At 35.9% G+C, this 144,179-nt stretch overlaps 1 protein-coding gene across 1 annotated transcript; it reads right to left on the reverse strand.

The window, feature by feature from the left end:
- Positions 1-16,454: 16,454 nt before the first annotated feature.
- Positions 16,455-100,430, reverse strand: PCDH17 (protocadherin 17). Its single transcript, XM_062576193.1, has 5 exons — positions 97,711-100,430; positions 73,678-73,736; positions 73,349-73,521; positions 24,663-24,737; positions 16,455-17,772 (listed from the first exon to the last, which is right to left on the reverse strand). The coding sequence occupies exons 1-5, from the start codon at positions 100,324-100,326 to the stop codon at positions 17,087-17,089; spliced, it is 3,609 nt and encodes a 1,202-aa protein (XP_062432177.1). The 5' UTR covers positions 100,327-100,430; the 3' UTR covers positions 16,455-17,086.
- Positions 100,431-144,179: the final 43,749 nt, after the last annotated feature.

Genomic DNA, 144,179 nt, shown 5'->3' on the forward strand with positions numbered 1-144,179 from the left:
GTAGGTGGAAGGGATGTCAGGAACCATTTAGTCCAACCTCTCCTTGATGCAGGACTGTCACAAACATTAGGCCAGTCAGCCTTGATTTTTTTTTCTAGCTGAGTCTCAGGCACCTCCATGGATGGAGAGTCCACAGACTTGCTGGGTAACTTGACCCAGTGCTTCACTACCATCCTACAGGACTTGTTCCCCCCCGCCCCCCGCCCCCCGCCCCCCGCCCTTTAATGTGCAATTTGAATTTCCCAAGCTATATCTTGTAGCCATTGCCAGTTCTTATATCATCTGGCACTACCAATAAGACTTTGACTGCATCACCTTCATAACTGCTCTTCAAATAAGATATAAGCAGAAGCCCTTGGTGCCTTCTTCCTCAGACTAAATCACCTCATCTCCCCCAGCTCCCTTTCACAGGGGAAGCTGTGGCCCTGACTATCTTCATAACCCTCCTTGAGACTCTCTCCATTTTCTTCTCCTCTCTTGACTTGTGGAGCCCAAAACTGGATGACAAGTAGAAGGGAATAATAACTTCCCCTGATCTTCTGGGCATAGTCCTTCTAACAGAGCTCATTATATGGTTTGCCTTACTCAAGCATAGAGAGCACTGTTGTCTTTTCTCCAACCTGGTGTATCTCCAGTTCTTTTCTGACACTTCCTTCCTAGCTTGTGTAGATGCATGGGATTATTTGCCGCAAGCTGCAGAACTTCTCATTTTTCCTTGCTGAACCTCCTGAGGTTTCTTTTTGCCAGGTGTACAAGTTGATTGCAATTTATTTGGATAGAGTTCTGGCATTTGTCATGACAGTGGCTGTTCTCTCAGTATTGTCTGCAAATTTCCTGAGACTACAGGCAGCGCCAGGAGTACAAGTTAGGTAGTCCTGGAAGAATTTTGGTAGTTATGATGTGGTAATGAAAGGGACTACTCTTGCCATTCAAATTCTTAAATACAATGATGTGGTAATGAAAGGGACTACTCTTGCCATTCAAATTCTTAAATACATTTTCAAGATCCTGAATAGTATAGATATATAACAGATTAGATTTTTTTTAGGCCTTTTTGTTTATTTTAATTACAAGCAATTAAAAAGAGGAATTTAGTGTACCTCATTTAGGAAAAAGTTTTCTGTACTAGACTTCTCTTTATTAACTGTCAATAATTGAGAATGAATTCAATAATTCATTGAACTGTGATTTTTTTTTAGTTGTTACTTTCCTCATTTATTGCAAAAATATAAAAAAGAGTAAAGATACTGACTAATACTTTTCTTTGAGATGAGTGATCTATATGCATGCTGTGGATATTCATAGGTGAAAGTATTCAAGACCAAAAGTGTTCTTACCTTAATATTACCAGTAGAATTGTTTGGTGCCATACAGTATGTTTGGCAGCCAAAAGCTAAGACTTGTGGAAATGCCCCAAGACTATGCATGAGGTGAAAATTGTCTGATCTCAAGTGTTTGGCTACAGGTATGGCCATAATATGAATGAAAGGTCAGAGGGAAACTAAAATTTTACAATATTATAAACTATTGTTTTTCTCTATCCATTACCAGACTTCCAAGAATTAAAGCTCATTCTCAAATATAGAGAAAATATTCTACCTCCTGAATACTTTTAACACAAGGCAGTGTGTGCCTTATCACAATTCTAGAAAAAGCTGTGCCTGCTTTGGAATATCCTGTGAAACTTTCTCACTCTTGTAGCAACTGCAGAAATACTAGTTATGATACATGTGTGGTGCTTTCAATCAATATATTTTTTTTTACCATTATTAGATAGTGCTGTAGTCAAACTACTTCCCCCCGCTCTTCCCCCGTATAGGACTAGTGCAACTGCACCCTTCCTGGAAAGAGCTTCCAGTTTGCCTGAGGATATGTATTCTTTCTTTGGCTAATCCAAACTGAAATCTGTTTCAAAAAACGTATGAGTAAATGTAATTTATCTGGAAAAACTACCATGGAGCCGTTAATAATCAATGATATGTTTTTACCTCCAATCCAAAAACAAGAAGCTCAGGGCAAGGCAAGCTCTCCATTCCTCTCCAGGCAGGGTGGCAGAAGAATACGGCTTTAGATGAGGCCACTTGGAGCATCAGCTTCAGTTTCTGCAACCTCTCAAAGCCACATAATAGATGTTCAGGATGCCATAGATGATAAAACATTCAGTAACTGTCTACATAAAATCTGTACAAAAGATTTTTCGACTTACCATAGGAAAAGAAGGAGAGCAAGAGCTCATGCCATGAGCTCTGAAATGGCAAGGAACTTGTCAGGTGAAATAATTTAGATTAATATTGATTAGTTTAATATTGACTTAGAAGAAAAGGATAGTATCACCTGGTAAATAATCCAGTTTACTTAGTAGAGCTTTTTATGTTTTCCTTGGAGATGTCCCAGGAATTGACTAGGAAAAGCTCCACTTAGTTGATTGGATCTGGCACAACTACGTACTATAGTAAACCAGCTTTTGTATACACTGAAAATCCAGGCTATATCTAAGCTGTGAAGCTGTTATGGTCAGGTTACTAATTTTTAATATTTGTCATCAAAGTATACAGTGTCTTAAAATTGAGTAATCTTGTATTTTACCTTTCTGGGGAATGGCAGGAATGTTTTAAGTATATAATATGTAAGAATAATTTACAAATTAAATTAAATAAGTAATATGGAAAAAGACAGGAAAAAGTGATCTACTATGGGGAAACATTGATTTAAGTTCAGTAATTATATTTGTTTAAAATAACGACATTCCAAATGCTTATCCAGATCTTACAAAAATTCTTGAATCTGAAAATATAAGCAGAAAATAATCACAGGGGAAAAAATAATTTCTAAATGCTTTTTCAATATTTGTAATTTAATGTACTGTCCAAAACCAGATTACAGAAGCACATAAAAATGGAAAACTTTTAATTAACTAACTCTGTAGTAAAACAGAATTACCCCTTTGTTATAAGTGTTATAACATTTAGGGAAAGGTTTGGATCAGAATGTAGTTTCTCTGAACTATGTGGCTCAGTTTTAATCCTTTTGCTTTCCTGTGACTCCTCTGTTAATTTTTTTTTATGCTGTTAGATTTTTTTTTTAATTTTAATTCAACATTCCATTAAAAGATATCGACCTTTTTCATGATGTGATTTTTTTCTTATTTACTTAGAAACCCAGAAGGGAGTCTATTCCCCATTATTATTTAAAAGAACTTAAAAACCTTGGCATCCATAGTCATTTCGCTGTCATACTCATTCATGTTCTACTGTGACTGTAAGGTGTTAGTTCTGATATACAATATAGAATAGAAATCAACCGTAATCAAATGGTTTATGAAGCTTTTTCTGTACAATGCAATTATAAATGATTTTGAATATTATACAAGGAGAGGTCAATTCATTATGTTTAATCAGGACTAATAGTTAAAGTGATTCACTACTTATTTATCTAAAATTCTATTAAAACAATATTCCTTCTGCCAGAAAATTTGACTTTGAAAAATCCATAGTTTAAACAACTATCTGAATCATATAAAAAGTCTCAATTACACCAGGTGGTATTGACTGATACATTTGATAATGCCATAAAGATGCCAACCCTGACAAAATTTGTTAGTTTGAAAATAGGGCAAAATGCCATTTACTGCAAAGTTGGCTAATGAAAAATATTGCTTACAGAATGATGAGATGAGACCTGTCAAGCAGATTGATAGTACACAATGTTTGTAAGATTTCAAATATTTCAAAACGATTCGAAGGCTCATGCAATAGGCAATGTGGCTATTGTCTTTGCAGTATAATGAACACCATAGAGAGAAGATGGGCAAGCTCTGACATTCAGACTTGTACAGTTGTGGGATGTAAGCCTTATGTGTAGCTAAAACTCTTAAACTTAGCTTGCTGCTCCTTGAGCTTATGCAGGCAGTGTTACGACTGGACCACCACCTGGATTTTTTGCAGGCTCCACCATTCAAAAAGAGCTTGGAGGGATTAAAGGCTGAGAGTCGGATTCAGTGAATTCAAATCCCAGCAGAAGTTTGGCAGAGGATTGAGTCAGTTCCTGGGACGCTAGCATTAATGGCTGAGGGCCAGACTCTAATCTGAGATGCATGACACGTGTTGCCTCCTATCTTGATTAAGCCACGTCGGTGGCTTAGACTCACACAACGCGTAGCAGCAGATTTTCTAAGGCATGTGCTGATTCCAGTGCCATACATCTGAGTTTAAAATCTAGTCCGTAAGGTATGAATATTTGTTTTCTTTCCTTTTTCAGTTGTTTGATGAAGAAATTAAAAAAAAAGTAAAGATTTATTAGTTGTGCTCACCCTGTTTTATCCTTCTGACTTCTTCCTCATCTCCTGTTCCTCTCCTTTGAAAGGATTCAATCTGTACCACACCAAAGACACAAATTAAAATAATAATAGAAGTAGCACAGGAAGATTATTTTTCTTTGTTCTTTCTCCAATATATGTGAGACATGACAGGATTCTTTAAACTCACAAGTATTTACTCTTTAAGGTAATTCTGCAGTGTTGTAAAACAACACGCAAACTGCAGGCTGGAGAGAAATAAGAGAGTCAGCATAGCAAAACTCGATTAGAAAGTTTGATTTGATTATCTGTTCCTTATTTGCATCATACTGCTGTTTCACTCAGAGGCACCTGACTGGAATATTTTCACTGCATTCTGAACATAGAAACTAAAGCGATCGGCAGAATATTAGGCTGCGGGAAGCGCAGCGTTTTATGCTGGAACATTCAAGTGCGCTAATTGCTGCTTTGAAAATTATCCTCCAAATGTTTTCTTGCTTCATTTTGTCTCTTAGTTTTGATGGAAAATGTCCACAAAAGATGTGGTTGAGCTTGAAGATGAAAAATGGGGAGTTGAGGGACTGAAAGGTACCATACAGCTGGATTGATGTGGTGTCTTAATGTACTGGCCTTGAACTATACGAACTTTACGGTGAATGCAGCCAGATTAAGAAGAGTGAGAATCAATCAGTTTTTGATGGCTGTAAAAGTCACAATAAAAGAGAAGATGGTTGTATATTTATTGCCTAAGAGCTACACAGAAGACACTCTTCTGCAATAATAATTAAAAAAGCTCAGCTAAAGAGGTTAGCTTGAAAATCAAGGAACAAAATACCTAACCTTTCTGTTCTTAGAAGAAAGCCCATTAGTTGAATGATTGATTTTGTGCTTAACTTCTTTTATCTTTTGTTTCCTTTTTTCCCAGCATGTATTTTTTCCTCTTGTTCCCTACGTAATGTGCAACATCCCAAAGTATTTTTAGTGACTGGAAATTTAGCATAAATTACGTGTGATGGGGGGAGTAGGAGACTAATTAAAACTCCTGTAGTATTGAATTTCACTTTCAGTAAGCTACTTTTAACCTTCACATTCCAGCAGGATAGGTGCCAGAAATTATACTGCCTTTACATATCTTTTAAATAAAAGGAAGAATCTATTTACATTATATGTCAGATTTTAAAGTCGTATCCCCATTTCACTGGTAGGTGCCCACCAAAAAGAAGTCACAAATTTTAAGGGAATGACATTCTGCTTGCTTCTCAAGTCTCGTAGCAAAGAACACTCTTTACAGCCACTAGTCCCCCCTCTGCGTAACCTACGTCTTGCACACTAACATCATATATAATGTAGATGAGATTGCTAGGGCCAGGAATCTTAATTTATTTATGGTATAAGTGTAACGCTAGCCACCTCCTGTTTTCATTATACCAATCTAATGCCAGCCATTTCCTGTTTTCATTAGACCATTGTAATGCTAGACTCCTACTGTTCTCATTAGTGCAGGACTGTGTAATGGCAACCACCTCATGTTTTCATTATAACAAAAACTGTATGGTGCCAACTGCCACTTATTTTACTTTACAGAATAGCACTTGAATGTAGCCCATACTCTTTGCAAGAGACTATAAGCAGAGATGTCAAGGACCTTAGATCCCTAAGGCCTCACAGAAATTGTTGGGAAACACCCTTCCTGACTAATTTGTCACTAGAAGAGCAACAAGGAAAGTGTGCAAAATATACAGAGAAGATATTAAAGGCTGGGTAAAGTGTAAAACTGTTAACTGGAACACAGTTAAATTCTAGCAACTGTACGGAACCCAATTTCTGATCCATAAGCTGCCTAGGCTTTGAAAAGAAGATAAAAAGGTGGCTGTAGTCGCTCCAGGTCTGGTTGGACTTCTAGAGAAACCTAAGTCAAATTCCCAGCTCCATCTCATATTACTTGTGTAGACTGTGACCTATAAATTCTCTGAGTCTTATTACTTTGGCTGTGACTGATCTGGAGATAATAAGATTTTCTCGCTCCAAAACATTGGATTGTCTATTTTGTTTTGCTTTTGTAAACCCTTTGAAATAGGAATTATTTCACAACCTGCCTGTCCAGTGCTTTAAAAGTAGCTGTGACTCCTTCTCTCAAGGTCTTCAAGTCCTATTGTAATAACATTAACTAATACTGATTAATTCCTATGACACAGACACCCGACACTGAGAGAAGATCCTAAAAGTGTAACCTCACTGATAGCTGGAAGGGTTCTAAGAGGTGCAGTTAATTTGTGGTTACACTGCAAATGTAGTCTAATCTATGTGGTTATTTTACCCTTAGATTTTGTAGTAGGTACCAGAATCAATGAGTATAACTTTAAGAGGAATAAAATTATGAGATATTGTGAAAATATTTTTGATTTATTAAACTTTTTAATCTAAACATTTAGGTTTCTGCTGATGTTAAACACTTTAGATCTCAGAAACCTAGTGGCATTGCTCTGTAAACACTACATAACCACCATGTAGGTGACTTGTAATATCATTACAAATAAATGTTTGGCAAGGGGGGGTTGTGGCCCTAGGTCTATAATGTATGAATGTGCGGGGTTTTAGTCATGAGGCAGAACCAATGCATACATCTGCTGTCTCAACTCTGAAGCCTTGGGATCCTTGAAGTGCTTACCATCAGGACTGGAGAAAATACCACAGTGAAGGCCTTTATTCTGTACCTGACCAAAATTATCAGTTCTGCACAGTGACTTTAGTTTTAATTATTCATGTGATTCCAGCTTGTCATGTTTTATCTGTTGTATGTTTTAATGATTTATAGCTTCACTGCAGCTTGTGAGGAGAGGAAGAAAGCTCTGTGGACAGGTACCATGAAAATAAAATTTCACTGTTATTATAAATACTGGTATTCATACTCGTTTTTGTAGAAGAAAACAGCTCTTCAAAAGCATTTTTGTTCTACTCTTCCCAGCTTGATGGAAGAGTTGTGGTTTCATGAAAAGAAGTGTTCTTTGTCATTCTCAGATTGCTGTATTATTAACATCACTGAATAGAGTAATTGACAGATGTGTATAAGTTTTGTTAAAATGATTAAAAGCGCTGCAAATCATAACCTGTCAGTGTTCCCTGGGAAACAAAGACCTTTCCATCTGTTCGGGGACTCTGCGAATGAATGTAATGAGTCACCTTTAAAATGACAGCTGTCACCCCTAGGATTTGAGCCTTGAAGCAAGTGTAAAATATAATGAAATACATATAAATTGTCAATCAAATATATCCTTAATTTGTTATTGTTTTGATCACCTTACTATGGGCAGGGACTAATAGCTTGTGACTTGTCTGTGATCTCTAGTGCTTGGATGAGGTCCAAGTCAATAGGAAGATAGTTGTGTTTAGTGATGTTACAGTTTGATAAGACACTATATGTCTGCATATATCTTTGCACATTCTCTGTCACAGTCTTCACAATGAATAAAATTTTACAAGGATGGTGGCATGTGATAGCAGCACATTTGAAAATTACTTCTTCTGAACTGTGGAAGCCCAATAAATCTGGAAATGAGGGACATGGAAACTAAGGTATTTTTTGGTATAAAAATGTTTCACCTTTTATGCTGTTCTGCTTCAATATTTAAGATGGTTTAGTAAAGGTCAGTGATTTGTTACTCCTTTGCTTGTACCATTGATTCCCCTTTCTGAGACATTATGTGAAGTAAGGCAGGTGGAGTCATAACATTTTCTGTGAAATAAAATGTAAATTCTGCTATGCAAATGGACCATTAAGAACTAAATTAGATTGAGCAGCAGTGGTAAATCAGCAATTATATTGTGTTTGTGTGTTTTTTTATATAGCAGGATTCCAGCACAAATAAAATCCAACAAGTCTGCAACACATGTTGTGGATGGTAAAGCTATTCACCACTAGAGGAGAAATCCTAGGGCTGATGACGTGCTTTACTGAATCTGATATACTCTTTACTGCCACTTTGATGTAGTCTTTAAAGCTGAGGCTGCTGAGCAAAGTACTTTGAGTCTTCTGGTAACACAGTATATTAATTACTACTCATAATAACTTCAATTTTTACATAATTGTTGCATATTTGTGCATGTTATGCCAAATAAAAACGTCAGTCTGGACTGGTGATTGTGATTAATATTTATGCTGCAGTTAAAATGTGCATGGTTTTAACTCCACTGATGAGAAGCCTGTCTGGATTATTTATAAAATGAAACAAAAATAATAATTAAAAAATCCTTACAATGAGCAAACAGGTGGTTCTTTGAATACAGTTCTAATTGAATTTTATCTGGCTGCAAAAATGCATTCTGTGCTACCCAACATATGGATCGAACAAGGACTGGTCTTTCTCCAGACCACCCTTCACGTCTTAGAAATGTAGACTGGCATTTTCTTGCGTTTGCCTTACAAATACTCGGGTTGAAAGGAATAAAGAAAATGAAGAGAGCTGGCATCCTCTTAAAAGAAGCTATGGGAGTTGAGATTTGGCAGCAGCACCTGGTGACTCCTCACTATTGAATGTTGTCGTTGCCTATGGAAGCTTGGGTTGCATCCAGGCAGGAGGTGAGGTGAACAGCACCTTACACTGGCCGAATTACCAGTTATCAGCAGAGCTGTCTCCATTTTACATTTTTGATCCCACATTAAGCTTGACAAGTCTCCAGGAAAGCTATTCAAATAAGAGCACTCGATTCAGATGTCCTCCAGTCTTTCCTACCTCTCCCACTGTAGCAATAACAAGTTGGGACCCTGATGTTTTGCCTGAATTAAAGTGTAAAAGATTGACAATTTGCTGGAAACACCATATTCTCTGTCCTCCACTAAGTTCATTTCTGCTTCCAGTCACAAAAACTTTTGCAGTTGCAGTGCTTTTAAGTTTTAGTAGTTCTGAGAAGATTATTTATAAGTATTGGGGAATTAGCCTTTTAAAAAAAGGAAATTATTTGGAAATTAAAGTATTGAATGTACTTGATAGCAGACTTTTGGTTTTAGCTAGCTTTTGGGATCTTCCATTCCTCTCTTCTATTTTAGTCTATTAGATCTGTTGGTTTTAGAAGTGATGGATTATATGAAGGTATATTCACAGTCATTAACAATGTTACTCAGCTGAGCTATGGAGGAAAAGGTGTTCATGAGCAAAGCTATACTTAACATTTTTCCAATACATTTTTTTTCCTTTTAGTTCTTTACTTGGAGATTATTTTTAAAAGCCTTTTAAAAAAATGTTCTTTTTTTCCTTATGTCTTATATTTGAGATACACAAAAATTTGATGTCAAATGAACAAATCCACTTTCTACCCATTTTTCATTCTCAAACAAGTCAACTAAATACATTCTTCCAAGGTAGCACTGGAACTCTGGGTAGCATGCCCGAGAACTTGGTTCATTCACACTGGTGCATGGATGTTATTATGGAAGCATATTACCAATCTCTAGTTTTCTCCAAAGCAAACAAACAAACAAAAAAGGCATAGTAGAGGACTAGGGACTGAATTGTCCCTTTTCCTGGAACTTTCTACTACCAAAGACCTTGAAATTCAATAATTTTAAGAAGTTTGTCTTGTGGTTGAAGATAAAGGCTTAATAAGAGTTGCTAATCTATTTTCTAAATCTCTTATTAAATAATGGTACCATAACACTATTAAAATAATTTCACATGTATTCTTTTCTATTATATTTACTACATTCACCTCATGTTTTACAAAACCATATTAAATTATATAGGACAGTGGTTTATATTCATTTTGTTTTCCATTTAGGATGAGACACAAGACAATAGAAACTCAGTCTTATGGCCAACATTTCTTTAAGCATAGAAACTCAAAGGGTATTCAAAATCAATACAACTTGTCATCTGATCTAGGATAGCCCCTAAACATATACTGATAACGAAATATTTGTGATCTATGCTATATTTGGAAGATATAAAACATACCAGTTATACAGAATATACATATCAACTATTGTGACTCTCCCGTATTTTCAGTAAAAAAAAATCATTAAGAAAAATAATTTTCAGTAAAGATGTTTACTTATTAGGGAAACACCTTGATTTAGAGTTGATATCTACTGAATGTGATATTCCTGTTAAAAGGAATATTCCTGTAATTTTTTTAAAAATTATATAAACTTTAATATGACAAATTTTTAAATTAAGTAGAATTTTAAGAAAATAAATGAAGATCTTATCTAAAAATGTTATTATTCATAAATATTACTTATAGGGTATAAAGTGTGAAAAAGTTTTGAAGTTATGAAGACTGTCTCCTCTAGTATCTCTACAGCATAAGTAAATTTGCAATTTAAAGTATTTTAAATGGACTTTACAGAGTTAGGGGTAAATTTGTAAGAAAAGGAGAAAAGGTTAACTGTCCTGAAAGGAATACTTGCAAAAGTCATTATAGTATGTAGCATAACATATGTCTTCTGTGAGCTGTACTATAAAAGGGTTAAATAAATAGATGCATGGAAAATTTTGTGTTAGACAGTAATAACAGAAATAGATAAATGTCATTTTCTGATGGTCAGACAGATACGGTGTTTCCATTTTAATGCTGATCCCAGCCCAGTAATACATTTTTATCACTTTCAAATTAAACCACTGAAAAGAGTTCTGCATGTGATTGCCCCTAAAATGCTGGAAAAATTGCAGCTATTACAAAATATAATTGCAAATTTATTGAGGAGTATTTCTTCTTGCAAACATATTACAGATGTGCTTTCTGAACTGCACTATCAATCAGCTGATTTCCAGATACAACTTAAATGTTGTTTTTTACTTCAGAAAAGTTGAATGTCAAGGACTGAGGATAACTGACTGACTGATCCTCTAGTTCTCTGAGAGCAGGTCAATAAATGCACTTTAATAAGATTTCTGTAGATTTAACTTGCAAGACACTAAAGGGAATGTTCTCAAATGTTCTCAAAAATGGAATTTTAATTGTTCTATTCAGTAGGTCACAATCTAAATATATTGTTCAACAATGTTCAACTGTATACAGTCTTGCTCCTTGCCAAGATAAATCACAGAATGTTTATGGACATTTTAGAATCTTGTACAAATGAAAAGTAATACCTCCAGCATAAACAGCCTACAGGAAAGGTGCACATGTCAGAACATTATTTTCATTTTTAAAACTAAAAATTGTTAGGCATTAAAAAACAAAAAAATAGATAAATTAAAAACAAATTGGTATCTCAACCACAGAAAATGCTTCCTCAAGACTTGAACTGAAGATATTTGTGAGCCAGGCACTATTGGGGATCATCAGCAATAAATAAACTGAGATACCGTGCTCTCTTTTCTGAGTCATAACATATGCATTAGGAAATACACATCTCAGAAAATTCTATGATGGGTCATTAATTCCTTGATCCATTTCTACATGCACTACTGATACTAAGGTGACCTTTTGCAGTTCAAGCTACATATGCAGCAGAGAGCCATCCTTCATTTCTTCTGGAAAAACTTCATTTCTAGGGAGACATAACTAACTGAAGAAATAAGCTCTCAGCTGCTTTCATGTCTTAGACTCAATAAAGGACAAGGGTAGGAGCTTTATCCCATGAGTGAACACCCTGAAGCAGTTATATGTGGTTGGCTTAAAGGAGATCTAAGAATCTCTGTTTGACAGGCTGGCCACTTTCCAAATGAGAAATCAATGACTCTGTATTCAGGGTAAAGAAAAGCCAGGATGGTTTATGACTTTTTCTACATATACCGTGGAGCCAGCCAAGCTCTGAATTACACACATTTGAAGACAGCAACATCCCATGTCCAGTGAGGCCTTCGGCAGCATAAGGTACATTCTGGCAGGACTCTGCACAGACAGGGGATTGCTAAATTTTGGAATCTTTTGGAAAGGCAAATATATGTAGCAGGAAGACGGGAAGAAAACAATAGGGTTTTTCTGTGTCTAGGATATCAGCTAATTAGATGCAGACTGGTTTTCTTTCTGGCAAAGAGACTTGCAGAAAACATGTGATGGGTAAATGGTAATTCTGCCTGCAGGACTGGCACATATCTTCATAATACCTGCTGTATTCTGAACAATTGAAAACTCAACTTATTTGCCAAAAGCAATGCCTTTTTTAAATATATATATATATATATATATATATATATATATATATATTATAAAAAAAACAATTTGGATACTTTATGCTACCACTTATATGCTACTTTTATATCACACAGGAGCAAACAGAAAGGGCTGCGGACTCTGAAGAAGTCATCATGATGCTCAGACAAAACCCTTATTAAAAAAAAAAACCACAAAATTAAGAAAAGAAAAAAAGGCTAACAGAAGTAGTAAATTATAATAACATCCTCAAACAATCAGATATAAGACAGTCATATTTTTCCCTATCATTTTGTCATGTTATTTACAGGAATATGAATGAAATTATTTACCTGTAATACTCAGGACACCGAGAAAGACGCATTTCTAAAATTTTACATCCTTTAGAATATTTTTTTCCACTGTACACTCAGGTAATGTTTTGATCTTTCATTTTGGGCTGACATTTTTTGAGAACTTACGCCCTCATTTATAATGCTTTTGGTGAACTCACACCAGTGTTCTAAACCAAACTATCCTCTATTCAGCTCCATATTTCTGTGAGCAAGTAACAGCCTGTAGGGATTCAGCACATCAGCTGCTTAGAAGATAAACCTACCCAGCTTGATGAAAACTCTTCACCACCTTCCTGTTGAGAGAAAACGGTTACACATTTCTAATAAATGAAGCAGGAACTGTCATTTTTTTGGCAAACTGATAACTAGCTGTAACAGCCGCATTGCCACAAGTTGCTTTTCCAAAGTAATTACCATCAGGCTCCCTGTGGTATGCAGTGTTTAACACATTTCTTCTGTGTTAATGAATGCAAAAGCAGGCAACACCACTATTAGTAATTGCTTTTTATTCGTAGTCCTCATTTTCCAGATAGGTCACATTAAACACAGCCATTAAACAATAGCGGTTGAGATAATCCATACAATGTATGCTGCTTTTGTTTGTTTTTTGTGTCATTCACCAGTCACTTGGTGCAACTTTGAGCCATATGGGGAGACAGGGGCTGATAAATGTGAATTGCCAACCTGTAGCACAATTGGGCCAGAGAAGTCAAAACCTTAATCAGGTTTCATTCAGTTACACTTCAAATCAACAAATCTTGATAGCCAAAACTCCCATTTGAATTAATGCACTAATAATCACTGCCTGATGTCAAAAGAATGTAATTAAACAGTAATGAGTGGGTGTATATTATGCTAGACTTCAGACTACTTCTTGACCTCAGCAATTTCCCTTCCGTTAGGCAACAAACAGCTTGAAAGCATGTTTGAATGATGCATCTTGTTGCACTGTGAGCAAATGCTTGACTTCTAGGGGTAACTTTGACTGGGAAACTTGTATGCTCTAACAGCAAATCACAATTCAGGATAATTTCTTTCCTGATGACTGTTCCTGAAGCCTGATTTGACTCCCAATTTGATTAGAAAACCATTTAAAGAGCTCACAGTTATTTGCTGTCATTAATAATAATAATAAAAAAAATACAGAATGCCTTCCCTTCTACTCACCGTGTACAGTACAATTTTATTAGTTACTAAACATGCTTTCCTTTACCTCAGCCATTCTCTTTGTAGTCAAGTGGTGGATATTTTTTTCCAGTTTTATAAAGCATGTATATAAGGAATGAAAGAAATAACTCATAAACTTCATTGTTCACTGCTGTCTCTGTCTCCAGTGGTAATAGCAGAGATGATACTGAGAAGTAAAAAAGCTGTATTTTACTTCTTTTGTGCATGGTACTTCCTTCATACATGATCATGCTAATTTTGACTAAACCAGGAAAAGTCACATCTACTGGTTTATTGGTTCTTTACGTATCAATCCTAAATTGTGAAATAGATTTTATAAGCTGGGATATCCTTGTTGGAAGCAGTATGCCAGAGATCTACAACATAGGGCAGTTGTCAACCAAATTAAATAAAAGCAAGATTTCCTAAACTCATCTATAAAGCTGTGAGTCATGAATTCTGAATTACCTAAGACTGGTAAATAAATAATCACTACTAAATACAGATAATGTGTTAAACAGCTAAAGCTAGTAAATCACTAGTGACAGAGAGCCTTAAGGTAAATTCCTCTTACATTGGCACAGCCCTTTCTCAGAATGTTGTGTTTTATATCTTCAGACACATACAATGAATTGTAAAATTGGTTACTCAGTGTTAAAATCATTTATAAAATACACAGATCTCCATCATTTGACTTCATTTAAATACTGGCTTAGATTTTGCTGAGTAATTGATCTCACTGGCAGAGCTAAAGACTTGGTGCGCAGACACTGAAGTGATGGGCACCACAGAAATATACGTATAAGAGACTGATCAAACAATAAGAAATCCTCTCCACTACGGAATTTCAAGCTACCAAGCTATCAAGCAAAATCAATCCTGGGTCTCCTGGCCAAAAAAAAAAAAAAAACAACAAAAAAAATTGTAGAACACAGACAACACCACATTTTAGATACATAAATTGTCCAAAACATGGTGAGTAGCTTGATAAACATGTACAAGATCCCTTGTTCACACATAATTGTAGACTTTCTTAACAGTGGGAGCTAAGAGCAAGCTTTCAGAATGGATGTCTCCAACAACTAAAGACAATTCATTGTAGGACTGACTAGTTAAGACCACCCTTAAACAGAAATCCCAAGATCAAAACCAGCTGCTGATCAACTTACTTTCTTGAACTGATGAAAAGTATGGCTTTGTGGGATTTGAGACTGCCAACCTGAATTAAACAACCTCTTTTTTATATGTTTGTATAATATAGCTTAAATTTAACATAACCCAGACACTGTTTTTAAACAATGATGTGTCATAGTGATACGTCCAACAAAGTATCTGACGTATATAAGGGACAGATGCTGGGCCAAACATTTTTCTTCTGCTGCATTTTGTCCTGTTGTTTCATTTTGAATGTGCATTGTTGCTGTTTTTCTTAACTTTCATCTGAAGGTAATTTTGAGTTTTTCAAATGCAATAGAAACACCCTTAGAATAAAAAATAAATTATCTCCCAACTTGTTCTACAAATAGTTTTCAGAACAATTGAAAACAAAACTAAAAACAAAATAAGCAGCCCATACCTAGAACTTCAGTGAGCAATTGAACTTCCTAAAGAATCTGATAAAATGCTGCTCATGCCACATTGGCACTGACAGGTTTTTCAGCTCTCTGAACTTAACAGCAAAACTTTGAAAATGGTGGTATCAATTAAGAAGTCAACCAAATATCCTATATTAAACAGGCTAGCTGCTTGTGTTTGGAAAATAACAAGGAGGTTCCAGGTGTTGGTTCAAGTGTAGTTGCTGTTATTAAACATGGGTTTGCAATAAAAGCTTCTACAAGGACTTGCACATAACTATGACTGATGGATGCATTTGTAGGCCGTTCAGTTAGCTCTATCAGCTCACTCAAACACATTTTGAACAGCTTATGTACTGCAGTACTTCGTAGACCATACATTAAACAAGAGACTTTGCTCTGAGGCGCTGCTTCCCACCATCCATGGGGAAAAGGAAGCAGGAAAAAACAAAACTCATAGAGTTCGACAGCTACCGAGGCAACACTTGCCATTTACAATATAAGCCCAAATATTTTTGCAACACAACTATATATTAATTTAATAAAATACACAATATAGCTCTTATACACTCAACATTTTGGCTCATATGCACTGAATCTGCAATAAATCAATAAAAATATGTCATTTGATGTAAACACACTGAATCTTCTTACATTTGCACATTTAAATGATCATGTGATTTGTGTGGATGTCTAAGACATTTTCACTTTCCTGAGCTATTTTAGTGTCCACAAATGAATAAAAAAGTGTTAATAATGTTAATTTATTTTGTGTATTACCCTTAAAGGTAACTCTTTTCTTTTTTTATCAAACTTGTATTTTACTTCTGGTTTGTTTAAAACTTACTGCTAACTATTTAAAGTTTTGTTGGACACTAAAATGCTAAATAGATATTATTTTTTTCTTTTTATCAAGTGAATTAGCTTATGTGTGTGCAGGACAAAATGGACTATATCATTTTACATTTAACCTTAATATGGTATGAGGTGTTTTACTAATGATCAGGATATGTTTTGCTGAATAATGATCTGGAATGGTATTTTTTTTGTTTTCTCGTTCTTTTTTTTTCATTTCTGCGGCAGGTAACTTTGTACATAAATGTTTACCACAAATGAATGTTAATGTTTGGTGTCGCTTGGACTACTACAAGAACTCTTTTTTAGGACTTTCAGTAGAAGCCTGTGGTGACTGCTGGAAATCCACCACAGATCAGAATTATTCAACCCTGTTTTTCTTGGGGTTTACACGTAAACAGTAAAGTCAGCATCAGCTATTGAGGACAGTCTTAGAGTATCAGACGCATTTCGATTCCACTTTTCTCACATCTTCCTATCAGATTGTCAGAATGGCACCGTCTTTCCTTCTTTCTTTCAGTTCTTAGTGTACTTCACTCTGTCTTAATGAAAGTTTGGTCAAAATGAAACCAGTGTTATCTGTCAAAAAGAAAGAGCAGTGAAAAGAACATACTTGTGGGCACTTCAGATGTTCACTAAAAGCCTTAAAGCAGCATTGGTCTTCCTTCATTCCCGTAAATCTGTTACAACCAGGGGATTTTTATTTTATTTTACTTTTTAATCAGCAGAAGAGGAACGTGACTGCCAGCCTGTCCTTATTTTCCCCCTCACTTTCTCACGGCCACAGGGTCGCTTCCCCGACAGTCCTGCAAGAGCTTGTCGATTTCTCTCACGACTTCCTCGGCGTCCACCGACTCCCTGCCTAGATCCCGGGTTGAGCGGTCTAACTGCTCCAGAACAGAGTCCATCTCGCTCGAGTCTCGGCTCACTCGGGAACGTACATCGGCAAAGGCCCTGGCCATCTGATCTGATGCCATGAACGGAGGAGCGTCTTTTGGCTGTTTACTAGGTGATAGATACTGACTGTCAGTTGACAAGTACTGGCTGCCTGGTTCGGCCAAGGCTCCTGATTTCACTTCACAACCATCCAGTGGTCCTTTTGTTGAGGTGCAAGGCTCAATGCATGTCTTGGTTGGACTGCTCGATGCTGAGGGAACCTCCTGAAGCAGAGGACTCAGGGCACGTTTGGCTTTTAAGTAAGGTTTAACATTGGCAATGAGAATAGTGTGCTCTCTCTTGTCTTTCCCAAATGTACAAAAAGTCTTTTTCCCGGTGGGATTCACAGTTTCGTAAGTCTCAGTCTCAACGTTAGCTTCGACTGTGGGTACAAAGAGATTTGTGCGATAATCTGCATTCTCAGCCTGGCTGGCTGCAGGGAACTGTGGCATCCAGCACCTGTCAGAATGACCAAGCACTCTGCATTCATCTGTGCAGTTAACACATTCTTCTTGTTCTGCAAAACAAAGGGAAAAAAAGAAAAACTCTCATTACAAACGGATTTCTTTAAACTAATGGAGAGTCTACGATCAACCTTTGGTGGGCTTACTTGACATCTGGTTTCTTAATTATGGAGGAAAAAGGAGGCTATAATTAAAATATTTCAGAAGGATTGCGTAAACCAACTAGTTGAGACAATAGATTTATTTAATTTTATTCTCTAGGTATTAAAGCATTCACACAGCCCAAAGGAAGTAAAAAGGGGTCATTAGAGAATCATTCTCAGCGGAATTGAGCTTCATCTGTAAACTAATCTGCTGTAGAAATCTGTTAGGCTTTGTTCTGTACAACTCATCCTAGAAAATAGTGAACAGTACTTAAGGAACTCAAAAGGCATTATCAGGATTAATTTTTCAAATCAAATAACTCAGCAATGACTGCCTTTCTGGAAATACAAACACTTCATAAAAATCAGCAAGCTAGGTTTTCATTTTTGTCACCTCCATTTCATTTGTAATTGTTATGCTCTGTGACAGCCATAAAATAAAAAGGTTTTCTTAAAAAGCCTACTTTTCCTGCTGAGAGCAGAGAACTAGAATTTTCCATCAGTATGCATTAAATATAAGCTTGTCAAAAAGTGCATATTGCAATTTTATTAGACATGAGTATGGATCATGTAATCAGTTTTTCCCTTTTTTGTTTTGGTGCAAGTAAGTGAAAATGGATTTGCTCAATACATACAGTTTGGAAGAATGACAAACTATGACACACTATTTGAACTGATAATGTTTTCAGACAGGATTTCTTATTCTTATTTCTTTCAAAGAATGTAGTTAAATATTTTTTTTTATTCACTACATTTTTAGAACATAAATTTAAATACTTCCTATGCTATAATTCAATTCAAAGACATAAAGAAAACTCTGCTTTAAAAACCTTAGTTTATCTGTCATTTTACACTAATGTATGTTTGAATCACCATTCCTCACTTTATAATCGTATACATGAATCCAACTCAAAATTAGGAAGTTTGAAAATTCTAGAAATATCTGTGTTTTAGAAATGCTCAGATCTAATGCAAGTTACCTTCTCTTTCTCCCTCACCTTTTCAGTATTATTTAGTCAATATAGATAAAATAAACCCTTTTAACAACTCTACTATAAGCTGATCTTTAACCATTAAGTATTTCAACCCACAAAATGAAAAGATGGGAATAAAACCTTCAATCTACTTGAGGATTTTAGTATATACAAAATGCTTGGAATTTCAATTGGATGAAAGAGTATGATTATGCATTTATATGTAATGCATTTATATGGATGAATCACACACACACACACACACACACACACACACACACCCCAGATCTTAAAAAAAGAGCAAATTTGTTGACTTGAAGATAGGACAAATTTTAGGTGATCATGATCTTTCTTAGTTATAAAACAAATTCATAGAAATCTTTTAGTATCTATTGAAAAAATGCAAGATTCATGAGCAGTTAGGCTGCAGAGATCTGACACAGAAGAAACACTAATGTTCATCTATCAGAATTAAATAGAAATGTGAACAGTCAAAACTATTTACACTAAAAAGACATAGGAATAAAATTAAATTTAACCAAAGTTGTGTTATATTACAATGGTAAACTAAACTGGGGTGAGATGATTTACTCAGATCTGATATTTGTTAATCATTATTAATGGTTCTGTGAAAAAGTGTTATTCCCCATCTATGCTCCCTGCTTTGAAGAGTTTAAAATATAAGACTGTTAAGATATTAGGAAAAAAAAATACAGAAAAAAAAAAAAAAAAAGAAAAAAAGAAAAAAGAAAAAAGAAAATGAGAGAATCAAGTACTCTGCTACAGGAAGACGAGAACATAAAGTGATTTTTCAGACTGTAACAGAAAAATAAGTTAAATAAAGGTGAAATTTGTAGAAAATCTCCAACAAAAAAATAAGCTGTATGCTGTTTCTATTATACAGCACAAACTGGAGTAATCATAGTGAAAAGCAGGGAGTAAAAGATACCCCAAATCTCCAGACTGCAACACATCAGCAGAACTGGAAGAGTTAAAACAACAGATTTTATGATCCTAAAAAGGAACCAGGACAAGAATATTGGAGAGGAAAGTTCACAATTTTAGCTTGGGATGAATAACAGTGAATACTAGTCAGCCTTTGATTAAGTTTTGTTATATATATATGTATTAAAAAGAATAAATAAACATACAAAAAATTAAAAATGCAACCCACAACCAAGCCCTTTCAATGGTAATGCTAGAACTTTTAATTTTACCCATGCTCATTATTAATTTATTTCACTCTTTTTCTCTTCCTTCTAACCTAGCAGAGTGAATTTGTAATCTCAAAACATCTAGCTTTGAAAGTGGGCTTTTATAGCAATGAGAAATAATAATTGTCTTGTTTAGAATTTTCTCTAACACATTTCTAAAATTGTTTTCCTGTTACATTACAGAGAGAATGCATGACATTGCAGAGCAAAAGCTTTCTGGCACTTGTAAGGGAGTCCCTAAACAATTAATCCATTTTCCAACTACACTGTTTAATTTTGCAAATTTAGCAATCCTTTCATATCAATTTATGTATATAATTTGGGACCCTTCCTTTTTAACAAAAGGCAAAAATAATAACTCTGTAAAATGCTGCATTTGTTAGCTTCCATAAAATACTCTGAACTGCAGAATTGGTGGACTAAGACTTCTCTCTGCTGCTTTCTCCACTTTTAATTATTACATCAAAAAAAGATGCCTCTTTACACCTATACTTCTCACGGGGGAAAAAGGGGGGGGGGGAAAGCACTTCCTATAAATTTTCTACCCACATTTAATGTGTCAAGAGCTCATAGTGCACTGGGAGAGCATCAGTAGAACATCTTTTAAAGGATTTTAGTACATAACAGCCTATTTCCTTAACCTACTAAAAGAACATCTGAAGAAGGGAGCTTCCTCCAACATTTCAAGTACTGCTTCTGTGTCAGATTGCCTAAAAAGGCATTAAATAAATATTCCTATATGCATATATAATTTCCAAACAACATTAAACATATATTTATAAATATAAAATATACAGCTGTATAATGTAGATAATAGAATTTTTTCCACTCTCTCTTATTCTAAAAATTAGCAGAACCATATTTCTTAAAAAAAATAAGAAATATAAGTTATTCCCAGAACTGAGATTAAAATGGTCAAACTATAGATGAAAAGATCGAAAAGTTCTCAGCTACTGAAAATACTAGGTAGAATGTTAACTAGAGATTTCACAGGGTACTCAGTAGTATGCTAAAAACTATGTTTTGAGATTTTTCAATACCAATTAGATTAAATTTGTAACCAAATTATGTTTTAAGATTTGAAATTCTCAGCGTTTATGCATGTGCATATACAGACATTGGGTGTGAGGATCTCTTATGTGATATTTGCATTATGCATTATTGCCAATAAAAATGCAAAGTTTGCTGGCAATCCCTTTAAGAAATATATATCATATATTATATATATTGCATGTCATACCTCCCTTCCCCTTCTCATTTCCTGCATTTGCTAAAGCAGTTTTTATATTTGCATTCATACTCACAGTATAGACTAACTTTCCATTTCTGCTCCGTGGGCATCTTAGCAGTGACTGAATTAAATATGAAGCCAAAAAAGGAGAAGACAGTTTTGTGAGGAAACAAATACAAGATGACCTTGAAGTGAAAAACACCTGCACTGCATGAACTTTGAAATTCTGAATCTTTTTACTTCACTCTTTTGTGTTACATCATAGGAAGCAGGTTTCAAGTATTGATTATCACACATTATAAACTACCCATCTTACCATTAGCCTGTAATTTTGACTGTTACAGCTAGTACGGTGAAGGAAATTGAACAGGAGCTTTGGTAGAAGCAGCAGAAACGATAAACACAAAGTGAAACCACCAAGGGCCAAATTAGTATTTATGAGAAAACAGAATCAATTTAAAGGTAAATGTATATATCTGTGCGCGTGTGAACAGGGGTGGGTCGGTGTGTATATATATATATATATATATATATATACACACACACACACGTGTGTGTATACATACATACGTACATACATATATAGGTCATACACAGCTCTCTATAGCAAGATGTGCTGGTAGAGTGATATGCACCATCGGCCTTTATCTCTGCACTTCTCTCCCTCCTGTTGAAAATAAGCCCTTGATGGTCCAAAAGTGAACAATAAACAGAAGCAGCGTGGAGGTGTTCCTAACTCTCTGGAGCTTTAAAGGTAAACAGTCAGAAGTGCTTTATGCACTTTAGGGAGAACACACACTAAAATAAAACTGCTAAATTATCAGCCATGGAAAGAAAAGGAAACAAGCTATCTGGAAACAACAGTCACCTAGAGAGAAAAGTTATACTGGAGAGAAATTTAAGATGGTGTAGGAAGAAACTTATGTTGACAACACATAAATTGCAAAGCAAAGTATGAATTTTGGTGCAACATATGACATACCTTGCATATTTTATTCTACGTTACCAGAGAAGTTATATTTAACATCTGCCTTCTGTAGTAAGCTCAAAACAAAAAATATATTTTGTTTTTGTTTCCTACCCTTTTCTTATAAATATTTCGAACAAAATTAAATAAAGATACTGATTTCACCCTAACTGTAGTGCACTATAAAGTTAATTAATTAATATTTTACAGAGTTAGCGCCTTTCGATGACTAAAGCTGAGATATCATAGTTTGACTCATTAATTATAAGAAATTTGAATAATGATAACAAGAAATGTAAGGGTTTTTTTGTTATTTTTTTCTTTTTAAAGTGACTCAGTATAGCATAACTGGCTTCATAAGTACAATACTTTTTCACTTTAATTGGATCTTAATTCTTTAAATTACACACACACACAAAGCTGAAAAGCGGATTAAAAGTAAACAATGAAACCTCAGCATACACTTTCAAGAAATATTTCATGTCCTAAATTTATAATATGAATGTAGTCTGTACTGAAGTACTGTACATAATTTAATAAGGTATGTTCAGGCTTGTATATCGGTGAAATCAGATTTCAAGTATAAAAAATATAATCATATTCCTCCCTAAACCCGTTTGCACTTGAGCAAAGTAGACAGTTTGGTCCATTATAATTTATAAGGTCTGACCTGATAAGTGACTGTTCAAGTGCATTCATTCCTGAGAACTTTTTACTCAGAATATATAAAAAATGTAATTTTGTACTATTATGTGTTCATGGATGAAGGTTAATAAGGCTATGATTAAATAAGCACATAAATAACACTGAATGTTTTAAAATGTCAAAAGCCTTTGTTATGTTTTATTGTGCCAGAAAACCCTAGTCTAACTTTCATAGAGCTTACTTACTCATTTACTCCTTTTTTCTCTTTAAACAGTTGACACCTAGTTTTTATTACTACATTAACACTTCAATCTAATAGATTCTTTTTTCTCTTCTTTTCTATAAATATGGAAGCTAAAAAATAATCAGTAACTGCAGGGATAGCTCAGTGGAATGGCTCAGTAACTTAGAGCTTCAAATGAAAATTACACTGCAGGACCGAGCCCAAAATGTGTACGTTCCTCTTTTTGAAGTATACAATTCTAGACTGCTGATACTTCCACCCTCACTCTTGAAGCGCTCTATTCTTCATTGCATTACACAGTGAACGGTAATTCATGTTTTTCTTTTCGCCTGACCTTTGTCTCACGTTACAAAGGAAAAGATCTGCCTTTGAATGCATGCATGGGCTTCACACTGACTTCCCTAGGAGAAAGACTCAGTTGACCCTTGATTTTGTGAATTCATATTCATTACTGAAAATATTTCCATTTAAAATACATTCAATAACGAAACTAGGTATAAAATTCTTTGTAGTATATATATCCCTACTCTAATCACACACTGTGCGAAAAAAGACAGTATTTGTTTTAAACCAATAAAATAGCATCTTTTGTATATTTTAGTATCTAGAACTAGATATGAAAGTCCTGTATTTTGTGTACATATGTACAATAAACTCTGTCTAATGTCCAAAAGAGAATATAAATAACTCCCTATTTCAGAACTAGAGTGAGTAATCCTTGTAATACGATCAGATAAACCTCCCAGAACTGATATGAATGGTGTCTTAGTTATGATATGAGGCAGACAATTGCCTTTACTAAAAAAAAAAAAAAAAAAAAAGTCTGTAAGTAGGTATTTATTACAGGAGGAAAATAACGGGCTTCTGTGACATATCCTAAACACTAGGGCTGTATGACACTTTTGATGAGAACAATCAGCAAAAGTACTCCTTCTGAGGCTGGATTCTTGCTTAATTACCATTGATTTTGACATAAATAAGCAGAGGTAAACAAATACTTCTATACACATATTTGCTGTTATTAAACAGAGCTGTCGCCAATCTGAGTGTTTATATCGGCTTGTCTGTTTGAAGGCTCCTTTCAGTTAGGCAAAGCAATTATGCAGCTCAGATTGGCAAAATGACTGGCAGTAAAATAAGAATAGACTGCCACTTTTCTAAACCTCTTGGATCACAAGGTCTTTTCTTGATATTATAACTATAAGCTTTTGAGGCCTATAATCCTTATACAGAGCTTCCATCCTGTTTTTGTTTGCTTGCTTGTTTTCTGGATACAGTATAAACAGAATATATTTCTACTATTGACATTCCATAAAACACTTCTAAAGCAATAAACAGCTGGTGTGCCCGTGGATTTAGTTCTAGTTCACAGTTGTCCTGGACCATAAATATTGGAGGGGTATTACAAGATAGCATTAAGAACTACAGAACATTTAACATTTTTCTTACGGAAGTATGCTTTAAATTCATGTTTATGATTTAATGGCAATCATACAGCACAAGAGCAAGGAAACATTTCCGTTACCTGAAAATTTTCCTTCCTCACAGCGGGCTGGTCCACAGATCCCAACGATGGGTCTTTGGCCTCTGCCTTGCTGTTCTGGAGGCAAATCAGACCTGTGAGTCACAGACAGGGACAGGCTCTGCTTCCAAAAATCCCACCAATGTCAAAACTTCCCCCGCAGAAAGAAAGACACCTATCTGTGGTCTAGGCACAGCTCAGGGCCCTTGAATTTTTTTTCACGATGCCTCCCATAGGTGACCGTCTAAACGCAGAAGTTTATATGTGCCTGCGAACCGAAGATGTGTTCTTTGACCCGCGCGCGGAGATGGAGCAGGGAAAGGACACCCCGGGGCTCAGACAGCCCCAGGCAGAGCGGCGCTGTGCGGGGAGCTGCCTCAGAAACCGCTGGACCTTTCCCATCGCAGCCGCCCAGCAGAATCGCGGAGAGCGGACGGGAGGAGAGCACAGCGCCGGGCGCTTCACTACGCAGAGGCGGGGGGACACGGGTGCCGGGACAGGTGTCTTCTGAGCGCCAGAAACGCTGTCCCGCTTCCTCTCCGTTACAGGAGAAGGAGAAGGGGCTGGGAACGAGCGCCCGGCTTTGCCGTCCGGAGTCTGCCTGCAGGTCAGCCCACGGAAAGGCCGGGACTCGCTATCGGTTGTGCCGGTTGGCTGTAGGACAGCTGTGAAAAGACATTGTGCCCTCTCCCCCGTCTGCCACAAAAACTTCCTAGCCAGGGCTGCGGGGAGCAGGGTGTAGGATCTAGCTGCGCCGGCTCTGCACTCAGCTGAGGACCTGTCACAGAGAAACTCGAGTGATCTATATCTGACAAATGCTTAGTTTTGAAACTTAGTTTTAAATCCTTGATGTAGAGGCCGAGAGCTGTTTCCTGGAAGAGAAACAGAACTGCAAAAGTTAACAGCAGAGAACACAATTGTGCCTCTGTTAGGAAGAACATTTTTAATGCCGAGTATTTTCCTGTTCTTGATCGAGGCAGTTCCACAGATTTTCCAGAAGGATTGTTTCAGAACCGGCCTGTAAAAATGGAATAACTCTTAATCTGAAACTTGACCGAATTTGTGTAATTCTAGTGTAATTTGTGTAATTACAAGTATGACTAGCTCACAGTGAAGTAAGCTATTGCATGGTCTCCACGTGCTTTTTCACTGTCTTACTTCACTGTGAGCTAGTCATACTTGTAATAGCAGTAATTTCCGTATCTAATTTGTAATACTAGCACTGCGTGTTGCACTGCGGCGACGTTCAGGAATTCAGCCAGGAGCCGTGCCCATCGTGCGGCGTCCTGCATAACTAGCAACAGATTGTACGGTTACAGGCAAGAGGCGACAAGTGACTACGACAAACAAAAGCAACGAATGGGAAGGAAAGGCAACATTAATGAAAATATAACCAGGCTGCTGGCATCTCCTGAAAATACTGATGTAAAAGCTCCATAATTTAAAGAAGCTATCCCCATCTGTCATACCACCAAACCACCGCTGATTAGCTACACATTATACCACTGAGTCCTCCTCGCTGGCTATCAATTATCTCAGTATACAAATCTTTAATTAGCAGGCACTAAGCTTTTTGCTTTGTAAGCTTCTCTCAAATTTGGAGATGAGAACTTGTTTACAGACGTTGACTGATGAGGGTGCCACTGAGAGAAACTCAATAGGTTTCTGAAGAAATTTGTTTCTCTGTCCTTTCAATAGCTCTGTTTGTATCCTGACTGTCTTGAATGGCAGTATATGAAGTTCTGTGATGGAGCATGATTTTGTGCAATACAGAATCAATGCAATTAAAGCTTTTTAAATGCTATTAGCTTTCCTTTATAAAATTTCACAAAAAATCCAAAGGCAATACGGAAACTGAACCATCCTAAATTTGGCTACTTTGCTGAGAGAGAGTACTTCTTCCCTCACATTCCTGCCAGCATGTCTGGATTTACATTTAAAATCTCTTTTACTAGACATAATGAGACTATGTCTGTTTTACACTGATAGATTGAAAAGCTCACTCAGTATCATTCTGTGCTTCAAAAGTCTAATGTTGCACAAGGGTCATACACTTTGGACTTCATGGGTGGTAGAAAGCCTCTGACAGCATAAGAGGAAAAATGCTTTTTATGATTCTGCTCTCAGAAAAGCACTGGCTATACAGTGGTCCAGGCTTGTTAAAGAATCCTCACTTGGATGTATAGATAAAAAAAAATGTATTTATAGGAAAAGGAAAAAAAAAGATTTAACAATTTCTTTTTTAATCTCACTTATACCATCGTAGGTAGCATATTCATATTACTGCATACTGTTGTTTGACTAGATGGTGTCCTAGACTATTGTTAGCAGATTGCTGGTATTATGTTTTATTACTACCTTCAAAATAGATTTCCAGGGTGTGATTCCTGTATGCCAATTTATGAAGCAGCTACATTTTTTTCAGTAATTTCAGTTTCATAATGCTACTTCACTTCTGCCTGGATGCTGCTCCAACTAAATCAATCAGAAAGAATAATTAAGGATGTCATTTTAGAATCTGATGCTGCAAGTATAAATATTTTGGTAAAGAGAACTAAACATGTAAACTGAGTCAATATATTTTCAGGTTCTGTAAATGAATCTCTGAAAGATGCTTACTGAAGATGACCTCAGAGTATTCATGTCTTCATTTTCTCAGATACTTTATCAGGAACCTTAAGTTTCAGATTGCTTTCTTATATTTTCAGGATCATAATTATAGATCTTAACAGCACTAATACAGAAAATCTTATTTGCTGGTTACTCTTTTTTGCAGTAGCTGAACTGTTCAACTAAGAATCACCTTTTCATTAGTCACCTTTCCATTTGTTATTTCTGTTGTACTGACATCTGAGTACTGTGACAAGACAAAACATACCTTTCAGGAAACTGAATAATTTGAGGTCTATTTCCAAAGATGGTGTTATTCTGTATCCATTGCTTTCACTAATTATACCACTTTTTTAAGCCTATTTCTGGTGTTTAGTAACCCATCATCTGAGTCATGTTCCTTTAAGAAATTTCTATAGTCCTGGACCTGGACTTAAAGACAAGCTAGAAATACCACCAACAAATGAGATGCAGTGTAATTTCTCTTGGCAGTGCCTTCAGCTTATTTACCTGAATGCTGTACCAGGGCAATCCACCTTTAAGGTATCAGGTAGGTTAAACAATGTTCTGGAAAAACAAGTAGAAGTTGCAGTGGTTTTTTTCTAAGCCACTGAAGGTACTTCAGAATATGTTGGTTAGTGTCTATCCTTTAAGAAAATGAAACGAAGAAATGACAATAAAGATACTATGATACTAGAAATGGAGCAGGCATGCTATGAAATGTTGCAAAATGTTAGATGGTCAGACATGATAGACTTTCTTGGGGTATTCAGAGAGATCTTCTGATTTACTGGAACCCATCACTGATGAGGTTTACTTAATTTACAGTTCCATATATGCTTTCCACTGTGATTTCCTTGATTTTGATATTCGTGAGTTTCCCCTCCTCCTAGCTCTTTTATTCTGAAGGAAAGAAAAGGGACAAGATGTCTACAGATATTTTTTACCTGATTCTTAGTACAACAGGTAATTGGAAGCAGAGAAAACCCCAAGAGCTATTTCATCTTATTCACAAATATCCTCTGGATTTCCTAATTAAAAGTGATTTTGATTTTTTTTTTTTTTTTGGGGGGGGGGAGGGGATGTTCTTTGGAAATTTTTTTGAGAAATAGAATTTCTTTAATTCTCAAAAGACAAAATCTGTGTGTGCAAAGCACCATATCTGAAAGCAAAGCTCAGTCTGACCTTGCACAAATTCTGTAAGGAATTAAAGTAGGAAAAATATGTTCTTATGGGGGGAAAAAAAAATCAAACACTTTTTTTTCCTTTAATCTACCTGTTACTGCACATGTATAGTGTGTATCATACTTCTCAGGTATCTAACAAGCAGTTTAGCAGAGCCCTAAACTTATTTGTAAGCTCTCAAGTGACTCTGCAGTTCTAGCTGAAGATGGATACAAGGCAGCTAATTTGCTACCACCAAGGGAAAATGTTATAACATAAAAACATTCCCTCCCTTAGCTTCAAAACTGTTGAGTGCCTAGGGAGCTCAAGTATTTGTAGAGTTGATACTGTGCATATGCTTCCACTGTAACTGCTACATGCATACATCTGGCATCTGTCTCTGTGTTAAACAGTCTTAATTGTTCCTAGTTTTACGATATAAAAATCTCTAACTTGGATTGTTAATACAAAAGAAATAAATTAAAAGGATGTATGTGATTTTGTAGAATTATTTTTACATTATTGGCAAGATCTACAAAGAGCTTTGTACTATGGCTATCAGCAAAATATTTTACTTCTGTCTTCCAAATATCTTTAAATAGAAATTGTGCTCTTTTCTTAGTATGACATTTGGCATTTCATACAGTCTCTTAATCAAACAGAGCTTTTTCCTCTAGAAATGTTTCATAAGGAACTGTTTCCCATGTCTTCTCTCTCTCTTTTTTTCCCTCATTTGTTGCTCCTCCCTCTTCCACCCAAGCAGACTTCAGAAGACCTAATTATTTGCCAGGCAAAGCAGGACAAATTCTGAAGATATGTCATAAATGTTTTTAGATGATATTAGGGGGAACTTTATGTGTTACTATGTTATTCAGCTCACTGTTGCCAGTAAAATCAAGACTCAGACAAAGCACTTGATTGAGATTTGAAATATTTTGAAAAGATCAAAGGTCATGGCAAATCCTGCTCTTCAGTTTGAATGTTCACATGTGCAGAACAATGATACTCTAAAATATATAGGTAGCTGCATAGAACTAAAGGTATAAAAAAGGGAATAACTTTTTAAATTATTTTAACATTTGTGTCAATGTTCACATTTAAAAAAAAGTAAAAAATGCTTCTAATTGAGAAAATATACACAAGCGGGTTCTTCCAGAGGAGGAGAGGGGGAACGCTAAAAAACCTGCTGTGAATTTGACATCTGACGTAGCTCATAATAGAAAAAAAGAAAAAAAGAAATATGCTCAAGGTGTTTCTTTTACTAAGATTTCTTTTTATGAACAAGTCTATAAGGCATAGTCCTGCCTAGGCAACTGTACCTGGTTCAGTTTGTTTAAGATTCAGGGTAAAAAATGTCTTTTTTTTTTTTTTTTTTTTTTTTTTTTTTTTAGGTCTTCTGAAGAGCCTGATTTCTAAACCTGAACAGACACTTCTAACTTACTCAGTTTACATTAAGTTCCGTTTAAATTATTATTGTGAATAACTTTGGTCTGCACATTACAGAAATATACCCTCGAAGCTGAAGAATTGAACTATAGCTCCTTCAGGAGACTCAGTCAAACCTGCAGCTCCTACTGTGTACCCTAACTGCCAGGGAGTAGGGAGACAGGCTTCCTGAGAGCCTCCGCTATCGTTTTTTCACCCCTCTTGTTTGAGCTTTACTAGCATGCAGCAGGGAAGCAAGCAAGAGGGAGCTGTAACCTAACCTAGCATTTAAGGAATTCGAGGAGAGTTCTTGTCAATCAGGAGATTAAAAAGAAACACACAGGAAGTGGACTCAGACTGTGAATATTAGTTTCATCAGATGCTTAACAGCAGCTATAAGAGAAAGAAAATAATCTCATTCAAGAAACAGAGATAGCCATATAATCTAATTTCCGGTGATTAAAATTAGCCTGTCTTTATAGACAACAGTGAAAGATGGCTTCAAAGAGCCATCCAGAATGCCTCTGGTAGGCTAGGTATCTATTTAGTTTTAGAGACATACTCATCATTCTGGCTTTACCTATCAGCTGGTTGAAGCTTTTCAGCACTCAGCAGATTGTCTTTCCTGCCTCTAAGGGCCCAGTTCTCCCCAGTTCAATGGCTGGAATTTGGATGTCTAACTCAGCGCTGTGAATCTCCTTTTCCAGGCTGTGCTCCTAATATTCCTAATACTCATTTGGTAGGAAAAAAAATCTCTTTGCAAAGTAATATCCCAGAGATAACATGTATGTACTATCTTTGGGATTTCCACATAATACTCATTCATCATCTAGTCAAATCAAGATTCATGATACTTTTCCACTGAATTACTTCCTTGCAAAAGTGGAGTAACTTTCTCCTCTAATACTATGCTACAGTGGTGATACCAAACTACTTTTTCTCTTCTCTCTCTCTCTTTTATGATTAAAACTTGCATCAAAGTGCTACATTTTGAATACCTGAAGGAACTTATTGGGATCTGCTGCTTTTCACTGAGCCAAATTATACTTGATCAGCTGCCTCCTTGAGGCTGCAGGTCTGGTTCCAACTGAATTCTTGTCATAACTCTAGAAGAGAGTGGCTTTGCTGATATGTAGATACTGCCACCTTTACACAGGCAAGATATTTGTCACAGTATGAAGAAGCTTTGATTTTTATTTTATTCCCAGGAATCTAGCAACACATATGAAGAGCATCCTATCAGCTATACTTTGTGTGCAGAACAAGCTGTCCCATGAGGCATGCTCAAGATATCGTTGTAGCTCCTCTTGGAACTTAGATGCAGAGGCAAATGGGAGCCAAAGCCTTTCTCTCCAAGAGACTTCTGACTAGCAGTACCTTCCTTTTGCAGCACAGGTTTGGTCAGTTTGCAGGTCTAGTTGAATTCTAAACTCAGTAGAAGCAGCAGTGGGCACTTACAAAGATGCTGAAGTTCGGTCTTCCCTTTCAACTGCAGTTCAAACTTACAGATCTTCCGAAAATAGTACCAAAGTATGGATTTAATTCTTGTTTATCTAGGAAATTAGGAAATTTTTGCTTAACTAGGAATCTTTGCAAATCATAGACCATGCTTATTTAAACAGATTTTTCATGTCTGTCTGCCTGCCTGCCCTGAGATTGCAGAACTTCTAGCCTTGGCTTTTGGAGTCAGATGTTATTTGAAATTTCCAGAAGCAAATCATAGTATAACACTTCTCTCTTTTCCAAGAACAAAATAAAATGTATTCGAATGAAGAAGCATACTTGGAATTCCCACTAATCACTGATTCCATTATTGGAAACAATTTTGAGCTCAAAATTCTTATTTTAAAAGTTTGGTAGGACGGAGATCTTCCATTCATTAAGTCTACAGCTATCAACTCAAATATTCCTTCTGTAAGTAAATTTCTGGTTTATTTTTGGCAAGTGCTATTTGTTTCAATGATGGTATTTCTGAGAGTCAGGCTGGAGTGATAAACAAGTATCCCCATGTTGTCAACTATTCACTTCATAAAATATCAGCCACAGTTCTCCAAAAAGCTGACACACACATTTAGCAGTTAAGTTCTTTAAAACATAATCAAGTGGAAAACTAGTGATAGCAATTCTGTAGAATATATCTGCATTATAAAATGTTCCTATGATAAATCACCAGAGTTATATTCAGACACTAGAGCCTAACAGGTCTACACCATATGCAAGTAAATCCATTTGCAGCTGGATGTTCCAACCTGCCTCCAGCATTTTCGGACGCAGTTCACTGAATCTATATAATTTCAAAGGAATATTTTGGAGTAGAATAGTAAGGCTAATATCCACAAAATATCCCTGGGTATATCCTGGATGTCAGTTTTAGAGTGTCTTTTGAGTAGAGAAAAGCTAAGGACATATTAAAGAGAAAATAATAATAATAAAAATTACATGGAAAAAATAAAACTATGAGTAGAATTAAAGGACAATTCCTTACTAGGATAACTAATCTGTATAGAAAAACAATGATTACATAAGTTCCTAATCTTTAGAGTTAGAAAACAGAAGAAAGTTAGAAAACAACAGATCACATATTAAATCTATGTCTACATAAAACATCTTCCTTAAAGTTTCATAGAACTAGTTTATATTATATGCAAAAAATAATTTGTTTGCATTTGTTTACAGTCAGTCTCTTTCTTTGAAAAAAAATCTAAAATAATGTATTTTTTGTTTTTTCTTTCTGTTTATAAAACAATCAACAAATACAGGAAATCCAAGTGGAATAAAAATAAAGTGTTTTATACAGAGAGGGATACATATATTTTGTTGCTTTTTATTTTCTACCTTTGGAGAGGAAAATACAGCATTTCTACATGCTATCAGTGTCACAGTTAACTTGCTCTATGATGACAACCTGCATCTTTGATGACATGGGTGAGTACATCTAAAATTCAAGTCTTCCTTCTAGCAGAACTGTAATCCTGTACAGAAGGTCAATGAAAATCTGCCCGTTAAGCCCAACTGGTTGCAAATAGTAAGCAACATTTTCTTATATGGATTTTTTTTTTCTCTCTCTCTCTTTGTGTGCTTTGCTGTCTGAGTTCTATGGGGACAAGCATCTATTTACCATGCTAAATCCTCTTGTTCATCTTTTGCTTCTAACACATCTTCTTTGTTCGTTTCCTAGAGGTAGACAAACAGGGCTGGTGCTATAGTTAGCATTCTCTGAAGGCACCCTCAATGCAGATGTAGCTAATCCCTTCCTGCTTATTATTCAGCAGTCAGTGTCTGCCAATAGGATTTGGGAATCCCAAAAGACAAAGTTTAAAGCGAAGGGTTAAATTCAGCTTGTTTAATGACATTCTCTGTCCCTGAGATCATTCATCATATTCATGGAAACTGTTCCGTGGAGGGCGCTAAGGTGGCCAATTACGTTAAATTAAACTAGATGGACAGCCATCCGAGAGAATGAGATCACTGCCATGATCTGAATTAACTTTATTAATGGTGAGAAGCTATGTCGATAAAGATAGTTCTTTTAATCTGTTTTAAAGTCCCACATATTCCCTGTAAAAAGTTCCATTTGGGAGATATCACTTGTAGAGCTACACTCCCTAAGAAATGATCATATTAAGAGAAACCTGCTGGGGTACTTGACTTAACATTAAAGTGAATTTATCAGCTACTCCCAACTTTTTGAGAGACTAATTGAATTATCAAAGGCTGCAGTGGGGATTGCAAAGTCTTCTGAGAATGGATCTGTAATATAGATAAAATTCTTAACTTGTACCATGTGATTATCTTAAAATACAGTAATAGTCCGGGGGCTAAAACACACCTAAACTCAGGATTTTCTTTGCCTGTCTAAAGCCTCTCTCCATCCACCAAAATCACAGGAAGTTTCAAGAGGTTGGAACACAAAAAGACAAAATTATTTTGAAAAAATCTTGTTTATTTTATGTCCTCTTTCAATTTCTTCAGATATGCTGAGTGCTCACTGAGTAAGATATACCCCATTTGTTGTTCAATTGTTTACATTATATGTCTTTATCTTTCATCTTTTATAGGTTTCAAAAAGAATAAATATTTTCCTTCATTTTCAGTGAGATCATACATGAATCAAGTATACGAAGCATAAATGCACTCCTGAACTGGGGCATATAATAGTGGCATTTGTACATAGAGAAAAGCTGCAGATGTGAACTTCATGAACTTCATGAACTGCAGATGTGTAAATTTTGGGGCAAAGCTGAATTTTCAGTTATAAATATCTAGCAGTTTATTAATAATTTTTGTAACTGTGTCTTCAACTGTGTGAAGTATTTGTAGGTTTAGAATGGTAAAACAGATACTGGCAAAAGAGAACAGCGGACTGGAGGCAGGTGAGCTGAGCAAAGGTACAAGCAAAAGGCAATTTATGCATCCTATTGACAATTTTTAACACAGATCACCTTCATACACATGCATACATGCAATCATTCACAACGATATTGTTGGATATATATATATTATAGCAAAAATTACCATCCTACAAATGGAAGAAAAATATTTAATTATGCTATTAATGTGCTGTAATTATAAAAGCACAAAAAAGTTGTGTTAAAATTAAGAGTATGAGAGTGAAGCTGACAAGACTTGCATGACAGAACAAAAGATACAAGACAAGCTTTGACCCTGTAAACCTCTTATGCAGCAATCAAGTGCACTGACAACAAGCTGGAGGTGTTCGCTGCACAAATAGGTGAAAAGAGGTGATTGTAAGAAGTGTGAAGACAGTTTTATATCCATAATACATTCATCTCAAGGTGTAAGGACAGCTGTTAAAATGCTTTCTCTTAACAAGCAGCTTTAGAGACACTTGAGTGAAAGCAGGTAAAGAATCACAAATAGAGGGTAACTTAACAAGATGTTATAAAGCATTACAAAGGAAATACGTAATATATATTGCAATCTTATTGTATTGTAAATATGTATCTCACCTCATAAATACAACTGGTGATAATTGTGAATGGTTAATAATTACACCAAGAACCACCTGCTTATCTCCTCTACACTGAGCAAAATCTGTAGAGTTCTCAAAACTTGCTGATGCTGTTTGCATTTCCCCTAACTCTTACGGAGACCTCCCAGTGATATGCAGAATCTGTGACTCAGTGAAGTCAGTCTGGGAGCAGATCAGGGAAAGCTAAGGAGCTAATAGTTCTCTTTAATTCTCCCTCTGAATATAAATTGTCTGCATAAAGCGTTTGAGAAGGGAAAGGAGAAGATAAGTCCCCCGTCCCCTGAATTAAATGCATATACATTCGTTCAGTATTTGCAAATCAAATGTCTCAACAGCCTCGGAAGTCATCTTGTTTTTTTGTTGATTTTGGGAGAATCATTTCGACAACAACCTGCAATCCCTCTCCTGACTTGTCATCTACTACCAAAGGAAATTTTGTGATTTGTCAAATCACTAAATAGTTCTTCACTCATTCACTGGTCTTCTACCATCTTAATTCCATTAATAATCCTGATCATGACAGTTGTGTGCTCCTTGAGCTTCTTCATAAGACCTTAACTATTCTCAACTGATTTGTATTAAGAAGACCTATTTCTGTTGTACTGTCTACAAAGGTAATGCACTTACAATAATACATAGTTCTGTAAGGAATGAAATGAATGAAGGATATTTCCTACAATTTTTTGTAGTATTATTGACTAATATGCCTTGGAAGGTATAATAAAGTCTGCTTGAAGCTTTTCCTGTAACTGAGGCGTCTATAAAGACTTTCTTCAGGCAGGAGTCTCAAGTGTCTAATAATCTGTGATCTCGATTTTTCACTTATATTGGGCACTTATATGATCTGTTACAGCTGTTTATTTCCACCAAATTTGTGAAAAATTATTTCTGGGGCCTATGTCCCTCTAAAATTTGGGTAAATAATGGTTCAAAAGTTACTAACTGGTAATCAAGGAAAGAGACCCATCTTGCAATTTCATTAAGATGTTCCTAAACAACTTGAAAACGCACCGGCAATATCAGATTAATTTCACCCTTTTTTCCATAACTATTGTTGACAGATTTTGAGCTGCTTCATAGGACTTCTCAAATATCTGAAAAGCACCTAGGAGATCATTAATACTACCATAAACATTTGTTTGCTTTTTTTTTTCAAATATGAATTCCTGAAGCTAATCATTGTAAAGCATGTTTAAATAACAACTTGTTGAGAAGCAGCTTATCTCAGCCTGAATAAAGAGCTTCACTAATGTGTCCAGATTGCTTCTGATACTGACCTAGCTCAGATGTTTCCACTCAGCATGCAATACTACTTTCTGCTGTTTATATAGACAGGCACACTCTCTTTTACTTAACTAAGTGTATAAGTATCATGTGTATAAGTACCTGAAGGGAGGGTGTCAAGAGGACAGGGACAAACTCTTTTCAGTTGTCCCGTGTGAGAAGACAAGAGGCAATGGGCAATGGGCAGAAGCTGAAGCACAGGAAGTTCCGCCTGACCGTGAGGGGGAATTTCTTCCCTGTGCGAGTGACGGAGCACTGGCACAGGTTGCCCAGAGAGGTTGTGGAGTCTCCTTCTCTGGAGATCTTCAAGGCCTGCCTGGATGCAACTCTGTCTACCATGCTCTAGGTGACCCTGCTGAGCAGGGAGGGTGGACTAGATGATCTCCAGAGGTCCCTTCCAACCTTACTGATTTTATGATTCTAGGTAATTGAATGGGGACATAGCTCTATATTCTGACACTTAAATGTCTAAAAGGAAGGTGTCCAGAAGACAGACAGGGGTCTAAGTTCCCGTTACAGTAAATGGAGATATACTCAATAGAGTGTTGAAAGAATGCTCACCTTCATAGATGTATATGTACAGTTAAGCTACAATTAGCTGTATGAATCTGGACGAAAATTCCAATCCAATGCCTAATTACAGATGTAGGTTATGTCTTTAGACAGAAATATTTGAAAATGTTCATTCTCTATCCTAAATGCAACATATACTACTCTTCCATACATAGAGTGGAAACACAGAATCTCAGCAGCGATTATGAAAAGAGCTGCAGAATTGACATCTAGTTGGATTCTTCTTGTTTCTGTGTTAGGAAAGACTTATTTTCATTAATCAGTCTTACTACAAAAATCTGCCATCTCTATCACAGTAGTTTCAAGAAAACTGTTTTGAAATTTCATGGAAGGCATGCTCCAGCTTGTTGTGCTCAGCTGTGTTATATCACACAACAACACATTTATACATGATTAATGAAATCCATATCCTCCAACAGCAGTCAAGAAAGAACTGATTGATTTAAGTTAACTTGATTATATTCCCATCTCTTCCGTAAGAGTAATTCGTATACAGCTCTCCTTGTGATACTTTCAAAACCAAGCAGATTAGCTTATGTACTCTTAGTCTGTGAGCAAAAGTCAAGAAAGCAGAAGTTTCAAGAGATAACAGGACAAAGCTAGCCATAAAGTAACAAGATATATTTATCAAATTAAAATATAAAGATCATAAAAGCAAAATTTCAAGCAATACTTCTACTGAGAACTGTTTCTCTAAATCTGAACTGCAATTTTAGACTTACCATTCTCCAGGTTGAGCTGTGTTATAAACCTTCCTTCCACAATAATTTAGATTCCATTTATTAGAATAACTTTCAGTAGCATCTAAGATCAGTTCACACAAGGAAAGGAAATTTATAAATTTTCAGGTGAAATATCACTATGGATAATATGTCAAGGTGAAACAAAATTTAAACCTAGCAATGCAGAGCATACCTTTTCCTACATGAACAAAAAAAAATATTTAATAAAGAATATTTATTAATAGGTCATTCTAAAACCTCAAAAACACACACAAAAATTTTTAAGTATACACCAATGATACATGTAAGCCAGACACTCACAGAGGAAATGTCTGGTATACACCTGCATGCTTTAGGGCAAAATAATTTCAAAAACATCCCAAAAAATTTAATGATTTTAGAAAATGCCCGATTTACCTTTTAAAAGAGTTTATTTCCCCCACTCAATCACAAATCCCTTCAAGTTTAATTTATCACTTTGTCAAACAGTTATAGTTAAACTCAGCTGTGTAAATGTTTCCCCCCCCCCTTTCTTTTTTCTTAATAGGTATTAAGCAAAATTGAAAGAAAATCTTATGCAACACAAAGGAAGTTTTATCTCCTGCGAGTTCTAAACAAGAAAGTATTTCAGCACAAAAGTTTTCCTTTCAGGTCGCTCTTTCCAATGTTGATTCTGTTAGAAATATATATCAAAAATACATATCTGTAAACAATTCTATAAAATAAAACCAAGAAGCAATTTAGCTTTGTGAAAAAGGTGTGATGAGTTTTTAAAGAGGTCCAACAAAGTAGAGTCTAGCTAAGTCCTAACTTATGCTGTTCCACACCTCTCAGAGACTGATCTAAACAGAGGTGGGCATGAATGAAGACAACAGGACATTTTATCCTGTGCGCATCTAGAGGCTCTATTATTCCAAAATATAAATATATCTATACTGACGAAGAGGAGAAATATCTACTTTTAAAAAGATGTTGCATGAAATTTACACTGTTGCTAAATATGTGAAAAGCTCTTTCTTTAGTTTATTCCTTTTTTCTATTCCTTTTTTTGTTTCTTCTTATTTTTCCATTCATTTGTTCATGTTTCCATTCCTCTGTTCCTCCTTCGAAATGTGCAATATAACACCTTTTGATACTTGACATAAGGATTTCTGAAGTGTCAACAATTTTACTTTTTTGTGAATTAAAGATATCCCAAACCAAAAAAAAAAAATAAAATAAATAAAAGGACTCTCCAAAGCTGTGTAAAACATTACCGACTATCATTTTTTTGTTTTTTCAATCTACCTATTATAATTGGTTCTCTTTCTTTTCCCCATGCATTTTTCCCCATGAAGTGCAGACTTAACAAACCAAAAATTGTATATTGACTACAAAAAATTACAATCAGTGTCTCACCTAGTGAGAAATTTCTCACTAGGTGAGACCCTGACTCATTTATACACACTCATATAGCCAAAATGCAGAAATAATATTTCAAACTTGAGGTGTTTTGGTCAGATATAGAAATTCTAATAAGACTGGTAGCCAGGGTTTTCAATGAGAATCTTTTTCTTTCTCCGCTGATATCTGTGTCTTGCAGTAAAGCAGGTAATAAGTAGACAAAGTATTTCATGCACTTTAGCAAAAACTGCCTCTTCAATAAATTTACACTAGGCAGTAATGAGCTATATTGTGCAGTGCTTAATCTGCTTTAAAAAAAGTAGGAAGAAATTCTTCTGCCCAGCTCTCAGATATTAAGTTCGTACATCTTTTATGTTGACAGTTCAGCTTCAGGCTATAAAATAGAAGAACCTGTTCTACATCTACTGTTTAAAACAAGAGCAGAAAACCTAAACCTCCATCAATCTACTGTCTTCGTTTTATGGCTTATCTGTGGCAAAAATGAATCATAAGAAAGATTTGTCCTGATTCCACAGACAGATCCATCAACCTGCTCATACTTGTGAACCACACGTTCCTATAGAGATTGGTAGTAATGACATAGTCGCAGCATTAAACATAGTATAGCGCTGAGCTGCTCGTATTCACTTGCAATTACAGAGAACATCTGTAATAAAAATGTACCCAGAAAACCTACACGTACATATCACACACTCCAACTCATATATGCTCACATTTTCATTTCTTTCACACCTTCTGATGCTTTCTGAATGACATATTTTATTTTAGAGGCTCTATCAGGACCAAAGCAAATAGAAAAATACAGTGATTTAATTTTGAAATTTTTTTAGATTAAATTTCAGTACAACTCATTTGACTACAAAATGAATACAAATCTGCAGCTTCTTCATCAGATTATTTTTAAGCTCTTTGAGAAATACCAGTCTATCAAGTTCTGAGCTGCAGACTTCGAAAAGGAAAAGAATCTACACAGTTTTATAATCTCAGGTGTAAAATTTGGATCACAAGAGAAGACAGCTAGCAGATAAAGTATTTGCTCACCTGGAAGAAGCAGCTCAACAGACTGAAGTCTACTTGTGAGGGTATTTAGGGTGAGGATAGCAAAGGAAAGCAAAGTCAGGAATGCTCGAAAAATAAAATATTTTTAGTGAACAACCAGAAAAATTAAACATTGGTAAAAGGGTGCATTTCAGATCTGAATCCCTTTCCCAGAATGACAGCTGCTTTTATCAGCCTTGGGAATGGCCACCTTTGAAATAGTATGGCAGCGGCGCTAGGAAAGGACAGAGTTCTTTGCTAAGCGTCAGTAGCCGAACCTGCAGGGCCTATTCAGGAATAACTCCCACTGAGACAAATAACTCACTACGGGTAAGAAGGAGAGGATACAGTAGGGTGGAAATGCAAATAATTTAATGTAGTAACTCTGCATATATTTTGCAACCTCTTTTTTGGATAGGTCTCTCTTGGCAACAATTTTATATGACGTTCAAAGAAATATTGACTAAGGAGAGAAAAAAATATTGAGAGATTCTTAAAAATATGACAGTTCAGTTTGCTTTAAGACATGATGCAAATAAGGGAAATGGGACAGAAAAACACCCTAGTATAGTTTAGCAGCATTTATTTCACAAAAATTGGAAAAAATGCACCTTCTATGGTTTATTTAGATATTTATAATGTATGAAAAACAGCTAATTCCATAAACTATCAAAACACCCCCCATAGAAAGTGTTCGTAGGGTTTCTGACTTGATATTCATATTTCATATTCATATTCATTTAATCTGCTTTATGAAACTACTTGAAAAAAACATTTAGCTACGTTCTGAAAGACTGACTTGGGAATTATTGGAGCTGTATAATTGGTTCAGCTGATCAGACTTAAAAAGTAACACTTTATTTTACAATAATCTTGCAGAAACGGACAATGAATTCAAGAAATAGATTGTTGTCTATAAGTTTTGCCAAAAATGTCTAGCTGAGAGCAACCCTAACTCCTATTTTTTAAAAAATTTTGAACAGTCTTGTTTTCTTATTTTCAATCTTTATTCAACATCTGTTGTTTCCCCCCTCCTCTGTAACATAATTATGCAAAAATCCAGTGTAAAACAGGTTGAGCAGTTAATAATAGGCAGCTTAAACATTTTTTCTCACTGCTGCCCTGCAGATGTTTCTTTCTTTCTTTTTTTTTCCTTTGGCTTCTCATTTAATTTGTGTGCATTTTTTCCCCCCTATTCTTAAAGTATGCTCTCACAACACATGGAAACACCTGAAAATAAGTCTGAGAATTGCACATATTTATAAGCCTCTTATTGTTATATGCAGCACACTAAAGGGAAGAGAGAGAAACACACAGTTTGTTCAGTTAAAGCAAAAGAAATTTGACGGAGTCAGTTTCTTAACTGCACTCTGGCAAGGTTTCCAGAGCTTTTTAAGATATTCTTTATAAAAGCCTTCAATCTTTCAGTACCTATAGGTGTGTATGTTTCGTTTCTCCAAAATAGGTTCACTTGGATTTCCTAAATTTGACAGAAATTCACTATATGTTTCAAAGGTATATCGTGGCTGTATGATAAACACTCCTCATTTTGCAATACTTCATTTCAGAAAGTAGCACTTGACATTTAGCCTAAAAGAGATGGAAAATGTTACACTGACAGATGTTCAAACGGTCCACTAAAATATAAGAGTTCTTCCATGCAGAAAGATGTACAACATGCTGTTTCCCCTTGAATTTCCAAAAAAGTTCATTACCAAGAGTTAGAGATCCTAATTCACACGGAAAATTTGCTTTGAAGCAGTAGGAGCTAACTTAAAAAAAAATTACTAATAGTCTAATAAATCTTCACTTTAATTCACATAAAAAAAGAAGAAGAATTGCAAAAGACAATACCTAGCAGAAAAAGAATGAATTTCATTTTACCTGTGGTACATGTGAACAAAGAAAATACTGCAGCTTCTATGGAAAATATAGCCTATTGCAATTAGATGGTTCTGCCTTTGAGTTTGTATAAAAACTTTGACTAGAATTATTCAGTGACTGTTGAAATAGTTTATAAAAGATTAATTCAAATATGTCTAATAAGATTGAAAGCTTTTCCTATGGATTTAGTAAAGAATAACTCTTGAAGTTTGCGCTATGATTTTATGTTTTTTTTTCATATTGACATTGGTTGATTTTTATACTCTGTATACAAAATGTGTGAACATTAATTTTATATTTTTCATATTTTTCTGGCACACTATTATAAAAGTGCTGATTTGAATATTTTTGCAGCTTGAATGCTGTGGGTTTTTTTATATTTATATGAGGTATTACTCACATATTGTGTGATTTATATCACATTTAGGTGATGTATCACTGGCATATTATTTTACAGTTGGAAGAGACACTACCCTAATGAGAGACTATATAATAAGATGGCTTCTTCTGGAGGAAAAATATAGTCTGCTTTCTGTTTTCTCACAACAGATAATTAACAGTTAAAAATAAAGAAGAAGAAGAAGAAAATGATGACACACAAATTCTTAATGTATCTATGAAACATTTGTTCTTCAAAAGGGTCACAAAACTGTAGCTATTAATCTGCAGGCTTTCAAGTAAAAGCAAGAATATACCAATGCACTTATAGGGTATGTTAGACATAAATGAATAAAATAATGTTTTTTTAACTATATATGAATTTAAAAAAAACAGAAAGAGAAATGTCTTTTATTTGAGAAAAATTACATGTAGGATAGTTACAGATTATCAGATTATTTCATTTTCTTTATTCTTCTGAAAGAAGTCTGTTTTTCCCCTGAAGCAGAAGGTTAAAAATCACTTTCAAATGAAAAACACCCTCCACTTTCAATTTTTTTTTTTTTTTTGCGATAAGGTAAGAAAAAGCATTTGATTTTTTTTATAATGGTGTCTAATGCTAGAAGCTGCTTTAATAATGAAAGATTACATGGATAGTTTTTGTAAATGTATCCCGTAAAGTTAGCCATAAATATGTGCATATATAACAGAAAAATTTCTTTTGTAATGCAAAATTTTTCTTTGGGAAAAAATAATACTTCTATGAAGGAGTTTTCAGCATATGCTTGGAAGAAATCTCTTTATAGCTTCACTTCTAAATTATTGAAGTTGCAAAAAAATCTTTTTGTTCCAAACTATCCTCACCTGCTCCCAAAAAAGTAATCAAAGCAGGAGAGACAGTTTAGAAGCAGAGGGGAAATGCTAAAGAATGTTAGAAGAAACTGAAAGGCATTCTGCATCCAGTATATCCTCAAATTACCTTAGAAGACAGCTTAGATATACCTGCCATTTATCAATGCATTGCTACTTACTGTGCACTGATATGTGCCTAGAAAATTGGGATTCTTGGAATTGATCCAGCCAGACTGTAACTTACAGCAAAGTCTTTTAGCTTATCAGCGTGTAAAAAATTACAACAGCATCTTCAATACAAATACAAAAAGCTATTTTCTAAGAGATTGATACAACTGTGCTTTTGGTTCTGGCAGAGACTTTCTGCCAAATCATTATAGTTTGTATGAACAAAAAAAAATAATTCAATACTGTATTCTTGCAGTGCAAATTACACCGTACTCACTTACTTTCACATAACCTCTTCTGAGCATCATACAAAAATCTTCAGTTTCAGCATTTAGTGATGGGAATGCTACTAAATACATTTCTACAGGGAGTTAGACAATGATTTAATTTGCATTTTTATGATATTGGTCACATCAGTGCACTGAATTGAGAAAAGATGCGCATATCTTCTTAAAATGACTAAAGTCACCAGAATCTTAAAAAAAAGAAAAACAAAAAAGAAAAAAAGAATTGCCATATACAACTCTGCTATTGACAGTGAATTTCCTATTCCTGGAGCTGGTCTGTCTCTTAGCATGTATGCTAGAATACTTCTGAGGAACTGATTTTGTGATACCTGAAACTTCCCTCCTGCAAATAATGAAGTATTCATACAACCAGTGTCATCTTTGAATTTGGCTACTGGAAGAAGGGAGGAGGAGTAGATGTGAAACCCTTTCCATTTGGTGTCAAAATAAAATGGCACATACATAAAGATACAGGCTGGAGTATGATTAATCACCTACTCTTCTTAGACTTTATGTATAAATTCAGAGAACTGTTATGTCTTGTTATGAGAAAAACTCCCTCACTTCACGTTTCATCAAAAACAGTTTTTGTAATTGTTGTTAAGTAATGTTTATGCAGCAATGAAGAAGGTATAATTACTATATATACACATAACATCACTTCTAGGTTCTACCAAGACATGATCACTGTCAGAAGAAAGTAATGCCTTCTTTTTTTTTTTTTTTTTTTTTTTTCAGGGGGAGAATTTCTTGGTTTTAAAATATGTCATTGCCCAAGCTGACAAGCCTGAATTAGATGCACCAACATTTCTTTGGTTTCTTCTTCCTTCTGCCAGTCTGCTCTATATTTCAGAGTTTGTAGTTCACTAGGGGCCTCTAAAAGAAATATTTCAGTCTTGTTTTCTTGGATATCCAAATGGTACGCACTGGCAGACTGACATTTTATGTAGCAAAATTACTCCTGAATTATCCTTATTCTTTTTCCTTTTCTAATGTTTCATGTCAATTCGTTCCCCCCCCCCAATATTTTCACTGTTATTTTACATATTGTTATAATTTTCTTCTTCATCATGAGATCTGTTTTGTACTCTTATATCCAGACTTCATCACCTTAGAATTTGCTGATATTGCTGTCAAAGTCCTCAGAAAATGTTTATCTGATGTCTACACTTAAATCTGCAGTCTTGTAAATAGACAGTTTTGCAATCTCTCTGCAACGATGATGCTACTGTTATAAAATATATATTTATACATGCAAAAGAACTCTTTGGATATGATAACTTAATTTGAATTAGTTATGCCTATTTATGTATCATTTTTTATAAAGTATTCAAGAGGAGTTCATTGATATCCTGTTGATAATGGAAGAGAAAAATCCTGGATTTAGCATTTTGAGAGATTTCAACATAAATTTGGACAGATTTCAATATTACTCTTATTTTCTTAGTTTTTGCATAGGCCATTATTAACTCAATCCTCATAGCTTTTCTTGCCCTGATTTTGACCCACATGTGAAGGCTGAGAATACTGACATCTGACTGTCTGGATTGACCACACTTATTATGGTAGTGATTAAATATTTCTCATGTCCTAGAAGAAGAAAGAGACCAACTGATCCTGATTAAAAAAAAAAATCAAAAGCTATCTAAGAAATTCTAAAGTCCACTGCAGGAAAATAGCTGTTGGTCACCAGATGAAGACACAGCAAATCCTTATGGTCGTATCTTAGCCACAGCCACTGATAGTCTAACCTCCAAATAACCTCTTACTTTTCATCAGCTATAGAATGTCCCTTCATTTTTTGTCTAAAACCAAGAGAACTGTTTGTTTTATTTCCACCAGCATTTACCAAGCCTGTCATATCCTACCTCAAGTCACTAATCAAAGTGATGAACTCCATAACCAATCCAATCAATGACTAGAATACACTGCAGAATTTCACATTAAATGATGTAAATAACTCTCATCTTGTTTTTTTAAAAAAACATAGTGCTTGCTGTGAATGCTTTCTAAACTGTTTTACTTCAGCAGTAACCACCAGTTACTTGTCTACTTGAAGTCCCAAATTTCGGTATAGTTATTTGTCGAAGAGGTAGTGCATACCCTGAGAAAAAGGTGATCCTAAAATTCTGAACAAGGCCATTTGTAGCATAGGAAAGACAACTGTTGAGAACTGGAAAGTGGTACTGATCCTGGCTAGAATAGACAGTGTAGCTTTCAGAGAAGTCATCTTTTTTTTTTATTTGGAAACAGAAAATTCCAACAAATGCTAAGAGGTATACCAGTTCTAACAAACTGACATTCCTTGTCCAAATCCGACCTCTGAACAAGCTCAGGAAGATGTTAGTTAAAATAAATCTAAGTCAGTTTAAAATTCTAGCAAATTCAGCCAGGACACAGATACAGCATAGACTTGAAAGTACACTGATGGCTGATCTAAAGAGATAGATAAGACATCATTATTCTTATACTACTGTATCTATGCATTATTTAATACTGTCAACCAAGAGATCTGTCTGACTTGTTTGATCTAGTGAGAATGTGCTATACATTTTTCGTCAGAAACAAGCAATGATAGAACCTATGCTCTATGGCTAAACTCCTCACTCGGGGTGAACTATGCAATGATGAGTTTACTTTCTGAGAGTAGAGAGCATCTATATATCATAATTAGGTAAACTCACATGATACCGACTCAAAAGCCAAGAGCTTGTATGCAGCAGACAGCTTTATCTATCTTTCTCTGCAGAAAACGATTCTACTTTCACCAGGAAAAAGATACTTGGACAAGATCAGCTTATGAAGGAATATCAACTAGTTTAGCTGAGCTTAAGCAGGTTAGATAGTGCTGAAATACTCGTTAAAGAATTCTGAAGCTCTCACAATTGTAGTGCAGTCTTCGTCGGTTGAAACTGTACAACTATAAGGAACAAAATGGTGTGTGTTCCAGGAAAGCTATATTACTTAGATATGCAGACTAGAAAGTTAGCTTCTCTATGCTCCCTGTCTACTCGGTGGAAAGCAAGAGGCTCTTACAGGAGACAATTTAGGAAAAATTCTATGTAGAGAAACTAAATTATTTTAGAGAAAGCTGTTCTTCTTCTCTGGCTATGAGGAAGCTAGGAATAGTGTTGTTAAATCATGTACGTGGTCCACCAGATAATTTGTAATTTTTGTGTTCTTTATAACATAAAGTTCCCATAAGATAGCTCCTACAAGTTAATACTGTCCCTTTTTGCTGTTTGCCTACAGAACTCTGTCTTAACCAAGTACACAGTGATCTTCCCTCGTTCAGTTTTTATTTTACTTCTCAGATGAAATATCAAATACATCAATATGATATTACACAGTGCAATCAGAATTACAAATTCTAACTGGAACTGGAGCCCAATGGGACATAGGTTACCAAAAGTGTGTGAATTTAAAGTTGAGTTTATTTCCATCAGAATTTACTAAGTCTGTCATGTCCTACCTCAAATCACTGATCAAAGTGATGAACTCCATAATCTGTCCGATGACTAGAGTATATTGCTGAATTTCACAGTAACCCAGGTGTTTTCTCCTTTTGGAGAGAAAATGAGAGATCTTAAGATTCTCAAGGAGCTAAACACACCACTGGGAGGTACTCATATAATCCTGCTCCTTTCACAATGACCTGGCAACATATGTGCAAGGTTGGATATACGTTTATAATATAATATACACAGTGATTATAGAGATCTCTTTTGCTCTATGTCCATTTGATAAGTTTGATTTCCTCAGAAAGAGGGACATGTCTTTTGGCTCCAAACTGAAAAATGTCTGAAAGTTTCTTTGTTTTGCCTGACAAAGTGAGTAAGTAATAACTGCAGTCATGTAGATGAAGTAACTAACATGAGCAAAACTAGCAACAAACCACTTTAATGGACGGTAATATACTGGAATTCATGCAGCATAAATCTTAATATATAAATACAAAATAGTGAGATGGATCATACAGTGCAGTTGCTATGATACATTTTTCCTGATGGACTCTTGTTTTGAAAAGTATAATAAAAAAAAGTGTGTGTGGGGGGGAAGGATGTTTAGGGCAAAAAGGATTTGGGCCCATTAACCTTGACAGAGCTCTCTTTGCCCTAAGCAATTTTGGTGCTTCCATAACACGACCTACCAATGTTCATTCAGAGACTGAGATGAAAATACAACCATATTTCACTTATGAATTAATACTTATATTTTGCTAAATGTACATACTTAGTCACTGACATAGGCTCCCTTTTCCAATTCACCTTAAGAGAAAATGCAGTTATTCAAATATGAAAACTCCAGATAAATTTTTTTCTTGCTCAAGTATTTCAGTAATCTAGACTCTGTCCAAGATGATCCTGTAATCACCTGCAAATGCACTGCCCGAATCTATAGAGAACTGCCAAAAAGTTACTAAGTTAGACTTCTAAAATAAGAAAATCATACAGCTGAAACAAGGAGAAAACAATATACAAAATTTCTTACTAGAAATAGAAAATGAGTTTAGAAGCAATGTTTCTGATCAGATGGAGTCAAACGAATAGAATGACATTAACTATAAAAGGAAAAGAAAAAGGGAACACTGGGCAAAGTGGAGAAAAGATTAAAAAGACATGCCTAATGTAAAATAAGAAAAAAAAAAGGTGATCAAAAGGTAAAAAAGCTTATTATAAGATCAGAGAAAAAAGCAACATGTCTTAATTAAGGTAATAAGACACAGTGAGAGGAAGAATCAAATAGAAAGGTGAAAAAAAGCATGTGACTATCAGGAATGATCTCAAATACTAAACAAGGAAGATAAAACAGGTGATAGTGCAAGCAAAAATATTCAAGAACACCAAAAGAGTGTGAAATAGAGAGAATGTTAAAAGTAAAATGCTGAGGGAAAAATATAATGCAAATAATTGGATCAGAAGAGTGTGGTAGAAGTCACACAAGCATTACTAGCAACAATTAAGAGTAGTAATAATGGTGATGAAGATGATTGAGGTGAATTTTTTAAAAAAAGAAAAGTCAGGATCTAAGAACTCATCCATTCTGCTATAATGGAAATGAAATAAATCTAAAAAGAACAATTTGAGGTACTTGAAAATACCACTAATATCTGTACAATCTGACTAAATGTATACTTCTTTATGCATATTTTAGTGCGCATCCACAGTACATAAAGTATTTCACAGAAATGCCTGCATAATAATAATACAAGCCTAAACCATTCAACTGTATCACAAATAATAATTATCTGGGACACTAAAAGATCATGGCAAAAGCTAATCTAATAAGTCTTCCATTATCCTTTAATACTTTAAAACTGTGCCATGAGCTAAACAGTTGCGAAAATTGAGCTCTGTTTATACCGAGCTGAGTAACAGTGAAATAAACAGAGATCACTGCTGAGCTCTAATTACAAACACAAATTGTTCTTTCTGTAATCGAGCTGAAAAGGTTACTTTCCTTTTCCTCCTACCTCCCACCCCCCGAGTTTATGCTTACTGGAGGTACAAAGGCAGATGAAAGATCATGTGTCATTTGCCGAGCAGCTATGAAATGTAAAAGATGAAACATAATAGGAAGACCCCACCAGATAACACTGATTAGCTGCTGCCTTGCAGGGATAAGGTCACCGAGAACACAGCGACTACTTTATACCACATACCATATTTCATTTTGACTCCGTTAACGGCATACTCCCTTCGCTCCAAAGCAGAGTAGCTAAATGTGCTCCACCAGACAAACGCCACCCATAGCTGTCCTCCTCCAGAAGGGAGGTGCGGACCTCATAGGTTACCCAGGCGGGCAGGTGGCATTTATTCTCCACTCCAGATGCAACGTTATACAGCCTACCATTCGCCGCATTGCGCAGGTGATGTCCGTAAATGTCTATACTCCGCCGCGTGCAAATCAGATGTTGCAGAAATGGTGGTGGAAAGTTGACAACATATGGATTCAGGAACTAAGCTACTAATAAGCCTGCATCAAAGACTGATCTCGGATTTCATACTGTGAATTATTGCCCACATGAATGTCCGACAAGAAAGGAGGTCTTCTGAGTTTTTACTCATTCTTGCTGGTGAAATATCATGTGCTATTCATTTTGAAACAACAAAGGCATATGGTGATAGGCACATTGATGACCAGCTTCCCATTTTTCGGTGGTCTTGCCAATATTTTTTTTTCTATCACTATAGCAGATTAGCTGGTATCTGGCACCAGAAATATAAGTATAAAATGGTGAGTGCATACTAACAGGCATGGTTGCCTGAAAATCATTAATTCTCTACAGATACATAATTCATTCTTGAAAGAAATGCTATTATAATGCAAATAAATATTACATAGCTCCTCAGCAGGTATCACTGCGGTGAGAATAGCCCACCACAGTCAGACTATAAGAATTTATTTTACACAAGCCAGCCTCTACTTGTTCACTCTCAGAGACAATACATTTTGTATCATCACTTAAGTTGTTTTGCTTATCTGGCATGATAGTTACAATCTATATTTTTCAGCTCTGTGCCCCAGGGACCAAAACTATTAAAGTACAAGGAAAGCAAATAGGCTGATAAAAATGCAGTACCAACTCATCTCATAAACAGAAACAGTCACCTTTGATTTCCAGCATGCTGCTAGTCCTGTCCAAGGCAGCTGCTAAATTACTCCTTTAAAACACTGGAAGCCAGCATGAAAACCCCTTTTATTTTATGAATAACTGGTGCAACACACACATAGGCTAGCTAGGATTGATACTGATTCGTTCTAACTAATACACGATTTTGCATTTAGAACTCAAATCAAGGGAAAAAACTACTGAGAAACTTTGCTACAATCGCAAGGCGTTCTGATCCCTTGAATGCCAAATTACAAAAACAAAAATAAAAACTGAGAAAAAGGCAATTAGATCTACTTAATTCCCACTTCCTACAAAACTACATCAGATCTCTTAAGAACCTAAAGCTCATTTAAAACAAATGGAATCGGTCATTAACGGCTTGTTGAAGATGTCAATCAACTAGAAGTGTGGGAAGAATTTAAGCACGTGTAAGTACTGCCAGTCCTCCTGCTTGACTTTTGCTTTTTCTGTTAAGGAGAGGAAATTCAGTTTTGCACCCCTATTGAAACTAGAGGCTTACTCAGAGTGCAGAGTTTTCATTTATCATTCTTTCATGCGACATCTCCTGTGATACAGGGATGTTAAGTAAACCTCATGCACTGTAGACCATGTGCCTTCTTTATCCATACTAATTGCTAAAAAATATTTTTAAAGTTTGATGTTAGTGCCTTCGAATTTCTAATATATTTGACTAAGTGCATTGTACCCGCACTTACACTAGGTTTGCAAAATCAACTGCTACAGATGTTAGGATCTTGTGTTCAGCAATACTTAAAGTCCTTTTGAACTTCTTTGTCTGTACTATAAAGAATACGAACTTTCTGTCGGGAGCTTCACAATAGCCATCTATGATTTGCAAGAAAAATCTATTATTCTGTGATATCCTCTTTATAATTGTCCAACTTAGGATGATAAGGCATAAAGTTATTATTTGAAATAGAAATGAAAACTGAAATCTATACTATTTGCTCAGATCTGAATGATGAATGTATGCATTTGTTTATGCAGTTACTAGCAAAATGGGATTTGTAGTCTGATTAGTCCTGTAATACAAATATAAAACAATAAAAAAATAAATAGCAGCATTTTTATGCTCTTTTCTTTGAATATTATTTATAATTAAAATGTCTCCTTTAAAATATGATATAGCTTAAATATGTTCAGTTTAAAGGTTTGCTTTCATATTATATGCAATGATAGTTTTTATCTTGCTGTAATTCTGGTTTGGTAATTTGAAAATCCTAAGACCTAAGTTTTTTGCATATTTACAATGGCTATTCATTCATGCTGCATACAAAACAAATGGCTTACATTAAAAAGATAGACTAGGCTAGACTAGAATAGAATGGAATGGAATGGAATAGAATAGAATAGAAGGAATGCTTATTGCCAATAATTTGGAAATATCCTCCAATATCTTATGTATTTGTACAAGAACCCTCATTCAAATGACGCTTCTTTTTGTAAAAGATATGTAAAGACTTTTTTTTTTCTTTCCTCTTTCTGTGGCAGCTGTGAAAATGCACATGCAAAAAATTATGTTATGACATGTCTAATTCCAGAAAACTGTAAACTAAATCAGGCTAAAGTAATTGTTCATTTCTTCATTTGGTTAAAAATAAGATTTTTATCCAGAAGTGAAAAAAAGCTGCTGCCATTTTTGTTTTGTCCAAAAAGCTTTGCAAAGTGAATTCCTGACCTTTTGGACTAGGCAATGTCATTAAAAAAGACTAAATGCTGACAGAAGCAAGCTTTTACCATCTTTAGGCTGGGGTTGCACAATATATTAAACTAATCTAGATCAGGAGTGCTAGGCATCCTCCCTGACTGCGTTTCCACCCGTCCTCCTTTGTGCTATCATTTGTTTAATTCTATGGTGAGCTGACTTAAGTAGCTAAAAAGAATAAAAACTAGCTTCTCCCTCACCCCCACAATAAAAAGTGAATATATACATATATTTTCAGTTTACCTTCCTGAATTGGCTTGCTGCAGAATCAGACAAGCCTTTCCTTCTTGAAAACCAACAGCTGCAGAAAGAATAATGTTCCATGTTGACTGGTCCATGATTATGCAGATTTAGATCAGCCAAAATTGTTGTGAAATTGCGCCTTGACAGAGAACAATTTTCTATCCTAACAGAGGTTAGATGGTTCACGTGCTCATCAGGAGCCAACTCTTCTCATGGACACATTTTTATCCTTCTCTTTAATGTTAAAGGTTTCCTCCTTATTTTATTCTAGGACTATGGTCAGCACACTGATTCCTTCTCAGGAATTAACCTTCCCAGGTTCCAGCCTGGACTGTACCAAGCACTTTCATTGCTAAAGAAACTTGGTCACACAAGAGATTTCTAGGATCTGAATTCCATGCAATGGGGACACAACTCACTCCACACAACTTGGGACCACAAGTTGCGTGCTTGCTGCACACACAAAGATAATATAGGTAACTGGCTCCTAAAGTAAAGTCATCACAAAGGTGTCACAAAATCTAAATGCTGCATGCTGAGAATTAGTTAAAATGTAGCTGATTCAAGCTCCACCAACAAAAGAAACAAGTGATGATGGCAGAGAAAAAGCATATTCTAAATACCTAAATCTTTGGAATATCTTCTGTTTCCCCAAATCATATACTTTATTCTTACCCAGGTAGCACCAGTTCTCAAGATCTCATTAGATGTACAGATACAGAAGCAGAAGAAATTATTTGTTTTTAACCTCAATCTCTCTGGGAAATATTGTCTTTTTTTAAGCTGGATTTGACAGCAATCATCAGTGTGTGGATCACTTCTTGTTCACGCTATTGTAATTAGCTTTATGTAGAAATCAGAGTAGAGGAAACATTCATAATATGAAGAGAACAGGAAAATTAGTTATTAAGAAGGAAAAAACACCACAGGATACCATATCAACAATTCATATTTTCACTGTCTCTCAGTTTATTTTCAATGCCAGTTCACGAACCTGGTCATAATATTTAAGGCTTTTATTGAGCAGGATGCATCTGAGAATAATTCTCTGTTCACTGCACAATGAGACAGCTGTGTCCCTCTAGGCCACTCTTGCAAGTGTGAAGCTCTCAAGACTAGAGATAAAATGCTCTCAGTTGATGGCTGTTATTTGATGGAAAAGACACATCACGTGAAAAAAAGAGGGGCTTGAGTCAGATTTCCCTACACTGAGGAAGTAACTGAAGCCAAGAATAATGAGAAAGTAAATAAAAATATAAGTTAAACAGCAGTAAACAAAACCTGCCAAGTCTGTAAGCTAAGGGCTGGAAAGCAGAGCTTGTCATTAACTCTTCCATGGTTACATCAACCTGTACAATGTAGATCTACCCAAATGCAGATCTTGTCTCTGGCTCCCAGACATGCATGTAATTTATCTTCTAATGGAAAGATGAGGAGTGTAATGAGAAACAGAGGAACTCAAAGGAGATGCAAGGTCCCATACTGGATTTTATCCCAATAAGCAGCAGAGCACACAGTTTGGATGTACTGTTGTCTAAATGGTTAGGTCTGGTTCTCACAAATTGTGATAAGAGGCACCTGGAAATGTAGCTAAGGGTCAGATATGTCTGGACTTTAGCATAGAGTATTTAATAAAATAAATGCACTTTATCATTCTGTCTTTTTAAGTTAACATTTTAACATCCCCATGTGTCTTTACAAGAGAACAGTAGTCATTTTATTTCTCTTCATATAACACTACTATCAGTTCTTATTTGCCCCAAATTCCCTATCCTAGCATGCTATTTCCACAAAATAGCCAGAAGAGCTACTTTGGAATCAAAACCAGTTCTTCTGAATAAAACAAATGACAGGATATGCCTGAAGAGTTACACGGCTGGCAATCGCCACTGAGAATAAAGCATGTAATGCTAATTCTCAGCATGCAGCACTGTGGAATTCAAGCTCAGCTGAACAGAGTTGCAGGTATCTCTGTCTACCTTTGAGCTGTTCAACCTGACAGTGCAGTGTACCATAGCTCTACGTTCAGACCTGTTTTGTTCTCTTCAGTAAGGCAACTCTGAATACAGGACTGAAGGAATTGCTTGTTTGACTCAGCAAGCAAGCTATTAAAGGGACATCACTGGGTCAAATATTCCACAAGTGTGGGGGCTCGTTGTAACATCTTTTTACAATAGAAACATAAAGAAGTTTGCTTTCAAGTTCTAGATGAAGAATTTTAAATAAATATATATTGGAATTGAGTGAGAAAAACCATAAAATCTCTCAGATTAACGGAGAGACTCTTATCCTTTCTAAGAAGTTATGAGTGACATTCTTTGAGGAACTCAAAATATTGATTCCTTCTTTATGGATTCCCTGGCTACATCAGCATTAGTAAATATAAAATGCCACAGAATGGAACTGTCTATACTATTAAACTACTCTGTCTACAGTGTCTGTGGGGTGGGGATGATACACAGCACATCTTTGGCTTGGGCCAGCTAGCATTCTGCCAAACTATTCTTGGAGGTGATTCAGAAGTTAGCATGGCCAGGAATCATGGATACATGATAATTCTGCTTAGTGTAATTTTCTTCCTGGATTTTACCTTTCCCTTGCGGTCCACTGAGTCGAGTCAGCATCTTCCTAAAAATTCTTTGTGAACAGAGCCTTGGTAATTACCAAAGCACGTGATTTTTCTGTGCTGCAGGATAAAAGAGATTAACAGAACGTATGTGGCTAAACTGTGGCACTTGGTTTCAGAGTCAGACAACTTTTGCAGTTATAGATGCTATGACCACATTATTTGCACAAAATAAAGCTTTGAGAGGGTTAATGATAATATCTGAACACTATGGATATTGACATAGTTCCAACATGCTGCTTTCACATTTTCTTGCTCTTTCTTTATCAGATCCTGCCACAAAGGTGAAGTAAACTCCTGGTAGGTCCTCCTGGACCTACAGCAGCTAAGCCAGGAGCCACAGCAACTGGAACAGATCCACTGCAGTCCATAACGCAGCAGTGAACTAACGTGGTCTAGCAGCTTAAGGTGCTGCTTTGGTAAAACCAACAGGGCACCAGTGGGGGGGGGGGGGGGAAACAAAAACAAAACAAAACCAAAACAACAAAAAACAAAACAAAACAAAACAAAATAAACAAACAAAAAAAGCAGTGTGTGCAACTAAGTTTGCATGTATCTTATTCCAAAGGAAAGTAAAGGTGTATGAGGCAGGGGATGGGAGGAGGGGGAGAAACAATCCGGAAAATTAATCCTTATCAATTAAACGGGCAGAGATTTGTTTAATCATATTAAACAACTATGTGGATATTCCTACTCACAATTAAAATACTCTTAATTCAGTTTACTCCCATTCACTTTGGAAGCTATTTAGGATCAATCAAATTAACTGTATTTTAATCCTGAATAAGTACATCTATACAGAGTTTTGAAGTGATTTAACTAATCCACTTGTAATGTTAATTTGGACAAATTTTCATGATTGCTCCTATATAGACAAAACTGAAGACATTAAAAGATGCACTAGAATGAGAAAAATTTGTAATAATAATATTTATATTTCTGAGAGAAGTTTTGCAATGATAACCTGTGAAAGAGCTTTAAAAATATTTTGCCAAGGGTAAGGAAAGTCAAAATGATAACAGTAGAGCAAAGGGGTCTAAGATATATATTTGACAAATTGTGTAATAAAGAACAATAATAATCTAATTAAAATATTGTTTTTGATATGTATCATTACTAATATACCAAGCAAAAATTAACGTTATCACTATATGTATATAAGTACACGTACTTCCCCCAAATCCCAGGAAGTATAAGAATAAAAAAAACAGAAGGAACCAGATACTGGAAATTGGTTGTTGTCACTGAAGACTAATAATATAATGTTTTCTCCAGAAAAACAAACAAATAAACAAACAAATAAAACAAATATTACATTTTTACTTGAATTTTCAATAGCAGGTATAAATACTGAATCTCATTTTATTAAAAAAATCATTACCAAATGGCAAGACTTCAATCAATGAAATCATAAATGAAAAGTAAAATTCAAAATGAAAATGAAACAGCTATGGATTTCTCTAGAATTAATTTAGAATATATACTTATTTTTGTGGTCTTTCTGTTGCGGTCTAAGAAAAAAATAAAGATGACATCCTATTTCTGCAATATTGTATTTCTGCAGAGATTCAGTTTCTAGTTTCTGACTTTGGATACTTACGCTTACATACTTTGGTTTGAAAATTTACCTAGATAGGAGGAAGGTATTTATTAAATAGCAATAAAAATATAACAATTACTAAAGGAATTTTTGTAATAGATGGAACCTATCCAAGAAGGGAAGTCACCATGTAAGCCAACAAAGGAAAAAAGGCCGGTGACATTTGTAATGGTTACAAGAGAGATTTTTAAATTAAAGACAGGATGAATGATAGGCATAGAAAAGCACATAGTCTGAGGTAATGTCTCATCCAGAGTAAAATCACAAAATTGTACTCTCTAAAGGTGGGGGGGAGAAACAGAGTGGAGCTTTAGAACTGAAGTTTACCATATTTGGAAAGGGAATAGCAAAGAAAACCTTAACAAACAAAATCTCAATCAGCAGGGCACAGCAGAATGGGTAACCGAACCAAGACCAAATGTTTGTTTGATTCTGTACAATTTTTAAGTCTAAAGAAATCAGACAAGTGCGTTGCCGCAGCTGGTCCTAAGCGAGGCAGCTGACGTAACGCACGTCTTACAGAGGCAGTGCAAAGAAAATACCCGGCGGAACGCTGTAATTATAATGGCAAGATACAAATTATATAGGAGCGATGAAGTACATTGCACTTAAAGCAACTAGTCGAAGAGTTCACGAGAGGATAAACATCACTTACTTGATTTAGTCGTGAGCATTCAACAGACCAGGTTCAAAATATAATTATCTACATGCTGCATTGTAACGCTGGCCATAAAGCACTCAATTTCAGTGTCTTTATACAAAGGAAAAAAAGCCACAAAAATGACTACAGTAACATTTAACTTCAAAAATGGGAACTGCATGAACATGACAAAGCTTTTTAAAAGGAAATTGAAAAGGACAACTAAAAGACTAAATGCTTGCAGATAGCATGACAAACTGCTTAAAGTTACTATATTAGGAGTTCAGTAACAGTATACCACTTATCAAAAACACTTTAAAAGGACAGAAAAATAGCCAGCATGGCAAAACAGCAGAATAAAGGAGGCTATTAGAAGTAAAAAGATACTCCTAAAAAAGTGGGAGTCACGTACGAATTAGGAAGAGAAAAGCACATGGAATCTAACAAGTAAAATGTTAAAACACAGTAAGGCAGGGTGGAAAAGGTTTTGAAAACAATTTGTTCACAACATAATGAGAAATAAGCAGAATTTTTATAACAAAGCTAGAAACAGAAAAACCTGCCAGAGAATCAGTGAGCTGACAGAAAATCAGCATATAAAGCAACTCTGAAAGAAGATAAGGTCACAAGCAGCAGCCCCTTCTCCCCTGCCCCAAATGCACTGGCATTTACAAAGGAACCCAGGGAGATTCCCATACTGGAGCTATTTTAGGGGTGGAAACGAGTCAGAAAAGCTGTCTGTAACTGAAAGATTAATAGACTCGGCTTTAGAGAAAAAGGAAAAAATAACCAGTAACAAATCAACAGACCCGATATGAAATCAGAGTGAACACTATCCCTTAAATTAGCTTTCATACCAAGTAAATGTTACATGGCAAATGTAAGCAGTAAAAACTGAGAGTGATTGCAAAGAGCACAGATGTCATACTATTGACAATAAAACAATTAAAGGGCACATTAGATTCAGTGTCAATAAATGAAGGTAAAGTACATGGTGTGAAACAATCTCAACTCTTATATACACAAGCTATTTACTCTAAAATAGTAATAACCACTAAGAGGACTTAGCATTCTTTTGGACAATTAAATGAAAATGTCAGCTCATTGCTCATCAAGGGCTAAAAGACCATTACAAGAAGAAGAAATCGTAGGGAAGGAATTAGATATTAAAGCGTAAAACATTAGTCTTTTTAAATTCATATTTGCTGGTGTCTAGATTCTGTATGCAGTTCTCCTCATGACATGTTTTAAAGAGTATAATAGGACTAGAAAGATAAAGAAAAGGGCAGAAAGATGATCAAAGGTATGAAAAGGTTTTTGTAAAAGAAAAGATTAAACAGACTAAGATTTTTTAGCTTAGAGAAAACAAAAGATATGAAAATGTATGTGAATCATGAATGTCACTAAGAAGACTAATAAAAAACCACTATTTACTGTTTCTCCTAAAGCAAGAACTAGGGACTGACAAAGAAATTATCAGGTAGCGGGTTTCAACCGCTACTGAAGTTTTGTTTTGTTTTTTCATATGCCAAAGTTGTCGAGTTCATTGCACAGGACATCATAGATGCCAAGGATCCAAAAAGCAACCAACAAAATTCATGGAATAAACACTCATCCAGGTCTGATGCCAGTCTGTCTTTTTTTGTACTTTTACATCCTCCTCTTTAGACCTCTATTTACCTTGCTTAGGAACATGGTTGTCCTAAAGTCTTTGTTTCATTGCTGGATAGTGACACAAAATTCCAGAAGGTGAGTCAGATGCTACATTTAAATATCTCTGTGGGATGAGACAAGTCAGTCCAAAGGATTTCACCTGAGTTACTTTAGCTGGTACAGGTGAAATGCGTATATACGTACAGTTGCCCAAGACTAGATGGTGAGTGTTACTTTGTTAACTTCATCTCAGTCCTTACTCTTCCTAGACAGAATGGGTTTTATGCTTTTTAATTCTCACAGATGTATCTTATATGCTAAACAAAATGTTTAAATCAGTATGGTAGTTGCTGAATCAGTGCTTACACTGCACCTTCCCGACAGTTTTTATTGCTCTTACTTTCATATCCATTATTCTGAATGTCAGAGAGCTATTTTAAGTACTCGCTTATTTCAGCTTTAAAAAAAAAGGGGGGTATTAAAATATCTACACCAGAAAGTTTTTAAAAAATTGTATTGAGTTTTATTTTCCTAAAATCAAATGCTTATGGACTTAACTGCACAATGTTGCCTAACAGAGTTCACTTTATAGCATTTTACAGACTACTCTAGTAGAAAAGTAGACTGTGAAGTCTTGTGAAGGGTGAAACTATCTGTAAATAACAAAGCCCAGATTAGTATAATAAGATCTAAATCTGAATCACCTTTCCTATCATTTTTGAAATAGAACTTTGTTGTTACTAAAAAAAATTAACTATTTAGGGTAGAGGGACTTTCATGAAGATCTTGGGTTTCTGAATTATAATTTTTATATATAATAAAATATCTTTTTAAATTTTATATTTATTTTTATAAAATATTTACATATAAATATACTTTTATTATAAACTCACTCTCCGTCATCTCAAATAAATAACAATTAAACTCACTCTCTGTCATCTCAAATAAATAACAATTAAAAAGACGAGCAAAATAGAATCCTGTCTCATGAGCTAAGGAAATACTATCAAAAGAAAATATCCAAATTTCCCAAAGTAAACTGACTACCCTGAAGGAAAAAAACAAAACAAAACATCTTAGATGAGATGTTTACTCTACTACTTATTTATCAGCTGACAAAGCTGAAAAAGCAAACGCAAAAGCAAGAGATAGTCAAAAGTATTTGACTGATATATAACATATCAGATTTACTCTCTGAGACAGTTCTGAGGGGTCCTTACAGAGTTGAACATTTGTTAATAGGGTTACTTCAAAGATGAGAAGGTAAGTGACATATTCTTGGAAATCTTGTTCAATTTGCAAAACATGTTGGTCCGTTTTCACCTGTGCAAGCTTTGTAAGAAAGCAGAATATGTTCAACATTAATAATGTTGATGCTGAATATCATCGTGTGAAACCAGATCTATATTGTAAAATATTACTGGCAAAGCTATGTTATCTAGAAGTGTGAAAAAAAGTAACAACCCCAGCTCACACAGCTATTTTGGCAGAAAACCCTGACATGTACGTAGCACTATCAATATATATTTAGTTTAGTTTATCTCTTTCAGAGACACAGTGTAGAAAGGTTTGAAGGAGACCTCTTTGTACCAGCATGTGCTATGTCTCCAGCAGCTGGCTCTGGCAATATAGTCAATATTGCCACCAATAATGACATAGTGATTGCAATATGACAGGATATAACCCCAACTATCTTAAATAAATATTTACTTAGATTTAATAAGATTGTTAATGTATGTTTATGAAATGCCAGTTGACTCTTAAACATATTTGCCAAGGATTAACAGCTGTTTAAGAATCCACTGCTATTTAGTGAACATATAAGAACTGTCTTAGATTTAATAAGATGGGTTTAATTAATCAGGTCATGAATTACTTCAGCTCACCAAATGATAAAAATTTACTGAAGATTAACACTGTGTAAGATACAGATATCTTGTATAGAGGTTAATCCTTAAATTAATATGTTTTTATTCATGCCTTGGTATTTAATTAACATAAAATTATAATAGCCTAATGGTCAGATAAATATGTTAATTTATTTTGACTTTTAGTGGAGATCCATGTAACCTAAGACCATCCGACCATCCTTTTCCTTTCTTTCTTTCTTTCTTTTTTTTTTTTTTTTCTTTTTTTTTTTTTTTTTTTTTTTGAGAGTCATTTCAATGAAATATTTCAGCATATAGGACTTTTAAAGTACAGATTGATCTCAGATTCTAATTCTAAATCTCCAACATGTTAATCTTTTTGCTTTTGCTTCTGACATCAGCTAATTGGCCATAAGAATTCAGGAGAAAACCTAAATAAATGAATATTTAACCAAAGCATCTAGAGCTATGAGCCTTACATAGTCATCCAATTTTGTGAGTGAAGAAACAAATCCCAGCATGAAATACACAGAAAAAGGAACAGTGACTGCGCAGAGATTATATTTCTCAGACAGAGAAGAGATTCACCACCTATATATCATATATCTAATGGAATGGAAAAGATTTCATGAATAAGTTAATGATACTGTTACCAGAATAAAACTGAGCCAGAACCATTAACACTATAACATGAGAAAGAGACACAGAAGGTAAAAAGTTGGGATAAGCAAAGGTCATTGTGCAAAAAGCTAGTTCCTGCAAAAACAGCAAACCGCAATTCATCTTTTGTAACTTTAGACATCTATTGAGCTACTTCTGAGTTAGTCACCTTTAACAGACAACGGAGAGAAATGAGCTCTTTGAGAGCATGATTCATCTAAAATAGGTCAAATGAATCATTCTCCAGAAGTGCCCGTTTCTTTCCCCGTGAATTCCTTGGAGTTCATCAACCAATTAACTACAAGGAATTAGGGCGAGTAGGTAAGATGGTAGTGAAATGGTATGGTCAAGGTTTCTGAGGACCTGTGGACTGTTATCTCTTTCAACAGGGACTGAGAATGTGGAGGTTTGGGATATCAATGTTCTTCATTTCTTAACAAATAAAACCTAGTGAACCATGTTCCAGTTACCTTGTAATTACAGGTTCCAGTTACCTTGTAATTACAGAGGACTAAATAATCTAGGAGAAAATCTAGACCTTCTTTTTCAGTTTTTGAAAGATAAAATTCTAACAATTATATAAACTTATATTGTCTGGATTTTGTTAAGATTGGAAAGAATATTTTTCACTTTTTTGATCTAAAGGTTTTTTCTGAAGATTTCTAGAGAAGATCTGGATCTTGCCTTAAAACTAACAAAGGCACAAAAACCCTAAATAAAAATACTGTTATTCTGTATATTTTAGCAGTGTTTTATTTTTGTTTAGCTACAAAAGCTCATGAAAAAGAATGAGAATACCTGACACTGGATAAAGAATAAATTAAATGTTTTCTTTAGTTCATTTATAACAGCAAGTAAAGATTATACCATATTGATACAAAATGTGAAAAGCAATGCATCTCTGCCTCCTCTGATAAAGCTGCACTGAACTCTGCCAGAAACACGGGTAATATAGAAGTACTATTACAGGCTAATTTAACCACATCTATTCTTTAAGACCAAAAAAAAATCCCATTTGACAGAGAATTAATAAATACAGCCTTTACCAAAAAAGAATCAATTTTTCCATGAGAGGGAAGCATCTATATGACAGTTATCTTTCAGTTGTGCTAATAGAAAGTATAAAGACAATATTCTTCTGTTTAATTGACTATCGGCCAATTTCTGTTGTCATGTAAACTTGTGGCACGCTGCAGAAATTCAAAAATTACAGTCATCTGAAATTGACCCCTGACATCAGGTCTTTAACATGGTTTTAATGATTTTTTAGGCTTTAAATAGTACCTCATTTTGTCTTACTTATTGAGTTTAAATAGCTCCTCAAATCACTTTAGAATAATGAATTAGTGAAGGATGTCAAAGCATCTAAAGCCCAAAGGGAAGTTGGGCTCTTAGTTTTCATTGATGGTCTAACCTGTTGTGAATTTTTTCTTGTGCAAAATAATAGCAGTTATTTTGCAGAATCCTTTATTCTCTACATATTGAGACAATCAACTTTTTCGTTTTATGACTAATATCTAAAAGAATTACTTGTTTAACACAAGTCTTCCAAATATTTTAATAAAACCATTTTAATTTGATTTTTGATAAAATATTTGCCTTTGAACAAGTGTCAAGTATATAAAAAGAAATCAGGTTTAGAACTTAACATAAATTATTTTCATAAAGTGAAATTTACAGTTTTTACCATAGAGAAAATATCAGCCCTTTTTAGAACTACCTAGTCAAAAATGGCACATTATTAGAATCACATATGATTTGCCATGTTACATGCACAAAGTTTCTACTGTAACTAGAATATTAATAGAAGTGATTATAGAGGTGCAGTTATGAATTTTATGTAACTCAGCAAAATACATAAATAAATAAATAAAATTTATTCCTTCTTTAAATTAGAAATGCAATTTTGGATGAATGTGTAGACCAAAGTAGGTTCCCTCTATGTAAACTTTGCTTACAACAAAATATCATAGGCATGAGGGGCAGAACCCTCAGTTCAAATCAAACTGCTTAAGTACTTCAGATAATAGAAAAGAAATACCAGATACTAAAACTAATACAGGCATCTAAAATTTAGGACTGCTAGTATTCAGTAGTGCACATACATTCAATAGCTATTTCCATTGGCCACACAAGCTACAGATGTACTAGAGAAATCTTATTGCAGTGTCAAATTTAATTCAACTTGTGTTTCTGTTTCTCTTGGTCTGTACTTTTAACTCAGAGCTTTTAAGGTTATTTGGACTGTGTTACTACCCAGTGATCATGTACAATGTGCAACCTAAATTGCAGTTTTCACATAAAAGCTGCATTCGTTTGTTCAGTTTTCTTATAAAAACTTCATTTACTTGTTCAAGCTAAAATAGGGTCAAATGGTAAAATTCTGTAGGAAGAATGTAATTCAAAACTCCGAGAAGTAATTAAGTTGAAAAATACTCTAGCAAAATCCATGGTGCACATTCCTGTTATGTTTAAACACCTCCCGCAACTACGCAGTTATATCTGATATATTATATTTACATGTATACACATATATATGTACATCATATATTCAGTATTATATACTATTAACTACATATTAAAAAAGTCCCTTCCTCTTTTGAATTACTGTCTTTAACCAGAATACTGTTGTATACAGTACACATATAATAGACTGCAACAACTTTTACCTCAGAATTGCTGCATTTTTCCAAAACAAGCCTTATCATGGAAATAGATTTCTATATAACAACCCTCCACACACCTTGTGAACTGTTCTCAGAGTTGTAGTTTGAAAAGACATGTATAAGTTTTTAGAGCTTTCAATTTTCCATAGTCATGAAACACGGATTTAGGAAATATTAAAAGATGAAAGATTATGGAAACTACTCACATTAGCATCCCCACTGATTTATATGAGATAGTTTATGTACCTAAAGCTAGCAGAATTCGGTCCTAAATTTTATAAAACACATTTACATATGTTAAATGCATTGTTTTTTTCTCGTCACAGTATGACTTGGTTATACTGGGCACAGGCTCCTCTCCACTCTACATTGCAGAGGGCAGCAGATAGAATTAAATACAGCTTGGCATGGTATACGGGGCAGCCATGGAGCAATATTTTTTTTAGTACCACATAGGCACTAGCAGGTCCATACATATTAGAGATGAAATACAAAAAAAGGGCACGTCACCTTCAGGAAAGAGTAGCAGTCAGGGAACATCTGTTATACACGCAGTGTTCCCCGTAGATAGAACTGAAACATAATGAAATATGAATCAAAAGTTCCCTATGCACTGAGGTGCATTAAGTCCCGCTCATACAATATGAAGCCCACTTGGGGAAGGGAGGTTATTCAAGTGCAGCAGCAGGAATTGGAAACCAATTGCTCTCCATTCTGGAAATAAGGATGGGCAGTAAGCGCACAGCGGCTGGAGTTTCACTGAGCAATAATTAGTTAATCGTGTTGCAGCTCCGGGTCTGAAGGGTTTAAGCCCTGTTCAGATGTTAAGTACCGGTTATGATATACCACAGATTCTTGTTATGAAGCCCTACATAACCCACATTTCCTGCAATTCTCTAACATGGTTAACTCTTCCTATTAAAGATGTTCACAGACAAAAGGCTGTAGAAGAGTCAGTATAAATATTCCCTTTCAGTATATTTTGACTCAGGACGGGACAGTAAAGCTTACCATAACATTTAATTATAGCATCATAAAACGCAGGGCTTTAGTGGCTCCTCTGTCCTATGGTATGTTAAAATAAAACTAGATCATCACAGACAGACTTGTATTCAACCTGTTCTTAAAAAACTACATGGGAGGGGATTCTATAACTTACATAGGTGCCTTGTTCTAGTGCTTACCTATCTTTATAGCAATGTTCTTCCTCATATTTAACCTAAATACCTCTCTGCAAATTAAACAAGCACTTCATGCTCTACTCAGCACACATATAGAAAGGAATAAAGCAATCACCATCTCATTTATAACAACTTTTTATATACACAAAGACATTTTTATGTTTCCCCCCAGTCTTTGTTCTTTTAAACAAATACAAATTCTAAACAAACACAATTCTTTCAAATTTCACCTACAGAACACATTTCATAAACCTATTATCTATTTTTTGCTGTTATTCTACTTCCCTGATGATTTTGAATTTATCTAGATCTTCCTTAAAAATATCCTCACAACCTGAGCATAGGGACTGTGTGGCTAATTAGAGTGTGGTGTAACTCTGGCCCATTTAAGTTATCCCACTTTCCTTTCTGACGAAAAGAAGACATATGAAGAAAGTGATACGACCACAGGACTCTGACAAATGGCCAGGAAAAGCATAGACTGGAGTTTTGCGCGCAGAAATTAGAAGATGCTCCTTGTTCCAGAAGAATAAAACACGCTATCCCAGCTGAAATATTACTAGATGGAATAATTAACTCTCAACTCTTATTTAAGACACTTCCGTTGATATATCTTTCCCAGCTGGACAGAAAACCATCAATAACTAAAATCTAAGTTCAGGTTTTCAACTAACATGCATTAGTTTCACAATAACTTTATCTGGAGAATATCCCTTCCATTTGGCTGGAAGAATGTGGCTGGAAGAATGTGTCAAAATGTGACTAATATCTCCATTTAACATATCTATATATTTTGTCGGCTCAATATCTATAATATTTTGGTGATACTAAATATCCCTCTAGTATATGAATATATGCTGTAAAATTTTCATTAACAAAAGTAAGCACAGTCAGAGAACGTCAATTTACAACCCAAAGAAATGCATAAAGCCTGAAACAATGAAAACTATCTATTTTCTGGTTTCCTTGTTTCAAAGTTGTTGATCTTTCTTTGCCCCTACTTTTCTTTCAATTTATAAAAAAAAAGGAGTCCGAAAAGAGCAATTGTTAGCTGAAGATAATGATTTTGACACAGAAGCATTTCATCTTACAGAGAACTGCAAGTTCTTCTCTTGCCCTTCTTGTGGGAATAAATCAAAAAGATAACTTATGGATTCTAAGACTTCCAAGAACAAACTGCAGTACAAAGACTGAGCTCAACCACAGGAAAGGCAGTTTCAAAACAGAGAGTACAGAAAGCAAGTACTGAGGCTTAGACTAGTGAAAAGGGAGAGATACTCTGCTTTGTTGCCTCTAGAGCAAAGAAGGCAGAAATGAGTACCAACAGCTACAGCACCCTAATATTATAATTTACACTCACAACTCAAGCACAAGGCCTACAGTAACAGGCTAGTGACCTTGAAGTACATGTTATGCATTAATTTGCGAACAAGCATGTCAAAAAATCACTTCTGAAATTTTTTAATACTTATATTTGTCAAGTTTAAATCTTTTCAGGAATATATATATCTCTATATATCTTATATGGATATATAAAAAGGATCTAGTGGTGATGCCTTGTATAGCCTATGAAAATATGAGATACAAGGCAAAAAATATAGACAAATTTCAATAACTGATTTAAACCGTAGCTATAAAATGAGAAGAAATAGTTGAGGAAAAAATTAAGTTACCTGAAAGATGTAGCATGCACACCAAACAGTGCACAGATGAATCTGAGCTCAATGTATAAAATCAATTCTTTCTGTCTCAATAACATTTTTGTATGTCCATAGATATGGAAAGTTCTTTTTACATGTTTTGAAAATCGTTTATAGAAATTTCCCCCCTAATTTGTGACTAAATGCATTAATTAAACGTGAGATATGCTATTCATCAAAGGTCACTGCTACTAGATACATGATAATAATCTGCCAAATGATGAAACATTCACCTGATTAAAAACATGATTTGGTGAAACTCAACTCTAGTTGAAAAGCAAGATAATCAGCAATAACAGGAGGCAGAAATAGGCTAAGATACTCTAATGCAAGGTGTATTTACTGGCCCTTCAGCTGCCAGAATGTTTACAGATGAGCGAGTAGTAGTGGTATTAAGCTAATCCATCCCTTCCGTATTAGGATGCCACTTCACATCCTCTTTCGACTTCTGCTTGGACAAGCACCTGTTTGTTTCCTCAGGCCTCTCCTCCCTCACCTGGATGGCTTTGCTTGAGCTCCCAAGCTCTCAGGACGAGGAGAGCACACTGTGGTTTGAAGCCATGTGTGGGAACTCTCGCTTCTCTGAGGAAGATGCACCAAAACAAACCTGACACTACTTCTAAGTACGCTTGAGTATCATTTAACCTGCCGTCCCAAAGCGTCATTCAAAAATCTAAACTCAATATTGAAATAACTGAAAGGTAAAAAGTCAGTCCAAATTAGATGATAGACTAGTATGCAATCTAAAAATAAAATGTATAAGCAAAAAGATATTCGACATATAGGCACTTCAGAGGGAAATAAAATCTGATTCTGACAATCATCTGCATAGTAGGCAACTGAATTGCATTCCTCTGTTTAGCTCATTAACTTAGCTTCAAAGACAGATTATTCTGGTCTCTCAAAAAAGTATGTTTCAGAACTTTGGAGGCCAGAATATTTGTAAAGCCTAGCTCAGCCTAATCAAGAAAATCTGAACAAAGTCTTATTTTTCCTAGTCTTATGAGCTTTAAAAGAATGTTTATTCTACATGTATTAAGGCCAAGGTACTTACAAGAGTTAAATTTTTTCTGACTACTCATCTAAATAAAAGTGCAGTATATTCATTTAAAGGTTAAATACCAATAGAAGTTTCAATAATCTTATTCACTACAGACTTCACAAGAAGGATGAGATCAGTAACAATGCTGCTAATTTTCTTAAATTCAGAATTACTGGTTTACTGAGTAATCTACTCACAGAAGAAAAGTAAGAAGGAACTGCTGATGGTAGTCTAGATGTCATAATGAATTGTTGAATGCACTGGAGTGGACACAAAACTGATGTGAGTGTGGCCCTTCATAAAAGTCTACAACTCTACAGAAGTTTTCAGTCATAAATTAAAATTCTCAGTACTATAGCAAGGCCAAAAAAATCATATATCTCCAGGCATCTGTAACAAATTTGATCAAGCAAAATGAGTTGATAGAATAGTAAGTTAGTTTAGACCACTGCTAGTCTTCACTTAAGATCACACATGTGCTTCCATAAAGCACAGAAATAAAAAAAAAAAAAAAGGAGAAAATATAAAAATACACAGAAACGAATGAGCAAAGAGAAAAAAAAATAATTTATTGTGGACTTTGTCTGACTTTTTCCAGAATTTACAACTCCAGAAACAGATATAAGAACAGAAACAATAAGGTAAGGAAATACACTCTCAATATTAGTAAGTTGGTATTATATTTGGTCTGAATAACACTTAATCAGATAAAAGTGAAGAATGAGGATTGCATGTGTAAATCCTGGCACAGAACAACAAGACAGTGTTTTACTTGACCATTTAGAGGCAATCAAGTTGGAATGGATGATAATCTTGACAGTCTCGGACGTAAAGATTCGTAGGTGGTGTCAGGACAAGTGGTGCAGTCTGACAGCTATTCGCATTCTGGGCACAGAGAGAATGTGATGGGAGATGGCCTGCCCAAAGGCAGGGGGGAAAGAAAAAACCCTATGGGAGAAAGCCGTGTTGAATAAAATATTTCATGGGTTGTGTCAGCTTTGGGAGACTCCCAGTCTCAATCACCTCTCAGCAGAGACCATCACCAGCTCTGAGAACTTTGAAAGAACTCTGCAATCTTCATGTTTCATTATCTCATTAAGCTGAGGTGCTTATAAAAGAACCCATCATCTCAACGGCATGGAAAGCATCAGTGATCATGTCAGGCAGCAGAAATTTGTTTGATGAACTTTCTGCACTGATCAGCCTAGACTGATTCTCACTCTGTTAAACAGAATGGATTTTAATTATCCTAAAGATCCCAAGAATCATAGCAAGCAAATCAATGGACAGTTCAGAAAACTTCTTGGTAAAAAATTCTGATAATTTCTACTGTTGATGGATAATGCAGGATAGTCGTTTTCAAGCCTCTATATCATTCACGTTTAGAGAAAGAGACTATAAACATACAAGTTACTGGAGACTCATTCCGTGAAGGTGTTCGGTGGACCAACTCAAGAGATAACAGTATTCACAGAGAAGTTAGAACTTTGATGCAGTTCTTATTTCTTAGACTGTTGCATGCCAAACTGCGTCAGCTATGATGCATGTGGATTTTGGCCATAATGAAGAAAAGAGTATTGTATTTTTCAGTGATATTTACTATCTGTTATTTTTCCTGATGATTCATTCCAATCCTTTTATACTAGTTATCTGTATCTTAGATTAAAACCATACTCTTCTACAGAGAAACCTGGTGGGGAAGACCAATGTGTTAGCAGAGTCTCTAACCAGACATCAGTGCTGAAGGGTTTTCTTTCACTTTTTTTTTTTTTTTTTTTTTTTTTTCCAGAGAGGCACCTCTGTATTTCCCTTTATTCCCAGGATCTGTGCTACTGTTAACTAGGCAATAGCACATGCAGAAATGTCCCCTCAATAGAATGCAAGTGAGAATGGCAAACAAACCTTTCAAAGAAAGATGACACTCATAGTGATAAAGCAAAAACTAAACAACCAAGCTACTGAATTAAGCTTTTAGGTATTTCTGACAGTGACGTGAAAATTTAGCCTTATGTTAAAAAAAATGGCACAAAAACAAAAGAAAAAAAGAAGGAAAAATCTTTGGAGAACTCTAACACAATGATTTACAAATAATTCCATCTCTGTATAATACAATAAAGTAAACTTGCTCAGGATTCACTAAGAAAGGTATAGAGTGCAAATCTCGCTGTTGTACTACTCATTTGTAGATATCATTTATGGCTTATGATATCATTTTCAGCTCTGGATATCTCTTCAAGAAACACAAATTATTGCTGTTGTGTTTAAACCATAGCAAACAAAAAGATTATTCTGTTATCTAAATATATAGTGTGAATACTATATGTTATTTCAGGTGGAACAAATAAGAATTTTTAGGTTACCTGACAGAGGTAACCAAAATTAATTCTTGTAATTCTTGTAAGAAGTAGGGCAATCTCAAACTGTGCTAACTGGTGATGGGGTTAAAGTCTCAGTAACACAATAAAAAAGAAGAGAGAGGTAGACAAAAATTCAGGTAAAACCGTTCTATTGAAAGAGTAGAAGGCATATGGAGGAAGCTGCTTAGTAAGACAGCTGAATCATATAGCATAAGTAAGCTTAAGAGACAGCTAGACTTTTTTTTAATGCAGAAAGTGGATTGGAATTTGCAGCAGAAGGATATATGGTTGAGATAACTAAAAGGTGACATATTTTAACACACGACTTACTGTCCCAGTAACTTTTCAAGTCTCCCCCAACACCTTTTCTTTCTATCAAAAGCAAGCATTGAGCTTTCATAAGCATTTTATAATCATAGCTGATTTGCAGTCTTTCCAATTTGTGCTAGTGTTTAAGATCCACACCAGACAAAACTTGCTATCTGGAGGTTTCTTCCTTGCAACCAACCCTTTTAATAGCAGACACTTCACTCTCCACAGTTTTTACTGTTTTAATGCAAATCATAAAATGGATTTGGGTGTTCCCCTCTCAGGCTGCAATCAGAAGACAGATGTATTGCCTACAAGACATTCTTTTTTTTCAAAAGAATTCCTGCTTTTCTATTGCTGTTGAAGTTGCTGTAATCCTACAGACACAATTTTTGACTATCACTTAATTTTCGAGATGTCTAGACTCAAGATGCTGAAAATTGTAGTTACAAATAACGTTAGCATTCTTTTACTGTCATGGATAGAATTGGACTGATGTTTGGAATTACATACAGAAGATTTCAAACTCAGACTAAACTCACTTTTCAATTTAAGAATCTGCGTCCAAGATCCCGAATCCACAATTACATCCTGATCAATTTTCAAAAATGTCTGAAGATTCACTGTTCTCTACTACTACCTTTCTGAAAACAAAAGTTGCATTATTTTAAATATCTTTAAACAACAATGAACAATTCTGAAACTTTGCTATGAAATAATGAGTTCCTCTCCTTGAGCACAACCCAGAACTTCTGATACTGCTTCAGGCACTGCTATAGACTATTGTTTCTGGCACGTTGTCCATCTTCTTTTCCTGGAAACTAATTTTTTCTCTAAAGAGAACACACTTCTTTTTCTATCCTAATCACACACATTATGTTTCTCAACCTCCTTCAGCCTAGCTGACGATTGGAGAAAGCAATTTCATTTATCTGTTTTTAAAAGAGAAAAGTTATGTTGGGCTGCAGATCCCCAATCAGACAAGCAATTGCTGATTTTATTGGGAACACCACATTCACTACTGCAATGATCTGTAACCCCATAAGGTGCTCACTGCAGGTTCAGTTTTCATAGTATGCCAATGGTTTTCTTGCCACACATGGGAGATGGAAGAAACTCGTAATACTAAAAGAATGGGTATCATTACCATTTATAATTACATTTGGTGGAGAAAAAAAAAAAAAAAAAAAAAAGGTATCTCCTTATGCTTATTGCTTTTTTTCCTCAGTTTTAAAAAAAAAAATCATGTAAGCACCTGCTGCTGCATTTCAGCGGCTGACAGTACTTAACAGTCACAGTTCAATATATTTATAATAAGAATCTAAGGAATTAATATGAGCTAATTGCATCAGTTGTTTTTTGATAAATAAGACCCCTCATCTGGACATGATGACAAATGCAAATCTCCAAACAGCTCTTTGCATTATAATGAAAATAAGTAACAGGAATGGTTGACTTGATCTGCTTACTAATGTTTTTACATTTTGACTAATACCAGGCTTGATGCCATTGACCAAACTGCAATGCTATGAACCCTGAACCCTTTCTATAAAAAAAGGCAACTGTTTTACTGGAATAGTAGACAATTGTCCTAATCACAACTTTTAGCATTCTAGAATTCCAAAATCCAGAGATTTTGTCTTTTATATATACTAAACTGAGAACCTTAAATCCACGAAGTTTCTTGGGGAGAGGGGAAAAAAAAGGGAAAAAAAAAAAAAAAAAACTCCAGTATGGCATCTTTATACAGATCAATGTCCAATTATAAGCAGAGAGCGCTATGGCAAAAGGTCAGGAAAAAATAATCTTTCTGGCATTTATTAGTTGGAAAACAAGGTCATATGTGAGGTCAACCCTCCAATAGACACAGGATAAATTATGCTGCAGCATTCTACCCAGTAAAAATTGTATTTCAATTGCAACATGATCAGAAAAACGAAGTAGAGCACACATTTCCTGATGATTGTGCTACAGACTGGACTAAGCTAGAAGCAAAATCTAGTTCCAACTAATCAACAGTTAATAAAAAGCATATAAAGTATTTCTGCTTCTCATGAAGGCTGACTGACTTGATTATTCTTTTAAATGTCTTTAACGCAGAATCATCTTCCACACAGCTAATGAAAATAATAGCAAATATACAAAACAGTTCAAAATAATTCAGTGGTGCACTTCCTTATGGCTTATAGCAATCTAGAAACAAAACACATGCAATGCTAGAGTATTCAGTTTGGCTGGAGCTTTGAAGAGATGTGTTTCTTTTGAAATAAAAGATTTCACATTTATTTAACACACCTGGAAAAAAATAAATTGGACACAAACTTTGAGGAAATAAACATGCTTGTTTGGTAGAATGAATGTTTGTGTGGAGCACTGTCATCGTCCTGATATAAGCCATTTAAACTGATTTCGTTAACTGATTTTTGATTCCTTCATAGGATGTGAATGAAATTATACTGAAAATCAGATTATGTTATTATCTGACGCTTCTCACATTATTATTAATCATGAAATCAACATTACAAATTGCTGTGAAATGAAAACATCTCCTATCCATTTTTACTGTTGTCTGATATCCCAAATCTCGCCCCTTTTCCTCTTCTCCAAAGTACGTGAAGAATGGAAATGATTGGCATTCTTTTATCTGTTGCAGTCCTGTCTAGTTTGAATTTTCAAATCAGGCTTCGGCAGAAGGACTGTATATAATATATTGCAGGCAATGCCAGTGAAGATAAAGCATACTCTAATCATTTTAGAAAAGTACTATTTTTTTTCCTTGTTTTTAAATCTACTTTGGATTAAAAAAAAAAAAAAAAGAAAGGACACTTGCAGTTTCATTTCATGTTCTTTCTGAAAGATACTGAACATTTTTTGCTCTGGGCTTCCAGCGAGATTTACTGTTTTCTCTGATAGCATTATCAAAGGGCTATTCCACCCTGATAAACCGCCACTGTAATACTAATAGGTTCATAATGATTGCTTAAACTTTGCACTGGGTAAGCATGGGAGGCTTCACTCACCTTGTTCAAGTGGTTGGCTTTTAGTTGAAGTAGTTTTCATCTTGAGTGCCTCCCTAACAGACATGTCACAGCAGGAGCCTTTGTTAGTGTCTTGGTCACTGTCAGCCTGATCACTGTCCCCATGCCCGCTGTCCCTCAAGCTGGCTCTTTCTGGATCCTTGAACGTGGAGCTACTGAAATACATATTAAAAAAAAAAAAAAAAAGAAAGAAAAGAAAAAAAAAGATAGAGTTGTATTTACTTGTTCCAAGCTGAATTGTACTCTCTGGCAAAGCAATTTTGACAAGAATGCAAATGGGGAAGCCGAGAAAGTTATTTAATAGGCCTTACCTTTGAACAAACTGCTGCCTGCTGCCCATGTAATTGGGCTCTGCGGGAAAATTGTCTGTCTGTGAAAGAGAAGGAAAAAAATACGTATAGTTGTACACTGGACAAATCTCCTGCAGAGCAACAAGATTTCCTAGAGGAGAAATGATTAATAATTCAAAAATTCCCTTAATCTTCAGATTTGTACATTTTAATTAAATTGGAAAATGCTGGCATGTAATTATGTGCTCAGAACAATTAAATGATTCCGGTCCACAAATTACCTGCTAAAGTAAACAACGAGGCTCCAGTAAGTGGCATTCTCTGTTAGCAACCTGACAGATGACACTGTTTATGTTTTTTCATTAGTTAGATATTAAGACTGATGGTTATTGAAAATGAGAGAAAAAAATTATTTTGTATATTACAAAAGTGAATTATTCAATAATACTATTTTTTAAACATAATTACATCATCTGCTGGGATTCTGAGGCCCTTACTGCTGTAATACAATTTCATATATTACTGTATTATTTTTGAATTGCAAAAACAACGACAAAATTAAGAATGTTTGTGGCTTATTAGCTCCTTTTTTAATGCTACTGGAAAAATGTGTTAAAATATTTGAGTTTTTTTCTCTCTTTCATTTTCATCAGTATTAACAGATGTATTTGAACAATGTGAACCACACGCAAAGAAGAACATTAAATGATTGCTGTAGACAAGTAGTTTTTAAAAGAAGATACTTCTATTAAGTCCGCCATGAGTATATTTTTAGCAGCATGAGCTAAGTAACTGTAGAAGCAGAAGTATTTACAGCATCCAGACCAACATGGAGTTCTGCCAACGGGAACTGAATTCCCCTTGTGTCATCAGCTAAAGTTCTCCGGGAGAAAGAGAGACTGAATCTTTCACAAAACTCCATATACTGTACATTCATACACGTCACTTCTTGCAGCTGACCTAGCGACAGAGCTTCTACTGTTTTCTGCATCACTTCATATCACGCCACTATGCTTCTCAGCAGCTCTGAGTTTTGCAACTGCACCTAGCGTATAAGTAGCGGTAACACAGGCAGCACTCAATTAATGGAGCAGAAGGTCCAAGGTAACGTTGCACAACAAGTGTTTACATAAATGACTGGTCTCTTAGACATTTGTTTTCCCTGCCACTCCCAACTCCATTTTTTAGCTTTGATTTTTGTTCTTGCTGTTAGCATTTGGGGTTTTTTTTAATAGGCAGATAGTAATTGGAAATATTTACTACTAATTGCATGGTTAGACTATTGGAACTTGGAAAAGAGGTATGAAGTTACATCTGAAATTTAATATGCAGTGCCGGTCACAAAGGAAAATAGATTGCTACCTGCCATTTTTAACATATATAAAAAAATAGACTTATCTACCATGGATAACTTGTATAGTATAAGGAATGGTCAGAAGATAATTAATTATCTTCTATTATGCACTTATATATTATGCATTTATACACTATGCTTTCTTCTGACTGCTGGTTAAATCTTTTGGCACAAAATTAGAATTATAACACATTATACGTTTAATTTTGAAGCAGTTTCTAATTTAAGCTGTGGAGTTCACGTCATTGTATAACTCGTTACAAAAAAATAAACTGATGTTTCATCTGTGAGATTTCTTTTTATGATAAATTGCATGACAGAATTGGTTTTCGATTCTTCTATTTTCTACATAAGGCATAAAACACCTATGCTTAGGATTCTAAATGATATTTCATCAGATAAAAATGGCACATAATTTTGAAATATGAGCATAACTAGAGACTCGGATTTGAGCAGGATTAAAAGGAGAGGACATAACAACTTCTTAAATAGTGCCTAAGAAAAGGAAACAACACTCTAGATTACAGAAGGAGAATTCTGGAGACAAGGATCTTCAAATCCAGTATTTTGCCACTGCTTTTCCAAGTCAGCTTTCTAGAAGTATTCATAATTGCAGCTATAGGTATTCAAAAATAAATATTTCAGTGTTCTTATATGCAGTCACTTGAATGTGACTTATCATATGACATATTTCAGAAGCACCCCATATTCCTTTCCTTTCTCAAACTATAAACTAGTATTGCTATTGTATGCAGTGAATCCACACCATGTAAGCATACAATCTGTACAACACACCAAACACAATACTTTTCAACCCATATAAACCTATATGTTTACAGAACTCATTTCTCTTTTCTAGGTACTATTATCTCACCACAGCTGCCCAGGAAAACTAACCTCATGCTTTTACCTACATAAGAAAGAAAGCTGCCTCCTCCTAAAACCAGCTACCTCTAGAGTCAATGTTTACATTTTCTGTGGCATTGCCAGGCAAAATGCCTGTCTTTTCATTAATTTTCTACCATCTAATTAGGAGACCTAAGTCTGAGTTTTGCCCTGGAAAAAGCTATAGCAGTTCCTTAAAACGTGCTTCTATTATATGGTTTGCTGAGGACTTCTCCATCAGCTAGACTGTGCTGAGCATTGGGGACACTTTTAATTTCCAACTTGCCATAGCATAAAAACATATGGCACACCCTGTCCTACTAAAGATTTACATTCTAAAACAGAAGTTGTAACAGAGTCTTAGCTGCAATCCTCACAATGGGAGCTGCTTCTGAGAAATTCTATATTCATGGTAATTATTAATGGCCTTTAACTCAATAATAATTTGACCAATATTTTCTTCATATTGTATTTTGCAGCAAAACAAACAGTTGGGTGCCATCTTACAGTGAGTTCATTGCTACAAAAGAACAAATGTAAATACTTGATAACGACGTACAGCTGCAGAGCTCAGTGTTCTTTTCCTTCTGTTCTAAAAGAATTAAGCCTTCTCCTATGAACTATGAAAATATCATGTTTGTGATCAGCAGTAACCAGACACTCTGAGATCTAGGCAGCAGAGAGACAATTGCTTCATACATAATAATATCTGTATAAAAATGGAGATAATAAACAAACATTTAATTTTAAGGCTAGGCAGTTTAGAGGAGTACTAGAAAGGCAAGCATCTGATTCTCAATGGATTACAGAGATATATGAATGTCTAACCCTCTTAAACTCTTTTTTTTTTTTTTTATCTCAGTTGAAGTGAGAAGTCATATACTTAAAATGTTTACACTTTAACGTGTATGGAAGTGATATTATGCTTTTCAGTTCATGCATTAATTGTATCTCTTTACCCTACTTAACTGTAATTCTACGAAATGAGTGCTACTTTAACGACAAAAAATAAACTCTTTGTTCTCTGAGAATCTAGTCCTTTCCAGGAAATCAGAACCATGTCTCTATGCATGTCTAAATATGAATGTCTAAATTAGGAAAGTTCTTAGACATAACAGATTAATCTACCCAGTTTTAAGATGGGTTTCAGTTTGCCTGCACATAGCCATGTAAGTCAGTCACCCACTGAAAGCTAATCGGCTACATGCCCTTGGTAAGCACTGGAGACATAGGTGTCTACAGATGATTCATTATACTTCAGGTATCTATCTTGAGGTAGGCACTACTCTCTGGAGATGACTTTCTCTGCCCAGTAGATACGGGAGAATCTATGTGACCAGCAAGATGTTCAATTTAATGGCTAAAATTAAGTGAGATGCACCCTGCCATAACTGAATTACATGGGGAACTATCATTACTTTAGAAATAAACAGAAATTACTCAAATGTCAGTACTACTACCATCCTGAAGAACAAAACAACACTTCCTCCCAAAAGCCCCCCAGAAACAGTCCAGCTCTAGAAGTCATTGGAATTCATATTCAAAGATATATTTTCTGCCTCTGTGATTCAAGCTTGAGGGATGGAATGGGAATTAGGTCAACCATGATTAAGATACAAGTTTTTTAGAAGCAAGTAAGAAAACATATTGAAACAAATGGGGCCCTAAAACCAAATCAAAAGTTGAATAGGAATTGTCCACTGCCCTGGTTATAAATATATAACTTATAGTAAAAGGAAAAGTAAAAACTTATAGTAAAAGGAAAAGTAAAAGGTCTGTGATGTTAACGTAACAGATCACATCTCTCTTAAAGATGAGGTCCTGGTTTTTTGGTTCATTTTCACTGATTAGTGGAACTAGTTCTTTTCCAATGCGAGCACACTGTTAAATCATTAAACAAACATACTTTTTCAAAGTTCTTATGACAGCCGCCTTAAAAAAACCCACAAACCTTGCCATACAGCTGTTTTAATATATGCCTGCAGAGTAAATTTGAAATGTTAAGAACACTAACAAACTGCTACTTTGCAGAAAAGTTCATGAAGATTTTAGTACACTTGTGGAATACAGCTTGCTTAGAAGGAAGGAGATCATAAAAATGCCATTTTGAAAGAGATTAGAACTCAAAGGCACCAAAATTTGAAAAGGCTACTGCCTTTCAGAAAATATATTACAGCTTAACAATGTTACGTTTTTTGTCTAGATGGTGAGCGGGAGGAAAGGAAAAATACAGGTAAATTAAAACAGTTTAGAAAATACACTTTTGCAGGTATGAGGTCTTCAGATGTGACAATATAATTGTTATAGTCTAATAATATGATTAGAAGAATCACGTATTGGTCAATGTTTGCATGAGCAACATTTAGAACAGATCCTTTACCTATTGTGCTATTGTTAACTGCCTATAAAACCATTTATTCTATTATACAGGCTAGTATTTGAATATCAAGAAGAAACCAGGGGCTTTGGTAAACCACTATTTATGAATTGTTATTGTAGGGTGTTGCTTGCATATTTGGAATACCGAGTTCTATAAATTCAAAATGAAAGAGTATAAAAGTTTGTAAGTCAACTGTCAAGGTTCTAGTAATTAATTCTAGAATGGTTATAATGATATCCAAAAGTTTAACTTGGAGAAACATTTCTCCTTCTGGGACTTCCTATATCAAGAAAGATGTCTGTTAAAATTTTTAAGTTGCTACCTCTTTTTTTTTCTTTTTTTTTAATTGAAGTTTTTAGTTCATTTCACACAGTTTGAATAGTTACAGGAAAATAATAAAATAAACATGTTTCAATTCAACAATTCTCTTTTCTGCAGAAAGTAATTCTGAAAATCAACATGACTACAAAGAGAGAGAGAGAGAGAGAGAGAGAGAAACAGAGAGGGAAATGCAGTATTTAAGTGTTCTTGACAAATTGTGCCCAGAAATAATTGTCATATTAGGAAAAGATGTATTCTAAAATGTAGAAAAAAAGAAGACTTAAACATTAATCAGATTTATGAATATTAGGCTACTAGAATATTCATAATTTTTTCTCAGAATTACAAGAACAAGTATCACATTTTCACAAATGATTCAATGCAGCTCTATTTTATGTAGCTGTTCATACCTGAAACTGTAATAAAGTAAAATGTCTTTGCTGACTCTAACTTCTTTTTAATTAAACATTAAATGGAGAAAATGAAATGAAACATCTCTCCCCTTTATCAGACTGCCACTTAATATCTAACTCAAGCATCTTCTGTGTCTTTTCTTGAAAAGCCTAATTCCCCAGGAATTCACCCTTCCCCCATGAAACAAAGAATATATATAACGGCAATCACTTTTCAACACAAAAGAAATGTATTCTGCCAAATCTAGTTTTGAAAGAGCAGACAATTGTCTTGATTTTGTTAGGAACAGTTTGTGTTCAACACAGTACAATTTTTCACAAAAGACTGCTCAGTATAAGACTTCTAGTGTTTTAGTGCATGTATTTACTAAGCATGAAGAAGTCATTTTTGACTTCACCAGACTTTTTCCATTAAGAAAAGGTATTCAACTAACAGCAATAAATAAATAAATAAATAAATAAAATAAAAAAAAAGAGAGAGAGAGAGATGGACATAAATTCCTAATAAAGTATTCTCCCTATTTGGAAGGCAAAATTAAATAGCCTGTTTTAATAAAACTAGAATGACAATCCTAATATGTGCTGTCTACCCTTCTTATGAAACTATTTTTGAGATATATTTTATATGGCATGTACATATTTGGGAAGTTGCAGACTTCCTACAAAATACATATTTTTATGTTACAAAACCCACAGTGTGTTATTTTTCAAAAGCATATTAAAAACATAGGGCTACAGAAACAGTAAGATGCACAAGGTAATCACAAGCCTGCTGTAAACTATTGCAGAATGCTGGTGGCTCGTGTTTTCTTTCTCTTGCATAAGCAAAGCAGAACTACAAGGGAAAAAGGCTGTGAGCTGTTCAGTCAAATTTACAGAGAAACTTCTGAAAACTGAGATTCAAAATCTAAGGTTACATCCTGTATCTGCAGGAATGAAGAACCTCCCCAGACAGATGCCAAGCTCACGTACTATTTTCCTTTAGCAAGTTCCATGATCTGTTACTAAAATTCTTTACTGATTTACTGCTAAAATATTCATTTCAAGGTATTGCAGTAATATATTTCAGTTGTTTTTATACCATTGACTTTCTAAAGACAAATATTTTTCCATTTTTTTCAAAGAGTTTACTCTGCAGCATACAGAATCCCACTCTTTAGGGATTTAATACAATACAACAGTTAGAAGGCATAAGGACCAGTCAAGCTTCTTCTCACTTCACCAATGGTTGAATTGAGCCTGAAAGCTAAAGAAGCTAGAAAGGTCACTACAGAGAACCATATGTTTTTTTATGTGGCCCTGGAAAAAAGGAGGCTTGAAAGATGATCTAAAGATGGGGAGAGACCAGATCCTGACCAGATTCTTTTATATGAAGTAAAAGATTGAAGCCTTTCAGGAACAATTCTGCTCCAGCCTAGCAGAACCCCACAACTTCTCTGCTAGAACAGATGCAGGATGTGTATGTACAGACTTCTTGCTCTAAAAATCATAGGACTAAAAAAGAATGTGGGAACTGCAATTAAATCCCCCTTCTACTGAAAAGAGTCGAAATTTCCCAGACCAAACTCTAATTGTTGTTTTTTTTTTTTTTTTTTCCACAGCTAATCCTTTTTATTTAGCAGTTTTCTGAGTCTCAGTTTGAGTTGCACTGGAGAAACCTGAAATATAAGTATCTAATAAAAATGAACACTGTCTGGGAGGGGGGTGTGTAAAGTAAGAAAATACGTATGTCATTGTAATACGACCTCTTGAAATTAACTACTTTTTGGAAAAGGTGTAAGATCAGAACATAGAAAGAAGTGCCAAATATCACACCATATAAAGAGCTCTGGCTGAAAATACAATAGCTCTGCTTCTGCTATCACAGTGTCAATAAATAAACATAATGAAATTCATGACACATTATTGCATTGCCCTATATTGCCTCTATTCATTGTCATATGAATATGAGCACTGCAGTTAGACTGGTGTTTTAAGAGGGATTTTTGAAAATCTTACAAGAGAGCTTGATTCGACTTGTATCAAAGTAAAGATGGAAGTATGGAAAAACAAAACAATAACTCCTTCACTTGAACCTGCCACTACAGTTGCATCCAATATATTTACACTGTTCACCAGTGATATGTACTTACTGAAGCTACATTGTCAATAAAAAACACATTAAGAACCTTTTGAAAGAGCTTCCCTGTCAATTAGACTGCAGATACATTCTATCGCTCCAGTTTTCTTGTCAATTTAATATACTGGATCATATTAACAGTACTGGCTTGTCAATAAGACAAATCCGAATCCTATTAATGGAGTTATACTGCCAATGTAATCGGCTTCCTATTTATCGAGCTCCCCAGTATTTGCGAAAGCTGTGAAATGGGATTATAAGGTTAGGTTACATACATCTGTCTCTATATTATATAAATATTTTAGGAATTGTTTCCTACTGTATGAAAAAACACGTTTAATCACTTTTTTTCCCATTTTATAAACTTCATACAACAGAACAGTATCATAGTTTACCACCTCTAAGAAAACATTGAATCATCCTCTTTTACCATGTTAAGTTTTCTGCTTACTCTAAGTAACCCTGTAATTTTATAAGGCAGTCTACTGTGTGGCACATACATAGCAGAAGTGCTAAGGGACGTATACACTCCATCCTACTGGCATGAGATAACATCTGTACCAGAGAAATAAAAGAAAGGAAGTAAAACAAATTTTAGGAACAAAATACGAAGTACTCCACAATTTCAATGCTTATTTAGTCCTTTTATCATTTTATATAATCTTGGTGTAATTGAAGCTTTTAAGTATAATTTTAGTGTAACAGAGAGCCCTAGAAATAATTAATAAAAGATAGTAGTTCATGCATAAAAAACAGTAAAAGTTCAGCAAGCCTTCTATTTAATAGAAGCCTTAATGAAGTTGAACATTAGTTGCTTTTAACAACATTCAATATTAAATAACTACTTTGACTGGATTAGCAGAATATACAACAGACCATTAAACCTGATTATATTAAAAAAAAATTTTGTTAAAAAAAAAGAAAAAAGAAAAAAAGTAATTGTATTAAAATGTACTGGGCATTCCCTTATCAAATTAACTCTCTGGACCTAACTCGAAAATATGGATTTAAAAACCACGGTCCAAAATGACAGTTAAAGGTCAATGAATCATGATGCCGGTTATATTTTCTGGTAGCAGATGGGTGCAATGAAACCTAATGATTGAATTTGAAACGCTTTAATGCACCTTTTATCTATGGCTCCCACCATGTTGATTCTACCTTAGTATTCCTAACAGATATCATGTTTACTATCTAACAGACACAACTACAATTAGCTAACTAGAATGAAATCTGCAGCAACTTATCACAATGTCCAGCTTATTCAAAGAATATCATGCCATAAACTCAAAGTAATAATACATATGGGACAATGTCTTTGATAGCAATAGTTGCTTGATTTTTCATCCAAATTGACAAATTCAACATTATCTAAAATTTAAGACATAAAAATTAGATGGAGACTTAAAAAAAACTAGAGCCTTGAAATTTAAGGAGACAACTGAAGTACTTGTTATAATTTCAAAAATATTTTTCTCTGTTTATAACCTTTTTCTGTGTGAAAACAACCTTATCATTTCTTCTTTTCCTTCATACACACAGATTCTACCATATAACGGCAAGCTCCTGGCAATTTATTTTTAATTTTGAGACATATCTGAAAGCTCTTGCTCAGTAGGAATTCCCAGTGAAGCCAGTAAGCATTGTAGAACTTGTCTTTATGACTGCTGTTTTTTCCTGAGCAACATATCACAAATGTTTTCTGAGTAGAAAAAAACAGTATATAAAAGCTGCAACACTATATGATGGGAAGAAGATCAAATGATGGCCTTTTAATGTTGACAAACTGTTTTGTACTCATAATATTTAATAAGAGAAAACAGAGACTCTGAAAATTTGAAGTCTGTTAAGTCTGTGTTAACATCTATCTATTGTGTTTACCTTACTCTGTCCAGCCCATACTCTCACTAAAAGCAACAATAAAACTCCCACAAGCCATGACCTAAGGTCCATTGAAATCAATGGATGTTTTCAAATTGGTTTCAATAGCCCTCGGATCGGTCTGCTTACTTCAATTACAGGATAAGTGAGTCTTTACATTGGGTGCTTCATTCCCACAGATACATATGTTGTATGCTGTAGAAAGCTGCAAAGGAGCAAGAGAAAGATTACAATAGAGAAAGAATCTCTTAAACATAATATTCCTCTATCCCAGCATATGGTCTTCTCTACGGATGGCATTTAAACACATTTGTAATGGCACTGACAGGGAAAGGTGATCAGCTAGGGAGCAAACACTGTATTAACACAAGACTCTAGCTCTATGTTTCTTTCCTACAGAGTGAAGAAACAGTTAGCAACAAACATAAAGCAGGAGTTGGTCCTGAACCCACATTGCCTGCATAGAAAACATGCTTAATGAGGGACACTGAGGTTTTCCCCCTAGGTGACAGTTTGGAGAACTGATATAAATCTAGATCACCTCTTTTCCTTTAAACCTTTAACTGTATCCCCTTTCTCTTCCTAACATCCTTTCCTGGAAAAGCAACGATTCCTTTCAATTACTTAGCAATTAGGGGGAAAAAAAGAAAAAAAAAAATCACAGATGTTAGAATCTGCTTATTGCCTCCTGTCTGATTTTTTTATTTAGGTCATGCAACTCTTTATTTCAACATTCTGTTAAAAAACTCAACAACGTCAACAAGATTTTCTACAAATACTTTGTGACAGAATATAGAGCCCTACTTTCATGCAAATACTTTGGAATAACTCTTTCCTCCTAACATTAGAGAAAGACACACCACTAAATATTCTGCTTAAATAATGGCTGAATTTATGGCAGAATAGTAGATCATTAAACTTTGCAACCTCACATCCCTGTGTAAGGAGATTTTCAACTGCAAAATAGTGATGAGTGATTTATTACTTGTGACATAAGATAAATAATTTAGGCTTGCACAAATTTAGCAAGAACTTTTGTCCCTATATATACTTTAAAACAGCAGCAGTCATGTGCCTCCAATGAGATACTTCATAAAATGCAAAGTTTGATCTAATACACTATTAATACAGTAGCAATGGTGAAATAAGCTTGGAGAGAAAATTAAGAGCTTTGTGATATAGGCTTTTGCACTATCATCTCTGTCACTTCAGTGACTGACTGCAAAGACTTCATACAGGACTATGTATATTAAGTTGATTCAGAAGGTGGAAGAGGTTAAAAAAAAAAGAAAAAAGAAAAAAAAATCTTTCTCAATAGGATTGCCTCATATAAAGCACAGCACACTTATCCAGGGATCTCTACAGGCTCAACAAACTCAAAGGCATTTTAAACGATGAGTTGGAGCTGGAAATTCTTAACAGCCTGAGGGAAGGGAAGAAAAAGAAAACATCTAACTTTCTCATTACATCTTTCCATTTCAAGACTCTGAAACCAGATTCCATTGCTAAAATAAAGAAGATCCACATAAGAAAGGTTTCTCTATGAAGAGTCTAGGATGAGGAGAAGTCTTCTCTCTGTTCGAAATCAGCGCTGGATTTGTCAGTACCTAGGACACTGCTACAGGTTTCACTAGAGGCGGACGGAACATGAATGCTCATACTTGTCTGAATGGCTAGAGTACATTGATTAAGCTTTTGCCTCTACATTTAATTAGCAGGAAGCTCAGCCAGCATGTGAGCACTTTCATCAAAAGAAAATAAATGCAACAACTGAGTAATACTCAATGTTTTGTTTGTTTGTTTGTTTAATAATGAACTTTGAAAGAAAAGAGTTAAAACAACCTTCTCTAAATAACGCTCACATCACAGAAGCCAAAACCATAGTCAGAGAAAGGGGGAAAAAAAGAAAAAATAAATAAAATAAGAAACCTCTTTCTAAGTGTGTGTGGGGAGCATGATAGGTAGGTACAACATAAGAAATTTCAAATAAAAATTCATGCAAAGGGAAAATAAATAACATAAGATTGTTCACACTGCTCTTCCTAAATATTCAAACCTTACAATGTCTAACATAGACTAATGCTGCTCCCTGCAGGTGGATCATGAGCCCACATGAAGCCGTGCCAACTTCACTGGGACTCAACATGGAGTGAAGTCTATCCACTCAAAATGACCTCTGGGACCAAAATCTGTGTGTGTCATTCTGCTATACATACATTCTCAAAACTTTGTGTAGGTAAAAAAGTTCTTTAGGAGATGAATTAGATTATTTCCATGGCAAGTTATTTGTTTGTGTAGCTTCAGGTCCTCATCTTGTCTTACTGCTGTTCCTTCCTAAATAGCCCATTATGCTTTTGCAAAGAAAACAAGAAACATAAAATACTAAGGGCCAAGTATGGCCTAAAGTTCACACACAACTTTGTTAACTTCATCAGAAGATTCTAAAAATGGATAAACTTTGGTTTGTTGGTTGTTTTTGTTTAAATCTTCTCAAGCATAAAATAATATAAAATGCTCTTCTAAAATACACAAAGATCAAGAGCAAAATCAATCATCCTCCATGAAAACAGAATTAGTATCTTACTCCAGGACCTTGTGTGTCATGCTTCAGAGTAGAAGATTTCCAAGGAAATGGTGCAGAACCCTATTTCTAAAGATTTGTAGCAAAATTGCTGCTTTAACCTTAACCACAGTGCAACAAACAGTACTAATATAATGATGATCCAAACTACTAACGACCTTAAGAATGTACAAGAAACAGGCAGATACTGGCAGAAATTAATCTGCCATTTTCACACATCTGCCCAAGGGAGGTATTGTAATTGCAAAAATTTACTCTTAGACTGCTGAGACTCATAGTAATTATGTTTTTTTTATTTTATTTATTTATTTTTTTAATAGAAATAGCCACGGGTAGTAACAAATTGGGTTTTGAGATGGGGAACAGGGCATGCATTCTAACCCAAATTACTGTGTAATTGTCTTTATTATAAAATACTATAGAAAACCTATGGCTCAAAATTTAAATCAGAACAAACCCTTTCCTTTAAATAATCTCCTTTAAATAATTCTCTCTCCAGCTATTTAACATGTATGCCTATTTCTTCATTTACTGATATCAGCAGGACCAGTACGACTGCAAGCAGTTTATCTCAGTCTGAAGATCTTTGACAATACTAGCTAAAATTCCTGAAGTTTGTATTTGTTTATAGAAGCAGTTTTCTCTTGATGTACTTTTTAATTCAAATAAATCAGACCAGCAAGTTGGTCAAAATCTGGAAATCTAGCTACTCACTTCTAAGATTCCTCTGCAGGAGCAAAGTAAAGAAGGACCAAGAAAAGAGGCTGTGCTTCTGTGGTGTACGTATATATTAAATGAACTGAAATTAAAGTGCTCTTCAAAATTCTAGAAGTCTGTTTGAAACAAATGTGCACATGAGAGTCCTTAAAATGAACTATTTTACACTTGCAAGAAATCGTTATTTCATTGCAATCACTTTATCGTGATGATGAGATGTTCACTGTTGAGGAAGATATATATAATGATAGTGAATGAATAAATAATAAAATAAATCCATGTAGTTATTTTTGCCTTTTCCAATCTTCTATTCAGCTAAGCCTGAAAAAAAGCTACAGGTGTTTTAAACAGATATAACACTTTTAAAGACTTAGACAAAGTGAAGGCTATAATTTGAAAGAAATACCATAAAACTCCTTGTTTACCAGTCTTTTTTTGCCCTGGAGCTACACAGCTGACTGATAGGTTCTTTACCTCGAAGCCAAGGGACGCAAACTACCACGTGCTTTTTAATACCTAATGCTGTTAATAAAAGTGATTGAATGCTGATTATGCTCACATTTCACATGACTTATACCTCCTCTTCATCATTACTCTCAGTCCTGAAGGCTAATAGTGGGGTGCACAGTTTTAACTAAGATGTATAACTTGCACCATAAAGCAGAAAATGAGGTTCTTCTTTACCTATACTCTTGCCTCAGGAAAACATGACAATATAATTTCTCTCTAAATTTGAGGTTTTCTATTAAAAGATGCAGATTAACAGTATCTTCCAAAGCACACAACTATCTGTAGATCATAAACAATATATAAAAAACCTAGACCTGCATTGCTAGCTCATCATTAGCTGGCTTTTTGTCCAGCTAGATAGCTCTTTTGGAACCATGTTGCTTCTGCTTCCATGTACCTGCACATACATATTCATACATACACAGTTATATTATCTGAAGTGGAGTCTAGACATTTAAATAGTTTCCAAGACTTCCTGATAGGCATTTAAAAAGCTGTTAAATTCATTTTTCCTAAGCACTCTAAATTCCACTATATTCTTATTGTCATTTGATCCACTGAAATGATGAAGAGATCAGAAGAGAACACACTTGGTACTTTACAGCTGTGGCTGGATAATCTTGCTCATGATCATCAAAGCAGGATTGTTTTTATGATCTTCAAATCTGCATATCAAATTACACAAGTCTATGCAAAAAAGCAAAAAAAATCAAATATTCAGACATCAGGACTATCTCAATAGAGTACTAGAGAATGCATTTGAGGCTAAGTGAAATGAACGGCTTTTACAGCTTTGCAATGTTTTTAAAGCAAAGGAGAGAGCAACAGGGAACAGTTCAGCTAATAAAGACTAACAGATTCTAGGCTGAATTCTGCACATACTTGCACATATCAGCAACTCTACTCCTGTAAGTGATCTCTTTAAATCAGTGGTTCTACTGACCTAAATTAAAATATTAACTGAGTAACTATTTGAAGGATCATGCCTTGTGAGACATAATACTAATGCAATTATACATATAAAAGAAAGTTAGTTTCTATAGCCCTTGAAATTACTTACGTGCTGATTAAGGAAATGATACCACTCTTTTTAGATTTGTGGAAAAACTGTCATACCTCAACAGCAGTAGAAATGAAGTCCAAGTGCTAAATCCAAAATGCATTATTAAAACAGCTGTTCTTTTTCTTTTTTTTTTTTTTTTTATAAAGTCAATTTTAAAATTTTATAGAATTTAAATAATGGCATTAAGTATTAATGAAAATTTGTTTTGCCCACTTTAGCTCACTTTTTTTTTTAATTCCTTTTTAGTGAATTGTAGCTAAGCAATCTTAACCATAAGTGGTTGCTTAGCAATCAGCAAAGAACTAGGCAGAAATGTAGTAAGTAAAGATACTGACTGACATGTTCTGTGTTTGAATCATGGCATTCATTAAAAACAACAGAATGACATCAACAAAAGTTTAAAACGGAACTCTTAATAAATGAATACACATAACTGTCTTTAGGAACAAATTATGCATTTGCAAGGTATAAATTGTGATTCATATGTCAGTTCTCTGTAAAAATTCTTTAGCTATTATTAAAAATACATTAAAATCCTTCAAAATTTTGATGAAGCTATTATTTACCTTTTTTTTTAATTCAATTGTCAAGTGTGCTTCCAATGATTTTAAAAACAGTATATATCTACAAAGCAAGCAAGAGTTTATAGCTTTGAAGACCTGAAATTGATTTTTAATGCACCAGCTTTCAAACACTACAAAGGCTGCTCTCTGCTGATAAAGACAGTAAACAAGAAATTGTCCTTTAAATGTTCCCTCTAATGTTTTTCTTTAATTAAAAATCAATCAAAAAAAACCCATTGCAACACTAAAAAGAATTAAAATTAAGACATTAAAAAATGTTTAAGGTTTTTGACACAGTATGTATTCACACTAGAATGAAAACTTATGATGTTACTTTTGTTTACTTGTGTTATTTTAGACTTTCTTTGCACTGTAAACATTGTTAATCCAGAAATAAAAACACATAAAAGTAGTTTATTGCTGAACACAGCTATTTTTATTGAGTAGAAACATTAAAAATAAGATGAAATAAAACTAGATGTTATAAAACTACTGAGGTAAAATGCTTTTTAATACCTTTAGATTATTTTAATATATTCCTTTCCTCTAATCAGACCAAAGCCTATTTATGTAGATTAGTTACATCTAGAGTTTCATTTACCCAACCTGTATTTATCCTTTGATCACAAAGCTTGTTAACTTAAATGGTCTTTTATTGTTATGATTCGTTTTCCCATAATTATGCAGTTTAACAGTGTGTTTTTTTTTTTTTTTGAAATAAATATATGCAAACGCGCCAATCATATTCAACAGTGTTATGCTAGATGCTCAATGAACTGTAAGAGCCATTTCAATACAATAAAACTGCCTGGAAGCATTCCAGGGCAAGGACTGCAAATATCAGTAATCATAGTGTCACTAGAACTAGTACAGGCAAATATAAGCGTGTCAAACATACATCAATAGATTGTCTGAAACACTGCCTGGAACTAATTTCACATGTCTATCACTGAAAGAACTTACAATGCATCGATCAGAGGTCCCACCTACACAACGGAAATTATGTGCTTGTATCTTGCAACAATACTTTTACCTTTGGAGTCCTCCTTTGCCACACATTGGAGCCTGCAGCACAATCACCCGGTATGGAACGTGGATACCATCAGAAACTTTTATTATTATTATGGGTAAAAGTATTTTACAACCCAGAGGAACTCTGGACTGATACAGAAGTGACAAAATCACTAGAAAGGTCTATGGTTAATGTAAACACTGTATTCACCTGATGGATTTTACTTATCCAGCTATGCTTTAGCATGCTAAATTGACAATAGTTCAGCCTGGGACTGATTATTTTTAGAGTTGAAAGAGGAAATACGCCCTCACTGCATGGAAGTGAGATGCAGGTGGATCTTTATGCTGTCCTATGCAAGTCACACTAATAATTGCCTGAAACAATTCAATAATGTCTTTTCTTTATATATACTGAGACTCCTCAATTTTGAGGAGACATCTCCAGACCAAAAAAAAGAGGCATCTTCTCATTTTAAGTAAGAGATGAACCAATCTTATGCTATGCCTTCTGTAAAGGTAACAGCAATAACTCGTTGAAGCAAGTCAGTAAAGATATGCTTCTCTTGTGACCTTAATAAGCAGCAATTGTATGCAGCAGCCTTTGGGATTTAGCTAGAAATATATGACTACTTAAGGAGGTTATATAAAGCACTGCCTAATATCCTAATTAACAGGAGCATTCATATGTATTTGCTTTTTCTTAAATGCAGTACTTAATACTATTTTATTTAAAATTATTCATAATATTTTTTGACTCATAGAATTGACAGCAATTAATCCAGAATCTTCTGTTAAAAAAAAAAAAAAAAAAAAAAAAAAGTCTATGGCAAAATAAAAAATAAAGAATGCACTAAAAAGACCATGACAGATGTATTACAAGAGCTTAGAACGCATCCTGGCTAAGACTTATGTCAGTTTACTCAGTTACATCCCATTATATCAGTAAAAAGCACATCAACTAGTTAATCTCCCTGCTTCTCCCTTAAAAAATATAAGTGAAACAAAGCCCTTGAATGCTTCTTATTCAAAAAAAAAAAAAAAAAAAGAAAAAGAAAAAAGAAATCCTTGAAATGATTTTGTCACTCTCTTCCCAGTACTATTTTTTTTTTTGTACATGTGTTTAAGAGCCTGCGCTCCCCTGAGAGTTTTACCTTTTACCTATATTTTTGAACCCTTTAGCATTAATTTCACCCACTTCTCTGCTTAAGGCTGAAGAAGTGTTACAATTGAATGTATGAAGCGTTCAGGCTATCTGCTGCAAAAATTTGTCCCAATCATTCTACACCAGCCTTTTGACATCAATGCATTGCTTCTCTACTTTCAAAGACAAAAACAGGGCTGAGTTTCTGCTCTGGTCAACAGATCATTGTTTAAATTCCTCTCACAGAAAATTCTTACCTGTTTGGAAATACTGATACTAGAAGCAAAATGTCTTTTCTTTATACGTGCGGGCATTCCTCAATCTTGAGGAGATATCTCTAGACCGCTGCCATGAATTCTATACGCTTTCTTCAGAAAGAAAACAAAAACTCAAATATGTATATGCTTATTATATAGATTGAATACTTCGTGCAACAAAATCTAAAAATAATTTGGTGGGGCATTTTAACTTTTGCAGGAATATTAAAGGAAAGAGAAATTAAGCAGGATTTTTTTTTTAATGTGAATATTGCCTGGTAAATTAACATTTCCTGAGAAGGAAGATGATGAAAGTAATAAAATTTGCTTCAAATAAATAGGAAACATTCCATTTAAAAACAAATATTATCTGATTTATAGTCAAATTTTATGACTCGGGCAAAATTTTTTGTGACATTTTTGTCTCATTAGAGAAACAAGTTTCTATCTATGATTTCTTACTTCTAAGTGATATTTGAAAATAATTCACATGTACGTAATGATGATTTACCAGGTAACAGTATTTGCTGAATTTTAAGGATAATGGTATATTCTTTACACTTTTTAAAAAACATGAAAAGAACATGTTCAGCAAAATGTTCAATGGAGTCTTTGATTTCTTCTTTCAGCTGCACACCTGATCATGTTACTATTCAAATCATAGCTATAAAATCTTCTAAATTCCAGTCTCCTCAACTGTTGTTTGTAAAGAAGCTGTAAAAAAATCACAAAAGGTCTAAAAATAAGCTAAGACCACTGTTCTTAGCTTCAGTCAGTGAAAATCTCAGTCACAATTTGATCTTGAACCATTGAAATCAATGATGAAGTCAAAATTATGCTATTGACAGAAATAGAAATAGGCCTGTGCCTTTGAGTGTGTGTAGGGAAGGATAACAGCAACTTGGCCGTTTTATTATTAAAAGACAATTCATCAAAGGATCGGTTGTAAAACTGGACTGATAATCGCACATTCACATGAATTTTTCCATTTAAGACTTAGCAGTGAAAGTGAGCATCAACATGAGGAAAGTCAACTTTAAGAGCTGTTGAGACCTGTGGTCCAGTAAATATTGTATTATTCGATGCATTTATTTTAGCTACACTAACTTTCTTTATCGCTTAAACTTTTCCTCTATGAAGTTGCAAATTCTATGGAGACATTATTATTCTTAATTTATTGCTTAATGAGAATTAATATTCTAACAGTACCATTTACTTTCTTACACCAGTATTTCCTACTTCAACTTCTTAAATTGTCTTTTCCTCTATTATAATTTTTTTATTGCTTAATTCTATAGCATACTGAGCATTTGGCATTCATATGGAGCTCTGTACTTCAGGAACGCTCTTTTTGAAATAACATTGCTTTAGACCTTACTGATAGGAAGATCAATACCCAAGATCAGAGCAGCTGCAATGCAAAATTGTAGCTCAGTCCTACTTACTCTGCTTGTTTCAGTAGTCAAGGTGGATACCATAGGGAGCTATAAATTATCAGATCTGGTCCTAAAATGTATGTAGTTTGTGGCATAGTTTTATGTAGTATATCTTGAAAAAAAAAAAAGAATATTTTTTGGGAGGAAAAGAAAAAGTATAGAAAGGTCCCATCTTGCACTTCTTCTGCAGCCAACCCTTGTATTGACTTCAATAAATAAGTAAACCTAAAGCTACAGAACTATGTAACACATTTAACACATTTAAAGGAATTATTTTGCAAGACATCTAACCTTACCATACAGATTTGAAATACTACCATAATGCTTCTTAGCCCAGTGGTTCCAAAATATTATCAGATGACAAATTAGTGTCTTTAGATATGGGCCTAGAATATGTAGCTGTGAAATCCAAAATACTGGTAATTATAGTGTACAAACCTGCAAACTTGTAAAGTGCAGAACTCCTCATTCTCCTCTCTGTGTGTAACGTTAACTTCTACCAGCTCTACTGAGCAAAAAGTAACATTCTTCAATGGCAGAAGAAGAGACGGCACTCAAAATTGATACCTCTTTTGAGACAGGAATTTAAAACACTGAGAATAAATGCAACTTCTGTAAGTAAAGTTGGTTCTCCTTATACTGCAGCAGCTGCACACTTCTTTCTGAAAATCCCCATTGAAATTTCTGAGCAGAAGTTTCTCAAGGCAAACTGTGGAACAATAGCATATCTAATAAAGAGCAGTGTGAATAAAGTTTATGGGGTTTTTTATCATTTTTTTTTATTTTTATTTATTTATTTTTTTATTTCCCCTGAAGGCTGTATCCTCTTAGATACTACTAGACACTTTACAATAAGGCTGCACTGGGCCTTGGCAGTAATTGTTGACACATCATAAACCACAGGTGCCTGAAGTATTAAGAATAATCTATACTTAGATTATACTTTATTTTAAAATGCTACAGGACTGCCCACTACTGTAGATGTAGCGCTTCCCAGCTTGACAGCTTCCTGTAACATGTTTCATCTCTTTTTGTTGTTGTTTAATAAAAGCTGTGACCACCGTTTCCATTATGTTTTCCTGTCTCATTCCCGATATATTTACAAATCTCTCCGCACTGCATCACAAGTATAATAATAAATAATCTCTAGGATTATCAGTATGACTTGCATATGTAGACAGTTTTCCTACACTTTAAAGAATCAATTTCTAGAACCTATTTTCCTTTATCCATTCACACTTTTACTTGCTAGAAACTTGAAGGAAAGGAAACAAGGGCTTGCTCTTAAGAAAGAGCTCTTAAGCTTTCCTGTGTTAACATGAACTGATTAACATAGAACTTTTTGATAGGAGTGATATGAACATATGTGCATACGCAGATTATTTTATGTCTGTTTCTTCAAACACAGAGCAAAATCCTGTTTCTCTTAGTCAGGTGAGCAGGCCAGCTTGATTTACTCACCAGAATTAGATGAACAGAATTTGCCCAGGAGTCTTTAAGGTCAATGAAAAAAAAAACTCTTTCAGTTGTGTAGAGATTCCATTGTCTTCCCAGCAAAAATGTCTATTTTGGATCTTAAATGATTCAAAGTTTCCAAAGAATTTTGAGTCTGGCAATCAGGACTACATAACATTGGTTTATATCTAAATATTTTCTTTTAACTGAATTGCCCTTTGGAAGTACTGTTTCTACAATATGCTTAGAATATGATTGGTGAAGTTAAAAATGATGAAATATGCTAATGTGTAGTTGTTTTAACTTCTCAGCGCATGGTTAAACACTATTCTTTGTATATACCATTCTTAAGTGTAGATTAAATCACAAATAGCCTGATTTTCAGAGGTCCTAAGCACTTGCAAGTTTCTTGTATCAATAAATGCTCAAAGTATTCAGCATCCTTAGCTATTTATCCAAAATTCTATACATATATAACGTATGCATATTTAAATCACTTAATTACGATTTCAAAAAACTTCATTGTTTCATATAAGCAACATATAAAACCATCAGAAATAGATAGATGCTGCAAAGAAGTAAGAAAAAAAGTTGTTAAAACTTGTTACTAAGGTATAACAGAAGTCACTTAAAGAGAGATAATGTTAGACTGCTCTTACTCATGATCAGGCCGCATTTTATTCAGCTGCTGGTCCTTTTGGGTCAGCCTGAAACCCATAGTCACTAAATAGCACCTTACTCCACAGGTATTCATTGATTTTAATTGGGATATCTGTAGGATAAAATACTATCCAGCATAAATAAGGGAATCATACCCTGGTCTATTGACTTTACTGACTCTGACTGCAAAGCAGAACAAGTGTTATGCACTCCTAATAAGAGTGAAAAAATCTGGATCTTACTGAGAAAGCAATTATTTATCTGATTTTAAATATTTATAGAATCAGTTGAATGTACTAAGTAATACAGCATATTTTAAATATATATGTTTTAATAGCAATCTCCTGCTAGAGAACTCTGCCATTAAATACTTGCTGAGAAAATGAGAGTGAAGGAAAGCAGTTCAGTTGTATGAATTATATAGTGCGGGATTATCGTGGCTCAGTAATATTTCTAAAAAAAAAAATAAAATGAATATTCGCTAGAGTACACTTACACAATCTTTTAGCTCTGTGTTACTGAGGTAGTGAAGAAAATGCTTTTGGAATTGATTAACGAAAGGTGATGATACAGCAGCTGTTTGGATTCTGTATCTTTTTTTATACTGGCTATACCTTTGATTCCTAACTGTGCAATTTACTTTTCTAGAAACAGGTTTCCTGGAGCAATTAAGGGTATATTAGATCCAGAGAGAGGGCTCATCATTTAGACTTTCTGTATAAGTTTGCAATTTGAATTTTACATGATCTGGAAGTACAGTACTAGACGCAAAGTAGCATCTATGTTCTAAGTACAAATTTTGTATAAAATTTACTCTAGGAATACGGAGATATAGAATATAAAATATATTTTAATAATACAAAAGTATAGTAAAGAGGACGAGATTTCTCCACCTAACTGCTTTAATTCTAGGTCTTTCCCAAGCAGAGCCCAAATACCATGTGTTACATAGTGTATTTGTTTTTTAGTATAATTACAAAATACACTGTTAATAGTATGTTCAAAGGGGTGTTCACTAGTGAAAAATGAGTGTTTCCTAATCTATTGGTTAGACCACCTAAATATCCAAAACACTCTGTATAGATACTAAGGGAAAACAAAAATAAAATGTTAGATATGCCAGTATGTACTGGGAGGAATTATGGTTAACATTTGCTACGGTTACCATATCAAAAACTCTTACAGAAACCACAACACACCTTTTTAAGGGAGGAAATTCCTCTTTTAGCTTTATATAGATCTCAAGAAAAAAATCATGATTGATATTATACAGTGAACACTGTAAAAAAGGAATCATATTTTCCATAGGGATTTTACACTACAATTGAATCTTTACTACTCAGTAGCATCAATACATGAATTAATTGCTTTATATAGACATTACATGGTTGTAGGAAAGTATTATTTTCTATCTTTCAGTAACTAATACACTTACAACTTGGAAAAAAGAAAAAAGCATTCTGACCACTCCATTTAACAGTAAAAAAAGTTGACATTACTTAAACAAGTGTCATTGAAAATTACTTGTCTTTTAAAGCATGAATTATAAACCAAATTATCTTCAGTGTGCCTTAACCTAAACTCCTTCCTGAAGTGTCACTTTTTGTTAAAAACAATTTCAGATTTTAAGTATTGCTCTACTCACCTAATCAACAGCAACACCATTTTATAATAGGCATAAAATGAAATTGTTTCTGTGACACAACTCAATAAATAGTGGGTTCAGAATTAGTTCATAGCCTTGTACAGACAGCTTTTTTTTTTTTTTTTTTTTTTTTTTTTTTTTTTTTTTGCTTTTAACATAAATATTCAACTTACGGAACTTACGGACAATCAGTTGCTAGACTTTTGGTTACTTAACTTGCCAAATACTAGTGGCTACTTCTATTTATTTTATAAAATTAGATGCAGCTGGCAACTAGAACATTCGATGTTCACAGACCGCACAGTATGATAATTCAAAGGTATTGTGAATTTTCTTCTAGTACATCAAGTGTCTACAGTGCAACTTCTTTTCCACTAGCTGCGTACACAAAATGAGTCTGTGTCACTTCTGATACACTCAGCTCATTCCCCTATGACTCAGAACAGCATATTAGGAGAACCACAGGACAAAATAGATATGACATTTCAAATATATTTAATAGTCATTATCCAGAGCCTGCATTCAATCCAAACGTTAAAAATCACTTTGGAACATACCTGTAGTTTTTGAACATTAAGATGCATTAATCATGAAGTAATACTTTATATTAAATCAGCTGGAGCCACTGGAGCCAAATTCTGCCCTCACTTTCAATCTGCAAGTTCTCCACTCTGGAATATATCTTCTGAGCTTGTACTTTAAGCTATTTGCTAACAATTAAAATGGCCCAAATTCTGCCATTCCTCACATTCACAGAAGTCAGTAATACAGTGTGGATATAACTGACAGCAGAATACAGCCGAGCTGTAATTTCTAAATGAGCTTTGGTATAAAACAGAGCATGTAAGTCTTTCAATATAAAGCAATAATCAATATTGATTCAGGCTACTGGAAATTTGACTAGTTGTTTTGCTGTTTTATGACAGGATGTGAATTTTGTTAACATTTGGGGGTAGGAGGGAATCACTGCACACATTTTTTTCTACTTGACTAAGCAAAATTTTTAATGCTGAAGGTTTGACTGTTTATGGGGAGAGGAGGAGGCAATGGGGCCCCAATGATACTGTTCTGCGTCAAAAATAAATATTTATGTATATATATTCTGAAGAAGGAAATAATTTTTTTAAAAAAATCATACATCTTGGAAAGATAGTTCATATTTACATACAGAATTGGAGGGCTATAATACACTGTTGCAATAGATGTCCTCAGTGTGTAGAGTTTCTCCCATGTTCTGTTAGTTACTGCAAATGACATGACTACTTCAGATACGTCCTCCCCCTTCTCCACCCCAAATCAAAATAAAGCGAAACCTGTAGATGATCCCAACTCTGTCTGATGATCTTCTGGGAAAATACCCCAAAGTGCCCCAAATGTATGAAATACCTGCCTGCACTTTCACATGCACCTCTTTTACACTGCTATAACTCCATTTACTTCAGGGCAGATTTACTTTTGAGTCACACAGAAAACACCTGTGTGACTACAGAAGCAGACCCACCAATGCAATCTGCTTCCACTTTTATATTAAGACCACCTCTTTTAAGTGACTTATGTTTGTCCCTTCAGCAGTGCCTTACAGCAGATTTCACTGCAGACAAAAGGTAAAGTTAAACCAGCGTCTAAAGCGAGGTCCAGGGTATTCTAAAAGTCTCCTACCTGAATTATGGACATCCGGCTCGGGGGAGCCTCGCTGGCGTTAGTCCCTTGCCCTGTGAAGCTGGTGTGGCAGCCCACATGTCCCTGGGGTACAGTCAGGTTGTTGGAGGCGGGCTTCAGGTACATCACCTCAGACCTGGGAGAGCTGAGGGGCAGGCGGGTCTGGTAGTCAAAGTACATGGGTGAGGTAGCCAGGGATGGGCTGCTCACCACGTTCATGACATTCAGGGGGCCCCGGCTGTCCTCGCCCTCACTGGGCACCAGCATAATGTCATTCTTGCTGATCTTCTTCTTCTTGCCCTTGCCCCCTCCACTGCCACTGCCTCCTCCTCCCCCGCCACTGCCTCCCCCTCCTCCCAGCTGAGGGTGGCTATACTCGGCAATGCGACAATTATACGTGCGGATCTCCTTGTTCTCTCGCTTGCACTTCACGGCAATAGTGATCATGGCAGCCAGCAAGATGATGGAGACAGTGCTCAGGGTCACGATCAGGGGCAGTGACAAGTCCCAGTGTGGTCGCCGATGCTGCTCGCCATTCACCTGCGGCTCGCCAGCCTCGGGCAGGGGCCCGGCCAAGGCCCTGACAATGAGCTTGGCCACTGCAGAAAGGCTGGGCTTGCCATGGTCACTGACTTTTACCACCAGTTCAGCCACCGGGCTGAGCTCCTCCCAGTAGGGGTGCAAGGTGCGTATCTCACCACTAGTTGGGTCCATCTCAAAGAGGTGCTCCTCATTGCCTTCTACAATCTCATACGTGAGGCGCCCACTCTCCCCAAAGTCACTGTCCAGGGCGCGGACGGTGCCCACAGGGTAGCCCACACCAGCATTGCGAGGCACCTGTAGCTCGGCAGTGTCATTGATGAGGGCAGGTAGGACGATGAGAGGTGCATTGTCATTGACATCTAGCACGGTTACACGTACTGTGGCATTGCTCTCGCGGTGGGGTGAACCTGAGTCCTTGGCTAAAACACGAAACTCAAAGTGCTTGGTCTGCTCATAGTTGAAGCTCCTCAGGGCGTAGATAGCACCATTTGTGGGGTTGACAGAGACGTAGGTGTAGATGGAGACATCGCCAACGTGCCCAGGCAGAATGGAGTAAGAGACTGTCCCATTTTGGCCCAGATCAGGGTCCTGGGCCAAGACAGAGCCCAGGTACTCTCCGGGGATGTTGTTTTCAGGCACCTGCAGCACATAAAGGCTCTTACTGAAGCGGGGTGGGTTGTCATTCTCGTCAAGGATTCGGACAGAGAAGGACTTGGTGGAGTTGAGCGGGGGGCTGCCCCCATCACGGGCTACGATGGTCACATTGTACTCGTCCTGTGCCTCACGGTCCAGAGGCCGGTCAGTGACCACAGTGTAAAAGTTGTCATAGTTCTCCTCCAGGGCAAAGGGGACAGCACCGGGCCCGCCGCCACCGCCCAGCACCCGGCACTGGAGCTGCCCGTTCTTGCCTGAATCACGGTCGGTGACCCGCACCAGGGCAATGACTGTGCCTGGTGGGGCAGCCTCGCTCAGCGCTCCCTGGCGAACGGAGACAAAGCCAATGGTGGGTGCGTTGTCATTGCGGTCAATGAGGCGGACGGTGACCTTGCAGTGTGCGGGGATAGGGTTGGGCCCCAGGTCTCGGGCCTGGACGTCAATCTCAATGAGGCCGTTCTCTTCATAGTCCAGGTTGCCCTTGACACGGATAAGGCCGCTCTGTGGATCGATGCTGAAGAGGTCACGGACGCGTTCAGGCGCGTAGCCGCTAAATGAGTAGAGCACCTCCCCGTTGGTGCCCTCGTCGGCATCCGTGGCATTGAGGTCGATGACAGCAGTGCCCAGTGGCGCGTTCTCTGGCAGCTCCACCACGTAGGAAGCAGCCTCAAAGACAGGGCTGTTATCATTGGAGTCAATGAGACGCACATTGATCTGCACAGTGCCCGAGCGCGGTGGGTCACCACCATCCAGTGCTGTCAGTACCAGAGTGTGGTGGCTCTGCTCCTCACGGTCTAAAGGTTTCTGAATCACCAGTTCTGGGAACTTTGTGCCGTCACCACGAGACTTCACATCGAGGGAGAAGAGGCCATAGTCATCACGAGTGAGCAGGTAGGTGCGCAGCCCATTGTCTCCGGCATCTGGATCATGAGCACTGGTGAGGGGGAAGCGGGTGCCTGGTGCAGCATTTTCTGAGATGTCCATGTCCACCTGGTCAGAGGGGAAAACCGGTGCATTGTCGTTCAGGTCCTGGATCTCTACCTTGATCATGCAGATCTCCTGATCATTGGCGAAGACCTCGAGTGACAGCTGGCACTTAGCGCTGCGCCGGCACAGCGCCTCACGGTCGATGCGCTGCTTGGTGTAGAGCAGCCCGCTCTCACCGTCCACATCCAGGAGGTGCGGGGCTGAGTTCTCCAGCACCCGGAAGGTGGACTTGGCGCCACGGCCGCCGGGGCCGCCGCCGCGCTCCGGGGGCAGCAGCCCGCCACCCGCCGCGCCCGGCTGCAGCCGCGCATCGCGGCCGATGTTGCCGATGACCGTGCCCGCTCCCTGCTCCTCTGGCACCGAGTAATTCAGGTTCTTCAGCGACAGGGCGGGAGCCCAGCAGAGGAAGAAGCAACAAATGGAAAGGTACATCCCCGTGCAGGGGGTGGGGTGGCAGCAGCTGCAGCGGCGACCAGGGTTGTCCCTGTCTTCTCTGCCTCCGGCACTGGGTTTCTTCTTCCTCCTCCTGCAGTGTCTCTCTTTTTTTTTTCTCGCCTTCTCTCTCCCCACCCCTATATTTTAAGTTCCTGAACCTGTTGCTCTAACACATCTGCAGAGACACAGGATGAGAGGCAGCAAATGGACCATGTAGCTCAGAGGGAGGGAGCAATTGGGAGGGCGAAGGAGGGGGGGAAGCAGCTTCGGCAGCGTTTCAGTAAGCGTTTGCCGTGCTCACGATCCCCTCGCAGTTACTTCGGCTGTCCAACTTCAGCAGTGGGAAGAGGAGGAGGAGGATTTCAAAAATCAGAAAATTTGCAAAAAGATCTTGTCCTCTGGGTAGGTGAAGTGTTCCCGATCCTTGAATCTCCGATGTACAAAGGATAATAAAAATAATAATAAAAAAATCGGCAGCGGTGGTTGTTTTTCTAAAAACAGTCAAAAAGATTTTTTTTTAATAGGTGTATTTATATATACATGGGAAAGAGGGTGGCCACAGGGCTGTAAGCAAGGGAAAAAAGCTTATTTGCTACTCATTGCTTGTGATGCCAATGATGGAGTGTGTGTGTGTGGGGGGGAGGTGGTAGGAGGGAGAAGGAAGGGGAAGAAAGTCTGAGCTTGTTGTTGAAGCCCTCTTCGTGTGCAGTGAGAAGCAGTGAAATGTCTGATTGCACCGCGGGGTTGTTGGTTTTCAGGGAGTGTTTTGCTGCATTTAGAGATCTAATCTTGCATTGCTTGCGGCAGCGAACTGCATCTCGCTGCCATCGGTATTTCCCCCTCTCTGTCTCGTACACACTCACTCTTTCCTTCCCGAATCAGAAGACGGGGGAATGGGAATTGTAGTGTAGAAAGGGAAACACAAAACTGGGGGGGGGGGGGAAGGTGTCCGGGTTTGTAGTTTCCTTTCTCTCCCTCTACTATCAGCCTCACACACTTCTGTGGAAGGGGAAAAATAATTAAGAAACCCACCAGCTGATCATCATCAGTAGCAGCAAATATATATATTGTGAGAAATCACAGGCTGTGCTCGATCAGATGCACACTTGGGTTTCTTTAAGACAGGCCAGTAGCCGCCGCCACCACCACATCCTTTCCTCTCCGTGTATCTATGCGTGTGTGCGTATGCGTGTCTGAGGAGCTGCACTTTTCTCGATGCAGTTTAATTCCAGTTTGCTTTTCTCTCGAGTCGAGAGGAAATCAACAGGCAACCCATGGCTCTGGATTTAACGCACAAATTTAAAAAGAAAAAAAAAGGGGAGGGGGAAGAGAGAGAGCGGGAAGGGGGGGGAAGAAAGAAAGAAAAGCACTACACACTCTCTCTCTCAGTCTCTCGCTAAAAGGGAAACAGTCTCTGCATTCACAGGGCTGCGCTGTCAAGTGCCTCTCTTTTCTTTCTATTCAGCATCTCCTTCCAATGACACTGCCTCCTAGTCCTCTTCATTTAGGGGAGGGGAGAGGAAGAGGAAAAACAATCTTGGGGATGAATAAAGTGGCAGATCTTTTAATCGACTAATTCGCTAATACTAAAACCTACGCAGTTCCGTGGTTGGCATGATGCATTTTAGCAGTCCTCTCGAGCTCCAACAGTCTCTCCGGGCATCTCGGTTGATGTGTGTGTGTTGGGGGGGGGGGGGGGGGGGAAGAGCAGCAGCAATGCCAGCCCTGATACGATCTACCTTTCCCAGTAATATGAGGTTACAGGTAAATATCGAGAAGAGGGAACTAAATTTTATTTCAGGTTCTCTTAACAGCCAGAAATAAATGAGCGACACATCCAGAAATGCAGGTGTTTCAATCTGCCGGATGAGTCAGATCCAGCGGAACAAATCACATTCACTATCGCCTCATGTTCCTCCCTTCACAGACATTAGTTGCAGCTCCTTCCTAACGCTTTTCTGACTCACTCTATAGACAGAGAAAAATATATATCAGATTTAATGTTTTGGAAGGAGGGAAGAAGAATGAGAGAGGGGGGTGCCGGATTCAGCTGCACTTTTACTATACCTCTTTCTCCGGGAGACTGAGGATCAGGAAAACAAGGCTGTTATCCACTCACTGGCACAGAGGCGCGTCTGTCTCCTGCTTTGCTGAGTGTTTTTAACCACCTTTCCTCAGTGCTATGTGTGAAATAGTCAAAGATCTTTCATTTTAAAAGGAAAAAAAAAAAAAAATCATAGGTTCCCAATACATAGCTAGTTCCGAGTCTCAGTTCTGCACTGTTTTTTCTCCTTTGAGTCCGGACCCAAAGTACATAGTTAATTCTGCAATCTGTGGAAGAAGGGCTTTTAGAAATTCTTCTCTCTGCCTCATGGATGGGTGGCCCCTTCCAAACAGGCGGTCGCCAGTCTCGGCCAGACAGCACGCGAAAGAAACGCCGATTTCCGATAAAACAAATCCATCTCACGAGCCGCCCGCAGGTAAGTGGAGATTCGGCGAAAATTCAACAGTTGGAGCCGCGTCTCTCCACTCCACCTCTCTCTCTCTCTCCCCCCCACCTCCTCCTCCTCCTTCCTTCCTCCTCCCCGTCCCTCCTCACTGCAGCATTCGCCGGGCTCCCCGCACCTCCGCGCTCGCCCAGCGCCTCTCGCCGACTGACTCTATTCACCTCACGCCGCCGCTTAAACATTGATACTGATTCCCCGCCAGCCAATCCCCGGCGGCGGCTGCGACCGGCCTCCCCGCCGCCCGGCCAATGGGCGGCGGCCGCCGGGCGGCGGGGCGGGGCCGGGGCGCGCGGCGCCCGGGTGTCATTGATCGGCTCGGCCCGGCGGGGGCCGGCGGGGCGGGCGCGCGGGGTGGGTGCGCGCGCGAGCTGCAGTGCCGCCCCGCTGCGCGCTGCAGCGCCGCCGCGGCCGCCGCCCGCTCCCGCCCGCGCCTCTTTTCTATTATTATCGTCATATATATATATATTTTTAAGAAATGTTAACAAGTCTTTCCGCGATGCTCGGTGGAAAAAAAAAAATACATAAAAAGGAGGAGACGCCGGGAGCGGCGCTTCTCCGGGGCGCACGCCTTAGGCGCGCCGCGGAGGAGCGGAGCAGCCGGCGCGGGTGGGGAGGCGGGAGGCGAGCCCCGCCGCGGGGAGGTGGAGGTGGAGGGGGAGCGGTGCGCGGAGCCCGCGGCGCGCCCCGCTCCGCTCCGCCGCGGCCCCGCCAGCCGGAGCGCAAGGGCGAGCGGCACGGGGCGCGGCGGAGCCGGAGCCGGCGGAGGTGCGGGAGCGGCCGGGTGAGAGCTGGGACGGCGCCTCGGCGGGGCTGGAGCGGAGCTGCCGCGGAGCTGCCGCCTGCACCGCGCGAATGACGGGCGCGTAAGTAAGGGGAAAACGGAGACCGGCTGCGGGGCGAGCGCGGGACGCTCCCGGCGGAGATTTTCGGAGCGGCTCTTAAAAGGGTGCAGAAAGAGGCTGCTCTTTCGCCTTAGTCAGTGGGTAACCTTCAGCCCTCTCGGAGTTACTGTGCCCATAAATACCATTCAACTTCAAGAAAGTCTTGCGAATTTATGAATTCAAATGAGTGTTGTTTCTAGACCCAATCTGCAGTCCTGAAGACCTCTTCGTAGCTTTGAAATGGATAGTTTGCCATGCAGAACGAGTCCGCTAGTAACCACTATAAAACTAATGCTGTGTTAAAACGCAGTATATAAATAAACTATACATACATTAGCGGAAGCGTAAAATCACTACTTTCAGACGTGCCAACTTTCTCTGTGAGAGCGACAGGCAGACGAAATACAGAATGTGTTTGCAAAATGAGCTACGCTTTCTGAACGAAAGCTTCAGATTGGCTGATGAAAAATCACAGTGTTCGCTTAAAAGTCACATCTAAAAGCAGCATAATTCTCAAAAGCAACAAACTCCCCAACTCCAGAGTTACTAGGAGACCTCACTTCCTTCCAGCTTGAGCCCTGTGCTTTGCTTTCCTTATTCTGTTGCCTATGCCAAGCGCGCAGGATGTCTCGGGATGTTCAAGTATCTGATACACAAGTTCTACTAATTGGGGGCGGGGGGGGGGGGGGGAGGAAGGGTCATTGCAATTATGTAACGGCTCCCTCTAGCGTGCTACAGACACTGTTGCATTTGGGGTATATTCTGTGTATATGTGTGCACACGTGTATATATGTGTTATCTCTACTGTTCTTTAGGAAGGAGCAGGTGGAGCGTCAGCAGGATAAAACAATCATTTCGCTATGATAGTGGCATATACTATGTAATACGTTTCCTATCATTTATCTTTTGATATTTCTTATTAAAAAGGAAAAAATAAAGATGTATTTGACAATTTGGGGGGGGGGGGGGGAGAAGAAAGTTAGTGTCTCCATTGCTTTTTTCCCCCAGGCTATTGACTGCTTTTCTTTCCTTAATATGACTCAGCATTACACAATAAATACTCTATCTTCACAATTAAGTTAATACATTTGTGGGCACTCTGCAGTTTGTGATACAAGTGTTCAGGACTTTCAATTAAGGAGTATACTATATAACCTTTTATCCAAGTAACTGAGTCTTTGCTTGTAAAATGTACCTCTTTTTCATTAAATATCTTGCAGCTTTACACCATCCCATTGACACAAATGACATATGTAGAATATTGGGAGGGAAAAAAAAATCTTAGTACTAGATCTTCAAGTCTACCAGTTGACTATCAACAGATGGTCATAAGTGAACTCCTTATCCCTTCCCCATCTCTCTACAAGTCGCTGAGATTTTTGGCATTAACCTCAATGCATCTATTTTCTAGTTTCATTTTCAGATATGGCTGATTGTTAGCAATTTCTAATGATTTCTTGGAAATAGCATCAGTTCAACCTTAATCCTAGTAAAGATTTAGGTACCTAACTGGAAAAAAAGCCAACTAAAAATTATGCTTCCATATGAATATATTCATCTGCCAGGCTGAAGTTTGTTGCCTCAGATAGTTTGTAATAACAAAATGTCATTTATTGGTTTTAAACCACCTGTGCAACTAATACTTTTTTAATTATCTGATTAGTTTAAAGTATATCTAAAATGCTTTTTGTGTAAAATTTGTAGCACACATTACATATTTGATGGTTTAGAGTGGCATCATAATTTTGTCTACATTTATCATGAAATTGCTGTATTTTTCACATGGAAAAGCCACAGATAGAAAGTGTGAATAATGCCAATGATACCTATATGTTGTACCATGTACCACTATATATTCAGTACATAGCATATATTTAGTGTGGAAAATGAAACAAAAAAACAAAAGCAAAATATAAATCCTTATTAATAATAGTTTTTTGTCAGAAATGTCAGAAATCTCCATTGTGGAAAAGCTAATGGATAGATAAAATGATCTATATAACCTTATATCTGGCAAAGGCCAGTATAACAGCCCTAACGAATGACTTGAACCCCTTCTATATAAACTAGTCAAATAGTGCTTTGGAGAGCTCCTTTTTGACACTTGAAATATTTGTTTACTGGAAACTGTCATCTAACATCAAACAAAATAACAGACAGTAGCAGGAATTATCTCAAAACAACTTTTTAAAAATGCTGATTAATCACGAACATAATAAAATTACATTCAGAATCTTTAGAGGAAATATTCATGCTAAAACATAGGTAGAACTTTAGTACTACATCCTCAGCAAGGACAGGTAAACCTTTCTATTTCTTTAAAAAGGAAAGAAATAAGAAATATCTTCAATCAAAAGTGGTGAAATGAAAATCTTTAGTCTCAGCATGGAGGGTACTTAAGCATAGCACAGAAGTCCCAGAACAAATATCCCTAAACAAATAAAAGAAAATGGGAAGGCAAAGAGAAGATCAATATAGTTAAATGTCAAGGTTCAATACTTAAGTTATTTCAGCCTAAAATGTATCATTGGGAAAGTCCAAATCCAATCAACTTGAAAAGAAAAGAAATAAGTAAAATTAGGCTAAGAAGGGATTTTGAGGAACAAAGAATCCATATATCAAAGAATGAGAATATCTGCTAAAAAACAAACATATGCTTTTCCAAATTCGGGAAGTCATAAAAGAACTTGTGGGTTGGCTGACCAGCTATAAAAGGAAAAGCAAAGAGCATAAGAATGTTGAAGAGAAATTAAATTTCTGTGCTATAGTCCTCATAGCAAATGAACAATTTCCTCAAGTCAACTTTTTTTTTTTTTTTTTTTTTTTCTTTTAGTAACAAAAATGATGAGATATTGGTATGTACTGAAATGTCAACAAAGAGATTCTTAAAGAGTAAAAAGTATCTAACACGAAATGATTACTATCAGGAGTTCTTACAGAAACTAAAAATGAAGCAAGGGAACTGTTAAAAATATACAGTCTTTAAGATCAGTTACTATGTGAGGACTAGAAGGTACCACAACTGTTTATCTTTCAAAAAGACTAAAACGGTGATCAAGAAATTACAATGTGGCAGGTTTTATTTTTTGTACTAGGAAAATTAATTGAAATGACAATTAAAAATAGAAATTGCATGGTATCTAGAGGAACATAAGAAAAGTACTGTCCAGAAACTCAATGTAATCAATAGAAACCTTTCCACTGATTTGATTTATTCCATAACGACAAGTAGTACAACTGATGTAAATTAAAAGGGTATTTCTTTAAGTTATTAGTATTGTTTTGATGTGCCAACAACATAATAGCTAAAAATTACTTTTGTGGCTCTATATATGAGTAGTTTTATGTCAAATAAACCTGAGCCCACAGGGGCAAGACATGTGGAAGAAAAGATAATTACTGAGAGAGGGAACAAGAAATGAGAGTGCAATATGAAAAGGCAAAAGAAGGTGTGTGTCAGGAAGACGATGTTAGTGGAGTAATTGAAGGGCAGGAACCAAGAAGTGAAACAAATAGGAAAAGGGCACTGAAATGGATCATGTGGCTATTTAAAAAATATGTCAGGAAAAGGGATATGGCAAGTAGGAAATAAGCCTGAGATTGTTGAAACAGTGGAGAACTATTTCTTTCACCTCGCTGGGAAGTATTGTGTTTACGCTTGTACCTTTGTCATTTTGCAAAAGAGAATTTTGACTCACTGGGCTTAGGCAAAAGGATGACTTGTTAGGCCACTGAGAAGTGGCTTAGGACTTGAATTCTCCTGCCTGTTTTCAGGCATGTTAGCTAACGACCACTTAGCACAGAATACAGAAGTGTCCAATTCTTCTACTGCAGTGTGAACAGGACGCGCTTTGAGGCAGTAGATGATATGTTTCAAACACACTAAGTGGAAGTTTTCTTAATGATTTAAAAAGTAAAGCAATCTGTTATGAGCAAAGGAATTAGTGAAAACTAGTTTCCTACAGGTGTGTCTTTTAAGTTTCCCACTTCAGCTAGGACCGGATCTCCCCTGAATCTTCAGTGATGGCTGCTTTGCAGATGTGAATGGCTGGTTGACCAGAAGATGCCCTCTGGCCAGGCAGTTGCTGCCCAGAAAACAGTACCGTGGCTGCTTTTCTTTCTCTCAGTGATGGTATCCATTTATCGCTTAAATTTACTCACCAACTAGAATGAAATTTTAAGACTACCATCACCTTTAGAGTTTCTGTCCCCTTGGTAAATTAGGTTGAAAGTGGATAATAAGTGGCAAAGTTACTGGGAAGAATGTGCAATAAAGAGACACTCAGGTGACAGGTGAAAGGGTTGTTTGTTTTCTTACACAGCCTAATTAAAAAAAATACTAGAACATTGAAAATAGTTAGAAATAATAGAACATTCTAACTGTCAAATTTTAATTGAACATATTATAACCTAATGCAATCCTGGGGCATACAAGGATACAGTACATCTTTGTAATATGAACATATGATATGACTTGTTATGTTGTCATAGTACATGCACTAGTAAGTTAGGAATATGCTGTATAAATATAAATGTTAGTTTTTTGGGTTTTTTTAATTTATAATGGGAAATATGACATATATTTTGAAATAAAGGATATGCTCTGAAATGCTTACAAACTTTTCTGAAGCAAACAGCTTACGGATTTTTTTTTTAACCTGTCATGGGAAATCTGTGTAACTTCTAGCAATATATTTTGGTTTCACTGAAATATTGTTTACTGATGGAAATCTGTTTTGTGAATTATTTGTGACAAGTTTGTTGGAAGTTAGAGCACATAAACCCTTCAATATTATAACAAATTTAATATTATTTATATAATTTTAAATATTATTAATGTTTATAAAATACTTGGTCTAGTAGGGGGGCTTAGCTTGTTTGCATTTACTGTAGGTTACTGTCTCTTCTGTAGGTTCTGTCTCTTACTGTATCTAAATGTTCTTTAAAGATGATGTGGCCAGACAAGACAGATGTCTGTCTTCTTGTTCCTCTCTGGGTTAGACTGAACTCTCCAAAAAGGAGGAAGATTATGCCTTCTCTGAGAACAGCAGGGAATACACAAATGAAAAATCTTATTCAAGTGCAGGATAGGAAAGAGGAAAAAAAATAAAAAAGAGAAGAAGGAAAAAGATAAGAGTGAAGAAACATGCCAGAAACTTCTGATAAAACTGGGGAATAGAGCTACTATTCAAGTTTCAGAGTCGAAGAAAAGAAAATCTCTTGTGCTTCCAGAGCAGATTGCGTGGAACCTGCTGCAAACCAACAGAGCTGCAGGACAGAGACTGTACCTGAAAGAATGGACCTGTTGTGTTGTGACAACATAAGCCAGGCCATGTTCATCCGTGTATTTCAATTCTATCTCATTTTTTGATGTTTTATGTTTATTTTATTTTTTAAAAAATAAATTTGATCTTTGAGGTTCCAAACTTTTCTGGGAGTGCTGGCAGTGTTCACTTTAAGGAAAAGGTAGACACATCTCAAAGATCTGGACAACTAACATACATTGTGCAGATGAAACAAATCAGTTATAACAGCCAAAATGAATAACTAGCAGCTAATTGTAACAATCTTACCATATTAACAATAAATACATACATAAATAAATAAAGATTGAGCAAACACATAACACTGGTGATTTGGAATATTAGTTTTGTATATACTAACATCTACAGGCAGGCTGAAATTTAGCTTGATGGAAAGAAAGAGCTCACAGAGAATATTGTTGTCAGAATGAATGTAAGAGGATAATGAAACCTGTATTTTCATATAAGATTAAGCACTGACATTGTATACAGTGAGACTACGGTCCTTTGGGATGCTACTGAAACTTAGGCATGGAGCAGATGCTTCGAATGAAAATCAGAGGAAGAAAAGAGATACTGGTAAAGGGCGAGGTTAGGGAAATGTAAGTAAGAGCTTACTCAAAGTAAGAGTTCAAGAGGACTTTAGCAGTGGACTTTAAAGTCATATTCAGTGAGCTTAGTTATGGAAAGGTGTGAGAATCTTTCTTCCTGTCATTCTCTTTTGTCCTCTCTTAATTGCAATAAAACAAAACAACAAAAGCACCTGAAACAAGTTTACTGACTCAGCAGAGTCTGAGGAAGCTTGCTGCATTTCTCTAATGTTTCTTACATAGGAATGTCCAACAGCCATTAATAATATAGGTAATAATCTGAAATTCACTGAAATCTCTGTATCAGATGTCACTGCATCTTTCTTTTAAGAGGAAAATGCCTACATTTGTGAAGTTGCAATGTTATGGAGAGTAGGCTGATGTTACTGTTGAGGCAAGCTGAATTCTTGGCTACCACATAGTCAATTAGAAGTTTCTTAACTATAACATCACAGGATTCCCACCTTTCATACCTTCAATTTGCAGGAGATTTGGATCACTTATTCAAAACAATTTTCTAAATTTTAAGATCAGAGTATTGCTTCTTACATTCCATTATGGGATGGTAAGTTTTTATTGTCCACTCTTTTCTGGTATTTCAATATTACAGTTGCTTCAGAGCTAGTATTTGTTGGTGGTAGCCAATGAATTGCAATAGAGTCTAATGTATCATTATTCCCTGTCCAAGCACACAGTTTGAAGGCTATTGCCTTCTGTCATCAGTCAGAGAGATGAGCGATTTGCTTGTGAGGACAAGAACAATTTCTTTGTGGAAATTATGAAACAGTGCTGCCACCTCCAAGTAATAGCACGTAGAGAGAAAAGAGGAAGGCCCCAAAATAAGTCAGACATCATATTCTGAGTATTTTTGAGAAAAAACACCCCATTAGTATTTTTACAGTTACAACTCAATTGGAATGAAGATATTATGGTGTTTGAAACTTTTGTTTTCTAAGTACAGTGATTGAAGTAGACGAATAATATCAAGAGATTATTTCTGAGCATTAGTTTCCTGAAGAGAATAAGCCTGAACTAAAAGCGCAAAGTAATCCATGTGTATAGATTTGCAGCAGATAAAAGTTCCTACTGATAAAAAAAAAAAAAAAAAAAAAAAAAAAAAAGAATTAAGCTGGCTTGTTAATAGTCAATTATTTCCATATTTTTGTCATTTTAGTTTTTCTAAGTCAGGATTTTGCACCCACCCACAGGATTACAAACTCTCTCTAGAGTTTATGAATTTTCTTATACATTAATACTAAAAATTCTGTGAGCTCAATTTGTCTTTTTGCAACCCTTTTGATTCTGATGTATTCCTCTATTCAGTTATGCGGTTAAGTAGTTCTACTTTAAATATGACTGATTGCAAGACTGTAAATAGCAATTCTGTTGTTAACTCTCCCAGAGAAATGGGATCCCATTTATGTTCTCTAGCTGTTGTATTACAAGATTAAAAAACAAAACAAAACAAAACAAAACTCTCTGCTCTCCATCTCAGAAAGTCCAGGGATAGCAGTAAGAATAATAAAAAAAACCAAGTAATCTATTGAATTAGGTATCCCTTTTATATGTCCCTTTTTAGAAGGGAGTAACATTTTAAGGCTTTTTGTAGCTGAAAATCTTTCTCCACTGCTTTACACATCTATTTCAACCTAACCATCCAGTTTTGTTCCTGCTAACCCTCTTCGTTTGTATACTCCTGTGTGAGCTCCAACATAAACAAGACTCGTAAACAGCAGACTGTAGGTAAGCTTTCAAAATGTTATGTGGCATTTTACCCACACATCTGTCAAGTAAAAGGTTAGAATCTTCACATTTTAAAGAAAAACATACCAATTAGCAGCAATGCAAGACTGTCTAGAGCATGAGGTTTTCAAAGTTTGACATGTCTGTAGATGCAATACAATCCACTTACTTGTATGAAGCTTCCTTTCATTTTCTGATGGTGAGATGGATCCAGTGAAGATCAAATCTCCCATCAATTTATGAGCGCTCACAGGAATTACAAGATCCGATTCTTTGCCTAGCGTGGCTGTATACCTAAATCCAGATAACAGGGTGATAGGTAATTGCTTAGCACTGTTTGCATACTGAACCAAGGCCTCCAAACTGGTTTCAGTGGTGTAAGCAGCAAATAAGGGCAGGATTGTCAAGTGCTCTTATCATCCTTGGCATGGGCTGCTTGGATTGTAGGTCATAGCAAAAACAGAAAAGTGATGACAGCAGCCGGCGCAGCGCTCCTGATGCACGTCCTGACGGGGCATTGGCAACCAGCGCTGGAGGACACGCAGGGCTTTGGCTTTGGCGTTGGCCATCTGAGATGAGCTGACCTGACAGTTGGCTAATGGCACAGAGCAGTAGGCGTTTATGCCCCCTCTTTGAGCTGGGGGCAAGTAAGAGAGGAAATTTTGTTTCTAAAAGTCATAATTCCTTTAATTCCTTTCTGTATTTGCTCCTGGGATGGTGCTGCTATGCATCCCCCTTTCTGCAGGCAAAGTGCTATCTTACAATCTTGTCATAAGTGATTAGTCAGAATCCAGTATCCCTCCCCCCCCCCAAAAAAAAAAAAAAAAACAAGACCAAATGTAATAAGCAAAGTCTAATACTATCCTTTATAAATCCTGAATTTATCTATCTTTATCAAAGACGTTTTAAAGAAGCCTGATTTTTCAAAACTGCAAAGTGACCACGTCCTGAAAATTTGGTCCTTTAAGGCATTTTATGATGAGCATATAAAATCACTTGCCACTCTGAAAATCTTTCTAAAAAAGCACATATTGTTGGAGTATTTATATTACAAATAGAGCAAGAAACAAAACCATAAAAAAATCAATGCAAATATAAATCTTAAATTGTATTTCTATTGTTAGGTTTTATCTGTTAGGTACCAATATAGTTTTTAGTTTCATATAGGAAAATGTATTCATAGGTGCTACTCAAAGGAATTTATATTGTCAATAAATTAGCATAAATGAATTCTATAATTTTCTGTTTTATTGTAATATCTTAAATTGTTAGCAGATTTAGCATCTTTACATATATTTAAAGATAACATCTGAATTGCAAATAAAACAGAGCAAAATGCATATTGCACACAGTTTTAATTTAATTTGCGCGAACATTAAAGACGTAAGTGGCTAATTTTTTGGCATTTGCCTATTCAATAAATGTGTCCACTGTTGTGTAAAGAAGGGGAGTCCACTATACTAAAATGAATAATAGTTTATTATTTTTTGGGTTACATTATAGATTTTTAATTTTGATCTAATGAATCAGTAATTTTAATAAAACAGGACAGTTATTTTAAACATAATTATTTATATTTTGAGACTGTATCATTGATTCTTATCTGTCTTTTAACTTCTGTATGTCATACTAAACAGTTTTATATTTAACATTCAATAATTCTTATCACATCTAAATTAAATGCATTTTCGCAAATTACTATTTAAAGCTTGGCTGAAGAAGTAAAACTTATTGCCAAAATGCAAGCGTGTTCAAATGCTTCTGGGGTGCTAGCACACGTCATTTCATGCTGGCGACTGATGACCTGGCGTCAGTTATATCATCACTCCTTCGGTGGAGAGGCAATATGCTTTCACCGCCGAGGAAACTCCAGCTGACACGGTGCTGCGGTGCATCTCCCCAGCAACCCTGGCTCCTGGCTGACGCGTGAGAACATGAAGCCTGTCTTACAGTATATCAGTGAGGTTCAACATCTCGCCCTTATCTGAAGGTGCTTAATGATTCAGGGTATGGAAACTACTGAGTCTGAGGTGAAGACTGTGGTTGACGATTTTGCTTTTCTGTCCCAGCAGAACACTGTGCCATAAATATAAAGTTTATCTGGAGTAGGAACTGACACCTTTAGTAGACAAACCTGATAAAGGGGAATGAAATCCCCTAGGAAACAATGACTATTGTACACCTCAGAAAACTTCTGCTTTAGGTACGAGGCTCTTCTTTCCTTTACCTGGCTTTCCTTAGTTCAAAATGTATATGAATATGACTTGTATTTATTAAAACAAAGCAGCAGCCTGTTGCTCATACTTTTCTCTCTGAAGCAAGAAAGGCAGAACAAAATTGGAACAAATTTATTTGTATTGTTTGGTACACTAATATAAAGCGCTCTCCTGCTACACTGGTGAACATCCGTAAAGATGGATATAAGGAACCCGTGTAACAGAGAACAGATGACAAGATAAGACCACAAAGAAAGATAAAATCACTTTTGATATGTGGTGTCAGGGACCTAAGTCGTATGAAAAATATTAGGTCACTGAAATGTCTGAATTCAGACATTTTTGAGCTCTCATTACAAGACATAATCATACAGAAAACTGTGGAAGAAGTGCGTTTTAAATTGCTTTGCTATTTTCTTCTCTAAGAGAAAGTGGCATTCCTGATCATTGCCTTTGTTCTTTAGCAGCTCTGTCATGTGAGTGTAGAATTCATCTCTTCAGCAGATGTCAGCTGGCACCAGAGGGTTATGAGTGTTGTTAGTCATGATTTTACTCTCTTTGATAATTCACAGAGCTTTACAGAGTGTGCACTTCCTGAATTTTCCCGGTGGAGACCCATCAAAGTGCAGCCGAGTTTAAGCCTGCACCTCCACGATCATCTTGTGGTCGTGTGGCCCATGTGACACCAAAATTGCAGAATTCCCAAGTTAGTTGAACTCATGCAGAGATATATTTAGGGAATTAATTAGCTTTCAATCTAGACTTCTTTTCATTGTTATATATATTTTTTTGACAAATGAATTAGGAGAATTCTAAATTTGAGTTTGTGACTATTATTAACTTCACTTCTGCCATTCAAAGAGACCTGGACAGGCTGGAGAGTTGGGCAGAGAGGAACCTCATGAGGTTCAACAAGGGCAAGGGCAGAGTCCTGCACCTAGGGAAAAGTAACTCCACACACTAGTACAAGCTGGGGGCTGACCTGTTGGAGAGCAGCTCTGCAGAGAAGGACCTGGGAGTGCTGGTGGATGACAAGTTGACCATGAGCCAGCAATGTGCCCTTGTGGCCAGGAAGGCCAATGGTCTCCTGGGGTGCATTGGGAAGGGTGTTGCCAGCAGGTGGAGGGAGGTGATCCTGCCCCTCTACTCAGCCCTGCTGAGGCCTCATCTCGAGTCCTGTGTCCAGTTCTGGGCTCCCCAGGACAAGAGAGACATGGAGCTACTGGGGAGAGTCCAGTATAGGGCTACGAAGATGACCAGAGGGCTGGAGCACCTGCCCTGTGAGGAACAGCTGCGAGAGCTGGGCCTCTTCAGCCTGGGGAAGAGAAGACTGAGGGGGGATCTGATCAATGTGTACAAGTACCTGAAGGGAGGGTGTCAAGGGGACGGGGACAAACTCTTTTCAGTTGCCCCATGTGACAGGACAAGAGGCAATGGGCAGAAATTGAAGCACAGGAAGTTCCGCCTGAACGTGACAGGAAATTTCTTCCCTGTGAGAGTGACGGAGCACTGGCACAGGTTGCCCAGAGAGGTTGTGGAGACTCCTTCTCTGGAGATCTTCAAGGCCTGCCTGGATGCAACCCTGTCTAACATGCTCTAGGTGACCCTGCTTGAGCAGGAAGGTTGGACTAGATGATCTCCAGAGGTCCCTTCCAACCTTACTGATTCTATGATTCTATGATTCTATGATTCTACGATATACATATATACACATGTTCTCTTTTCAGTCAATGGTATAAAAAGAAAAACAACAATAGTTAGTGTTCAAACCTGATCACATAAAGGGAACAAGGATAATTAATAAACAGTTAGTCAAACACTAATACATTGGAGGACTTGCTGTTGTGTATGACTGGCATGAATTTAAAATGAATTAAGTCACTTCATAGTCATCAATAGTGTAATTAACGCCTCTTAAACTATAGAATCAAAGAACAGAATTTCCACTGGGTTTCACAGATCTTTTCTGCAATTAAGCATATGTCTTAATTCAGAATAAAAGATATTTTTTTTTCCTTTTGTGGAGTAAATAGCAGGTGTCAAGATCAGGTGTACTGAAAATAACATTTTAAAGTACCAGGATAATTACCTGGAATATTGACCCACAAAATACACTGGAATAGAGATCGACGGACAAATAGTCAGCCTTTCTAAATGCCACAACACTGAAAATCATGTAGGGACAAACTTGGATTTTTGTCGGGGGGGGAGGAGGAAGGAATAATGTGTTGCACAACAACAAAGAAAGTGGGAATCATGAACTAAGCATTATTAGGACTCTTGCTAGATCATAAACTTTAAGATGTAAAGGTAGATATGCTTAAAAAACAAATATTAAAAACTTCTTTTAAAAAATCTTTTAAAAACAAATGAAAATGACAGAATCTCTTTACATCACTGTTTCTGCCTATATAACACTTTTTGTAAAAGCATAAATGAGAATTCACTTTCATTATATGTTGTTTGTTTATTTGCAGTCAGGTAAACAGCTTTGCATAATTTGTATCAAATAAATGTATTCAGTTCATTAGAAAGGAAAGTCTAAGAGACAGATATTCTAGGATTTAAACATAGGGAATTTTCTTTGTCCATCAGAAATCAGATTTTTGCCATTGATTTCCATGGCAGCAAGAACACACAATTGTGATACCAAAAATACTTCTTTGGCTTAATATAGGCAAGCATAACAATGATTTAGTTTGCAATCAATAAATTACAAGATTTCTACCATATCAGCCATAGTAAAAGTGTCCCATTAGAAGGCAATGTGCCTTATTTAAAATTAAGTATGTAAATATACTAGGCTACCTCAATGAAATATTACTCTAATTTGCTACAGAGATGTGCTGAAAACCAAAGAATAGTCTGTTCTAGTGGATTATGAATTGTCTTTTAAATAAGATACTTTCAATCAAAATGTTTAGACTTGCTCGTTATCAACACTGACTCACTAGCTCCACAAAGTGGAGAGTAGAGTCTCTGATACATCTTTCAAGGCTCAGTGCAATCACACCTGACATTAAGAGGTGTGATCAAATTTAACAGGTAAAAAGATGTGTTTTATTTGCAGATGCCAATATGTTTCTAGTATTGTTGTTATATTTCAAAGAATATTAGGTACACTTATAGCAGATAGATGACAAGCTGGGATATATTACAATCTATGTTTCCAAAAGTAGGTACTATATATCACAAATAGTGTGAATATATATTTGAATTTAGGCAGCTAGTGATCAATGAAACACACTGAATTCTCAAAGAGATTAGTTTCTATATCACTTTATGATGACATATTTTTACCTGTTTTTTTGTTTCATTACCTTGATAAATTAAGGTGTTTTTTCTGTTGTTTTTCTGTAGTGGCACCAGATCCAGAAATGGTTGTGGATTTTTTTTTATTGTCATATAACTAATCCACATGTTGCAATTTAAGAAGTATTACTGTTAATTAATCAAATTAATAACATATCAAGAGACAAACCTTGTGTTGCTGAGCATTTTTTTAAATTCTGTTCTTCATCTCTAAGTTAAAAGGAATGAATCATATGTCCAACATTCTCTCTAGAAGAAGGAGTAACTGATTTACTGCTGCAAGTTTTTGCTTCTATTTCCCACTGCTTTTGTCAATAAAATTGAAAGTAGCTGCCCTTAGATGCTTCTGATATTATAATATCATCAGTGGTAAAGATTCACAGACATTAATTTAACTGACAATAGATTGTGGAATCTAGTTGCTTAATAGCTGAATCATGGGAATGATTTATAAGATAAAGAAGCTGAAATGTCCTTTGCTTGAGAAAGCTCCTGGGAATAAAGGGTCCTATTGTACTTTTGGCTTTTTTTCTTTCCCAACTTTTCTTTTTATTTTGAGAGACCAGACACTGAACTGATGCCAAAAACTTTTCCCCAACATTTAGAAATGATCTAACCCTCATCTATTCTTTCTTTCTAAAATTCCCCCTCCCCCCCTTTTTTTTCTTAAAGTTTTAGGTGTAGTTGACTTTTTGCACTAGAAGCTGATTGGTTAAGAAGCAACATATTTGTTTCAACATTAATTCTGACTCAAGCACTTTTTTTAGAAAGTCATAGAACTCATAGGAAGTTGTCAGTGGCCTTGTCTTAATGAGAAGCAAAGATACGCTTTACTCCATGTTAAAGTTCAAGCTGTGGTTTAAATATGTAATTGCTGGTCATGATCAATCTTTGAAGGAAAGGAAAGGCTATCTGGCATTATTTATTTTCCTTTATTTGAATATAAATCTGGAGGAAAGGAAATTTGGAGAGATTTGTGTTGTCTGCATAGTCTAAATCTATTTAAATGTTACATACTGTGTATAATTGCAGTGTGACGGAAGATAACAGGATCTGTTCCATAATTCTTATTTCTTTTATGTCATTGCTATACCTGGTGCTTCACAAATGCCTTGATTTAAAAAATCAAGAGTCTTATCCTAAAGTACTTATAACCAAATATACAGAGAATGCAAAACAAACTGGGCAGAGGGGAAAGAAATTACAAGAAAACAAAATGATTGATGAGTAGCACATTTGGCATGTGCTAGATACTTCATTTTCATGAAACAAACACTGGGTTTGTTCCTCTACATCTTTACTTAGCTCATAGTCTTATCTAAATGACAAGACTGCGAGGTGTAGTGAACAGTGTGAACAGACATGGTGTTTAGTAATGAATTCTTAGAAGAGACCCCAAAGAGGAAAGTAAGGCTGCTTGACACACTAGAGCAGAGAGGATATTCTAGGCAGTAAAAAAAGTTTGGGGGAATAAAATTCATGCATGAGATGAGGACGTACACGGTATGCAGAACTACTCCTGAGCCAGGGAAAAGTAAAGACAGCCTCGTTGTAGGCTGAGGCAGAGTCCTGCAAAGCCTTGAAATTGCAGAGGAGAAATTTGATCTTGTACTGTAATGAGATAGAAAACCACCTGAGGGACTGAGACATGAGGTGACATGATCAGAGTGGTGAACAAGAAAGCTAACCTTGACTACAGTGTTTGGAATGGACTGGAGGAGGGAGATTAGAGGGAAGAAAGTTGCAGTTGCTAAGAGGTCGCAGTAGGTGAGAGATAATGAAGGCATGGAGCACAGTTTCAAAGCAGGGATTAGGAAAGAAGACTGAATAACTGAAGATTCTGCAGATGGAGAAAAGATACGATTTGGCCAAGGAGCCTAAATCTGGGTATTTGAAAGTCCACGATTATGTGAAAAAAAATGCATGCAGGGCTCCTTCCACATTTATTTATTGTTTTATTGGCATGCTGCAGCCAACTTACTGTAGTAAAAGTCACAAAGCTACCTAGATCATCTATTATCTTTATCTGTCTCTACACACACACACATATCTTGATAGATATCTATTTTTATATTTTAACAATTGAGAAGCAATATGGAAATCAGGTGACACAGGTTTATTTTGCTGGCTCTACCACTGATTGCCCTGTGAACTTTGGACAGGCTATTTCTGCTTGCTGTGTAACAGTTTCTCTATGAATTAGAGAAAATAGTTCTTTGCTTTCTTTGTTTAAAATTTGTATTTTTATAGAAGGCTTTCTTTTTGGACAGGAAAGTAGGTATTGTCTATGGCCTTAGAAATCTTCAGATCTGTTAGAAAATCCCTATCCCACATGGACACCTTGACGACTAATACTGTTATTTAATGTTGCTGTTATACTGCGAGCAATTATGGATACTAGAGTGAGTCTAGATTTAATTGGGATTGCTGGAAAATTGAAAATGATTGTGCCTAAGAAAGTAGTTTTCAAAGTGGAAGTGTGAAAGCTAAACTGGGCATGATGCTATCATAACGAAAAAAAAAATATATTAGTAAACACACTTCACCTGATAGTTGCTGGGTGTAGCTATGTGTGACTTAAAAATGTGTGCCAGCAATAAATAAATAAATAAAAGGTGATATTCTTTCTAAAAATACTTCACTCAATATTTCAAATGAATTTTAAAAATATTGGTAAAATAAGACATGAAACAAGTATAAGACTTGTTGGGAATTTTAGCTGGGAAGATGACACATATTTTTGGAATTTTGTATAAACCTTATAATTTTTAGTTCAGAAAAAACTGTAAATAAGTGATAACGACTGAGAAGAAAAAATTCTAGCCATAGGCCTGGGAAGTAAGAGTGCCTCAACAATAAACATTGCCATAACAATGACTATAACTTTTATTAAATCACAGAGCTAGGCTCTGTACTCGAGTAAAAGAAGAGTGGAAGCGGGTGCAGCATCTTCCTTCCTCTGATGCACCATTGCTTTAAAATTTAGCATCCAATGAAGTTAATAGCTATTTTGCCACTGACTTCAGTGAGAGTAGGTTTTCTTCACTTTGGCTAACAGTCTTGTTTGCACTACTGGTGCTTAATCTAAGATCCCAAGAGGGCAAGGAAGAGAGGGAGAGCTCATGCATCACATTGCTGAAGAACATTAAAGGTGCCAGTGCTTCTCCAGCTGAAATTCTGAGCTAGCCAGAATGATTGTGGTGGTCATTTCTGTGGTTTATTCCTTCTATACTCTTTCATGTAAGCTATGGGTATAGAAACTTATATACAGTGGCTGCTTTGTAGAGTAGGTAATTTTTAGAAAATTTTTTAGAGATGAAAAGTGGCATGTAAGTTACTAAATACACATTGAAAGAATGGATTAATAAACCATATGTTTTATGCCTACTATAGGAAAACATTCTGTTGAAGGATAATGAAATAAATTTCTTAGACAGCAGAAAATTTTTAGAGCAATATCATCCTAACAGGAATATATAATACCAAAAAATCCCCCTCCTTTTGACATGACAGTAAAATTTAAGATACACTTCTAAACTTTTTAGATTAAATTGTTGCCTTTTGCTGCTGAGACAATTAGCAGGTGTCAGTTAGAAGACACAATAGATTATGTACCCAATTACTTTTTTCTTTTCAGACAACAGTTTGCAATCACAAGAACGTGTGAGGAGGTTTAATCAAAGATTAGAACTTTTTAATTAAATAGGGCCTTATGTGACTAGTCATTTGACATTAATTACTGTTTTAGTTGGATTCCTTTTGATTTGTAAAAGGCCCTGAGCACTGCAAAAATTATGTCACAGCATAGAAACTGCTGATTATTAAAACAAAAAGTTTTCTTCGTCAGCCCATCATACTCCTATAAAAGAAACATCATTTCAAATGTTAAACGGCTGCCTTAGAAAAGGAGACTGATGAGTTTAAAAAGTAAAATAGCAGATGGTACTTCCCTTAGAATGGACAGTCTGAAAGCACTTAATTGTAATGATTGATAAGGTCTTCTGTCAATGCTGAGCAAAACTTTCAAGGGGCTAAACAGCTGGCATGAGGTTCGTTTGGAGTTTTAACTAGTTGACTACCCTTTGGGGTGTCTTAAAGCTGACTAGCATCACTGATGTTAATAGACACTAATCAAAATGGAACGCTGAAGCCAATGCTGATCTGAGAGTTCAAGTAATAGTTTAATTTGTTGGCCTACAGAGAGGAGGATAAATGTTAACAGCGTCCTTGTGTGATAGCTTTAAATTCAAGTCCAATGGTGGCATCAGTGTTTCCAAGTCATTTTTTTGGTGAGTTTTGTTTTTTCATACACTCCATTTTATTCGGAGTAAAGCGGATGCAGTGACAATGAAAATCCTTATCTGAACAGCTTGCAAAAAGAAAAAAAAAGAGGGGAAAAAAAGAGGGAGAGAAAGAGAGATTGAGAGAGGAAGATATAAAGGGAGCAGGAACAATTTCCAGTTCTTAACCCCTGTAAAGATTAGGCGTGAACGTCACACAGGCACACACTCAGAGTCATGGTGTCTTTTGTGCTGAACTTTCAGAGAGTTTAGAGGAAGGGCAATGTCTGACTGAAGGTAAACCGAAGAAAGCAAAACCATTCCCCAATTTGCAGTGCTGCAGTTCAGTCTCTGCACACGGGGCTTGGATACGTACACCTGCAGCTCCTTTCTTAGCCTACCAAAGGGCCAGCGCCGGCCTACTGGGCCTAACACAGAGCTTATTCCTGGGGAACAGAGGATGCCCGTCACGCAAGATCACTGTTACTGGCATAGACACACTGCCTGGACTAGACAGGTGCTTCTAGATACTGATGTTATTTCTAGCAAAAATTGTATTCATTTCCATTTTTTCTAGTTTAGCCTCTAGCTTGTTAGATTCTGAAAAACACTATGTAAACTGTGGTAGTAAATATGGTATTTTGCAACCAGTTCTCATACCATGTCTAGGTCAAATCTTTTCCTAAAAAGACTTAAATCACAGAAATCCACAGTATTTCCCATAAGATTAACAACCTTCCCTGAAATGGCCAGAGATATTACCTCCGTTCAGATAAAAAATTTCCATTTCAAATGGAAATAGCTACCATTTATGTATGAAGACAATCATTTTAGGAAACTTTAAATCTAGAATGAATGGAAGACAGTATGCTTTATAAGCAAAGGAATATTATTTTTCAAGGTAAAAAAAAAAAAACAGAGAGAAAGAGAAGAAACACAAAATTAACATAGTATTTTGTATTCTCTGCATCAGTTATTTCCCAAAGAAAGCCTATCAGTTAAAATGATGAATTTTAACCTTTACCAATTCTTCTAGAGAACATTTAATTTATATTCTTCGGGCGCTTTGCTACTTGTTCACCATACTGATGCAAAATTATTGTTTTTGTAATATTTATAAAGATCTAGTTACAAGTTTCAAGGACATATTTCACATTTCTTTCAACTGTAAACCCTCCAATATAATTTAAGAAAAAAATGAAAGAAAATAGCTAACATATGGTATGGTTATATGATTTAATACATTAATATTTAAATACAGTATTGTATTGAATATGAGACTGGTGGTCAATGGAAAATGCAAAGGTCATGTTATCACAGAATACACTTAAAGACATGAATACTAATGAATAAAGATTTCTGTATAGTCTTTTTTCCATTGCTTCTATATGATCCCAAAATACCAGTCTAAAATCAATAGCTTCAAACCCTCTTTACAAAACCAGTCCTGTAAATGCAGTTAAGTTTCAGTTTGATTATAGGTTCATATTTCAGATTTTCATAATTCATACTGCAAATTCTGTAGCCATGATAGTAATCTTTCTTCAAGCACTCTAGGCTGCCAGGCTCTACTCATGAGAGAGCAGCATTTCTTGCAGAAATTGATATCGTTAGTAGCCCTACTGGCACGTTGCAGAGTATGATGCCAATTGCTCTGCAATGCAGAGGATATGGTAGGCTGATAGATTTAGGATAAGAAACTACCAGCACACTAAACAAGGAGATGGTGAATAAGGGCACTAAGAAGAAATGGGAAGACCTACATATTTACTTGCCTGCTGTCCAGATCATTTTCCTCAGGTAAGGTTCAAAATTGAATCCTTCAAACAGGTGCCAAATTTTTTTAAAAAAGATTTTCAATAGGAAAAGTAGAGTCATTCTCGTTTAACTAGTATCTTAATAGTTATGGTATTCAGCTTGGATATGAGGTGCTAAGATTTAAATCTCTCCTTCAAGTAAGAGATTTAAGCATATCTACCACCTACTAGGAGACATTCTGAACTATCAGATTATAAAATACCTCAGAATGATGTTTTTCATATTAAAACTATTTTTGCCTATTTTTTTTTCTCAGATATTTATTGAAGTATAGACCAGAGACTGCAGCTACCTATTTAGGAGAGAGAATGTTCTATACCTTAGGCCATAGAGACATTACTACTTTCTTCCTTCCTTCCTCTCTCTTTTTCTTTTTCTCTTGTTCTCACTCTCACTCTCTCATTGATCAGCAATCCAAAAAGCTTGCAGGAAACTTAAACTAAAAGAGACTAGTCAATGTTAGGAAGAATATATATTAAAAAAAAAGGTCTTTAAACACAAAAACTTTTGTCGAGAGAGCAAATAATTGTTTTTCCAGATCTGTGGTAACAGCGTATTTACATGTACGTTGCATTTACAGCAAGCAAGACTCATACTTTATTTAATTATTTATTGAAGCACTGGAGCATGCTGTTTGGAGCATGCTCTCACATCAAGGTCTTTAAGGACAAGTTAGGCAAACATCTTCCAAGAAGCAGGTAGGTCAGGGAATGGACTAGATGGCCTTTTAGCATACATCTATACTGTTAAATAAAAGAATGTGAGGTAATAAATTCAAGCACTGGATCTCTGATGCACAGAATTGTTAAGCTTTTTGCTGGTTCTGTTTTGAAGAGCTCTGATTAGCTCTGTAGAACAAAACCAGATGGATAGTTTGAGGGAATGGTTCCCTTGAAATGTCTTTCCAAAAGAAGAGTAATTGGGACTGCACCAGATTTGTCTGGGTAAGCTTTTGTCCTACACAGTCTCCAGATACCACATTAGCAGTCTGTTATCTCCCAAATATTCTCATGTGCTCTTAAGGTACACTTCAGGCCACGCACACATGTTATAAAAACATTACCCAGCTAGGCCACTGCACAGCCTTCACATTACTTCGGACACCCTGACATAGCCTTTCCTTGATCGTCTCCCTCCAAAAGTGATGGTTATGATTTTTTAACTAATGAAAAGCACTTGGAGGAGAACGTAATCAAGTGCCTTATAGTGTGGAAGTGTCCAGCTGGCTCTAGAGGGAGCTAATCTCAAGCAGTGTCACACAAACACCGAGAGTGCTTACCTCTAGTGTAGCTTCCTTTGGATGGGGAATTTCCTTAAATGACCACTTAACATGTCATACTGTGTGCTTGTATTACATATTATACATACATGTATTACTAGTATACAGATAATGTTTTTCTCCCAGGTGAACTGAGATGGAAACTGTGCATCTGAGTCCCAAGTAAAGCAAAACATTGGTGATGGAAACGCAGCAGTTCTGTACTACTTTGAACCAGGGATCTCTCCCTGAAGGGATATATTTAGCTGTTCATTTATTGCGAAAGATCTGTATTTTTCTTGGCACAAACAAGTAAACCAACTCTGAGGAATAACTAACCTCAACCGCTGGCAAAAATATTATGCCAAGATAAGAGAAATATGAACTTAAGCCCTTTCAGAAATGGAAAGCATTTGAAGCAATCCAATCCTTCTGTAGATGGAAGACTTCATCTTTTTAGCTGCTGTGATGGCTTATTTGTTATTATTATTCTTTGTTCATAATTATGTTTATATTCCTTCAAAGTGAATGGGCTATGCAGACTTCCTCTGTAGCGATCTTTAGACCTTTCCTGGAGAGCATCTGAGTCAGCAAGTTCCAGGGACTGCAAAGGGTGAGAAGAGCAGGAAGCAGTGCAGAGGTACAGCAAGGCACTGGGATCCTGAGGGTCTTGGGCAGACTGAAAGCTGCTTAGAGACAGCCAGACTTCAGAAGTGACAGAAGAAATGTTCCTACTAAGATCAGATGACTGTATTGTTTGCTGCAACTGGAAAGCTACTAGGTTGACTGAAATAAAGTATAGAAGCAGGGAGCTGCCTTTATGATCACAGCAGAGCTGGGCTAGCGGAGAATTGTTTACAAAATCTTTATTTTCTTCTGTTTCATTCACTTTAAGTTTGTCCCCATAAACAAAACAAAATAAAACAAAACAAAAATCCTAGTTGAAAATCTGGCTTTTCTGATTTTTCTTTGGAGAAATCACCTTAAGGAAAAGATATAGACAGATTCACCTCACAGTTTTGAATGATTTGGAGTCCTGTCACAGCTTTTCTAGGAATTTCCAGTACAGCTGATATGTTCAGAATGTGTTTCAGGTTTTGCTATGGAGTATATTGAGTATTGTCTTTTTTATGAATTTTGAATCTAATGATGTCAGCACTTGCCTATTTAATGCTGTCAGAGGTTTGGTGTTAATATACATGCTCTCTGTCAATCGGTTAGTTATACTGGGGTTATTACCAGTGGGATCACTAGTCACCTTTTAAGTGACATCAGACATTTGCAAATATCAATAGTCCAAATCTTTGGATATAGATACCCACTGTACTGGTTGTAGGCCAAGGACTAACTACAAAGGAAAGCTTATGCGGCAGTGTAAGTAATTTGCTGTATTCCACAAATGAATGTCATTGTGCTGAATTAGGCACCAAAGAACACAGCAGAAAAATGCCAAAGGACTGTGCAGCATGATCTCGAGACCCATAAATTAGAAACAACAAAAAGAGGTGTCTAAACATTCTCTCCCTTCTGAATTAAAAGCTGAACTCTGAGATACAATTAGCTGCCTGCCCAAGGCTGGACTTCAGTCAAGACTCTGCCTTTCTCACAATAGCTTGGTGGTTAGAGCAATTGCCAAAGAAGTTAGAGACTTTGAAACAAACCTATTTATACTATCAGAGACTGCACTTAGTAGACAGGAGCCAGACTTGCATTCTGGTCTGTATTCTTGCAGTCGCCACAAGTTTTTCACCTAATGACAAGTTAATATAAAATGGATAACAAGCTTGGGCTCATTTTGCCCTGCTGTTGAATACTCTGAGTATTGTTCAGTTTTGCTCTGTAACTACTGTATGTAAATGCAGATTTCCTGCTCAACACCCACCTTTTGAATTTGCTTAAAGTTCTTCTGAAACAAAAGTTTGATTTCAGCATGTGGTCAGTTTTTCCTTAAAGTTGGATCTATATTAAATTTAAAAATCTGACTTAGAACTAATAGCAAATGATTTGGCTATCGATCATTTAAATAGAAAAAGCCATGAATAAATGTTAATGTATATTTTTCTACATTTCATTATTATGCAGTATAAAAAGCTATCTGTGACAGTGACAAAAGTGTATAGATCCATTTTAAGCCTGGCTAAATGATGCAGGAAATATTCTGTAAGTAGATAGCCAGCAACTTATTCACTCACATTAGGAATGAACAAGCAAATAAAATAAAAAAATCCTCCGCAGAATTAAAAAAGAAGTCCTCATTTTGATAGAGAGGATGAAACTGTAAGAGTGTAACATTGAACATAGTGATTTTCTACTGTATTTGCCTCAGGGCAATAGCACAGTGATATTTAAACAAGATAGTAATTATATGAAAGATGTCAAATAAAAACATTCAAAATTCAAATTTATGTAAGACTATGAAAAGAAAGAAATCTGTTAGTTCTCATAACTTATAAAAGTAGCTAACACAAATCCAAAGGCAATTCTTTTTCAGGATGTTATAAGAGTTGTGGATGTACCAGGCATATCTTTGGTAAAAATTGAGAGTTCTGAGGTATAGATTTACATAAAATATTTTGCTACTTTGATGTCTCTCATTACACATCGAAGTCAGTACACAACACATCACTTGTTTTACCTCTAGGGAGACTTTTCATACAATTTTTTTGCCGGTCTTGTGCAGGAATGGCCAAGGAATTCATCTTAATGCCTTGTATGGCTTGCATATATGTAGTGGGCTAAACAGTCTTGACTAGGGGAATTTCACTTCATTTAATTTATTACCAGTTAACAAATATTTAATTATTGGTTTGAGTATGAAAAAAAGGAAGAAAACATAAAGAACTGGGTGAACACTTAGAGAAATGCCCTTCCTACCCCCTTTCCAGCCTCCACTCCTCCTCACAGGTCACCCCTGTTATCCTCTGCTACCGAAACCCTGTTGTTTATGCCCAGTGCAGTGTAAGATAGTTGGATAAAGCTGATTCAGGCTGGGGCAGGGAGGAAGAGGAAGTTAGGCATATGCTAGGTGTCTTCAGAATAGACTTAAAGGTATTAGAAAACCTTGCAAAAGAAAGCTGCTTGAGCAGGACCTTGAGCAGCTCCTAGGGTTGGCCAGTTTCTGATCAACAGTTTAACTGCTGTATTATCTACGAACTTTTATGTTAATGTTCCTATATTGATAAGTTAAGCATCAATGAATAGCCTTAATTCTTTTGTGTCTTGTGTGGGCACAACATTAGCATTTTGATTTGTATTAAGAGTATGTGTTTTAAGTGAATTTTCTGATCATCTCTTGAAAATTGTATGTTTTGGTTCACACTGTGGAGCAGTCCAGGAGCATGTTGCTTGGACTCCTTTCAGGTTGCATTGCTCTGGGAGATGTGCCACAGGAGCACACTCCTAGCTCTCCGGCTACTAAAAGGCAGTCAGTCTGTAGGACTGCAAGACTACAGCTTGTCTAAAGTACACCATCTAAAGTGCTTAAACTGCAGACAATAGATCTTTGGCGCTAACTGTTTCACTTTGCAAATTCATCTCCATGACACTATACTGCTTCTAAGCTTGCCGTTAAGTGGTCCTCAACGCATTAGATTTTCAGGTGTTGTTTATGAGCTGCCACTGATTTTGGATCTTTTCCTTCTGGAAAAAAGCATACATTTTCTTCTGTTCTCAAGCTGCTAAATTGCAGTAAAGTACAGCTGAATATAAACAGAATAGTTCAGTAACATCCAGACATAGCTGCTGACATAGCTTAGCTGCCACTCAATTGCACATCTGAGTAGTCTTTCCACAACACAGTCTCTACTGCGATACAGATCACTATTTGATAAGATCTGAAAATACTTCTGTACTTGAAAACAGCAAGCGTTCATTCCTAAAAAAAAAAAAGGTTTTTCTAAGTACATTTTTCCTGAAAGCTTCAAATTTTCATTTTGAATAGAAGCTAATTTAGGTATGATATAAAGGAAACCAATCTTCTATTTTGTTAATAATAATTATATTGAGCATGAAATCAAAGACAGTACTAATAGGAGTAACCACATCACAATGTCTAATACAGAAACAAAGAACTCAAAGAATTTGTAAGGGGAAAGAGAGTGAAACAGTAGATGAGAAAAAAAAAGATGAAACATCCCAGAAGAATATCCCTGTAAGATATGTCATATGAAACTTGATGACTTAGCACCAGGATTTTTTAATTAATTAAAAAAAGAGAAAATATTCTAAAATTTAAGACTAGAAAACAAAAGCAATTATACTGAAGAATGAGGAAAAAACAATCAAAGCAATTACAGATTCCTTATTGTGAAGAAAAGACTACCTTGAATTGCAAATAGGATAAAACACAATATGAGCTTGCTAAAAGTGTACACAAACAGGGTAACCCCATCTCCTCTTTTTGGAGGAGATGGGAAGGAAATACAGTGGATATAATCTATTAACCTTTGGAAGATGTAGGAAATGCCACATAGAAAATTACCTAGCATTAGAGAAGATGGGAATTACTAAGTAGTAGTTCTAAGTATCAGAGAAGATGGGAACCTATGAATAAGGAAGGTTCTATGATTTATATTAAAAAGAAAAATATTAACAGTCTAGAAAATCGTTATGATTTTATGTTCTTATTCATATACCCCTGGTAACCTTGGCACAAATATCTTGAACTACAGAGCATTGGAAGGAATCACAAATTCAATGGAAAGTCCTCGAAGAAAAAAAATGGATATCATAGGTGAGTATTGACGGAGAATGAAATATAACTGTGTAAAGTCCAGTATCATTTTATTAGAGAGCAATAAACTGGGAGTAAAATCAACTGAGAGTGAAAGGAGACAAAAGAACTAGCTGTAGTAGTCTAGCAGGGAATAGTACTCCTTCATGAAGCAGCTCCCTCAAAAGGCAATAACAACCTTGGTGTATATCAGGTAACATATTTTCAGTAGAGACATTTGAAACACAGAAATAATAATGCCAACATACAGAGAACTCAAAGTGTGTTTGAAATTTCAGTTTGTATTGAAATCCTTGAAACTACTGGAAATGTTCTGCTATCCGAGGACATGTAAATTTTGTAGCATTCCTTGTTCTGAGACGCTGATGGCATGGCATCTTGGGAGGTATATCAGACAAAGCTTTACCTCCGAGGTAAAGGGCTAGAAATAAACCAGATCCAAATCTGGTTTATTTCTAGCCCTTTACCTCGGAGGTTTTTGCCAGTATTACCTTAGTATCTCCTCAAAAGCTCCTGATGATACAAAAAAGACAGAATTGTAGGAGAGACAAAATATGCAGGAGGAGGTGATGCCTTACAATGGATTAACTCATAACCAGTAAACTTAAACGCATGTAAACCTACATGCAAACCCTTCTACAGTGTTGAAACAGAAATGTCCACAGCAGTCTGAAGACAGCAATGCAGAGTTTAATTTGATGAAGTTATTTTGTTGCATCATCTGAGAATAAAAGGTATTTGGAGGGAGTGCAGGGGAGATGACATTAACAAATGGAAAGTTTTTAAGGTCACACATTTCCCACCTTTGAGATAGGGAAAGTGGTTTCTATTACTTTGGAGGAAGTAGAATTTCCCATAGAAATACCAGTGATGTTGGTGTATGGCAGAGCAAAACCAGCTCAAATTTTCACTCTCTCAGAACCATTGGAGTATTCTTAACAAATAAGGTTTCAGTATTTTTATGAGGTATGTGAGTTTTCCTCCTATAAATAGGTCTTCTTAGTCCCTAATTTTGACCAACGAGGTTCACAGAGGGAATGTATTACAAATAGCCACAGCTTGTAGGCAAGTGGACAAGCAGTAAGACTTTGCTAACCCTTACTCCAACAACTTTTAACTCTAGAAGTTAGGTGGGAGTTAGGTAAATATCTAACTAACTATTTACCTACCCTAAGTGATTTTTGTAGACTGAATATTTCATTTAATGCAAATAATAGAGCATTGCTATAAAAATTTGAAATATTTTTCACTGATAGCACTGTGAATATATGATATATTTTCTCCTATTCCATTTCTAAAAGTGGTTTCCATTTTACAGCTCTTTTTACGTCATTTTTGCCTATCATCTGTTTTCTTTATCACATTTTCCTGTAGACCCTGTTTGCACTTCTTACTAGAATTAAAACTTCATGAAGTAGGCCAGAAGAGACTAGATTAAATAAGAATCAGAAATACTGTAGAGAGATATTTTCAATTCAAGTAAGTAAACACGTTACAGCTTTGAAACAATATGAACATATCCTGTTAACAATATATTCTGCCAAGCCTGTAATGGAATAAAAAGAAAATGAATAAAAGAAATATTTTATCGGACTTGAACAATGTAATCTTTAATACATTTCACATATTTTAATATTTTTTAAATAAAAATTGTCTAATATATTATTTCACAAAGAAATGTAAAATTTTATTGAAAGTTACTAAATACTTTATTCTAATGAATACATAGGACCTTAATTAAACATTAGAATCTATTGCATAATATACATGCTTATAATGAAAATACAATTCTAATCCTTAAAATATGTTTTTGGATAACTAGATTTGCTTACTTAAGCTAAACCAAATAGATGTAATTTCCCCCCAAAATGCACAAAAAGCATGTCATTGCTCAATATTGCTGTTGTTCTCTGCTATCTGGCAGTGAAAACAGTAATTATTATCAATTCTCCAAGTTCTTAGGGTTGGTATTGATACTAGTTTGCATGAAGAATGTAGAAGTATAGCAGAGGAAGAGAAGTTGCCAAAGTCTCCTGTGAGGCTTACCAAAAAAACAGTTACAGTAGGATGTCTCTACCAACTCTCTATCACAGTGTTCAGAGGACCTGGTCTTAGAGACCAGCACCTGCTGCTGAGCAGGACTATTAATTTAAGCTGAGGAAGCAACTAAAACACAGACTTAAGCCTTTCAAAACTGCAAAGTTGCCAGAGCTCTCATTTTCTCAGGACTCTTCACTTGGTTAGGTTGGGCTTAGTCCTGTGTTAGCACTACCACTCAACTTTGGAACTGGAGATGGCTGGCCAGATGGAATTTGGGGTAGGTGGATGCACAACTTATTACATCTGTCAATGGAGCCATATCCTCAGCATCTTTCAGTGTATCTAATAAAATGAATCTTCTGTGAAAACTCAGGCCTGTTGGTGTTATTAACCTACTTTTTCATTTTGCATGAGACAAAGGTTAATTGAGCATAAGAATGAATATGATATAGTGAATTCTGGTCACTCAGGTGAGAGTAAATAGATAGTTTCCATGAATAAATTCTTGCTCTGATGCAAAAGAATTCAGATGAAAAGAGTGAGGTACTGATTTTGAGATTCCATGCACCTTTGGGAGTTATAATTACACAATCACAGAAAAATAGAGCTTGGAAAGGATCTCTTGAGATCATCTAGTATAACCCCCCTGCTCTAACAGGGACAGGTAGAGCAGGTTGTTCAGGGTTGTGCCCAATTAGATTTTGAATATCTCCAAGGAAGGAGACTTCATGACTTTCCTGGGGGAATCTGTTCCAGTGTTCAACCATCCTCACAGGAAAAAAGCTTTCTTTCGTTCAGATGGAATTTCAGTTATTTCGGTGTGTGCCCATTGCCCTGTGACTGGCCCTGTCCTCTTTACACTCTTTTCTGATATTCATACACATTGATAAGATCCCCCTTCAGCTTTCTCTTTTCCAGGCTAAACAGTCCCATTTCTCTCTGTATCTCCTTGTGCGAGAGGTGTTCCAGTCCCTTAATCATCTTTGAGGTCCTTCACCGGGATTGCACCAGTGGGCTCACCAGGCCTTTGTAGAGGGGGAGGATTATATCCCTCAACCTGCTGACCTAATGCAACCCAGGGTATCATTGACCTTTTTCACAAAGGCACAGTCCTCATGGTCATCCTGTTGTCCACAAGGACCCCCAGGTTCATCTCTGTAAAGCTATTTCCTAGCTGTTTGACTCCTAGTCTGTACTGGTGCATGAGCTTATTCTTCACTAGAATTTCTTGTCATCTTCTTGTCTGAAAATGATATCCAGGATTAGTTGCTCCATCACGGTCCTGTGATTGAGGAGAGGTTGACTGGCCTGCAGTTCTGTGCACCCTCCTCCCTTCTGTTTTTATGTCTAGTCATCAGGAACCTCCCCTGATTGCTATGACTTTTAAAAGATAGTCAAGAGTGATGATCAACGCCGTCAGCACTCATAGGTGCACCCTATCAGTCCCTGCAGACTTTTGTGTGTCCAGTTTGTTTAAGTGTTCCCTAACCTGTTCCTTCTCCAGTGAGAGTAACTATTCCCTGCTCCAGACTTCCCTTCTAGTCTCAGGCATTTGGGATCCCTGAAAGCCAGCCTTACCTGTAAAGACTGAGGTACTTCTTTGAGTACTTCTACCTTTCTGCACCCTTTGTCATCATATTCCCTCCCCATTCAACAACGGTCCCACTTTTTCCCTAAGATTCCTATTGCTGCTAATGTATTGTAGAGCCTTTCTTGTTGCCCTTCATGTCTTTTGTCAGATTCAGTTCCAGGTGGGTTTTGGCTTTCCTAACCAGACACCAACTAGAATGAGTCTGTTCCTGGAAAAGTGGTAATAAATTGCATTCCTTATCTTTTGAATAGGCTGGCAGCTATGCTGTTCATACAGTAAGTAGGTTTAGAAAAGGTCTGACTGTTCTTTGAGTAGGACAGAAATGATATCCTTGGTCTCTCCTAGAATGGAAATGTATTTCCTATGTCATTTGGTTACAATAACAATGAAGCAGGAACAGTCCTGGGAGCAACGGTCTGAATAAACTCCATACTTTCATCTTTCCTACTAAATGACATAACTAGTAGGACAGAGTCACTTAGACTTTTGATATTTCTTCTTCTAATACCATGACTTCTATTTTATAGCAGTCCAACTTCAGCAGGCAGGTTGAAGCCTTTTTTCATGGCAATGTCATTAGAGCTATGGGCTAATGCTAGTCTAGCCCACCCAGAGCTGGAAATGGGCCTCCAGCATCTGTGAAAAAGAGTTCTAAGTGTTAAGCTGACGTGCAAAAAAGAAAACATTTTTACCATAGCAACATATTCAAACTTTTTTTTGAGGAAGCAGTGTGTTTCAAGGAAGCAGCGTAAGAATCAATTACACTGGATACCGCTGGCTTGGTCTCCTCTGATTAAAGCTGTTTTTATCAGAATTTATCTGGGCACTGGGCCTATATATTCAGCATCCAGGTCTGAGCACATATGGGCACTTTCAGCAATAGTGAACTTTTAAGGCATACAGAAAGGTACTTCATAAATTTAGGCATTCTGAGGACTAGACAGTTCTGAAAAGAGATGTAATTGATAATTATCTGGCCTCTAAGCAAGTCTAGGCTTCTAAATCTCAAATTAGACTGACCATGAGTGACCCCAAACTTCTCTTAGCTTCATTTTAGCTTAAAATGTTGAATCTGGCTCTTATATTGAATCTGGCCCGTAAGTTCTTTTTTGGATCTACTTTACAGTGTTGTGACCCTCAAAAGAAGACTTCTCCTTTGAGTTTTGAACAGATTTTTTTTTTTTTTTCAAAAGAAAGTGTTTCTGCATGGAAAACATCTGTGATGATTTATATATTTCTGTAGTAATCCCCTATTTCATTAGAAACAGTATCTCCATTCATAGAATTACTAAGTAAATATATTTGCATAAATCTAGGAAAGTTAACTTTTAAAAGGGATAGACACTCTGGTTTTTAGAAGCATTTTTTTTTATTTGCAATGTTATTCCCAGCTGTGATAAGTAAAAGGCTGAACTGCAGCAGGAAATGTAGAAACTGAGACCCCAATCCTGCACTAAAATCCAAGTGGGGAGGAGGTTTGCCAACACAGAGTTCATTGCAGGATCAGGGCCTTAAAACCTGAACTTATAAAGGCTGACTTTTTTATTCTGCAGTGTTCAAATGGACTGCTTAAAAATCCTATAAATGCTTCATCTAGACAGCAGGGCACCATTTCAGGAACTGATTGCCCATTATAGTACTGACAATAAAAAAGGAAAATACCCCAAGGGAGAGGGAGCAGGGCCTTATGACTTTCCCATTGAACTCAACGTGAAACTTATAATTTCCTGCCCCCACTTTGCAGGATGCATCAGTTTTCAGTGGCCATTACATTATGCTCCTAAGCCGCTTTCAAAGAAATCTGAAATGAGGGGGCTTATTACAGTGAAAAACCAGACTAAATCATTGCAGAAATCTGAGTCCCACTACAATAAAAATTTCTTTCATACATAGAAGAATATTGGGTTATTTGCTTTATACTGGCTTCCTCCTCCCCCAGAATTAATCAGCTAGAAATAATACTTACTTGATTTACATTTTCTGGGCTAGGTTGTGAAGATGTGTTTGTCATACATAGAGGAGAGCCTGTCTGTTTATGAAACCTTTTAAGGATTTTTTTTTCCAAGAAATCTTTTTAAAGGCTTCTGTAACAATAATCTGGAAGGAAAAAACAATCAGACGTGTACAGATTCATACAGATTCAGCCATTATCCCAAGCAATCATCCTTTCCTACATCAGAGCCAAGAAACCAATACAGATCCTCCTCCCCACATGGAATTTCCTCTGTAGAACTTCCAGCAGTCTGCTGTAGCAGAGAGCACCTGTCTGGATAATGCGAAGGGATAAGGGAGTATGTTAAACAAGGGCAGAGGGAATTGGGGAGGGATACAAGAGACACAGAGCTAATTGAAGCAAAGCATTTTATTAATCTAGAGTGCTGTCTTCAGGCATGCCTGAAATCTAAATAATGATACTGAACTTCAAAGGCTTTATTCTCCATTCCTTGTGCACTCACTACGCCTGCTCAAGTCACTGGAACGTCTAAGTACATTGAAATGCAGAATCATACCTTGAATAAGCTGTAAGAATCAATTAGAGGTAAAATCTCCTACTGTTTACAAGAAAAAAAAATATATATTTTCTATTCAATCCTCTCCTGTCTATTAATAGTATGAGTAATCTGAGTATCAAGTTATGCGATTTTTACCTTCTCCAGAGCCATCTAAAATGCTGAATTTCCTTAGAGTCGTTACTGTTTTCCAAATGATTTACCCCGATGATATATTCTGCTACCGTTGGACACTGTGTATGCACAACACTTCAAGGTGTTGTGTAGAATCTGACTACAAAGTTGTGTAGCTTCTCAGGTGTGCTTGGGGGCTTGTCTGCTGTGTTTTAAAAGTATTCTACTGTTTCAAGGTCTTTGCATATTGCATTATATTAATTTCATTATGTAAACCTACTTGCTGGTTGTAGAGTACTTTGAAGATGTAAGATGCTCTGAAAGTGATCATTATATAATAATTATATGTATTATTGTTATTTCATCTTTATTTTTTCAAAATACAAAGAACAGATGATAGCCTTCCTTAAAGGAGACCCTTAATTCTCTACCTGCCTCTTCAATGCATGCTCTTGAAGATGTCATTTTTTAAGACACAGGACACAGTGTAAAATGCTGGTGCGCAAAAAGCACCGTTATTATTGCCTTCAGAACGCAAGATTCTGGCCATTTCTTTTGTTTGCCTTCCTTTAGTAAAATCATCAAAATGGATATCCTAGCACTCAATCCTCTGAATTGTGGAGAAAATGTTCCTATCCATTTTCACACATACTTTCATGTGTTAAATTATCTATCAGTGTGTTATGGGAGAGCCTAAGGTATAAAACCACTAAGTGTCTTGCTTACTTGCATTTCGACATAAAATTTATATGAAATTTTCGGATATGATTTTACTTTAAAAATGTCCCTGGCAAATTGTTTCCTAAACCTTTTTATCATTAAAGAGGCTTGGTTAGCCTGCTGAAGTTGGCCCAAACATTAATAATAATTGGATGTTTGATATTTTGTAATGAAAAATATATTTTGTAGAGAAATGGGAGTTCATCAATGTCAACAGAATTTGTGAAAAAATGTCTATTTTAATTAAATTGATTAGTTTCCATGATCACAACATCCAACAGGAAAAAAATAGTTTCAAACTTTATTTGCTTTGTTTTATAACTAATCAATTTAAAATAAAATTTTATTGAAAGAAGGCAGATATTTTTCATCTGAAACAATCATACGGGGATTCTTCCTGTGAAATTTTCTATAAGAAATTTTGATGAGAACTAATCAAAATTGAGTTTGCTTCTTTACTTAAAGAAAATCTTTAAATAAATCTTTAAATATTGTCACAGAAAGTAAAGGCTAAATCAGCCTCTTTTTTCCGAATGCCTTTTCTTCAGAGTTCTGTAAATAGCCCATTATGCATTTACATATGCCCTTGCTTTGGGGGGACTCAACTCTGAGCAGTTTCAGACCTTTGTGGACTCCTTCCAGTTAGAGGGCAGAGAATCACGTCTCTAATCTTCTAATTTCAGTGGCCTTTTTACATGCCATTTCAAAGACTGGGAATTAAAAAAAAATTCTTTTTCCCTTTGCACTCTGTCTTGAGAGAGAAAAGAGCAGCTATTATTTCACCACTTTGACTGTCTTTAGTGAAAAGCACGCTGGAAAGATATTGGACTACTTCTCCCTCAAATCTTCCTCTCTACAAACTTTTTTTTTCCAAGGGAGTCAAGATGCTGCTAACGCTAAGTTTCTGAAACATCTCTGCAAACAAAACATTTAGGAATGGTACAACATTGTTCTTTGGCCTGAAAGGAGATGGGAAAGGGAGAAAAAACAAACAAACAAAATCCTCCACCTGGATATAATATTTTATTATTATTCAAATAGATAAGGCTGATAATCTTCAAGAACAACCTGACACATCATCCTTAAGGAGAAATGAGTATAAAGCAATTTACACACCTAAATCCTCCCATGAAGCCAACAAATCTGTTCCCACGAATAAAGTTAGGTACAGACTTAAGTCTTTGCTTGAACTGAAGCTTATTTAATCAAAAAAGAGGCAAAAAAGATCTTTTCTTTTTTTCTGAAGGTAATTTCACTATCACTAATGGGCACTAATTGTTCATCAGCTGGAGGAAAGATGGGAAGGAGGAAGGGAACAAATGATCATCACAGTATAATCTACACAGAAGACAGAAGGAGTGCCAGCAGGGGTGAGATGGAGCTAATGCCACACACGGAAGCAGCCAGTGCCTCCAAAACATCTTGGCAATACTGATGTATTACTAGGCTATGGGGAGATTATAGTGCAGAGAAAAGTTCCTGCGAGAGTAAATTGGAGAAGACTGTGTACTGGGAAAGAAGCTCCATCAGGGAAATTTTGCCTATGGTAGGAAAAATGCATAAGCAGAACCTGGTGTACTGAACAGATTCAGTAAAGGTCAGCAGTGGGATTTTTCTGAGAAAATATCTGATTTTTTTTCTGGTGTGGTGATGTGTAACCAGAAGAACTTGAGAGGGCAAGGCTGCTAAATGATGTTGTTGTGGGTAGCAGTGGTGTGAGATTTGTTGCCAGGCTGGCAAATTCTTTTGACATCACTCAGGGCCAGACAGGATCTGAATTACATTTAATGCTCTTATTGAACTGAAAGATACACTATGGAAAAAAAATTATAATCGGCATATAACACTGTTCCATTCCATTGAAATTTCTCTGGTTTTGCTAATGTTTGCTTAATGTGTACTAGCACAGTAGATGTATTGTAGAGTAACCATTACTTCAATTATGAGACATAACAGAAAGTCACTAAAAGATTTTTAATGATATTTTTATGTTAGTATTTAGATATATAAAGAAGTAATGCTTTTACAGTTACTTTTCGCACGTCAGAGTAAATTACAAGAAGATAACTAATTAAAGCAGCCTGATGGTCTGTTGATTTTGCTGTGCACTTTCTTATTAGTTTTCCTCATTTGAGTTCTGGCCTAGATCTTTTCTTCCCCACATTGCCAGTCAAAAACAATGGCCTGGTCAGTTTGGGGAGCACAGGAAGGAAAGCTAGATAAGAAAAAAAGAGGGGAGGGTGTTAAATACTTTCAGTGATATATATGTGCCTTAATCATATTTGCAATTCTATAAACCCCTACACAGCTGCTTTTCCGGTTGTTTGTGTAGCTGGGGTGTATGTGCTGTCCAGTACTGAGTATATCGAGACTAAAGTTGGTCCTGGTTGTGATACAAGTATAAGATTTTTTTTTCCTACAAAGTCTTTTCAAAATCTTAGTCAAGAGAGAGTCAAGAGAGGAAAAATGTATAGTATACTCCAGTATCAGCCCAAGTAGATCAATCCTTATATACAGACATGTTCCAGTTATTGTGCAGTTAATACTGAATAAGATACAGACACTGACATCTGAGATTTCTCTACTCGCAGCTGAACATCCTAAGCACTTGGATACAGAACCATATTCTGGTCCAAAACTTTGTATTTTGTATTCTACATTGTATAGAAAAGTGGAGCATGCATCTTTCCAGAAAATGCATTAAAGGACTCAAATTAGAAAATCTCACGTCTCTTTTCCCCTGGTCTAATTTGTCAATATGGAAAATATTTCATCTAATATTCAGATTTTGTGCCATATATTTATTAATTACCTTTGAGTTAGTCAAAAACCCTAAAATGAAGCATGCTATAGGAAAAAATATATATATACATACACACACACATGCACACACACATATATATGTATATTTAGCAGTTCCCCAAACAGAGAATTTCTACATTTTTCCACAGTGTATCGAAACAGTATATAACAGAAAAGTAAGCTGAAACCCTGGTACATCTATGAGTGATTTAATAGCTAACACACTCAATTGTTTAAGTTCCCTCAGCTTCAGTAGACGTTTTTGCTGTAGAATTATACACAGTTATGGATGGAGTAACAAGTTCCTTAATCTACTCATAGCAAAATATATAAAAAAAATACTGTTAAATTATTAATATTTCAGATTGCTTAAGTGTTTTTTCTTATTTATAGATAGAGCTTCTGTGAAAGAATATTCTAGATGATAAACTTGTTTGTTCTATTTTTATAAAGAATTCTTGTTTTAAAACAGTTTTAAATTCTATCATTGAAGTGATATAAGTTGCAAAAAATCTGTCTTGGAGTTGAGGTCTTCTTTGTTAAAGTTTGTCACATCAGTCATAAATATTTGACTTTTTTCTTTTTTCTTCTTGAACTTTTTATATTTTCATTAGAAAAACAAATCCCTCCAAATTATCTGTGGTTATTTGTAGCTGAAAAATAAGATCAGAAAATTTTTATTTCCTTTGGTTATGCATATCATTTCAGTGTATAAGAACTTATCCCCAGATGATTTTCTAAGGAAAATTCTATCACTTTATAGATGATTCCATATGACTATTTGTCATGTATTGGTGTTAGGTATTGAACTACTTAATCCAGTTTGTTTTCTCATTCATTCACTGAATTAATTTGATTTATTCCTTTTCTATTTTGTTTCCTATCTGCTCTTCGTCTTTACTAATCTTTTTTGTTCAGTTAAAAGAAAAAAAAAAAAAAAAAAAAAAACTGCAAACCACCTGATTTCCCTTACTCTTTCAACTATTCATGACAAAAGATAAGAGCACGGCCTTTTTAGCAACAGCATTTATATCTGCATTTAAATGTTACTATTTATTGTGTCTGCCATAGTTATAGTTGCAAAATAATCTCCATTAGACATCCCATTTTAAATTCATCAAACTTTCTGATTCATTGTAGTTTGTTATTTATTCATAAATAATGGTTGTTAAATGATAATCTCTGGATATGGCATGTTGCATATCAATTCCTGTATGTTACTTAACAAAATCGAGCTTTTATTGCAAATGTAGAGACAAGTAACTTTCCAATAACCCTTGGTGTGACCTTCAAGTCATATTAAGCTTTGGCTCTTGTATGAATTTTCACATAAAACATAGTTTCAAATTGACATTGAGAATGACCATATAATGAGAGAACATCTACTGTGAATTATATATTTCTTTGTAATTATATGTTGTGCGACATAGGTTTTCTCTGCAGCTGAAGCTCGTATAGGGCAATTTGATTTGTGTTGTCACAAATGTGGAATATATTTTTTATATTATATCTTTTAATTATAATCCCTGTAAGTGGTCCAGTGTCCGAACTTAACTGTAGTGGAAAGCCAGTCATGTGGGCCTTATATGATTAGGAAAACAGCAAATACAGACTAGGGCTGATTCTTTTACTTGTATATTAAGTTGACATCTATAACTGAGCTATTTGTGTAGGCTTCTTTTGTCGCTGCGGAGAGAAATAGGCACTCTTATGCTGTGATTCATATTATCCTAAAGTGGATGTCTATAGTAAGTTACATAAATTGCTTTCTCTACTGACTATTGATCTCCATTGGATATAAAAAATTTGAAAGTGATTAGTTAATATGCACATGCCTTATAGACCTCTAAAGTTAGGTGAGATGTCTCCTGACCACTTACTTAAGTGCTCTTGGTATAAATATATTATGTTACTGAATTTTTTATTGCCATTTATTTTCAGCTATTGCAATACTTTTATTCTATGTTAAATGTATATCCATTATACTGTGCACATCATAAAGCTACCTGGCAGAACTATTTCATCTTTTCACGAAAGTGGTTATTTTTGCAGTTCAGTTGTATTAGTTAGAATTATGTATTAGTTTAAATTTTTCATGGTTTGCATTATTCTGTTTTAACACAACACAACCTATGAAAAGATTTTTTTCAATATCAAAATATTTTTGGTAAATCAATGAATTTTAATAAAGTATTAATTTCGCATGACAGATGACATCTTGACATCTGAATTTATAGAAGATCTATGACCACAGAAGAGCTAATATAGGTTTAAGAAACATGTTTTACTGATACAAAATGACTAGAAAAAAAATGATATTTCAAGTATCATTTCTATTTAATAGAGGTTCCAACTGTTTTTTAATGATAATCTAGAAGAGGAACAAAATTGTTTTGAAACTTCAAGATAAAATGAAAAATCTTTTTTTTTTGAAGTTGCCTGGTATGTCTCAATATATTTATTTTTTAAGTAGCCTGTTTTCATCACTTTGATATTAGGACTGTTTTCTTTAGAATCATGCTTCTTCTTCTTCTTCTTCTTTTTTTTTTAGTTCATTTGTCTTTCTTTTTTAGCTTGTTTCCCAGTTCCCCTAGGTTTCACTGAATTGCCAAATTAGAGTGAACAAAAAGAATCACCCTGTTCTGAGAAGCTGAGACAGTATGTGCAGCTGGCATAACAAATGTGGGATCGAAGCTTGTTGTAAAAGGGAAGTTGTTTCTCTGTTTCCTTTAGAAATAGTCAACAAGCTCACCAGTGGAAATAAAATCTTTAAGAGAAAAATGCAATTTCTACCCAACCTTATTCAATTTCAATTTCAATGGACCTTTCAGTACCTTTCTATTATATTTGAGCCAATATTCTAAGCCATAAATCTTAACAGCTGCTGTTATTTAAATGCAAATCCTTCATTAAGAAATTAATATAAAATTATGTAAAAGAAGAAAGTGACAAAAACTGTACAAAATTAACAGAATTCCAAGTCAAGACTAAATTCTCTAAGAACCTTTTTCTTTAACAGATTTTCGTATTTCCAAGTAGGAAAAACATCAACCTGAGTTGTTTGTTTGACATTGGTGTATTTTATTGTGAATATTTAATTACAGATACCTCTCTATTGCCAATAAAGATTCTAATAATCCTATTCATTGCTTACAGAGAAAAATGAAGATATGATTTCTTAAGCATATATTTCAGTATTGTTTGCTAGCTATTAACCAAATGCAGTTAGGAAATGTCTGGAAAATAAATACTTAAAGTAGATAACATAAGGTATGAAATACATGTATAAATGAGGGAGAAGGGTTTTCATCTTTCTTTTTAGCAGTTCTTTTTGTCACCAGGTTACCTTGTTCTCTAGACATGATAAAAATAAGCAAGGTAAAATAAGTAGCAGACTGAAGCCTGAACTAAAAGCAGTAACTTTGACTCTAGTTATAACACAATATTGATGTTGTCTATTAATTTGGTTTTAAGAATTTCAGAATAACTGATCAGAGAAGAATTTAGCAAAAGTATTAGATTTTATCTGATCTCAGTTAATCTAACATTCAACAAGGAACTAATTTTACACTGTGCTGGCACCAAAACCAGTGTGATCTCAGAATATAGGATTATATGTATTGAACTATATTGACATCTACTGCAAAATTATGAACAAATTGGATATGATGGCTTATTCAATTAAAAAAAAAGATATATATATATTTTTATTTTCTTTACATTTCTGTTAACTTTTATTATTTTCATGTCTACTCAGTCTTTTATTTTCCAAATGACAAAAGTCTTCTTTGAAGATAGAAGCTAAGTGTAAATATATACTTATTGTTCTAGACTGGTATCATTTGTACTAATAATTATAATTTACAATCGAAGCATTCCTTATTAGTAGTGTTTTGCCGATTTCCATATGGGTATATAAATAAAACTATTTTTCTAGGGAAGATCTAAAATTCAAACTGAGACTTAAAAGTCTTGGTTTTTATTGTTTTCTTCTTAGCATCAGAAACAGTAATAATATTTGCTGTGGCCAATTCTTTTCCTTAGTTATTTTTTCATTGTCTTCCTCCTCCGTTAGTAATGGAACTGAATGAAACAGATCATTCATTTATATTTGAAGTAGAGTTTGACCTTGAAATGGAATCTTCGTTCACCAGATCACTAATGACCTTTGAATAGAAGAAAAAAAAAGGGGGGGGGTAGGGAGAGGGAGAAAGAGAGGGAGAAAGAGGAAGAGGTAGAGTGAGAAGAGAGGAGAGTAGAGGGGAGCAGAGCAGAGAGAAAGGGAAGGGGAGGGGAGGAAGCTAATTTCAGAAAAATTCTGTATCTGCATAATTTTTAGCTTAACTACTACATTATTATTGAACTTTTTTTAATGCAAATTCCATCTTTATTTATTTATTTATGTTTTTATTTATTTATTTATTTTAGTACTCTTTAAGAATGGAGCAAATAGGACTTTCTTTAACCCAGCTGTAAGTTCACTTAAGACAGAAAATGACTTCTGGATGAATTCAGTTTTAGAAAATGTTCACTGATAATAATTGAGCATCAGCACAGAAAAATAGAGTTTTCTCCATATTAAGGAAAGGACTCCAAAAAAACATAAGCAAAATAAAACCTAAAATGAAACAAAACAAAATTATTTTTCCTACCTTTGCCCTGCAGGGGGCATTTACTTTTCAGGATCTGGCACTTACACTATCATTTACACATCACAGTTTATTGAGAGTGCAAATATTATCACCTTATAAGGTTATTTGCTTTTGCATGCCCATGTTGTATTGTCGAGTGACATTTAGCAGCATTTACTTTTTGACTGTCATTTCCTCATCTTGCATAATACATTTTTCTTACATTAGAAGCTGAGGCATAGGAAAATTTTAAAGTTTGAGTGCACCTGTGGGATGACAGCATGATAGACATCTGTGAAATAAATGCAGACTTATGGTGAGCAGGTTCAGCTGCAACCCCATAAAATGACATTTTATTATATGGCAGGCTTAAATGGTAGAGTGTTGAACAATCACAGAAAAACATTACATCATGTAAAACTGTAGTACAAGGAAAAAAATGACAACAGTGTGCAAAGCTGCAGCTGATCCTGCTTGCCATATGGTATGTCACTCATAGTAATAACACTTACATTCCCTCAGTAAGTGCCCTTAAATATCAGGGAGTGAAAACAGCAGCACACAGATTGTAAAAGGAATTTGTAATCATATACATTATGAACTTTGCACCTACAGGAATCATTCTACCCTTACATTAATAGAATAGTCTTTTAAAAATGCATATATCTTAGAATGTTCTCCATGCTAGATTATTTACAATCTATTGTGTAAATATCTAATAGCAATTCTTCCTGAGTCAATATGAAACAAAAATACTGTAATTTTTACACTGGTGCATTTTTCTTATATTTTTATATTTTTT

Source organism: Rhea pennata, chromosome 1, assembly GCF_028389875.1.
Source record: "Rhea pennata isolate bPtePen1 chromosome 1, bPtePen1.pri, whole genome shotgun sequence".
NCBI lineage: Eukaryota > Metazoa > Chordata > Aves > Rheiformes > Rheidae > Rhea > Rhea pennata.

Coding starts and splice junctions, on each gene's coding strand:
- PCDH17 (XM_062576193.1), bottom strand. CDS start 100,326: ATGTACCTTTCCATTTGTTGCTTCTTCCTCTGCTGGGCTCCCGCCCTG. Junction 24,738..73,348: donor AAGCCAACCACTTGAACAAG/GTGAGTGAAGCC, acceptor ATTTGCCTCCAG/AACAGCAAGGCAGAGGCCAA. Junction 17,773..24,662: donor TGAGGAAGGAAAATTTTCAG/GTAACGGAAATG, acceptor TTTGTTTTGCAG/AACAAGAAGAATGTGTTAAC.